This window comes from Lagenorhynchus albirostris, chromosome 11 (assembly GCF_949774975.1).
Source record: "Lagenorhynchus albirostris chromosome 11, mLagAlb1.1, whole genome shotgun sequence".
Classification (NCBI taxonomy): domain Eukaryota; kingdom Metazoa; phylum Chordata; class Mammalia; order Artiodactyla; family Delphinidae; genus Lagenorhynchus; species Lagenorhynchus albirostris.
In genome coordinates, this window is record NC_083105.1 from 66,002,645 (window position 1) to 66,146,823 (window position 144,179).

A 144,179-nucleotide genomic window follows, 5' to 3' on the forward strand; every position below is an offset into this window, starting at 1 on the left:
CTCTCTCTCTTCTCCTTCTGGGAGCCCTATAATGTGAATGTTGTTGCGTTTAATATTGTCCCAGAGGTCTCTTAGGCTGTCTTCATTTCATTTCATTCTTTTTTCTTTATCCTGTTCCACAGCAGGTAAGTCCACCATTCTGCCTTACAGGTCACTTACCTGTTCTGCCTCAGTTATTCTGCTATTGATTCCTTCTAGTGTATTTTTCTTTTCAGTTATTGTATTGTTCATCTCTGTTTCTTTGTTCTTTAATTCTTCTAGGTCTTTGTTAAACATTTCTTGCATCTTCTCGATCTTTGCCTCCATTCTTTTTCCGAGGTCCTGGATCATCTTCACTATCATTATTCTGAACTCTTTTTCTGGAAGGTTGCCCATCTCCACCTCATTTAGTTGTTTTTCTGGGGTTTTATCTTGTTCCTTCTTCTGGTACATAGCCCTCTGCCTTTTCATCTTGTCTATCTTTCTGTGATGTGGTTTTTGTTCTACAGGCTGCAGGATTGTAGTTCTTCTTGCTTCGGCTGTCTGCCCTCTTGTGGATGAAGCTATGTCAAAGACAGTTGTTTTAAAGACTTTGTCTAATAGGTCTGCCATAAGGTCTTTCTCAGGAACAGTTTCTCTTTGCTTATTTTTTCCTTTTGAATAGGCCTTACTTTCCTGTTTCTTTGTATGCTTTGTGATTTTTTGTTTTTGTTGTTGAAAACTGGACATTTGAATCTAATAATATAGTAACTCTGGAAATCAGATCCTTCCCTTTCCCTAGAGTTAGATGGATTTTGTTTTTGTTTTTCTTTATTGGTTGATTGTTGTGGGATGACTCTGTGCCAAGGATTGGCATGAGGAGTAAACTTAGATCTTCTCACGTCTCTTCTGAGTGTATGCCTTTCCCTGGGCATGTGCAATAACTTTCCAATGTCCCCCACTTTTGCAGTTACCTTTGAATATCTTAGTCTTTAATGTCTGGCTACCAGAAGGGAAGAAAAAAGAAAAAATGATTAGATAAAAAGACATTGGCACTTAAATCCCTTGTAAGTAACTTCAGCAATAGGGGGAGGGACTTACAACAATGGAGAGAGATGCAACAACAATGGCCACCCACCTCTTTGTACCTCTGTGCTCAGAAGCAGTAATCAGTCATCATAGTACAGATCTCCAGTATTTGTAAGACAGGACCTGTACTGCCCACTCTGGCTCCTACAAGCTGCATACAACCTTCTCCTGGAATGTGTGCATGGCTGCCTGCCAAGGGTCTGGGGGGTGGATACTGGGTACCTGCTACTGTGCTGTGAGGTAAATTAACCAAAATTAACTGCAATTTAACATCCACACCTTCCTCTGGAAGTTTCAAGCCTTCAACAAATTCCAAAGTTCCAAAATGGTTACATCAGACAGATTCTGCCAGTCCAATTTTTTCTAGGTGGGAAGACATTTCTGGTGCTTCCTATTCCACTACCTTCCCAGGATCCTCCTCCTAGAGACTTTTTATTGTTATTTTACCACTAAATCTGACAAGATTTGGTATCTAGTTTCCAAGACCATAGTAGATCAGAAGCAGAAATTCAGAAAGAGGACAGCAAGCAGCTACAGGTAGGCCCACTGCCTCACATGTCATCAAAGTGATGCCCAGAGCATTGCTGTCCCTGTCTCAGCCATCCCTGTCCCCCCAATGGCTAATGCTCTGTTGCCCACAGGCTACTGTCTGGCCCACCGACTCTAGGGCTTTTTTCACTCTGTACCTGGTTGGAAATACTCACTTTTCCTGACCAGTTGTTTCAGAGAAAGATTGCTACAGCAGACATGTGATATGTTTTTCCTTTTTTTATTATCATCTTCTCTTTCTAAGTGCTCAGAAAGCACCAACTCTTTTCAGCAGTGAGACCTTGTTCTTGAGCTACTCCGTCAGAATACACTTTTATTCAAAGAGAATTTTTTCCTCAAAGGCTCAACTGCCTCTTCCTGAAGTTTAGTTTTTCTTCCTTCTTTTCTTCCTCCCTCCCTCCCTCCTTCCCTTCCTTCTTTCCTTCCTTTCTTTTTTGGAGGTTCTCTCTTTTACCATTAAAACTTTTTACACCTTGATGACCCCCATTCATGAGCTGAACACTATTTCGTTCCCACTGAGTTCTTGGACAAATGCAAGTCAGGAGATAGAGTTGGGCATCTGTTCTGCATATACCATAGGAGTTAAATTTCTGGAACTTTCTACAATAGTTAGAAACTTAGTCTGTCCATATCATGAAGAGTACCTCTCTAGGGAGCATTGCTTCCTAATTCCACATGCCAGCTTATCAGAGGTTTTGCCCTGGCTTAGCAAAAATCCTCATACATCATCATTAGCTTCTTACCAAATTAGTGAGCATACACAAACACATGTATGTGTGCACACGCACACACACACACACAAATTAACTTTAATATTTAATCCTGGCAATGGTGCAGTAAAAATATTGCTTTCAAATATTGATAATGACATTATAAGTTGGAACATGTTTGGAAATCAATATAGCAAAATGTATCAAGAACCAAGAAAATGTTCATTGACATAGTAATTCCATTAAATTGTGTATGGTCTCAAGAGATAATCTAAAATGTAAGAAAAGCCATGTCCTGCATTATTTATAATACTGAAAAATTATAAGAAAATTAATGGTCAACAATAGAGATATTATAGTACATTTATCTATGGAATCTTATATTGGTATTAAAATAATTAGCATAAAGTCTATGTAACAACATATGTATGATACAATAACTACCATATACTGAATGCTTTCTATGTCCCAAGCCATAAATTAGCAATGTTGAGGATATTACTTCATATCTGTCTCACAATAATTCTGTGAAGTGGGTATTACCCCCCTTTGAAGTCTCTTTTGAAGATTCTTCTTTCATTTCCCCTGCCCTCTTTCAGTGATCTCTCTGAGTGACTTCCCCTTTCCAGTTAATAGGAGGAGAACTCCTTAAAGAAGCTCCTACCTGACTCCAGAGCATGAGATTTTTTAACCATTATCCTAAACTGACTCCTACTTAATATGGTGTCAAACAGAAGAGCAAAAGAAAATCAGATTACAAATTTATTATATCCACCACAATTTAAATTTTAAAGATGTTGCCTCTAGGAAAAAACTTGGAAGAGGCTACACATAATTGACGACAGTTGCCTTAGGGTCATGGAATTTTAGAGGGATGATATTTTTTCTTCAGAATTTCTGTAATGTAATGTAACTTTCTTATACTATAAGCATAAACACTTTAAAGCCCCCCAAATGGAAATAATTTGGTTCTTGAGAGTGATGGATCATAATTTTCTTGCTATAAAGCATTCTTTATGGTCACTGTAATGCTGTTTTCAGAATTTTTAAATATGCTAAGCAATAAAAAGATTTTGTCTGCTGCATTTATGAAAGTCACCATGATTAAGTTTTAAAGTTTTAGAGCTTAAGGACAGAAATCGTCTCAACAAGTGAATCAATATAGTGCTTTGTAAGTTTCAGTTTTTTACGTACATGGACCCACTTGATCTTTCTGACATCTGAAAGGTAGAACTTCAGCCTTCTGAAAGTTGTCCAGAAAGCCCCTTCCTAGAGTTTCAGTGCAGCCACAGCTCCACTGCGTGTACTGACTAGTCTGCATGCTCCCGAAAAGGGCCGCTAGGGCACTTGACATACACATCCTCCAGCCCTATCCAGGCACAGCTGGAAACACAGCTGCAGGCTGCAGCTGGCGGAGTCCCTGGTGTAATCATCACTGAAAAATGCTGAAGAGGAAGGCTCTTCCGAAGGTTCTTCCTTCCCACCACCCTCTCTTCCTGTCCCTCTGGGCTGACTTTTCCACTTAATAGGAAGAGCAATTCTACTTAGTGTCGCTCAAAAATTGACAGCTGGTGATGATGATGAGCTCCTCTCTTCTTCCCTGAACTTAAGGCTCTCCCAAACAGACCAGGCAAATTCAGCAGAAACTGCTGCTTTCATTCAGATTTAAACACCTAACAGGAAACACAGAGACTCTAAATGTTGCTTTTCTTTTTTAAAAGCACGGGATTTTTCTGATTATAAAATGACTACTCAGCCTTTTAAAAATATGTGGTAAATATAAACATACATTTATATACATTTTACTTTCACCATTTGAGAATTACACTGCGTATACTATTTAGTTTCCTCCTTTATTTTCAGTTAGCATTTCTTGCATCTTCCCATTTTATTAACGATGCAGCAAAATATCTTTTTAATGCTTTGTGCATAATATCATAACTTTAGGAACCATTCCTTGCAGGTTTGTTGTAATACTGGCGCCATCTGACTCCTCTTCCTGTATCCTTTAACGCCACTGAATCCTCATGGGCATTTAACACTCTTCGGCTTCAGTGAGAATTAAGCACAGGAAGAGGAAAAGCAGGCCATCTGTGCAGGAAGGTAAAACCAGTGTAAATTAAATGGGGTGTGAAAAAAAGCCACTTATGCTCTTTAAATATGTGCTACTTGAGAGAAATGCTCACCTATATACAGAACTAATCACTGAACACACAGGCTTCAGATGGCTGGTTCTGAGTATTCTTTGCTCAAAAAAGCAAAAGCAATCTTAGTTTTCAAAAATAATTATTTATGGCTTCAAAATGATCCCAGAGATTTTGATCAAACCTTAAACATTTCGAGTATGGTAAACCAAAACCAAAACAAACCTCCATCTCTGGCATGGGTACCATTTTTCTCCCAGCTCTGCTCAGCAGTTCAGAGTTATTTTGGACCCTTGTCTATTCAGTCAGGGCTGTTTGCTCACTCACTGCCACTCTTCCTCCCTGGTGGGTTTTTGCTCATCCCTTTCCTTTCTATTTCTCCCTCCATACCCCTCTTCCTTGTCTTCACTGGAACACGTGTAGTGGAATAGCGTGGTGGTGGAGAAATTATGCAAATCGCTGATCCCCTCTGTCCTTCAGTTTTCAATCTGACAAATGGGGATAACAGTACCTATCTCAGAGGACTGTGGTGAGGCACATATGTGCTACTTTCTGTAAAGCACTTTTAGAAAAGTGCCCAGCTCACAGTGAGAACGTAATCACTGTTGCTATTATTATTACTACTAGAAGAGCTTCCTAGATATGTTCTCTGCTTTCAGTCTCTCAAGAGTAGTGATAGAATAACTCTAGCTACCTCTGTGTCAGTTCACGGCTTCCTATGAGCCAACCCTGGTCTAAGCTCTTTGCGTGGTTTGTTTTTATTCCTTACAACAATCGGCACACTGGAAATGACCCTCCATTTGACAGATGGAAAAACTGAGGCTTGGAAAAGTACCAGTCCACCTTTTACAACTTCTTTAAGAAATTGCAACATCCTTTTTAGACATGTTATTTCTTTGCTAAATGTCCACAAGATAGTCTCTTAGCTGCCCCTACATTGCTTCTGCTTTCCAACCATGGGTATTAGATTAGTGCCTGGTAACTTATTCTCACTGCTACCCAATATGGCCATTCCAAGTCCACCCTTTCAGCTCCAGTCCTGAGGTTACTTTAGATTCTGCTCATGCCTCTTCCTTTCCTCATCACCATTTTTACCCTAAGACAAAGATTTAAATCTCCATCTTCTCCTAGAAGTACAGTAAGGTACTCTATCCCTCTACTTCTTGGAGGGGTAGAGTACTTACATCACCCCTGTCTTGAGTGTCCCTGACTATACACAACTTTAAGAGAAAAATCAATGCACGCGGTCAAGGATAAACGATCAGTATATGTTGGTGCAATTTTGGAACACAATTTTAAGATTTTTTCAGCCACTGACAAGGACGCATAGAGTGTTTGCAGGCAGCTGTGATGGGTTAATACAGTGCTTCTCAGACTTCAGTGGGCATGGGGATCATTTGAGGATCTGGTTAAAATGCAGGTTCTGATCCCATAGGTCTGAGATCCTGCATTTCTAACAAGCTCCCAGGTGATGCCTGTGGTGTTGGTTCTTGAGTAGCAAGGGTTCAGTAGATATTTTTAAGGAAGAAGTTGAACAATTAATTGAGGACCACAGAAAAATATTAGCTTATAAAGAGATAGGGAATGAAATATAATCTACAAAAGGCAAACATTTATCTAGGAAAATAAAGACCCCTCACCTAAACCCATGTCTCCTTCCTCTTTTTAATGTGTCCTCTGGCTCATTTCTTTTCCCCTGCTAAAGATGTGAAAGTGTCTTATAAGAGAAAAGCCAACGAGACGTACTAGATACCTGGTGCTAACTTTTTTCTAAACGAAAATAGCAGCCCTGCTTTGCCCCATCACCTGGGAAGGGAGCAGTACAGCTGATGTGGGTTGTGTCCTGGCAAACCTTGCACGTGTAACCCGGCACCTCCAGAGGAACAGCACCGAGAATAAAACTACACGTCCCACTGCTCCACTTGCTGCGAGTTCGTCCCACAACAGGACAGAAATTAAGGAGAAACGGGGAGGGCTGGAGAGGCAGAAGCAACGAAGCAGGCATTGACTTTTCCTCCTGTAAAAAATAAGAAGGCCCCCCTGGGAGGTTTCCTACCTGAAGTTATCAGCAAATACTTTACTTAGAGTTCATACTTAAGCGAAGGCTCATTGCTGAAATTCACTGAAACCAGGAACTGGGCACAGGGAGGCCCCAGGGAACAATGGCGGGTGGGAGTGATGGAAGGGAGGCAAGCAGGCCGATAAGGAAGGTGAAGAGGACACTAGGGTTACTCTCTGGCCTGTGCTGGCTGTACCACGAGCTGCACGTTCCTCCCGTCTTATCTTGACCTTAGATTCTGTTACAGAAGTCAGGTCCCTTTCCCAGGGAAATTCAGCACAGGAGTAAGTGTGTTGCTCGTTTCCCCAGAAAAGGGACTGTAGCGCTTGGACCATTTGTAGCTGGTGTGTGTGTGTGTGTGTGTGTGTGTGTGTGTGTGTGTGTGTGTACTTTCCAGTGTGTTCGTGTATGTCTGAAGACGTGTATCCTCAACCTCTCACCTGAGCAGCTATGCCACAGTGGTGCAGTTTCCCAAGATGGGGTCTATGGGAGGAGGGAAAGGGTTTGGGTTGGGGGAAAAAATGGGTGAGTTCAATTTTGGACGTGTTACATCTGAATCAAAAACTTCGAGTATTTTATTTTAGAAGTACACATATCTGTGTGTGTATGTAGATAACTGTGAACACATAGCTCTTCTATATGGTATTGTCCTAGGGGCTTTACATACATGAGGTCACAATCTACATGACAACGTTGGAGTAGGATCTGTCATACTCTCCACTTTGCAGACAAGAGAATTGAGGCCCCGTGTGGTTAAGTAACTCGCCCAAGGTCACTCACATAGCCAGCACAAGGCGGAGTCTGGGTTTGAACTCTGGCTGTCCAGTTCCAGACCCCATTTTTTAAACCACCAGGCTCTACTGTCTCCCATATTGAATATAAACTAGAGCTAAATAAGTGTTCAAGTAAAGCATACTAATTCTTAACAAGAGCTAATCAGCAGAAAGCAAAAAGTGTCAGGCCCTATTTAAGCCTGTATCTCGTGTAGCCCGCGTGGCAAGCCTATGAGATGGGTACTATAAATATCCCTGTTTATAAGTAAAGATACTCAAGATAATGGAAGATAAGTCACTTGCCCACACATGTATCTCACATGTGGACAAGACGGGAACTTGCGTATATTTCGCAGCAAAGCCCATGCTTGTAACCAGGACGCTATACCAAGAGAAAGAATGTACAGCCTCTAACTTACTCTCTTAGGTCCTTCACTGAAGTCAACAAACAACTCAGGAGTGTCCCCCTCACCTCGCATTTTTACTCCCCTTAGATCACATTCTTTTACTTTGCCTCCATTAGAAAAAGGAGTCCCCCGTCCATGTCAGCAGCTTCTCCTTTCATCTCCAAAGATCCACCTCCGGGCATACCTTATGTTTTTAATGTCTTTCAAATGTCAGCTTGTCATGCATTTAGGTAACTCGGGCAACCTATCCAGGAAATTAATTGGATGACCATTTCCATTCCTTTGCCACGGGTATAGGAACAAAAATGGCAAAATCGATAGGCTAGTAATTAACAGGGCTGATAAGCACAGTAGATCTTTATGACTAATACTGTACGTTACTCATCGCTTTTTAATCCCAACAAATAGTGAAGTGCCTGGTAATCACTCAATAAATGTTCATTAAACCACATGGATGATAAAGCTGAGTGATGCTAGAATGGCAGGATGATTTCTAATTGTTTGGTCCTGTTCTATCCCTCATATTTATAGCATATAACAGAAAGAAACACAGGCACTGAGAGCAGACAGATGGGAGTTTGAATTCTAGCTCAGCTACTGTCTATAAAATCTTGACTAAGTTATACTCCCTCTCTGCCCTTCACATCCTCCCTCTGAAAACTGGGGCTAATAGTGCCTACCTCAAAGTTTGTTGTGAAGGCGAAACAGACAACACGCAAGCATGTGACTTAGAGGTGGGCACAAGTAGGGGTTTGGTCATTTTTCCTTCTGTTCCTTCCCCTGCAATCTTCCTCGGTCGGCACCTCTGCAACCCTCCTATTCTCCCCTCCATCTCTACCTGTCCCCTCATCCCCCAACCCCACTTCGTAAAGGTCAGAAGAATGAGCTATCTTTCTTAATATGGATAGATCACTATCAACATTCCCTGTTCAAGAATATATGTGAACCTTGATCCCTTACTATTTCTCCCTGGCTTCTTTTTGCTTTGCTGCTTCACCAAAGAAGACAATGAAAAGCAAAGGGAATGGAAAGCAAAATCCAAATGCTTCCATTATAGTTTTTCATGCCCAAGAGTCAGACAAGAGGACCTTAGAACCTTTCTTTTTTTTCATTTTAAGATTTTTTTTTCTTTTTTGATGTGGACCATTTTTAAGTCTTTATTGACTTTGTTACAATATTGTTTCTGTTTTATGTTTTTGATGTATGTTTTGGCCACGAGGCATGTGGGATCTTAGCTCCCTGACCAGGGATTGAACCTGCACCCCCTGCATTGGAAGGTGAAGTCTTAACCACTGGACTACCAGAGAAGTCCCTCTTTTCTATTTCTTATCTGTTTATGACATGGAGTACACTAGGCTGTGTGTTTTAAAAAATAATTCTCTCAAGAATTGTTTTCTACTGTTACAAATCTTACTGAATAGACATTGATGATACACGATGTGGAAATTATGAGGACGAATTTAAGTTTATGCTACAGAGGACACCGCAGGACACTGTCCCTCTCCCCCTTTAGGACTGCTGCTGTCAGAAGTCCTCACTTATCTGCCCTCTTGCGGAAGTATCTCTGTGAAAGAAAGCTGAGTAGCCCGAGGTCACACTCTTTTCCCAAGGCAGCCTGCGTCCCATGACTGGTCAATATGGAGGTAAAAATATCCGGGTCCTCACCCTAACTCAAGACAGCTCTGAAGGGCCACTGCAGCCTTGAGCTCCTTGTGGGGTTGGCTGAGGCTTTTGCTGAGACTGTGTCATAGCCCAACTCCTCTCTCTTCCCTAATCTTGCTTCCTTTCCTCCCCTTCCTCAAGTGTGGATCCCAAGAGCATCCCTAATAAACCTTATGCTCGTTAACCTCAGTCTCACACTGTTTCCCAGGGAACCCAACCTATGACAGGTGTCTAATTGGTTGATTTTCAAACATTCTTGGTGACTTAGACCAAGATGCTATTTTACTCCATGTAACAAACACGAGTTGTGTCTACCATGTTTACCTATAGAATAAGAATGTCAACCAATATATTGTGGATGGCTAGAAACCAAGTACATGAAAAGTCCCTATTTATGCTTACCTGACAAAGAAATGTAATTTACTTAAAAATGGTGTCTTAGCTGTGCATGGTTAGGACAATTCATATTATTTTAAATAAATTTATTTATTAATTTACATATTTATTTGGCTGCGTTGGGTCTTCGTTGGGCAAGTGGGCTTTCTCTAGTTCTGGGGAGTGGGGGCTACTCTTCCTTGCGGTGTGAGGGTTCTCACTGCAGTGGCTTCTCTTGTTGCGGAGCACGGTCTCTAGATACATGGGCTTCAGTAGTTGTGGCTCGCTAGCTTAGTTGCTCCATGGCATCATCACGGGGCAGGGCTCGAACCCGTGTTCCCAGCATTGGCAGGTGGATTCTTTTTTGTTTTTTTTGAAGGCTGCTGAGTGTTCCACTGTGCAGACATAACTGCTTTCACTAGCCCCCTCTGAATGAACATTTGGGATGTTTATCTTTCTGTAACCAGCAGGCCTTTTTTTTGTTTTTTTGCTCATTGCATTGTGGTCAGAAAAGATGCTTGATATGATTTCAATTTTCTTAAATTTACTGAGGCTTGGTTTGTGACCCATGATGTGATCTATCCTGGAGAATGTTCCGTGTGCACTTGAGAAGAAAGTGTAATCTGCTGTTCTTGGATGGAATGTCCTATAAATATCAGTTAAATCTATCTGGTCTATTGTGTCATTTAAAGCTTGTGTTTCATTATTAATTTTCCGTTTGGATGATCTGTCCATTGGTGTAAGTGAGGTGTTAAAGTCCCCCACTATTATTGCATTACTGTCGATTTCCTCTTTTATGGCTGTTAGCAGTTTCCTTATGTATTGAGGTGCTCCTGTATTGGGTGCATAAATATTTATAATTGTTATATCTTCTCCTTGGATTGATCCCTTGATCATTATGTAGGGTCCTTCCTTGTCTCTTTTAACATTCTTTATTTTAAAGTTTATTTTATCTGATATGATTATTGCTACTCCAGCTTTCTTTTGATTTCCATTTGCATGGAATATCTTTTTCCATCCCCTCACTTTCAGTCTGTATGTGTCCCTAGGTCTGAAGTGGGTTTCTTGTAGACAGCATATAGATGGGTCTTGTTTTTGTATCCATTCAGTGAGCCTGTGTCTTTTGGTTGGGGCATTTAATCCATTCACGTTTAAGGTAATTATTGATATGTATGTTCCTATGACCATTTTCTTAATTGTTATGGGTTTGTTTTTGTAGGTCCTTTTCTTCTCTTGTGTTTCCCACTAAGAAAAGTTCCTTTAGCATTTGTTGTAGAGCTGGTTTGGTGATGCTGAATCCTCTTAGCTTTTGCTTGTCTGTAAAACTTTTGATTTCACCATCAAATCTGAATGAGATCCTTGCCGGGTAGAGTATTCTTGGTTGTAGGTTCTTCCCTTTCATCACTTTAAATATGTCATGCCACTCCCTTCTGGCTTGTAGAGTTTCTGGCTGAGAAATCAGCTGTTAACCTTATGGGAGTTCCCTTGTATGTTATTTGTCATTTTTCCCTTGCTGCTTTCAATAAAGTTTCTTTGTCTTTAATTTTTGTCAGTTTGATTACTATGTGTCTCGGCATGTTTCTCCTTGGGTTTATCCTGCCTGAGACTCTCTGCGCTTCCTGGACTTGAGCCACTATTTCCTTTCCCATGTTAGGGAATATTTCAACTATAATCTCTTCAAATTTTTTGGGGGGTCCTTTCTCTCTCTCTTCTTCTACTGGGAGTCCTATAATGCGAATGTTGTTGCGTTTAATGTTGTCCCAGTGGTCTCTTAGGCTGTCTTCATTTCTTTTCATTCTTTTTTCTTTGTTCTGTTCCATGGTAGTGAATTCCACCATTCTGTCTTCCAAGTCATTTATCCGTTCTTCTGCCTCAGTTATTCTGCTATTGATTCCTTCTAGTATATTTTTCATTTCAGTTATTGTACTGTTCATCTCTGTTTGTTTGTTCTTTAATTCTTCTAGGTGTTTGTTCTTTAATTCTTCTAGGTCTTTGTTAAACATTTCTTGCATCTTCTCAATCTTTGCCTCCATTCTTTTTCCGAGGTCCTGGATCATCTTCCCTACCATTATTCTGAATTCTTTTTCTGGAAGGTTGCCTATCTCCACTTCATTTAGTTGTTTTTCTGGGGTTTTATCCTGTTCCTTCTTCTGGTACATAGCCCTCTGCCTTTTCATCTTGTCTCTCTTTCTGTGATGTGGTTTTTGTTCCACAGGCTGCAGGATTGTAGTTCTTCTTGCTTCTGCTGTCTGCCCTCTGGCGGACAATTCATATTTTATTTTAAAAACTAAAATTTGGTTGGCAAATTTCCTTTTCTATAAATTAATTTAGGAAAAATTGCTATCTTCAGGCTGTTCAGGAGTGTGGTATATTTCTCATTGTATTCAGATCTTTATTTATATATTAGCAAAATTTTATACTTTGAAAAATATAGAAAGATAGCCTATACGTTTTGTGTTAAGAGAATCCTTGGGTATTTTAGGTTTTCATTGTAAATATTTTATGTGTGTGTTTAAATTGAATTATAGGTGTGACAAAAGTCCAATTGTTTTCTTTTATTGACTTATTAATAATCCTAAATTCATCTGGAATAATAAACAGTAATAAATAATAGCATCTGATAAAAGAGGCACCACAACAGAGGAGAGAAGAGAAGGCATTTTCACAACGGGTAGTGGAATAATTGGTTAGCGATTTGGAGCAAATCAGTTTAGATTCGTAACTCTCCCTAGATGGATTAAAGAATTAAATGGGTGGAAAAATATCTAAGTCATAAGAACTAAAGCCAAGTTCTGGTGTATATTATCTTTCCTCTGGATAAGAAATGAATTTGTAGGTCTAAGAAAAAAAATTTCAACAGTTCATTGACATAAAAATTTTGACGTCTGAACATAAAAAATAATAAAAGGCAGACAAAGGAAAAACTGTAGCTACAATTATGACTTTTAAAATATAAAAAGCTTACACAAATGGATTTAAAAACACTAAAATATTAGGAGAAAATGAGTAAAGCACATGATACACAATTCAGAGAAGAAATAAAAGGTCTAATAAGCACATTTTAAAAATTCAATAAAACTGGTAACAAAAGAAATGCAAATTAAACCCAGAAACCCTTGTTCACTTACTAAATTAATAAAAGTGAGTAAAATTATAATACCCAAGAATGCTGAAGATTCAATGCCACGAGCAGTTTCACATACTATTAATGTTTTAATGCATACTTTCTTTCTAGAAAGTGATTTTAAATTTGTAGCAAGTATTTTAAAACATAGATACATTTTAACCCTGGAATTCCACTTCTAGAAATTTATCTATGGAAATAATCAGAGATGAGGGAAAAGTTTAATACACGTATATAAAAAGTAAAAATCTGAAATCAATGAGAATGATTGCAAAACTGTATGATGGAATACTTTGTAGTCTTAAAATTTTATGTTTTTGAAGAATTTTTAATGACATAGTAAAATGATCAAAATTTAATGTCACCAAAATACAAAACTGGACATGATTCTGATTGTAATAATGGTATGCACATATACAAAATGAAGTAAATGTCAATAGTAGTTATCTAGAGTCTGTAAGCTTATGAATGATTTGGGTTTTCTTCTTTACATTTGACTGCATTTTCCAAATTTTCCACAGTGAGAATAAATTTTACAATTGTGTGTATGTGTGTGTGTGTGTGTGTGTGTGTGTGTGTGTGTATTTAAAAAGTGAATGGGAGGTAAAGAATTGGAAACATATTGTTAACTGTTCGAATCTTGGCCCTTAAATAGAAGAAAGATGAGAGCTATAGCCAGGGAGAAATGTAAAATCAAAGGAAATTTCCTCCCTCCCCCCCACCGCCACCCCACTTCTCCTCCATCCTCTCTTTCTTTATTTTTAATGATGGGAGAGGATTGAATACTTTACAGTCGGTAGAGCAGAGGATGAAAATACCGTAGTAGAAAAATAAATGCAGGAGTAAGTTTCCAAAGGAGAACAGAAAATCAGATAAAGAACACTGCCAAAGGACTTAACTTTGAACACATGTGTTGAACAAATGAATGAATGAACAAATGCCAAGCAATAAGACAATTTTCTTTCATTCTGTTCCTTTTCAAAATTGAAAAGGAAAGATCAGTGCATTTCTTTTTTGATCAAAGTTACAATATTGAATATAGAGAAAGAACTATTGAATTCATTATTAAATTGATATTGGTAAGTGCTTTGTATCTTAAGTATAGGATGATGTCTAAATACTAACTGTTATGAGAAGAACAAGGAGGAACAACAGGACAATTAACTTATAACTGTTTTTTTAAATCACAAAATTTAATTAGACTCCATTTACAAATGTGATTTTCATACAGCAAATGTGACTTAGAGAAAGCTGGCACTTATCCAGGTAAGTCTGGAAGTAAAAACCACACTTGCTATTAAGGAATGATCATTTTTAGGTGGTTGGGGCTCTGAATTTTCCAGATCATTCCCATAAACTAGAACCCTGTTAAATTAAATACATTATTTAAAAGTTTTTTGTAATTTTTAAAATTTTTATTTCTTCTTGAAGTATAGTTGATTTACAATGTTTCAGGTGTACAGCAAAGTGATTGCGGGATATATATATATATATATATATATATATATATATATATATATACACACACACACATATATTCCTTTTCAGATTCTTTTCCGTTATAGGTTAATACATTACTTTTTAAACACAGGTTGACGTTCCTTTTTTCCTTTTAAAAGTGTCATTCAATAGACATTTACCCTTGATGTTTTAAAATGATAATTTATTCATCACAAGATTCCAAAAATGGCTATTCATTTGATTTGTATATATAGGCTCTCAGACTTTAAAAACTTAGCTAAGTGTACATTTGATAAATATTTTATATAAATATTTTAATATTCCTTGTCATTTTAAGGACCTGACATTTAAATTCAATAGAAAAGAATTAGAGCTACTTAACTGTAAAGATATTCTATATATTCATTCATAATTCGTTAATTGGACAAATGTTTATTGAGCTTGTATTATGTCTGAGGTGCTTGGAAACAGTTAAAAACATGCCATTTTCCTTTATGAAGCTTGCAGACCTGTGGGGAAGATAGTCTCTGAATAAATCATTTCAATGGGTTTCAGAGACTGCCAACTCAGGCAAGTGACTTCTAAACTGTTGTGGAGAGATTATGTGGCCAAGAGTGGCTGGAGGGAGACCAGCTAGGAGGCTCTTGTGGAAGGCTAAGGCGGGGTAACAAAGTGGGCTGCAGGGAGAAAATATTGTTCCTCCTATGTAGATGAATAGACCAATGATGGCTCTCCCTCAGCCCACACATTAGACGGCCCCCGTCAATTGCAGCATCCCAGGTATCTTGAGGAAGGAGCACAGAAGGTGACAGTGGTGCCTTAGTTAATTCGTCCCCTTTCAGTATATTGCAATGTATTGCATTTCTGTATGCTTGGTTGAGTGAATTTACAAATTATATTTTCTGTTTTATCTACTTTAACGTGTCCTCCAAAAATGGACAAAGTAGATTTAAAAGATTCCTCTAAAGAAATTTCAGCTGAAAAATAATAATAATTCAAGCCTAAGGAAATAAGAAAAAGTAGAGCTGACACTTTCACCCCTGTAGAGAGCTCTTTGGTCAGCCACATTGCAAGGTAAAGCAATGACCATCTAATCAAATGTGATAAGAAGTCCATCAAAACAAATTCAGAATTATCAAGTAGGGCCCATGGCTCACTTCCATAACCATGAATGATGATCTCCATCTAAGTGTATCTTTGTAGAGTAACAGTGAAAAAATAAATCTTTGTCAATTAGTGGATAGGATTAAGAACTGAACAGCTTGATTTGATAAGTATAGCCAACAGTACACTGCCTCCATTGGGTCCCCGTGTCTCTGTGAGGTCCCTTTTCCAGTTATGACAGCCATTAAATTCAAGAGTCAAAATTAACCAAATTTGGAACCAGACTCGTGAATTGCTGTATGACAGAGTGTTAGACTAAGATTTTAAAAATAAAGTATATTGAATTAAACTTATCTCACTAAAATGTTAATATTTTAATAATAATTAGAACTATATTTTAGTAATAAAAAATATTAACAAATAAGTGTAAAATACTGCTATTTAAGTTTTGTGAATGTTTTTAATGCATATAATAAACAGGACAGTAATACAGGTGTATTACTGACAAGTATATACAAGTACATATTATGTTGCAGAAGTAAAATCAAGATGTTTTTAAGGATGAGGTACGTTATCAATGCCTTTTGAAGAGAACTTTTCCCAGAAGTGTGTTACTAGAGGCTCATACTAGTTATGGCTGTAAGGAGTTAGGAAAAGGAACAAATGCTATGAGTATTTAGAAGGTGGAGTGATAGGACTAGTGATTATTCCTTTGAAAATGCTCACTGGATCATGTCCATCACCCCCTCCCTATTAAAACCCTCAGCATAAAGAGGATAGAATCCAAGCAAGGCTCATGTCTTCTGGGAAGGCTCCTCTGATTCCCAGCCCAGTGCATGTGCCTCTGTTACCCTAGAGAGTCATACTGAGTCCTTTTCCTCACAGCACTTCTCTCCATCTGTAAATCGTACATTCACTGGTGAGATCATTGTGGAATGTTGGTCTTTCCAAGCTCCATGAAAGACTCGCAGAATGCCTGGCACTTAGGAAATGTTTGTTCAAAGAATGCATCAATTGGATGTGAAGGGTGAAGGAGACACTAAGATACTCCCCTACCCCTCGCCTGAGCTGCTGTGACCACGATGGTACGGTTTCCCAAGATGGGTTCTATGGGGGAGAGGAGAGTTTGGGTTGGGGGAAGAAAGGATGAGTTCAGTTTTGGACATGTTACATCTGAATCAAAAACTTTTGAGTATTTTATCTTAGAAGTACATATATGTGTGTGTGTGTAGTTAGCTATAAACATATCAATAAATCTCTTATTAAAATGACCCCATTTGTGATTACGAAATAGCATTGGATGTCTAAAATACAACTGAATAAATAGTCCTTCAAAATCAAGCACACTGAAAATTACCGGGTTTTTCCTATTTTAAGAACAATTACTTCGAAAAGAAACATGTTAGTAAAGCGTGTGACTCTACTCAAGTAATGAATAGAGTTCTTCCCCTTTTATTGCTTCCCAGACGGAATAGAAAAAACGAAGACAAAAACCAACGCTTCCTCCCCAAAGCTACCTTTTCAGCAGAGAAGACAAAAATTATATTTCTGCCCAGCAAGATTTTAGCATCAAATAGCCCCCCCCAACTTCCCGAGATGACCCTGCCCTCGTCCTGGCCTGAACTAGCTCGTGCTAGGCATCTGTGGCTTCAGATTCTTCTGCCTTCCGATCTTGTCATTCACGTTCTCATTTTCTCATCTATATCCCCACTTCCCTTGATGCCTTTCATCACTTGCTATCACTTTGATTTCTCTCACTCTGGGATGAAGATCCTTTCTCCAGCTGTATTGCCTTCGGACATCCAAACTAATAAGAAACCAAAAGTAACCACATCGGATCAGGACTAAGGAACAGTCAGCCCTGTATTCTGTTTCCCACAGTATCTCTAAGGCTTTACAGAGGGTTTGTAGGTCTTCCCTAGCCTAGACACCTGAGTATTTACTTTTGATCTGTCATTTATGAATTTATGTTATCCTTGCTTTGAATGAATACTTCCAAACATGCTTTTTACCTTTACTTGCCTGATTCCAAAGCCTGTGCCCTTACCTTCTGTGCTATTTGTGAACATCTCTGTGCATTATTTTTAGGATGCAGACTCCCAGAAGTGACACCAATGGGATCTAAGTTCTTCCTATGTATTGTCAAATTATTTTCCGGTAATTAGTATTATTATTTACTAAATACCTGAGATAAGTTGTGACTTACTTTAAGTGTTTACACATATTAACAAACATATTTCATGTAACTGTATAAGGTAGGTATTATTGTTTATTTCCATTTTAAAGATGAGGAAACTGAGGCACAGAGAAGTTACGCAACTCATCAAAGGCCACAGACGTAGTAGGCTGTGGAGCCAGAATTAGAACTCAAGAAAATTTGGCTTCAGAGCCCACATTCTTAATCACTAAATTGCTACCTCACAAAAAGTTGTGCTAACTTACACTGGCACCATTAAAAAGTATAGATGTGATATTCGATTTGGGAACACTTCTACTTTTTAATTAATACATTTCTTATGTAGAGCCTAAACTGCGCTTTCTCACTTTAACAGTAAGGTTTGGAGTTAACCTGAAGGACTAACTATTCTCTAATAAATACCTTGTCTCCTTAGTCCCGTAGTGGGAAGAATGGGAGTAGAGGTGTGGGCTTGACAGCTGTTTCGGTATGGAGTGAGCATTAGAGAACACTCTGTGCCTATAAACATGGGCTTTGAATGTTCATTGTCTTGCGCTTATTTCTGCAAAGTGTGCAGAACGGTACCAGATACCATTTATTGTGCAATTATTATGTGCCAAGCATTGTGGTGAATACTCCGGAGACACAGAGTCATTCGATCATCAGATGGGTCTCATTACCTCATTTGGTAACATGCTAGGGAGATCCACTCAAGTTGACCTGCATAACAATGCATACACGTCGGGTAAATTAGACATTAAACTTCTGGGACTGATCACTGGCCCTGGTTCTTTACTTGAGCTTAAACGAATGAAACCGTATTGCCATATAGTCACAATACCTAACAAACCCCAGTCCCTGCTTCCCTAACTGTGACCCTACAAAGCTGACCTGGGCTGAAATCAGAAACAATGGACATTTTTTTAAGAAGCCTGCTCTGGGATTTTAATTTAAATTCAGTTTAGAATCAGCGGGAGTTGTTGACCTCCTGCCAGAGCCAGTTACAAATCTGAGGAGGTAGAATGTCCATCGCAACGCTGGCAGAGGTGACAGCAGGCCCTGTCACAGTGCTACCAAGGGGGTAGGAAACATGGTACCACGTATCTGCAGAAGGATAGGCCAGACAACTGGGGACTCTTTTCGTTGCAAATTTACTTTTTGCTCTGGCTGCTTTAACTAACTCTTATTGTCAAAATATTGTCATCTACGGATGAGCTCCAAGGAACATCAAAGTTGGTAAAAAAGGGTTAATCGGGCAAAGAGATGTGATTGCATCAGTCAAAAGAAGCACTAATAATTTTAAAGACCATCTGTTGTTTTAGGGCAGACCCTATGAATAGGAGTAAAAGACTGATTTCAAAATAAATAACTTAGTTTCTAATGAGGCAAGATTTTTTTCAGATGGCTGTACTACTTTCTGTCACAAATAGGAAGTGCTCAGGACACTTAGACTGTAATAACCGCACCAATTGACATTTCTGTTTTCATCATTGTCAAAATTCAGACCGTCCTATAACCAGTTAAAAAGGAAAACAGCTATACATATTCAGAAGGTAGTTTTGATCCTATTTCAAAATTCATGCACAAGAAGTCTACTGGCATTAGACCAGATATATTTAGACAGCTTTGAAAACCCATGGAGGAAAGCACCTTTTCTCTGTAAGCACACAGCTGTCCTATTGGGCAACCCAGATGGAGAAGAGGTACAACCGGGTGAGTACAGGGTGAAGCTGGGATGAGAGCAGATGTGGGTCAAGTTCAGGCTGAATCTGCTTTGGGAAGCGATTGATCTTTCTTCACAAAGCTGCCCCTCCTTCCTGGAACCATCCAGAAAGGGCCTATGGAGCTACTAGAAAACTCCCAGGTGACCTGAGGTGATTCAGTTCTCCTTTCACACTAGAGCTTCCTGCTCCCACCTCCCTTTCAGATACAGAGTTTTTCTTTTCTCAGTTCCGTAGGGCAGGCCACGGTATAACCCATTAAATGTGTCCCGACTACCTGAATATCTTTTGGGGAAATCTAGCTACTCAATTGCAAAGGTCCACAGTAACATTAGATCCGAATGACAATGCTCTTGGGGCTCAGAAACCTATTACAGAGCAAACTGACTCCTGAGGTCTCTGGCAATAGGGAAGTGGTCCCCATGTGAAGGCAGAGGGGCCTGGGATTTGTCCTACCTCTTGGTCCTCCAAAGGCGGCTGTTCCAGCATCGGGGAACATTTTAGAGCCAGGCACAGAAAACTGGCTTTGGCGTCAGCTCTGGATGTACGACTAGATATGCCAATTAGAGCTGGGTGGACTTGGAATCAATTTCTTAACCTCTGAATCAGGGGGTAGGATGGTCTGCAACCTCTTAGGAATGATGTGAGGACTAAACGAGAGACCATCTGTAAGGTGCTTATCCTGTTGCTTGTCTCTCGGGAAGCACACAGTGAATAGCAGAGTCATCATCACGACACCCCTTTCCCCCATTTGAGACCACAGCAATTGGGTTTAAGTGCTGGGCTACTGAAAGGACCGCTGAAAGGAAGTTTCACCTACCAGCAGTTTTGGAGGAAAAGCCGCACTGCAGTGACCAGGCACTCGTCCTGAACACCACCCACACTCTCCTTCCTCCCAATCCTCCCCACGGCAGCTTCTTCACTTCAGCCTCCATGTTGATGTCTACACTTCAGTTCCAGGTTGTCAACTAAAAGCCAGATGAGGGGTGAAGATCTTTGCACACTCAAGGCCCAAGAGTGTCTACCTGCAAATGGTCATAGCATCATGGTTAAGCCTGAGCGTGGACTTTGAATTCAGGCCTGAATGGGAACCACTTCCCTCACGTCCCCTTTCACCACTTACTGTCTTAAGTGAACGTGGCCAACTTAGCCTCTTCAAACCTGCTTTCTTGTTTATACAAACAGGATAATACCGAATTGAGTAGTTGAAAGGATTACATGTAATAATATTTATATGTAAAGTGCTTAGCACAGTAATTGGCAAGGAGTGAAGCCCAACTCATCATTATTGAATCCAATTTTTAAAATGCTACTTAACTGCAGTCTTTGGTGCACAGAAACTAGCAAATAAGTTAAAACTGTAATCAAAAGATAAGCTTGCGATCAGATGCTCTCCAAACACTGGTGAATACACATGATGATAAAAAAGGTAACCCTTTCAACTGGCTTATGGAGCTATGCTCACAATCTACCTACTTTGCCTGTTCAGATTTCCTACCTTAGTCATAAGAATTATCTCTGCCAGGCAAGGTGCACACTACTTATAATTAGTAATTTCATCTTAAATTAGCTTCCTCTAGGAGGGAAGGGGGAGAAGAATCAACTTTCTGGTGACCTGTAGAATATCACTATGAGATGATACTAACTCTCTTTTTTACAAATCGGGAAACATGACTAAAGACAAAAGTTAAGCAGGCAAGGGACGCAGTGTTTGAGGCAGAATTTGATGGCAGGTCTGTCTGAACGAGGCTGCCCGGTATCTTCCCTTCTGTTTGCACTGCCTTTCCATTTCTCAGGTTTATTCAAGAGCTGGCCTTCAGAGTAGAGTTCTCTGATAGCCATTCTTGAACTAACGAAGACTGGACGGAACGAGGCTTTTAGTCAGTTACGAGGAGTTTGGTTGTATTCTCTCCTTTCCAGCGGTGACTAAAAAGCCATAGCCACTCGGTCACAGAGGCTACTCGGTCGGCCCCCTTGAAATGCTCCAGGTAGATTAATTTTTGACAGATGATTCACCTTCCCTTTCCTGTTTTGATGGAACACGGAGACGGAACCGTTCCCGTCAATAAAAGGCTCGAGTTTCCACCTCGCAAATTCGCGCTGTGCTGACAGTCTAATTGGCTGACGCGCAGGTGGGATTTCCTGTCGCCATTTTAAGGAAACACACTCCCCGGCAAGGAAGTGCCCAGTCAGTTCAAGGGGGCTGTGCCTGGAACAAAGAGTGAGCAAAAGAAAGGGAAATGGGCCCCGCTGTCCCAGGCCCCTCCATCCTGCGCCCTCGCTCCCCGCTGGCCCCCGACTTGGAGCGCCGGGCTCCCTGAACCCCGACGCGCCGAGCCCGGAGCGGAATCACGTGGGGTCTCCCCGCCGGGCCAGAGTGCACCCGCAGTTCAGCAAAACCACCCAATCCCCAAACAGAGCCCCCCAGAACAGATCTCGGGGAGGGCTGGCGAGGTCTGCGGGTGTTGGATCCGGAAGACAGGAGGTGCCTCCCACTGCGGGTTGCGGACAAAGGGTTTCCAGAGGTGCAGCGTTCCCCGCTGCCCCAGCCGCTTCGGCTCCCTCCCCGCCGACCCCGGCCATTTCGGCGCCTTCCCGGGGGAGCCGACACGCCGCTCCCTCTATACCCGCGGCTCCTGCGCCGCTAGCGGCTCGCGGGGCTGCGCGCCGACCAGCCACTCCCACGGCCATCCTCACGCGGCGCCCTTCCCACAATGCAGCTCCCCTCGCTCCCGCGCCCCGGCCCGGCCTTGGCGCTGACCCCAAAAGCGCCCCCCCAGTCCCGCAGGGCGCAGCCTTCCTCTCCTCCTTCCGCGCCCCCCAAGCCGCCCCCACCTCCTCCATCCCCGAGGGCTCTCCAGCCGCCGCCGCAGCTGGGCTCTGGGCTCGCTGCCAGGCCCCGGGCTCGCTGCCAGGCCCCAGGGGGGCGTGGGGCAGGTGTCCAGGCTGCGCGCAGCCTCTGCTCCCGGTGCCGCTGCCGGCGCGCCCCGCACACGCACGACCCGCAACCCCTCCCTCACTCCTCCCTTCTTCCCGAATGCTCAGTCTCCGCCGGCCGCGGTCGCTGCGTCCTCGGCAGGCGGTGACAAGGAGGTAGCAAGGGGCGGCCGCCGGCAGAGGCACCATGTGACGGGCACCGCTGAGTGACACGCAGCTTCGGTTAAAGAGCGGGCGTGCAGGAGGGGAGGCGACGGCACGCTGGACGCGGAGGAATAGCCTGACTTTCCCAGCTAAACCGTCACGAGCCATGGATGCACAGGGGCGACGCGCCCCCCAATAGGAGAATGACTGCGATTCGAGACCCTCGGCGGCCGAGCATGTGGATGTAAGTGCGAGGCTGGCGAGCACCGTGTGGGTGGGGGTTGGTGGTGGGGGGAGATTCTGATGCAATCGGCTCCGAAAGGAGGAGAGACAGGAGAGCGCGGGCTGGGGCAGCCACGCCGCTCCGCCTGAAGGTCGCCGCCCTTCACCTTCCTCGGAAATCCGCCACGCCACGCTGAGCCTCCCTGCCCAGACCTCACTGACGGAGGCCACCTTTCCTCCGCTGAGGCAGCCAGACCTTGACACAAAGGACATCGCACGGCCGGGGGAAAATCCCGGAAGGGCGGATACCTTGACGTCTCCTTTTGCCACTTTTCCTTTATTGCCCGAGGTAAGGTGATTTCGCGTTCCCGGGGAGAGCTGAGGGAGCGGCGGCGGGGAGGAAAGGGATGTTTTAGATGTGAGAGGAGGCGGTAATGCAGAAGTCATCCATGCGGCGAGAAAGGAAGGAGTGCACGGCTGTGCCGGATGCGTTCGGATTTTGATTTTAGGAAAAGTCCAGATCCCCGGTTCTCCTGACCGCCCACGACAGTGTAAGGAGGTGCCGGGGCCCCTTATTTCACCTTTGCATGGGTTCTGGCTTACTTTTGGAGTCTGTTTTCTTAGGGACAGATTGTGACACCAGATCTGGTTCAGTCACACGGGGGTTAGGGACCACGAGGGTCTGGAGAGCCCGGCCCAGGTGAGGGCGCGACTGCATACCCGAGGAGTGTTTGAATGCCGGGCAGTTGCGGGGAATTTCCTGTGTCCGCAGGGCCCCGAGGAGGGCATGTGATGTCCTCGGGACTGTGTGTGCGGCCGTCTGGGTCTCGGGGACTGGCCGCGGGTCGGGGAGCGGAGGCGCGGAGCCCGAGTAAACGGGAGCACGCTTGCCGGCCCTTCTCGAGCTCTGCCCCGCTCTCAGTATGAATAGGAGTGGGAGGATGCGGGTCGTGGGGTGGAGGTGAGGGGGTGATTGCTAAAGGATGCTGGCAGTGACTCACTGCCCTTTCCCGCCCCAAAGAAGTTCTTTCCCAAATGAAGAAGGAGAGAAGGAGAGAAGTGCCACTCTGAGAGCTGGGATCCGCTTCAGCTGGCGAACAAAAGGCCACCGCTTGCGCGGGGCGCGGGCGCGGACAGTCCTCGCCTGCACTCCCACCTCCTCCCTCCACCCCCGCATCTCGCTCGCTTCCCTAAACGTTGCCACAAAAGGCCTTTAACCTCGCCGCGGCCGTGCCCGGAGGAAGGTGTTCCTTCGCCCTGGTGCGCGTCCCCGCCCCGCACCGTAATCCGCCTTCCGGAGCATCGGGCTCCTCAGCGCCCACTGGGACCTCCAGGTTACAGGGCTGCCTGGGCGCCGCTTCCCTGCGGAATCGCCCGGCCCTGGGTTTGGGCTGAACTGTAGTCAGAGAAGGTACAAGTGCATATGGCGGCAAAAGGAATTTCGCGGTAAGCGCGTCACGGAGTTTCGGGTGCCTTTCACAGGCTGTCTTCGGCTTAGGAAGGTGGTGCTACAATTTTGAGAGTCCTTTGTGTCTCACTCTGCGGCGCGGACCCGGTTTTTATTGCACTGGTTCTACGGTGAAAACCTAACTGCCACCAGGATCACATACTTCCGCATACGAATCCCTGGTGATGTATTTCATGAGTGAAAAAAGACCCGAGAGCTAGGAAACAGGATTTATTTGCATTTGGAAAGGAATCTGACATCTCTGCCGTGGGTTTAAAAATTTTTAATATAAGGGGGAGGAGAGAATAAATCTATGGTTTGCAGACTGCTGGGCCCAACAAGGCTGTAATTTGTCACCTTGATAGAAGAAACTGTGCAGCAACTCGTGCTTCTTCTGACGTCAGAAGGACAACTGAAATAAAACCTGAGCCAGGCGGCTGGCTGGCCTCATTGTTAAATATCTCTCGCTGGGTGGGTATTCCTGAAATCTATGCGGAACAGCCGAGTCAGGGCTCTGATCCATGGTGGGCCCCCTGGATTTCGGTTTGGACCCCAATCTCAAAATGGCTTTACCCTTCAGAGTTAATTCAGTGTTCGGTATGTCGCCTTAGGCATCGAGAAACTCACCTAGTTTGGCTCGAGGTCTTAACCTTGACGTTTATTCACTTTTTTTCCCCCCCTCCAACATATTCAATGAGTTTTTCCTACTGAGGGTTTACGTGGCAGTTAGCAACTAGCAAGATAAAGTTCCTGCTTCTGTGAGACTTCCATTCTCCTGGGGGAAACAGACAATAAATGTACCTATAAATGAATTTTGGAGATTTGTTCCAGCAATGAAGAAATAAAACAGGATCATGTGATGGGGGAGGGTGCTTGAAACAGATGACCCTCTAGGAGGGCCTGTGTGAGAGGGGACATTTGTCCTGAGACTAAGAGGCCAGGAACCTGGTTATTGCTAGGCCGTCTTTTCCTCCCTCAGGGTGATACTTGAGGGCAAAGACCAGTCTAATTCATTACTGTTCCCCTAATGCCCAGCACAGAGTAGCTGCTTAATAAATGCCTGTTGCATTGAGACCTTGGCCAAAACATCTTGTTCAGCACTTTGTGCTACTGTTGACCATCCCTTTCTTTCTGTATCTCATTATTTGTTCCCCTGTTAAGTTGAAACGTCAGAGTCTTTTTCTACTCTGCTTCTCCTTCTCTCTTACCTTCTCTCCGCTTCTGAGCAGTTACCAGGTGCTGCAAATGCTCCACAAATCTGTTTTTTCATCTCCATTCCCACTGCCCGGGTTCAGGTCTCTGTTATCTGCCCTAGACAGGGCAATTGCAGTGGTCGGTTGGGATACAAGAACGGTGAAATGGACATTGAGGTGCCCCGAAGAAACCAGCGCTCTGGGGAGCAGATGCAAGCACAGCGCGTGGTAAAGAGTGAAGTAGCCAGCAAAGGAGGTGTGATGGGCTTCTAGCTGATCTCTGTACCAAGCTCTGCTCCCCTAATTCAATCTCGACACTTCCATGTGATCTATGTTTTCAAAACTCATTTTTAAAACTCATCTTGCTTCTGAAAACCTTCAGTGGGTTCCAGTTGCCTACAATTAAAGTCTAAATTCCTTAGCTGGGCCCTCGGGACCCTCCACAATCCTCACCTCTTTCTCCCAGTTCACCCTATACCCTTCCTTTCACTTTTCTGCCTCAATATGGATGTTGATTGCAAACTGGAATGCCTACTGAAATGCTATGTATTTGTGAAGGCTTAGCCTACATGCCACTTTTCTACCTCATCAAATGTGTCCACTGATCCCCTCACCTTTAAATAAAGATTTATCTTTCACTTTTTGCACCATCATCAGTCCAGGTGATGGAAGGTGGAGGATAAGGACATACACTTTGAATCGATCCCAGGTCTCCAGCCTGGGGACCTTGAGCAAGTTTTGTGTTTTTTTAGCATTTCTGAGCCTCGTTTCCCACCCCACCCCCCATTTGTTAAACGTGGTGGTAGTGGTATGATGAGTTATTCAGAAGGTTTAATGAGGATAATGGTTGTGCAGTGCTTGGCACAATGTTAGCAGTCCATATATATTGAATTAAAAGGGACTTCAGGTTTCTCATCTATCAGAAGAGATGGGGGAAGCTGATCAGGAAAGTTCCCCTTACCTCTAATATTCAATGAATATTTAATCATTTGAAAATACTCTGAAAATAATACCTTAATGGAAACTACCTGAATGTTCTCAGTCCCTGGGAGAATGTGCATCTATGAAAGGTGGTGTGCAGGTTCGTGGAAGGAAGCACATTCCAAATATCATAGATTTCACAGAAGGACAACTTAGAACACTTACCCTAAATTGAGTCTTTTAAAAACAGTGAGGCGGATGGACCTAGAGTCTGTCATACAGAGTGAAGTAAGTCAGAAAGAGAGAAACAAATACCGTATGCTAACACATATATATGGAATCTAAAAAAAAAAAAGGTTCTGATGAACCTAGGGACAGGACAGGAATAAAGACACAGACATAGAGAGTGGACTTGAGGACACGGGGAGGCGGAAGGGTAAGCTGGGACGCAGTGAGAGAGTGGCATGGACATATGTACACTACCAAATGTAAAATAGGTAGCTAGTGGGAAGCAGCTGCATAGCACAGGGAGATCAGCTCGGTGCTTTGTGACCACCTAGAGGGGTGGGATAGGGAGGGTGGGAGGGAGACACAAGAGGGAGGGGATATGGGGATATATGTATGTATAGCTGGAAAAACTAACACAACACTGTAAAACAATTATACTCCAATAAAGATGTTAAAAATAAATAATAAAAAATAAAATAAGGGAAGGGTTAAGTATGATAAGAAAAAAAAAACATTGTTACACTTATTTCTGGAAGTTGATCACATTTTATTCATCGGTTTTTCTACTCACCTCCTGTGTGTTAAGGTTACTACTAAGCATAAAGGAATTCAGTGATAGGGAAGCACCATGGTTTGGGGAAACTTTGCAGGCAGCCATGTTGCGATCAAGGAACTCTGTCTCAGGTGAAGCTACAGTGTGTCTTTGCCAATAACTAGCTGGGTCCACTGGGGCAACTCAGTTAACATTTTTTTTTTTTTTTTTTTTTTTTGCGGTACGCGGGCCTCTCTCACTGTTGTGGCCTCTCCCGTTGCGGAGCACAGGCTCCGGACGCGCAGGCTCAGCGGCCATGACTCACGGGCCCAGCCGCTCCGCGGCATGTGGGATCTTCCCGGACCGGGGCACGAACCCGCATCCCCTGCATCGGCAGGCGGACTCTCAACCACTGCGCCACGAGGGAAGCCCCAGTTAACATTTTTAATGCCTCGTTTTCTCATCTGTCCAATGCCGATGATAGTGTCCAAGCGGCCAAACTCACAGAGTTGTGAAGGTACAATGAGAACAGAGGTGAGAACATCCTTGAACAAGTTAAAAGAACTCAAGATGATAGTCGTCTGGAGTTAAACACACTGCTAATCGGCAGTTTTAGGAGACGGGTAGAGATGAACGATTCTCAACGTGAGCGTCACATTAGGCTCACCTCGAGTCTTTTAAAAGCTACCAGTGCCCAGACTCCATTTCCAGAGATTCAGATTTAGTCATCCTGGGGCAGAGCCCAGACATAGGAACTTAAAAAACAAAAAACAAAACAAAAACAATAACAACACCAGGGATAATTCTCATACGCAGTGGTTTAGATTTAAAAGCAAGCAAAACAAAAGCAGACATTAAATGAAGACTTCCATATATTGTTTGATAAAGTCTTGGTAATGTGAAATTATGAGCCTGACCGGCTTTTCCCCTGACTTGGCAAAGCTCACCAGTTGTTGACATCTTGGAGTCACAGCCTCAGGTTACAGTTTATAACCTGAATTTTCCCGGGCGTAGAAGCCCATCCAGTGATGCAGCCAGGGCCAAATAAAGATTTAATGTGTGGGTCTCAGTTTCCATGTCTTAGGAATGATGAAGATGATTGGAAAAGAGACAATGGAAAGGAAAAGGAAAGGGAGAGGTTATGGCCCAAGGTCTGGGAGGGGGAGGCTCTGAGTTGGGAGAGCAGCAGGACGGAGCACAGAGGAAAAGCTGGGCTTGGTTTATTGAACTGGTTTTGTTTATGTTGCAAACTGGTGGCTACAGGACCAAATGAAACCTGTGGGTAGATTTTGTGGGACCTCCACGTTCTCTTAAAATTGTTTGGAATTAGTTGTCAACATTTAAGTACAGTATCAGAATTTCACTTAAAGCCTGGGGATTTCTGGCATTTCTTGAAAAGAAACCAAAAGATCTGTCTTACTTTTACTGAAATAGATGAGACACATGTTCTCCAGTTTCTTGTGCCCAATCTGCTTTGCTCATTCAGCTTACCAACTTGGGCTCCTGCTGCATTTGTTTTTAAACCCTTAGTATTGGATCGGCCAAAAAGTTCGTTCGGGTTCTTCCATACCATCTCACGGAAAAACCTGAATGAACTTTTTGGCCAACCCAATGTAATCTGTAGATCTTAATGTTGGCAGCACATTAGAAACCCCTACAGAGCATTTAAAATATCCGTGCTTAGATTCCATCCTAGACCAAGTGAATCAGAAACTGGTGTGCATTAGGGGGGCAGATTATCACTGTTATTTTTCTAAAACTCCCAAGGTGATTTCTATGTGTAGTCAGAACTGAGTACTCCTAGTCTAAGTCACCTATTCAAAAGACTTGTCCACAAGCCCATCTTCTTATCTCTGAAATGAAAGTGATTCATTAAGAAACAGTCTACAGAATCATAAATTCAGAGGATTTTAGAAGTGGGAGAGATCTTTGAGAGTGCATCAGTTAATCTGAACTTCAGATTCTGTCTAAGACAAAGGTCCAAAGAGAAGAAAAAACTTGTTCAAGGACTATAACATCATTTGGTATTTAGTTATAGTGTGTTTTATTATATTTTCTCTTTTCAAATAATGGCACATTTTTTAATGTTTATATTTATAAATGAACCTCCTTACATGCAGTTTGAAAGCACTTCGTGGTGCTTTCAAATTGTCATTATTTCTGTTTTTCCTGGAGTATTTTGTTGGGAGTTAGCTGTCATAACAGCTAGGACTTAAAAAAAATAAACTCCTGTTTATTGTTTTTAGTTCAATAGTAATCCTTGATCACAGATATTACTATAGCAAAAACATACATGTGCAAAGAAAAAGAATTTCTCAAAGGCTGTAATATGCCAAGCTGTTTTTAAACTCTGTATGTGATTATTTAAATCCATGAATTTTCAGTTGATGAGAAAGACTTTTACTTGTGTGGTATTCACACTGCTCAAAGACACTCACTGTTTTAATTAAATCAAACTTTAGTTTTTGTAATGTAATATACAGTCCGTCCTCCTATATCCAGAGTTACAGATTAACTTCATTAACTTCTAGAGTTTATTAATATTTTCTGACTTTGAGAAATCAGAATAGTTTCAAAACATCTGAATATGGGTAGGTTAACTCCCCAACATCATAGGCTGGGCATGTTGATAACAGACATTTAAAAGATCATCTAGGTGAGTCAAAGATTTTAATGTAAAAAATAAAACTGTAAAAGTTATAGAAGAAAACATGGGAGGGAACTTCTTGGGGGATAAGGAGGGAAGGAGGCTTTTTTCCCTGTAGACTCTTTTGTACTTTATGAATGTTGTACTATGTACATGTATTACCTAGTCAAATATTTTCCAACAAAATGAAATAGTTAAATAAAAAAATAAAAATTAAGAAAATAAAAGATCATCTGGGAACCTGAACAGCCTTGTGGAGTGGTAGGAGCAGGTGCTGGGATACTGTGAATAAGACAGGACGCAGGGGGCAGTCTTTCCAGGGAAGTGAGCAGCTCATCTCTGCCCCGTGCAGAAATGGTCAGTCTTGATCCTCTGGTGAGCTTCGTTTAACATGGGGCTTCTCACCCTCGGCACTCTTGGCATCTGGGGCCAGATAAGGCTTTGTTGTGGGCAGCCACCCTGTGCATTGTATGGTGTTTAGCAGCATCTCTCTCCACTAGAAGCCTGCGACACCCTCTCACTTGTGACAACAAAAAATGTCTCCAGGCATGGTCAAATGGGCGCCAAAATGGTCCCCAGTTGAGAACCACTCCTTTAATACAACCCTTTCTCTGAACTTGTAGAAATCATGCCAAGAGTTCTCAAACATTCCAGGCATAGAGGCCGGGATGTTCATGATAAATACCTTCCATTCATATAGTACTTTACAGTTTTAAATGCACTTTCACGTAATTCTCACACGCCCGGATCAAATGTAAAAGAAATTAAGTGGCAGACTTAATGAAAACTGTGCTGTGGGGCTGTATGTGTTGCTTCCTTTAACTTCCCATTTTTGTTATGTTTTCCTGTGAAATTGTGTTTGTGAGGATGGCTGCTGTATTGTCTATAGACAGATTATCATAGCTTGCTTTTTCAATTTAGTCATCCCCATTATTGTTAACATATTTACTATCACCGTGTGCTGGAGAGCTAAGAGGGCTGTGGTCCCTGTCCTCGAGAAGTTGAAAATGTATAATAATTAGGGAACTGGATAACTCCATAAGGAGATCATGAAAATATATAAGAACTCTTGCTATAAGCCAGTGAGTAATCTATACAAAAGTGCTGTAAGAATTCATCACAAGTAAATAATCAGTCATGAGCTGGTCATTGGAGGAAGACCTCACAGAGAAGGTTGGCTTGAAATTAAAAAAAAAAAAAAAACATGCAAGCCAGCAAGATGGGCTTTGAAAGAAATGTTGTACTTAAATGAGCATGAGCTTGATGGGGAAGGGGTTTGCGGGAAGTATGTTAGGACCAAGATGGTGGAAGCAAAGCAGGAAACTGCTTATAAGTAGGTGCATCACAGGAATGGAAGGTTCAGAAGGAACATCGTGGGAGAGAAATTTAAAGAGAGAGGTAAGAGCAATCTGGGCCTTGAATTTGAGGTTCCAGGGATTCAGCTATTAGGAACAGTTATGATTGGCAAGGGAAGGGTGAAGAGGAATGTGCAAGACATGGATTTTCAGGAAGAACCTGCGTCTTCCTGAAGTGGGTAGGGCTCAGTAGGCAGCACGGGGGGAAGCGACTGGCCAGGCTAGGACTGGGGAGCTGGAAGGAACGAGAGGAAGGAAGGGACAGTATGAAAGAATGTTGATAGGACCTGGGGACTGATTAGATATCCGGGTTCCATGTCTGAGTGAGGAGGGGAACGAACATTATCGTGAACAGAAATAGAAAAGCTGATGTGTGAGGTCGGGTGATGTGTTCAGTGAGGCACGTGGAGTTGGAGGTCATGGCAAACATCCACGTGGGGAGGGCGGGCGGGCAGCTGGGGTCTGAAAACAATTTGTGGAAATTTTTCTGAGCAGGAGGGAACCTGAGAGATTGCCCCTCCCCTGCAGCCTTCTCAGTTTACAGATGAAGAAACACATGCCATGTTAAGTGACGTGATCATTAGCAAGTAGTATTTATGAGGAAGATCCTATTTCAAAACGCAGAGGATTTCTAGTTTTGTAAAATGAAAAGGCCTGGGGGGAAAAAGATAGGAAAGATGCCCTTGCGGGGTGAAGCCTGACACTTCAGGCTTGAAACTTACAAAGGAAAGAGTTTGGAGTGTGCGGAGGCAGAATGGAGGGAGAAGGGCTGCCCACACTGAGGCTGGGAGGAGGACAGAAGCTGGCAAAGGAGGCAGGAAGCAGCGTGTAGGAGGATGCGGCGAGGGGCAAGGTGGTGGAGGTCTGGAAACAGTGACCCTCCTGTGCAGGGAAGTGAAGGGATGAGGACCGAGAAAAGGCCACTTGCCTTGATTAGGAAGAGGTAGCAGTAGTAGCAGTGACAGTCACCCTCGCTTACCAGAATCAGGCCGAGCATGGACCCAATTATGGAGACTTTATAAGGACTCTGTAAGGTGGGTACTGCTTTATCTCCATTTTACAGATGAGGACACTGTGGTAAAGAGAAGTTAACCTACTTGCCCAGGGTCAGCACGGCTCCTGAAGGGTGAAGCCCGGATTTGCCAGTGGATCCTGGGTTCAGGGGAATGATGAGGTCGGGGGCAAGTTGTTCAGACTGTTTGCAGTAAAGACAGGAGGGAGGGGTGACAGTTCAAGGTTACTTTCCAGATATGAGGCTGAGCGTGACTGACAGAAGTCGGGGAAGCCAGTAGAGAGAAAGTGGGAGGCCAAGGCCTAGCAGAGCCGAGACATAAACACTGGATAAGTCATGAGTTGTTTTTTTTTTTTTTACATCTTTATTGGAGTATAATTGCTTTACAATGTTGCTTTAGTTTCTGCTGCATAACAAAGTGAATCAGCTATATGTATACATATATCCCCATATCCCTTCCCACTTGAGCCTCCCTTCCCTCCCTATCCCACCCCTCTAGGTGGTCACAAAGCACCGAGCTGATCTCCCTGTGCTATGCGGCTGCTTCCCACTAGCTATCTATTTTACGTTTGGTAGTGTATATATGTCCATGCCACTCTCTCGCTTTGTCACAGCTTACCCTTCCCCCTCCCCATATCCTCAAGTCCATTCTCTAGTAGGTCTGTGTCTTTATTCCTATCTTACCCCTAGGTTCTTCATGACATTTTTTTTTCTTAAATTCCATATATATGTGTTAGCATACGGTATTTGTCTTTGTCTTTCTGACTTACTTCACTCTGTATGACAGACTCTAGGTCCATCCACCTCATTACAAATAGCTCAATTTCGTTTCTTTTTATGGCTGAGTAATATTCCACTGTATATATGTGCCACATCTTCTTTATCCATTCATCCGATGATGGACACTTAGGTTGTTTCCATCTCCTGCCTATTGTAAATAGAGGTGCAATGAATATTTTGGTACATGACTCTTTTTGAATTATGGTTTTCTCAGGGTATATGCCCAGTAGTGGGATTGCTGGGTCATATGGTAGTTCTATTTGTAGTTTTTTAAGGAACCTCCGTACTGTTCTCCATAGTGGCTGTACCAATTCACATTCCCACCAGCAGTGCAAGAGTGTTCCTTTTTCTCCACACCCTCTCCAGCATTTATTGTTTCTAGATTTTTTGATGATGGCCATTCTGACTGGTGTGAGATGATATCTCATTGTAGTTTTGATTTGCATTTCTCTGATGATTAATGATGTTGAGCATTCTTTCATGTGTTTGTTGGCAGTCTGTATATCTTTTTTGGAGAAATGTCTATTTAGGTCTTCTGCCCATTTTTGGATTGGGTTGTTTGTTTTTTTGTTATTGAGATGCATGAGCTGCTTAAAACTTTTGGAGATTAATCCTTTGTCAGTTGCTTCATTTGCAAATATTTTCTCCCATTCTGAGGGTTGTCTTTTGGTCCTGTTCATGGTTTCCTTTGCTGTGCAAAAGCTTTGAAGTTTCATTAGGTCCCATTTGTTTATTTTTGTTTTTATTTCCATTTCTCTAGGAGCTGGGTCAAAAAGGATCTTGCTGTGATTTATGTCATAGAGTGTTCTGCCTATGTTTTCCTCTAAGAGTTTGATAGTTTCTGGCCTTACATTTAAGTCTTTAATCCATTTTGAGCTTATTTTTGTGTATGGTGTTAGGGAATGATCAAATCTCATACTTTTACATGTACCTGTCCAGTTTTCCCAGCACCACTTATTGAAGAGGCTGTCCTTTCTCCGCTGTACATTCCTGCCTCCTTTATCAAAGATAAGGTGACCATATGTGCGTGGGTTTATCTCTGGGCTTTCTATCCTGTTCCATTGATCTATCTTTCTGTTGTCGTGACAGTACCATACTGTCTTGATTACTGTAGCTTTGTAGTATAGTCTGAAGTCAGGGAACCTGATTCCTCCAGCTCCGTTTTTCGTTCTCAAGATTGCTTCGGTTATTCGGGGTCTTTTGTGTTTCCAAACAAATTGTGAATTTTTTTGTTCTAGTTCTGTGAAAAATGCCACTGGTAATTTGATAGGGATTGCATTGAATCTGTAGATTGCTTTGGGAGTAGAGTCATTTTCACAATGTTGATTCTTCCAATCCAAGAACATGGTATATATCTCCATCTATTTGTATCATCTTTAATTTCTTTTATCAGTGTCTTAAGATTTTCTGCATACAGGTCTTTTGTTTCCTTAGGTAGGTTTATTCCTAGATATTTTATTCTTTTTGTTGCAGTGGTAAATGGGAGTGTTTTCTTGATTTCACTTTCAGATTTTTCATCATTAGTGTGCAGGAATGTCAGAGATTTCTGTGCATTAATTTTGTATCCTGCTACTTTACCAAATTCATTGATTAGCTCTAGTAGTTTTCTGGTAGCATCTTTAGGATTCTTTATGTATAGTATCATGTCATCTGCAAACAGTGACAGCTTTACTTTTCTTTTCCAATTTGGATTCCTTTTATTTCCTTTTCTTCTCTGATTGCTATGGCTAAAACTTCCAAAACTATGTTGAATAAGAGTGGTGAGAGTGGGCAACCTTGTCTTCTTCCTGACCTTAGTGGAAATGCTTTCAGTTTTTCACCATTGAGGACGATGTTGGCTGTGGGTTTGTCATATATGGCCTTTATTATGTTGAGGAAAGTTCCCTCTATGCCTACTTTCTGCAGGGTTTTTATCATAAATGGGTGTTGAATTTTGTTGAAAGCTTTCTCTGCATCTATTGAGGTGATCATATGTTTTTTCTCCTTCAATTTGTTAATATGGTGTATCACGCTGACTGATTTGCATATACTGTAGAATCCTTGCATTCCTGGAATAAACCCCACTTGATCATGGTGTATGATCCTTTTAATGTGCCGTTGGAATCTGTTTGCTAGTATTTTGTTGAGGATTTTTGCATCTATGTTCATCAGTGATATTGGCCTGCAGTTTTCTTTCTTTGTGACATCCTTGTCTGGTTTTGGTATCAGGGTGATGGTGGCCTCGTAGAATGAATTTGGGAGTGTTCCTCCCTCTGCTATGTTTTGGAAGAGTTTGAGAAGGATAGGTGTTAGCTCTTCCCTAAATGTTTGATAGAATTCGCCTGTGAAGCCATCTGGTCCTGAGCTTTTGTTTGTTGGAAGATTTTTAATCACAGTTTCAATTTCAGTGCTTGTGATTGGTCTGTTCATATTTTCTATTTCTTCCTGATTCAGTCTTGGCAGGTTGTGCATTTCTAAGAATTTGTCCATTTCTTCCAGGTTATCCATTTTATTGGCATAGAGTTGCTTGCAGTAATCTCTCATGATGTTTTGTATTTCTGCAGTGTCAGTTGTTACTTTTCCTTTTTCATTTTTAATTCTATTGATTTGAGTCTTCTCCCTTTTTTTCTGGATGAGTCTGGCTCATGGTTTATCAATTTTGTTTATCTTCTCAAAGAACCAGCTTTTAGTTGTATTGATCTTTGCTATTGTTTCCTTCATTTCTTTTTCATTTATTTCTGATCTGATTTTTATGATTTCTTTCCTTCTGCTAACTTTGGGGTTTTGTTGTTCTTTCTTTAATTGCTTTAGGTTGTTTATTCGAGATGTTTCCTGTTTCTTAAGGTAGGAACGTATTGCTATAAACTTCCCTCTTAGAAGTGCTTTTGCTGCATCCCATAGGTTTTGGGTCGTCGTGTCTCCATTGTCATTTGTTTCTAGGTACTTTTTGATTTCCTCTTTGATTTCTTCAGTGATCACTTCATTATTAAGTAGTGTATTGTTTAGCCTCCATGTGTTTGTATTTTTTACAGATCTTTTCCTGTAATTGATATCTAGTCTCATAGCAGTGTGGTCGGAAAAGATACTTGGTACAATTTCAATTTTCTTAAATTTACCAAGGCTTGATTTGTGACCCAAGATATGATCTATCCTGGAGAATGTTCCATGAGCACTTGAGAAAAATGTGTCTTCTGTTGTTTTTGGATGGAATGTCCTATAAATATCAATTGCGATCATCTTGTTGAATGTATCATTTAAAGCTTGTGTTTCCTTATTTATTTTCATTTTGGATGATCTGTCCATTGGTGAAAGCTGGGTGTTAAAGTCCCCTACTATGAATGTGTTACTGTTGATTTCCCCTTTTATGGCTGTTAGTATTTGCCTTATGTATTGAGGTGCTCCTATGTTGGGTGCACAAATATTTACAATTGTTATATCTTCTTCTTGGATTGATCCCTTGATCATTATGTAGTGTCCTTCTTTGTCTCTTCCAGTAGTCTTTATTTTAAAGTGTATTTTGTCTGATATGAGAATTGCTACTCCAGCTTTCTTTTGGTTTCCATTTGCATGGAATATCTTTTTCCATCCCCTTGCTTTCAGTCTGTATGTGTCTCCAGGTCTGAAGTGGGTCTCTCGTCGAAAGCATATAGATGGGTCTTGGTTTTGTATCCATTCAGCCAATCTGTGTCTTTTGGTGGGAGCATTTAGTCCATTTACATTTAAGGTAATTATCGATATGTATGTTCCTATTCCCATTTTCTTAATTGTTTTGGGTTCGTTATTGTAGGTCTTTCCTTCTCTTGTGTTTCTTGCCTAGAGAAGTTCCTTTAGCATTTGTTGTAAAGCTGGTTTGGTGGTGCTGAACTCTCTCAGCTTTTGCTTGTCTGTAAAGGTTTTAATTTCTCCATCAAACCTGAATGAGATCCTTGCTGGGTAGAGTAATCTTGGTTGCAGGTTTTTCTCCTTCACCACTTTAAATATGTCCTACCACTCCCTTCTGGCTTGTAGAGTTTCTGCTGAAAGATCAGCTGTTAACCTTATGGGGATTCCTTGTGTGTTATTTGTTGTTTTTCCCTTGCTGCTTTTAATATGCTTTCTTTGTATTTAATTTTTGACGGTTTGATTAATATGTGTCTTGGCGTATTTCTCCTTGGATTTATCCTGTATGGGACTCTCTGTGCTTCCTGGACTTGATTAACTATTTCCTTTCCCATATTAGGGAAGTTTTCAACTGTAATCTCTTCAAATATTTTCTCAGTCCCTTTCTTTTTCTCTTCTTCTTCTGGAACCCCTGTAATGCGAATGTTGGTGTGTTTAATGTTGTCCCAGAGGTCTCTGAGACTGTCCTCAGTTCTTTTCATTCTTTTTTCTTTATTCTGCTCTGCAGTAGTTATTTCCACTCTTTTATCGTCCAGGTCACTTATCTGTTCTTCTGCCTCAGTTATTCTGCTATTGATCCCTTCTAGAGTATTTTTAATTTCATTTATTGTGTTGTTCATCATTGCTTGTTTCATCTTTAGTTCTTCTAGGTCCTTGTTAAATGTTTCTTGCATTTTGTCCATTCTATTTTCAAGATTTTGGATCATCTTTACTATCATTATTCTGAATTCTTTTTCAGGTAGACTGCCTATTTCCTCTTCATTTGTTAGGTCTGGTGGGTTTTAATCTTGCTCCTTCATCTGCGGTGTGTTTTTCTGTCTTCTCATTTTGCTTATCTTACTGTGTTTGGGGTCTCCTTTTTGCAGGCTGCAGGTTCGTAGTTCCCGTTGTTTTTGGTGTCTGTCCCCATTGGCTAAGGTTGGTTCAGTGGGTTGTGTGGGCTTCCTGGTGGAGGGGACTAGTGCCTGTGTTCTGGTGGATGAGGCTGGATCTTGTCTCTCTGGTGGGCAGGTCCACGTCTGGTGGTGTGTTTTGGGGTGTCTGTGGACTTACTATGATTTTAGGCAGCCTCTCTGCTCATGGGTGGGATTATGTTCCTGTCTCGCTAGTTGTTTGGCATAGGGTGTCCAGCACTGTAGCTTGCTGGTCGTTGAGTGAAGCTGGGTGCTGGTGTTGAGATGGAGATCTCTGGGAGATTTTCACCGTTTGATATTATGTGGAGCTGGGAGGTCTCTTGTGGACCAGTGTCCTGAAGAAGAAAGAAAAAAAGAAAGAGAGAGAGAGAGGGAGAGAGGGAGGGAGGGAGGGAGGAAAGAAAGAAAGAAAGAAAGAAAGAGAAAGAAGATAAAGTAAAATATAATAAAGTAAGATAAAATAAAATAAAGTTATTAAAATAAAAAATAATTATTAAGAAAAAAATGTTTTTTTTAAAAGAAGAAAAAAAAAACGGATAGAACCCTGGGACAAATGGTGGAAGCAAAGCTATACAGACAAAATCTCACACAGAAGCATACACATACACACTCACAAAAACGAAAAGGGGAAAAAATAATAAATCTTGCTCTCAAAGTCCACCTCCTCAATTTGGGGTGATTCGTTGTCTATTCATGTATTCCACAGATGCAGGGTACATCAAGTTGATTGTGGAGATTTAATCCGCTGCTTCTGAGGCTGCTGGGAGAGACTTCCCTTTCTCTTCTTGGTTCTCACAGCTCCTAGGGCTCAGCTTTGGATTTGGCCCCGCCTCTGCATGTAGGTCGCCAGAGGGCATCTGTTCTTCGGTCAGACAGGACGGGGTTAAAGGAGCAGCTGCTTCGGGGACTGTGGCTCACTCAGGCCCGGGGGGAGGGAGGGGCACGGAGTGCGGGGCAGCCTTGCGGCGGCAGAGGCCTGTGTGACGTTGCACCAGCTTGAGGCGCGCCGTGCGTTCTCCTGGGGAATTTGTCCCTGGATCACGGAACCCTGGCGGTGGCCGGCTGCACAGACTCCTCGCAAGGGGGTTGTGGATAGTGACGTGTGCTCGCACACAGGCTTCTTGGTGGCGGCAGCAGCAGCCTTAGCGTCTCATGCCCGTCTCTGGGGTCCGTGCTTTTAGCCGCGGCTCGCGCCCGTCTCTGGAGCTCCTTTAAGCAGCGCTCTTAATCCCCTCTCCTCGTGCACCAGGAAACAAGGAGGGAAAGAAAAGTCTCTTGCCTCTTCGGCAGGTCCAGACTTTTCCCCCAGACTCCCTCCTGGCTAGCCGTGGCGCACTAGCCCCTTGCAGGCTGTGTTCACGCCGCCAACCCTAGTCCTCTCCCTGCGCTCTGACCGAAGCCCGAGCATCAGCCCCCAGCCCCGTCCGCCCCAGCGGGTGAGCAGACAAGCCTCTTGAGCTGGTGAGTGCCGGTCGGCTCCGATCCTCTGTGCAAGAATCCCTCCGCTTTGCCCTCCACACCCTGTTGCTGTGCTCTGCTCCGCGGCTTCGAAGCTCCCCCCTCCGCCTCCCGCAGTCTCCGCCCGCTAAGGGGCTTCCTAGTGTGTGGAAGCCTTTCCTCCTTCACAGCTCCCTCCCACTGGTGCAGGTCCCGTCCCTATCCTTTTGTCTCTGTTTATTCTTTTTTCTTTTGCCCTACCCAGGTACATGGGGAGTTTCTTGCCTTTTGGGAGGTCTGAGGTCTTCTGCCAGCCTTCAGTAGGTGTTCTGTAGGAGTTGTTCCACGTGTAGATGTATTTCTGGTGTATCTGTGGGGAGGAAGGTGATCTCCGCGTCTTACTCTTCCGCCATCTTCCCCTCGTCCCCCAAGTCATGAATTTTGTGTAAGAAGAGAGAAAACACCTTTTCTTATGAGAGTGCTTACTGGGTCCCAGCCTTTCACTACTGAAGGCCATTCCCTGCCTCCCGAGGACCCCAGGTTTTCAAAGACTATCAATTTTAAGCTTTTATTTTAGTTGAAGTATAACTCTCTATCCTCTAGATACAGAGCTGGACTAGAAAGACGTGGGAACAAATATTGAGTGGGCCAGTCCATCACACAGTGTCTTAGCGATTGAAATTGTATTTTTGTTTATTTATCCCCCAAAGTAATTTTGGACAACGTTTGAGTTATAGTATATTCTTTGGTTTGGTTTTCCCTCTACAATTTTTTAATCAGCTTTTGCTAAACCAATATAACCTCTTATTACTCAAGAACGTGTACCTTGCTCCCTCTGCTGTAGCGAGATTCATCTGAGTGGGTGTTCTGTGCACATCTGGCCTCCATGTCTTTGCCTGTGCTGTTTCCAGTGCAAGGAATGCCTTCCCTACCCCAGTCTAAATCCTACCTATTTTTAGACATAGTTCAAGTCCTAACTCTTTATAAAACCTTACCTGATTTCTGCAGGTTCCAATTTCCTTCCTCCCTCCCCCCACCTCCCTCCCTCCCTCCCTCCCTCCCTTCTTTCCTTCCTTACTTCCTTCTTTCCTTCCCTCCTTCCTTCCTGTATATACATATGTATGTATGTATGTCTCTGAAATCTTTCTGGACTTATTCTTTGTTCTATTGTACAGTTTGGTCTCTATCACGCAAATGTTTTATGATATACTGTCACTTTATATAGGAAGGTCTTGCTTGTTTCAGTAGGTTGTAAGCAACGTAAGAAAGACCAAACCAGGTTTCTCTATGTATCCTCTCCTTTGATACATATCACCAGGAAGAGTAGAGAAGAAGTTTCTGTATTTTACATTGGTACTATTAGTAAAACGTACCAGTAAGCATGGCAAGATAATAATGCTTCTTCAGAATACCTCACAAGATTGCAGTGAAGGATCAGAAATATTCTATTTGTAACCTATTATAAATGTTGGGAGATAGTAATTGTGGTTGGATTAGCGTCAAGATCTTCACATGATGACCCCATTCGGTCTTTTAATTAACTGTATAGTCTGATAATTGCTTCAGTCTTTCAGTGAAACTATAATTCTTTTGTTTCTTAAACTCAACCTGCACTTCCTGTGTCTTTGTCGTTGGCCGTGTTTTCCTTCATTGAAAAGTCTCAGCTCAGGGCCCATCTCCACCTGTCAGTCTCCTGTCCACCAGGCAGTGTGACTGTCTAGCAGTAGTAGGTTGGATGTCAATATATGGCACAGTCAAGCGGTTAAGGAGCATTTGCCGTAATGGTGTAGACCCGTGTTTACGGACATAACTCAGGATAGGAGACCATATCTTGTTAAGTGAAAAAATATGTTTTAAAAACTCTGTGGTATGATTTCCATTTTTGTAAATGTATACATATTTTTAAAACATTTGTACTCATTCTTTTCATTTAACAGATATTTATCGAGTGCCTACTGTGTGCTAGGCACTATATCTATGTGTGTAGAAAAATCCTTGAAGGTTATACTCCAATATATATACAGTGATCATCTCTGCTTGCTGAGATAACAGGTGACTTATTTCTTTTTATTTGTTCTTTCTTTCATTTGCAAGCTTGTATTTTCGCATTTTTCTACAAAGCCCTGTATTATTTATTAACAAGGAACTAATATACTTTTAAAAAACATTTCTGTCCTTCAAAATACCTACTATGTAATATTACATGAAAGACAGACTAAAAACAGGCTAAAATTCCAATGTTAAATAAAAAAGAGAGAGGAGAGAGAGCTAGAGAGGAAGAAAGAAAGGAAAAGAAAAAAAGAAGAAAAGAAGGGAGGAAGCACGTGAAACTCTAACAGTGACCCATTTTGGGTGGTGGGGTTTCTTGTACAATGTTCACTCTGAAGATTCTACAGTGGGCATATATTAGCTTTAGAACCAGAAAATTTTTGTTTTCTTTTCCAAGAGCCAGTTCAAATGTGATTTTTCTGTGAAGCTGCCTCAGATCCTTTTCAGACTTTTAAAATCCTTTCATCACCTAGCACTCAATAAGTATATAATAAATGGAATGGATGGTACTTCCTAAGTGTGGCCTCAACCTTAGTGACAGATGTCACTAACTTTGTTAATTTTCCCCATTTTTCCAGTTTTTATTTTCAAGAATAAGTTAGATTTCAGATAGGTTATTTCACAACAATAAAAATTTATCCTAAATTTAAAAAAAAGAAAAGGAGGTTACAATACAGAGAACACACAGAGAGACGAAAGACCATATGAGGACAGATCGAGAAGACAGCTATCTGTAAGCCAAGGAGAGAGGCCTCAGAAGAAATAAAACTTGCCATTACCTTAATCTTGGACTTCTGGAACTGTGAAAAAATAAATCTCTTTAAGCCAAAGGCAAAAATGTATCCTATGTGATTAACTTAGAACTGGCATTTGCCTAATACTGACATAATTTTAGTGGCCAGAACTTACTCTGTTCTTTTTATTCTTTTCCTTTTTGGTCCATTGCACGTGTGTGTGTGTGTGTGTGTGTGTGTGTGTGTGTGTGTGTGTGTATGTGTAGTATATATTTGTATTCACACACATATATTGATATGAAAGTTTACATTCAAACAGTAGACTCCAGATCTGTTGTTAGTCAACTTTTCCTCTTCTCAGAAATTTCTTGTCTAGTACCCTGTCTCCTACAAGTTTTTAGAGAGAAAAGGACTCCTTAACCCAGATTGGAAACGCCATCCACTGAGTGAACTTTTTTTTTCCTTTTTTTAAGATTTATTTTATTATTTACTTATTTATTTATTTAATTTATTTCTTTGGCTGTGTCGGATCTTAGTTGCGGCACGCGGGATCTTTGTTGAGGCACGTGGGACTCCTCGTTGTGGTGCATGGGCTCGTCTCTAGTTGTGGCGTGCAGGCTGTCTCTTCTCTAGTTGTGGGGCGCGGGTTCTAGAGCACGTGGGCTCTGTCGTTTGCGGCACGCAGGCTCTAGTTGAGGCACGCGAGCTCAGTAGTTGTAGCGCGCAGGCTTAGTTGCCCCGTGGCATGTGGGATCTTAGCTCCCTGACCAGGGATCGAACCCCTGTCCCCGGCACTGTAAGGCGTATTCTTTACCACTGGACCACCAGCTAAGCCCCCACTGAGTGAACTTCCTAGCAACCCCACGGTATCACCTTAGTGGCCTCTGAGGGAGTCATACAGGCAAGAGGCCGTGTGCCGAGACTCCTAGGGGTTACCCAGCCCAGTCCACTGTGCAGCTTTCTTCAGAGGGGGCCAAGGGGTGACAAGGGGGCTTAACCTTTCTGATGCACTTCAACTTCTGCAAAGTAAAGACAGGCTGTAAATGCTGCTGCTGTGTGAAGACACTAAAAGCAATTAGTCATGGCCCAGGCTCCAGCACTACCACCCTAGCTAGAAGAATCAGCCCTGAGCTGCCAGGTTAGCCTTAGACCAGGAGTTCGGGGAGCTCCAATCTCCCATCTCCTGGCTTCCTGCTTTCCAGGAGAGGCCCTGCCCTGCAGGAAGGGTGAGGCTCCTGGAATCTGAGGTATTAGACAGTATTTATCTTGTGGAAGCTGTAAAGGATCTTGGAACCAGGGAAGATTCATTCTAGACAGGAGACGATGTGAATGGAAAGGAGTAAGGTGGGGCCTAGCTGTGGGGAAGAGAAGAAGGAAATTCTTTTTTTTTTTTTAACATCTTTATTGGAGTATAATTGCTTTACAATGGTGTGTTAGTTTCTGCTTTGTAACAAAGTGAATCAGCTATACATATACATATGTTCCCATATCTCTTCCCTCTTGCGTCTCCCTCCCACCCTCCCTATCCCACCCCTCTAGGTGGTCACAAAGCACTGAGCTGATCTCCCTGTGCTATACAGCTGCTTCCCACTAGCTATCTGTTTTACATTTGGTAGTATATATATGTCCATGCCACTCAATCACTTTGTCCCAGCTTACCCTTACCCCTCCCCGTGTCCTCAAGTCCATTCTCTAGTAGGTCTGAGTCTTTATTCCCGTCTTGGCCCTAGGTTGAGAGGAAGGAAATTCTTAAAGAAGTATCATTCTGGGGTACTTTCTAGGGGTCCTGAAAATATTATCAGTTAGCAAAATGCTTCTTCGGATATAGTAGGATGCTTAGATGGGCACATTGGAGCTTTGACTCTTAGCTAGGTTACAGTTATCTTATGGAATTCAGGATCAGACAAAATATCAAAACATCCTCCAAGATGGATCATCCATTGGAGGTTAAAAAAAGATCTCGCTGACATTCTGCTTCATTCCATGATCCCCATTGCCTCACTGAGATTATCTTAGTGAGGCTCTTGTACCTTTACAGGCCTTACTTTTGAAGTTGCATTTACCTCTTAAAAAGGTTCCTGGACCCATTTCCAGTGTGTGTGCGTGTGTGTGTGCGTGTGTGTGTGTGTAGGCTTCCCCACACCCACAATTGTCAACTCAATTCTGACACTGTCCACTGGTAGATAGAATGAGATTCTACGGGTCAAGGGCTCCATGCCACAAGGCTGCCCTTCACTTCAGACACCAGTCACAAGCCCAGGTTATTGCCTTTGCTCCTGACTGACTGGCCATAAATCAGAGGTTCCCGTGACCCCCTCCTTGGGTTCCATTAATTTGCCAGAACAGCTCACAGCACTCAGGAAAACCCATTTACTCACTAGGTCACCAATTGATTCCAAAAGATATCAGAGGATACAAATCAACAGGCAAATGTAGAGATACACAGGGCGAGGTCCTCAACACAGGAGCTTCAGTCCTTGTGGAGCTGGGTGCCCAGTACGGGGTGGTGTTCTGGGTCCCTGGTATGGATATTCTTTGAACCTCCTCCTTTTTTTGCTTTTTATGGAGGCTTCATTACATAGGCATGATTGATGAACTCATTGGCCACTAGTGATTGATTCAAGCTTTGGCCTGTCTCCTCTCCCCGGAAATCACGGGGTGGGACTAAAAATTCCAACCCTCTAATCACATGTTTGGCTCCACTGGCAACCAGCCCCCATCCGTAGGTGCTTTCCCAAAGTCACCTCATTAATATACCAAAAGACATTTATCACCCTCAACACTTAGGAAATTCTAAGGGTTTGGGGAGCTGTGAACCAGAAATAGGAACGAAGACCAAATATGTCTTCTTTATAATAAATCACAGCACCATACCTCTGTTGCCACCTGCTTTTTGATTTGTGATGCTGTGTGTCTGAAACTCTTTACCCCCTTCTATATTATTGGTGACCACTCAGAAATTTAAATCACAGTCATCCATGTGGGAGAAAATGTGAACTCGGCAAGTCTTTCATTTCTGTGAGGAAATACAGTTTCAGGTGGATTAACCTAAATCCCCTGAGTATGAGTTTTTAATTCCCTAACTCCCTGACATGGAGTGATTTCACTGAAGAGACTGATTTAATCTCTTGCAGTTGATGGATAAACGGTTTGCTAAATTTCAGAACACAGATATGTCCTTTGCTGCTTGACCTCCAGGTTGGGTGGTTGATCCTACATGATGCCATTTATTGAGGATTTGCATTTTTATTAAACTGGGATTGCTAAATCAGATGTGCTTTTGTGCCTGTTCAGTCTGTACCCAGCTATATGTGTGCCCTGTGGTCTGACGCATTAAAATAACCTATTCGCTTTCCTTTTAAACACACTGCTTCATAAAAGGGCATCTCTGTTGCCTACAGATCACATGGTATTCCTATGAACGTGAGCATAAAGATTATGGGACATGACTCATTTTATAGTTAAAAATGGAGGAAGATTTATGAAAGACAGAAAATTTACAGCCTCTATAACTTGATGTACCAAGATTGCTTTAATGCTTTGAATAGCAAAATGTAAAAGTTATGTTATCAGCAAAGCATTTGTGTGTAATAGCTTATGTGTAATCAGTGGTGATATTCGTATGTTTAATTATTTTTCCTTGTGTTGTATTTTAGGGGTGTGAACCTTATATTTTTGCTGCTATCCATTTGTAAATACACTCAGAAAAGGAGGATTTGGACGACAGGCACTTTCTAAACATGATGCATTTCAAAAGTGGACTCGAATTAACTGAATTGCAAAACATGACAGTGCCCGAAGATGATAACATTAGCAATGATTCCAATGAGTTCACCGAGGTAGAAAATGGTCAGATAAATAGGTGAGTATTTTTCCACGAACAGTTTCTCTCCAGTGAAAGAAATGTCTCTAAAATATCATTCTGGTTTTCAGTTATTCTCTTGAATATTCATTACTAAAGTTATGCTCCATTTGAAGATGTAATTTGAATTTCATATGTGACATCTGTTGGGCATCGTCTGCAATAGCAGATGAAGCAAATAGGAAAGTAATTTATTCATCCTTTCAAATCTTTCAATTGAGTCTAATAAAAATGTATAAATACATTGGACCACAACCAGCCCTAACTTTTCAAAAGCTCTGTGTTTATGAATCAGACCAACTGTTGGAGTTTCACTGCGTGCCATATCTGAATGTGTACTACAGTCATCTGGCCTTGCACACGTTAATCAAGGAATGGTCAAAGTCGCATTTGTCAATGTTCCCATGTTAAAATGACAAATACGCCACTACAAGCATCGTTTGTAATACGGATTTTAAGTAATAATAACACAGAGCCAAATGGCTTTATGAGAAATAGTAGATGAAACAGTACATGAAACGGAGAAATAGTACATGAAAGAGAAAGAAAAGAAGAGATACAGTGAGTGAGGGGAGGTAGGGGGCGGGTAGGAAGAATGCTGGCCTGGCAGCTCTCACCCTTAGCTGTGACCTCAGCAAGTCCTTCCAGCCCTTGGGTCCTGTGTTTCTTAAGTTACAAGAGTAGGACCAAATATCTTTTATTTTTTTTTTTAATGATTTGGGGCATTCTCTGACCTTCTGATTTTATTTTTTAATTATTTAAAAAAATGTATTTTATTGAAATATAGTTGACTTACATTGTCATGTTATTTTCTGGTGTACAGCAAAGCGATTCAGTTATACATATATATATATATATATATATATATTCTTTTTCATATTCTTTTCCATTATGGTTTATCACAGGATATTGAATATAGTTCCCTGTGCTATACAGTAGGACCTTGTTGTTTATCCATTCTATATATAATAGTTTGCATCTGCTAACCCCAAACTCTCAATCCACCCCTCCCACACCCGCTTCCCACTGGCAACCACAAGTCTGTTCTCTGTGTCTGTTTCTGTGTCGTAGATAAGTTCATTTGTGTCATATTTTAGATTCCACATATAAGTGATATCGTATGGAATTTATCTTCCTCTTTCCGACTTACTTCACTTAGCATGATAATCTCTCTAGGTCCATCCATGTTGCTGCAAATTCTGACCTTCTGGTTTTACAGCCAGCTTATATGGATCCCTTAGCAGGAAGCTTTCCAGCTTGGGAGTTAGTGGTGAGGTTTGTTTGAAGCCTAAGGTCTCCTAAAAGGCTGGGAGGAGAGAGTGGAATATACGGGGACTACTTACTAGAACACCAGCCATGCTACGCTTGCGGGAGCGGGGTCAAAAGGAAATTGGGAGGAAGATGAAAACCAGGCATCTTCACAGAAATCATTTCTGATAATCTGCTCTGCATTCTGATACAATGTGTCATTGACTGGGCTGCCATCATTTACAGACACTCAGAAGTTTCAGCCCTGCCCCTCCTCCTTGTACTGTTCCTTACATATTCTCAGAGGTTAAGTCTCCAACCCAAATACTTCCTCATTGCCATCCAAGTATCATTCACCATGTGATACTTCTTAGTGTTGAACTCAAGTTTGCTTTTTTCACCTTTTCCGTGTAATTTTTTTTTTCTTTTTTTGCGGTACGCGGGCCTCTCACTGTTGTGGCCTCTCCCGTTGCGGAGCACAGGCTCCGGACGCGCAGGCTCAGCGGCCATGGCTCACGGGCCCAGCCACTCCGCGGCATGTGGGATCCTCCCGGACCGGGGCACGAACCCGTGTCCCCTGCATCGGCAGGCGGACTCTCAACCACCTTTCTGTGTAATTATTAAGAATAACTACCATTTCTTGAGTGCCAGATGTGATTACATATATTACCGCTTATCCTTATAACATCCTTCAATGTATTCTTTTGCAAATAAGGAAAATTTAAAAATTCAGTGTACCGTAAGAAAATGGGGGCTCAGAGAAATAAAATAACTTGCTCAAGGGCACACACAGGTCTGTCTGAAATCCCTGTCTTTCCTCTCAGTCCTGCTGCCTCTGATTACACTGCTCGGGCGTGAATGAGAAAGATAGTCTCTACTATCAATTAAACTCTGCTAAACTCTACCAGTGCTATTTTCTGCTCTGGGCCCCTGGGGTGTTCTGTAATCACTGCTGACCTGCAGTTAACGGTGGTGGGTGGGATTCCAGCTATTTCACAATTAGCACATTATAGGTTTATAACAAAGCTTCATTCCCAAAGCAGTGTAAACCTTGAGGACCTTAAAATGAGAGTCTTTTATAATATTCAGCTTAAGATCTGAACTTGATATTTAAACGTTTTACTAAGAAAAAGTATTGTTTGGGAGGTGATAACCTCTTGCGGTAGGGAGAGGCACCCCTTCTCGCCCCTTGGGGTGCCTGCCAGGGGAGCTCACTTCCCCAGAGACCATGACTAAGACATGAGCTGTACAGCCTCCTGATTTTTGGAATTTGGTTCCACTGTCACAAGTGTGGTGTGATGCGTTTATTGCTTTATTTTATCTCCCCTCTTTCATTGACATGGTTTATGAATTTTGCTTCATTTCTGACTCTAGAACAATGAAAATTTAAAAACAACATATTACAGCATGAAGCCAAAAAGGTAAATAAAAATCAGAGAAGACACCCCCACACACACACACACACACCCGTGATTTCTGCAAAGCTACATCTAATACTTCTGACTCTTCTGTTAGCTTTTTCACATTGGTGGGAGGAAGGTAGGCCCAATTATATGAATCTAGGAAAACCATCTCCCAAAACAGTGAACTTCTAGGTAACAGTACCTTTTATTAGGAAGCTAGAGAAAATGTTGAAAACAAATGTTGACTTCTCATTAGCTGGCGTATAACTGATAGCTTTGCCTGGAAACTCCCTACTAGGATACCTTAAGAATCATTTTATTAAGTTTAGTTAAAAATAGAGTAGAGGGGCTTTCCTGGTGGCGCAGTGGTTGAGAGTCCGCCTGCCAATGCAGGGGACACGGGTTTGTGCCCCAGTCCAGGAGGATCCCACATGCCGCGGAGCGGCTGGGCCCGTGAGCCATGACCGCTGAGCCTGCGCGTCCAGAGCCTGTGCTCCGCAATGGGAGAGGCCACAACAGTGAGAGGCCCGCGTACCGCAAAAAAAAAAAAAAAATAGAGTAGAGCCATTTGGGCATTAGGACACCTGCTCTTATTCCAGTTCAGTTGTTTTATTTCATGCCCTAATTTGTGGGTTGTAGTCATAGAAACCTATACCTGGAACAGCAAAGCCTTTTTTTTTTTTTTTTAACATCTTTGTTGGAGTATAATTGCTTTACAAAGCAAAGCCTTTTGAAATGTCCACTGGACCAGTACTGCTGACATTTTAATGTGCATGTGAAACACCTGGAAACTTTGTTAACATGCAGAGTCTGATTCAGTAGCTCTGGTACTGGGCCTGAGATTCTAATTTCTCACAAGCTTCCAGGTGATGCCCTTACAGCTGGTCCATGGACCACATTTTGAGTAATGAGCTCTAGACATTCCTCTAGATGTGAGCTTCTTGAGAGAAGGACCCATCTTAATCATTTTTATATCTCTTGTACCTTGTAATGATACGGTAATAGTGCCTGGAGAAGGGCAGGCATTACAAAGTATTTGTTAAATGAAAGAAAGAGACAGAGACAGACAGAGAGAGCAGTTAAGTGCATGGTTTGGATTGCAACTTATATTGAATCCTGGCTCCATCCATAGGTCTTGTGTGATCTTGTACTTTAAGCCTTAGTTCCATCCCTGTAACACAGGGATAAAAATAATACCTGACCTCCTGGGATTGTTGGGGAATATTAAATGCAATGCTGTTTGTAGGTTAAGGACTCAGGCTGTACCATCAGCCCGCTTAGGTTCAAATCATGGCTCAGCAGTTTAGTTATAATGTAACTTTGGTCAAGTTACTTAATTTCTCCAAAATGGAGCTAAAAATAGTACTAACCACATGCAATTATTGTGAAAAGAGATGAGGAAGCTCATGTAAAGCACTTGACACGGTGTCTGGCAAGAGTAAGTCTTTTAGTACGAGGAAAGTCTCTAACAGTAAACGTGCAACCCTCTTTGTTTGGCAAGCACTTCTTTCTTCTCCACCCAAGGACTAATAATACTGTTTTAGGTTTGGGATGATTGTTGGTTATTGTTATCGTAAAGTCATTGAAATATTAATAGATTATCCTAGCTGTAGCCAGGCAAATATTCACATATTTTAATATTTATCTACTGTTGCTCTAATCTCCATGAATAGTTATTGTTGTTATGACCCAGGAAGCTTCTAACAAAATTTGAGAGTCTTTCATTAAGATATTTCTTAATGAGGAACTCTTGTCACTACACCTTACATCAGCCTTTTTTTTCCTTGGTCCCTGTATGTCTTCCGGAGTTCATGAACTACATTTGTATCATCGGGAGGACCCTTGAAAAGTTACCCCTTCTCTTCTTCTAATGTCTTTTCTATACCTTAGGGAAGAAGATACCATAACTTCTTCCCATATTCAGTTTTCATTTCAGAAAATTCTTCCCTGGCTTTAATTGCTCCTGCTACAACGAAAATCTGTTTTCTCCTATTTTGGGTAGAGTTTATCCACCAGATAAGGCTTTTCTCACCTCTCAGTCTTCTCTTTAAATGCCTTTAAATGCCTATTTCTTTAATTCTTTCATGTTTTCCAGTCTCTCAGTTACATGCTTCTTTCCTCCTTTTCTCTTTTCCTTTTTTATAGACTGTTAGTTTCAGGGAAAGAGCTAGGAAAGGTCATTTAAGTTCAACCACTCATCTCTTTTGTGTTATAAATCTTCCAATGGAACACTGTAACCTAGTAAGAACCTGACTGGTAGAGATTAAAATAGGAAGATTATCTTCCCATTGTACAACCCATCCTTAACTGGGTTGTTGTTGTTGTTGATTGATTTTTGGCTTCAAATAACTGCTCTATATTGCTTGTCTCCCTTCACACTACCTCAGTATAACGCCTACATCCTTTTTAAGGCTTTGTCTGTTGAAGGTCAGCATGACAGCCACTGTAGATTTTTGTTTTGTTTTGTTCACAGAACAATTGGCTGCCTAAGAGTTGATCAGATTCTGCTTTATGGGTACAGAACGACCCACTGAAAATGCTTTTTTAATAATACTTTTATCATTCCCAAGACCGCATGTCAAAGGCACCTTCTCCAATAGCTCATTTTTAAGTCAATAAAGAGGTCTTTGCCAGAGGTCAGTGCTTTTTAACATGAAATTGCATTTTTAAAATGGTGAGATAACAGAAACTTGTGATAAGCTGCTTGACCTAGTTATTATAAATGGACTTTTCCATTACAAAAAAAAAGGTTGGTTTTATTTTGTTTTAAAAACAAGTTTGCAGAAATACAAAGCAAAGATCGAAAGGCAGAAGAAAAAGTTGAAATACCGTAAAGAGAATACAGAGGCTTTATCTGAGTACTCCGTTCTTACTGAGTGAGATTTCCCTGCAGCCTAAGCTACTCCCTAGCTCCTCAATGGAAGAGGCGCATTTGGTTCATGGAGGGTTCCTCTGAGTTGCTAACACATGGGCAGGTACATAGAAGGAGGAGCTAAGGGAGTGAGAACATGACACCACCACTCTGGATGCAAGATGAGCTTAGGGCCACAGTCTGTGCTACAGAAAAATCGTAAGTAGGTCAGAGTCAGAAAACTGCGTTCAGACCAGAACATCCACAGACTCATGGACGATGAGGGTTGTGAACGGGCAGGAAGGCATTGGCAGGGAGGAGGATGGAGGGTCTCTTGAGGGGAGAGTGGATTCCTAGCGGTACTTGGTTTTCAGTCTCTATTCTCAGAATGCCCTGGTCTTATCTTGATCCTCACCGCCCCTTGGGAAGACCGTTTGGAAGAGCAGGGGGAGCTAAGATTGAACAGTGAGGCAAACTCAAATTCAGCAGTACCTGGAATTTGCAGGGCGAGCAGTTTGGACTCGAAACTTTTTCAGTGGGAGCACCAGTGAAGATATTTGGGAAAACCTATTAAGTCTTACTGTAGAAAATAGACAGAAAGAGGCAGAATCGGGAAGCACTCAAAGCACTATTTGTTTTAATGTGCTTTTTCATGGTTACTCATCACAACAGCTCTGCAGGTCACTTGCATTATTCTCATCCTGCAGAAGCGCTGCCGCAGAGAGCTGGCAAGCATGCAGGGGCCTCTTCTTCCTCCCCTTCCGTTGCAGTGTTTGACCCTGTTGAATGCCCCTGCATCCAGGTGCCTTGATCCGGTTCTTCTCTATCAGTCTTCTGCCGCAAGTCTGGGGAGCATTGGCAGGCCAGGAACTTAGATCTGCCATAATAGGAGGTTTACTGGTGTTTGGTTTAGTTTCTTTGAAAACGTTCGGGCTTTCCCCTTAATTTAAAAACAATGGAGATTCTCTTTGAAAAGCAAGTCTCTCTGCAAGAAAGGCAAACAGGGGACCTTCTGGAGAATGATTTGGTAGACTTGAGTTGATTGTTGAAATTAGCCTGATTGCATACAGTCTTTTATTTAACAGCCACACCAAATAGGAGTCAATTTCAGTTTGGAAAGTCCAGCACCCCCGTTTCCTTGGGCCGCCTGGGTGAAAAGGAAGGCTGCTCTCCCGGTCCCTCTCCAGCCAGATCTGTAAACCTCAGTTCTTGGGAAAGATTTAAAATGTTAAGGGCAAAAGAAGAGCCAGGGCTAGAGAACTGCCAGACGGGTCTCCAAAGACACAGCTTTCATTATGTCATTCTCTTGCTAAGACCCTGCAATGCTGTTTCTCAGGCCTCGGCCCTTTAGTTTCCTCGGGCTAATCCCACCCAATAATGGTTTTTCCTTCTCTGGCTTCCTTATCTCATCTCCATTTTGCATGGCCTGATGTTCCTCTTCTGGTGTTAGCTGGTCTGGTCTCTCCTCAGCTGGAATGTCAGCTCCTGGGTTTCAGGAGGCCAAGGTTTTCTTCACTTCCTTTTCATCTCTGACAGTCACTGGACAGGTCCTAGGCAAAGGCAGATGCTGAAGGAAATAAACCGCAGGCTGCGCCACTCATACCAGGTGGTGGCCTCAGGGGAAGTTCATAGTATCTATGTTGCCTGGCTTTGGTTTCTCCTGGCGAAATAATGCAGACCTGAAGAATATGGATTAAAGATGAAAATGGTAGACAGATAAAACCAACATTAATGATATATATCTTTCATTAAAACATGGTTTATGGTGAAATATAGCCTCATTAGAAAAAAGCATATGAGGGCTTCCCTGGTGGCGCAGTGGTTGAGAGTCCGCCTGCCAATGCAGGGGACACGGGTTCGTGCCCCGGTCCGGGAAGATCCCACATGCCGCGGAGCGGCTGGGCCGTGAGCCATGGCCGCTGAGCCTGCGCGTCCGGAGCCTGTGCTCTGCAACGGGAGAGGCCACAACAGTGAGAGGCCCGCGTACCGCAAAAAAAAAAAAAAAAAAAAAAAAGCATATGAAAATATAATGTATAGTTTAAAGATATATGCCTCTTTAAGATAGTCCAATTCAAGTGGCTTTGTATTTATTAGTGGAAAACGCACTGATTATTTCTTACTTAGACCAGATAATAAAACTTCCAGAAGGAGAGCCAAAAAGCACCCCTAACATGTCTTAACTAATACATGTGCAGTTTGCTTATGAATAGACTTTTCTTTGACAATAGCACTTAAAGTTCTGATATTAATCCCAAATGTATTTGCTGGTCCTTCGAGCATTCTGAATTCCTCCTTCTGTATATTTGTGTATACTTTACTCCACTCACCCTGTCTGAATCTTTCCCACGTGTTGCTCTTCCTCTGTGCCTGGAGCTGTACTTATGTTTTACATGTGCTCTCATTTAATTCTCCCAGTAACACTATGAGATAATATAATAGCGTCGTTCCTGTCTCACAGATCAGGAAACTGGGGTAGCATACTCAGGCCCTCAGAGCAAGTGAGAATTTGAACTCACGTTCTGAATCCCATGCTTGCTTTAAGCCCTACTAGCTCTGCCTCTAACCATGGACCATATGCCCTGCTTCCTCCACCATAATTTCCTGTGGGCTACTGCTGCATCACTTATTACACACCCCCATATCTCCCACATTGCCTGGTCTAGTGACTCGCATATAAGCAGGTGCTGAAAGAATGTGTGATGGGAAAAGAGTTGCTTTCCTTTTTGCTGGGGGGAGGGAATTCCTATGTAATACCTTTGTGCTCCAGGAATGTGAGCTCAGAAGGAATCCTGCCTCCAATATTCTTTTAAATGCCAGCTTTATAGTATTCTTGACATCATCTAATTTTCCGTTAGAGAACAATCTATGTAAAAGTTAACTTGCATTGCATATAATGTTTTAATTTATTAGTATTAAAATGATTCAAAATCTATAGCTCTTTTTGACTTACGGTTGTCTTTCATTTCCTCTCAAGATGAGCACCTGCTGTTTGCATTGTTTTGGGCTAAGTAGAGTGAGGGATATAAAAAGGAATGAGGCAAGGTGTCTGCCCTTGGAGCACGTTTAGTTTATTTGGTAAAACAAGAATGTGGACAACTAACACTGGCAAAAAAAACCCAAACCAAAACAAAAATGAGGTAGGGAGAGTGGTTGAATAGGACTATAAACTCTTAAGTAACTGGTTGATAACTTTTTATGTGTGATGTTTTGGTAAGTAATAAATCATTTAGTCATGATGTTAAATTTTCAAGTCATTATCACGAAATTAAATCATAATACGTCTCTTTACAGCAAGTTTATTTCTGATCGTGAAAGTAGAAGGAGTCTCACGAACAGCCATTTGGAAAAAAAGAAATGTGATGACTATGTAAGTGTCATTATAATAAAGTTTGCTTATTTTTCAAAATTACATAAATTGTGACAGATGTTTAATTCATCCAGCGTAGTACCAAAAACATAGCTATTTATTCACCGGGTTATTCCTCGGAGCCTCTGTATTTTCTCCTAAAACCCATTTAAAAAAAGTAACTAGACCACTAAGAAAGGATTCCTCGAACTTCATTTCCCTGTTGGTTCCTGATAGTTCTTTCTTTAAAGGCTTTGGCGTGACGATCTGTCTTGAGGACTCTTGCTTAATGTGTCTCTGTTCAGATTCCAGGAACAACCTCCTTGGGCATGTCTGTTTTTAACCTAAGCAACGCCATTATGGGCAGTGGGATTTTGGGACTCGCCTTCGCCCTGGCAAATACCGGAATCCTACTTTTTCTGTGAGTGTTGACACTGCCGTACCTTTCATTTAAAAAACTGTATTTTCTGTAGGTTTCTGTTCATACACAGAAGACATTGGAAGTATTTCGAAATAGTTCTTATTTCTTTCTATGTTTTACTAACTTGGCTAAGTTACAGTGCATCCTTCTATATTGTTTGTTTGAATGATTTTCCAGGAAGCACCTCATATTTATAAGAAAGTAAAAGGAGAAAATCTTTTCATTAATCAAAAATACCAAAATAAGCACTTGCAAAAAAGATAAAAGATTTGAAAATAGCACTTTTTGTATTTTCGGACTCTAGACTTGTCACTTTAAATCTCAGCTAGCAATAAATGGTGAAAATATTGAGGTGTTTAATCCATCCCGTCACCACTTTGGTATTGGATAGCTGTGGAACACATACTATATCCAAAAGTAACTGCAAATTCGTTTGTAAGAAATATTCAAGAAGCATAGAAGTTTTCAGTGTTTTAAAGATGAGAAATTATTCTGTACTTTCCCCCTGAGATTCAGTGAAAAGAAAATGGGCAATTTTCTTCTGAAATAAGTTCATCTCAAACTGTTGAATGAGATTTTCTGCAAATGTACAGAGGGCTGAATTTCAGTTGGAATGAGATGAAGACAGATCATACAATTTATACCAGGAAAATTCCCACCCAGCCTGATTTCTCAGACCTCAAAGGAGTAACAGTGGTGCTTTCACCCCTCACGACACTCATGCTCTTCACTGGGCTTGCCCAGTCGTCATCATTGCCAGATCCATCATTTCCTTGGAAGCAGTGACCAGAATGTCTACTAATCCTGCAAGTTGTGTTTATTCCTTTAGAAAGACTTAGAAGACTGTGATGGAAGTGCATTGCTGCCCATTCCACTACTCAGGCATCAGAAATGCCCATCCAGGCTGCACCATATTGGTCCACAGCACTAGGGATTAATATTCATACTTTTGTGTGTAAACCCGCTAGAGGTATCCCTCCTAGAATCAGAACAGCTCTGTGTAGGACATGAATCTAATACATTACCTTCCTCTTGTCAACCTAACCAGTAAACCCAGCTGTAGCCTCCTCGCTTTATTGCCCCGGCTGGATCTTTCTAGGTGGTCTTTCTGTTTACGTATGTCATGAGCCAAGTGGCAGGTTTTAGGGTAAAATGACAGGAGTTGGATAAAATATTTCTGTGGTGACACTTTTTTTGTATATGTGAAATTCTGACCCTGGGACGATACCATAGATGGAGTTTGAGTAGCTACGCTTGTGAGATTCAGTGCATTGACATGAAACACCTGACTGCTAATCTCAACTCCTCTTCTGAATTGGCTGTATAGTCCAGCAAGTTACTTAGCTATTCTGAGCTTCAATTCCCTACCCTTTGAAACAAGGAAATGGCACTAGAAAAATCTCAGAACCCTGTTAACCTCCAAAACCCTATGGTCTGTGACAATTTTCAGTCATTCCAAAGCTGGAAATATGTTTGGTTTGGACATGTGTTTTACACTGATTGCTTTCTTTTTAATTATTGTAATATATCAAGTAGTTATATGTTAACATAGGATAAAGGGTCATTTCTTTGGTGATGATAACAAGAACAGCTCTTGTGGCTCTTACTCTATGCCAGAAGTTGCTCAGAGTGTTTTTGTTTTGTTTTGTTTTGTTTTGTTTTTTTGCGGTACGCGGGCCTCTCACTGTTGTGGCCTCTCCCGTTGCGGAGCACAGGCTCCGGACGCGCAGGCTCAGCGGCCATGGCTCACGGCGCAGCCGCTCCGCGGCATGTGGGATCTTCCCGGACAGGGGCACGAACCCGCACCCCCTGCATCGGCAGGCGGACTCTCAACCACTGCGCCACCAGGGAAGCCCTCTTCATCTTTTTTATGTAGCCAGGGCTTTTGTTTTTAGTTTGTCTTTTCTGGACACTTGCCAAATCTCTTTGTTCCCAGTGTTTCACAATGCTGTGTCTTGCTGTGTGCCTTTTTTCCTCCATTGTGTCAGGCAGCTGGTACATCTTTTCTTTTAGAAATTCATGGTCTTCAGTTCTGGGACATTTTCTTACATTGTTGTGTTGATGAATTCCTTCCTTCTCTTTCTCTTTTCTCTCTTTCTGGAACTGTTACCAAGATTTTGGACCTTCTGGACTAGCCCTCTAACTCTTTATTCTTTTCTTTATTTTCATTTCTAAAGTTTTTCACTGTACTCTCTGGAATATGCCACCAGTTTTTTTCCAACTCTTTACTGAATGTTTTATTTCTCTTATTATTTTTTTATTTACAGGGGCTTTTAAACTTTCTTTGAATGTTCCCTTTTTATATTATTTTGTTTCTGTTTTACAATTTCATTGTTTTCTCTGAGGATTCTAGTAATGGTTTTTCTCTCTTATGGAAAATTTCAGACATCAAGTAGAGAGTCTAAAATATCCCTGTATTCCCTTCATCTCATGACCATGCTTGTTTAGTCAGCCCCTCACCCAGATTGTCTTGAGACAAATCCCAGCCATCACATCGTTTCATCCATAAATATTTCAGTGTACTTCTCTAATATATAAGGACTGTAAAAACATAACCATGATATGCCATACCCAGAAAATTAACCCCAGTTCCTTATATCATCAAATACCCAAACAATATTTAAATTGCTCTGCTTACCTTATTTTTAAAAAGCAATTGGATTGTTTAAATCAGTACTCAGATAAGGTCCATATACTACAGTTGGTTGTTATGTGGTTTAAGTCTCTTTCACTCTATAGGTTCCCCCATTTTCTTCTGTTCTTTTCTGCGCAGTTTATTTGTTGAAGAAACTGGACCATTTGTCGTATAGTGTTTCCCATAATCTGAGTTCTGCTGATTGTATCCCTGTGATGCAAGTTGATTTTTCTGTTTGTTTTGGACTCTTTCACTTCAGAATCTTTCCTTAGATGTCAGGTTGCCCTTCTCTGTCTGCTGTATTCAAGAATTGCAGGGGGTGGACTGGAACAAGGCTAATTGGAGCCTGGTACACATGAGTGGGGTTTGTTGGAAATAGCTTCACTAGAGGTGCTGTCAGTAGCCCTTTCCTTGGGGAACCAGCCGTGTCAGTTTCTTCTTGGCTGTTCAGATCACCCAGGGAAGATCTTCCAGTCACCTGCCTGTAGGGTCTGGGCACTGCTGCCATCTTTATGGGAACCAAGTTGGGGGAAAGGGCTTGGGTGAATATCTCTGTGCATGTGTCCACCCAATCCTAGTTTTCATTACAGAACCCCTCCCTCACAAGTTGTGCTGAGTCCCTCACTCAGAGACTTACACTTTATACTTTTCAGAGAATATATTTTCTGTATATTTATGTATCTTTTGCCAGGATGGGAGAGGAGCAGTCACTCTGCTTTACAGAGTAGGTGCCTGGTCTGGGGAATCTAGCTATTTCTTGAAAGAAGTTCAACAGATGCTCTTTATTTTAGTTCATGCTGTCCATTGTTCCCTACTTCCAGTAATGCCACCAGGGCCTTTTGGGAATTCTGTGGTGTAAATTGGATTGGTCTTGGCTTTCTCCACTGCCAGTTTAAGACTCAGCTCTGTCCACTTTCCAGCTTCTGAATTTTTGTTACTATCGTCTCTTCTCTGCTGTTCTTACTATCCTAGCAGTTTTATGCCTTAAGAAATCGCTTTACTGGATTACTGGGGCCAGGGGAGCAGGAGTACATTCTTGTTTTCAACCTGCCATTCCTGGAATTTGGTTGATTTTTAGTTATACTGGTTCAGGGATAAGTGATCTCTTATCTCATGACTTCAGTTTCTGATTGAGACCAAGAATTGGGTAAAGGTGATTTTTAGAGTTGCCGGAAGATTTCCTCTGGGTAAAACTCTCATAGGTTGTTTGGTTCTTTGCAAGACGCATGAATAGCAAGCACAACACACCAAACCTTCAGGTTAAAGCTCATGAAGGTAGTTGTATAGAGACCCAAACGTACGAGTTTTTCACAGAATGCAGAGCTCTCCTACCTCAGAACAAGGGCTCCCTCTGTGTTATAAAACCAGCTGTTCCCACAACTGCTCAAGCCAAGAAGCAGTTGGCAGGAAGAAGATAATTCATCTGGTACAGGGCCCCGTTCCAGACTCATATTGGCCAAGGCAGAGAAAGAGCCCAAGGCTGTCCCGGCTTCTTTAGAAAAGCAGCTGGGAAGGCTCCTCCGTGTCTCACTGAGGCTGGGGTGCTGGGCTCTTCACTGGAGTCATCTGGAAACTTGCTGGGGTGATTTCTTTTTGCTGGATGAGTTTGGGGCTCATTTTGGGGCCTGACTATAATGGTTGTCATTCCTGTTTAACACATGTCTGATTCAGTTCGATTCGGTGAATTCAGCCCTATTATGAGAATGCTGTGAGGTTTTGTGTTATCCTGAATCCTGAGGCCTTATAATTGCATCGGAGGAACCAGAAGTATGCTCGTGGTGAATCTCAGTGGACAGTTGTTCTGAAGGTATATGTTCTCTGTTGGCAGTAAAATGGGGCTGTTCCCTGAAGCAGCAGTTTGGGGATGTGCTGAGGCACGGGTAAGGGGAAAATGCACCTATTGAATTGAGTTTTCCTGAGTGGGATCCAAGGGAAAGGCAAAGGGTGCTGAAGAAATCTTTTTCCCCTGCATCCTCCTCTTCTATTGCTACTCTTTTCCCACAGCTTCCCCATAACTCCATCATAGCAAAAGTAGGAATTAAAAGTAAATATTGGGCTTCCCTGGTGGCGCAGTGGTTGAGAGTCTGCCTGCCGATGCAGGGGACACGGGTTCGTGCCCCGGTCCGGGAAGATCCCACATGCCGCGGAGCGGCTGGGCCGTAGCCATGGCCGCTGAGCCTGCGCGTCCGGAGCCTGTGCTCCGCAACGGGAGAGGCCCCAACAGTGAGAGGCCCGCGTACCGCAAAAAAAAAAAAAAGTAAATATTAGCACAGAAGAACGATGGCTTTTGTTTTGTTTATTTCACATTACCATCTCCCCAAATAGGAAAGTTACATTTTCTAAAGATTTCTATTAAACGCATACGTTTTATAGAGAATTAATCTCTGAAGAGCATGTGATCTCCTCACTGTGCTAGGTAAATGAGAGGTTTATTACACCGTATGGAATCTGATAAAGTAATAAATGCTTTATATTTTCCCATAACTTCTTAGCATGTATCATTATTATTTATTATTATTTTAATCATGTAACCTTTACGTTTAAAACCATGAAAAATGAGAATGTAATTCATGACATTGCTGGGAGCTCAAAGAGATGTCATAGTTTATCATAAACACTGAGTTTGTAAACAATCTGTTTGAAATGATAATTGTGAAACAACGTTACAATCTGAATGAAACACAAGTTTAAATTTTATTTTGGTTGATTATAATTCCTGCCTTTTTTTGGTGTCTTCCATTTTCTTTCTCACTGGGGTAGTGGTTGTGAGAATAAAAAAGCTAATGTATCTAAAAGCACACTTTGAAAAGTGGCACGCAAGAAGACATTTATTAGTTAGTACAACCCTATAGGGCTGCTATAAGAAACTGAGTGAGCGTGTGTGTGTGTGTGTGTGTGTGTGTGTGTGTGTGTGTGTGAGAGAGAGAGAGAGAGAGGGAGAGAGAGAGAGAGAGACGGAGATGGAGAGAGTACCAGCAGTGCCTGGTACATAGTAACACTATGTACTAAGTGTTTGTTAAGGTATTAATTAGGTAGTTACCAAATAATAGTTAACATTTATTGAATGGTAACTATATATACCATGTTATCTCATCGAATCCCCACCAACAACACTATGAAGTAAATGTCAGCCCCATTTTACAGATGAAGTAACTGAGGCTTAATAACAACTTAGAAAATAGGGGAGTCAGGGTTCCATGTTCCATCCAGGATTTCTTGAGTCTAGAACCTGAGTGACCTAAGACACTATACTGCCTTTTAGTGATGCCTTCAGAAGCCAAACTTACATTATTAATGTACTTCTTGAGACAAATTTTATTCTTATCAATGGATACTTGCAAGTTAATCCTTTAGCTCTTTAAAATCCCCTTGTAAAATCAGTCAGTGTTCCTGAACTATTTTACGACTGTTCCACCAAGAACCGTCACCTTTATTGTAATGAAAATAGTTCAGCAATACCAAGGGTACGAAATTGTGTATCAGGAGTGGTCATGTTCCTGGTCGCAGCAAGTACAATACATGCCTCTAGTATATTGTAAAACCAGTAAACTTTTTGAACTGCTTCATATTTGTCATATCTGTGCCTGACTTCGCCTCATGTGCTATTTAAGATTTCCCACTGCCCTTGAACTTAATTCCTTCCAGGGCTTTAACTAAACTTTTTGTAATTAAGAATTGAAAACCAAGAAATAGCAAAGTCAAATAACATCAAGTTTGTTATTAGGGAATTGGTTAAATAACCATAGTAGTTCCATAAAATGGAATATTAGACTACTATTTAAAGGAGTAAGATAGACTTACATGTACTGGTGTTGAAAAATTAAAAACAAACTGAATATTGGGTGGAAGTGAGGATGGGGGTAGATTGCGTAATATGTGCATATATTAGACTGTTCGGGAGGGTAAACAAGAAAACTGTTGACAGTGGCTACTTCTGGAGGGTGACACGTGGTCTGGGGGTGGAGTGGGAGTGGAAAGTTTACACTCTTTAAAGTATCTTTTTACCATGTGCTTTAGGGGAAGAACCTAGTTGAGAAAACTGTTTTTTAGAGAACGTCAAATCACTGCGATAAGATTTTTCCTCTTTCTCTTTCCTGCAAAAAACTTGAGAAAAAAATATTTTCGGTGTCACTATGTAGACCACAAGAGCTAGAATAAGCGATCAGTACAGTGCCACCTGCTCCAAACTGCATTTTCACCACACTTGCCTGCAGACGGCCTTTGCATCAGCTACACCAGCCTCCCTCTCTTCTGTAGGGGCCGCCGGCACCGTGCCCATCACCCCGGCCTTTCTGCCACCCCCCTCCCACGCCGTCCCTGTGCTTCTGAATCCTGATGGTCCCATGAGACCCAGGTCCGATGCCATCTCCAAAAGTGTTTCTCTGATCCTCCCAGGTGGAAGGAAAGATCTCCCTTCCTTCTCTTTTTGGTGTAGCCTTTATCTTTCTAATAGCAAGTATTACTTCCATTATTTAGGCGTATATATTTTGTTCCCTACTGAACACTGAGCCCTACAAGGGCAGGGTTAATGTCTTCCTTGTCTCTCTCCCCACGACAGGATCTAGAACAGTGGTTGCCTATAGCTGATTCTCAATAAAGTTTCCCTGAAATGAAAGAATATGTAAAAATTAGCATAGTCTTACAAGGCTTTAGGGCAAACAATGGCTCTCATAATTTTGCAAACTTAGCAGAGGGAAAACATCAACTCTGAGGTTTAGTTCACCTTCAGATTTAAAGTAGGCTCTGGAGATGTAATGAAAATTATAGAAGTTTAGGAAGGGACTCACCACCCATTGGTTACTTTCCTGGGAATGCCTCCTTCATTTGAAAATTCAAAATAGTTAGAGACTGTTAAGGAATACTGTAGGAGGTTAGCACTGCATTGCTAAAAGGGCGTTTGTTGCTAAATTGCTGTTTGCAAAAAGGACAGTAATTGTCATTATCAGTTTACAGCAATTACCTTCACTTTGTGGTGGATTGTTTGTTCCAGTTGTAGGTGAATTCTTCTCTCTCTCAGTATTTACCTTTGTGGACCATTATCACTTATCATTATCCTACCAAAAGATGCAACATTGTATTGTCTATAATCACAGTGTTTACAAACAAATCAGTAAATAGCCATGCCGGTAAAGATAAATCTATAAAATGAGGACTCTATAAACAAAGATCAGACTACCAGGTGCCTTCTCTCTTTAAATTCGGTGTTTTACAATTCAGCCTGCATAAGGGGTAGGCAGAAATGGAATTAGAACAACAGACCCATCAGCACGTTGCCCTAAGTCCTGTTCAGATATTATAGTTATTTGATCGTTACTATCGTGTCACAAAAATGGGCTTCTTGTTCTTTCAGGAGGTTTGCAGTCTCAGATAACTGCCTCAGCATAGCTCTCTGGAGTTTCTAAATCATTTTCAGCAAATTCTCCCAAATTGGAGTGAGACTGCAGTGTACCTTTGCAAATACTCTGCATGTTCTTGAACTGTCATTGCTCTGTTACTTTCCATATATTCCCAAAAGTTTGAATCACACCCACCAAGGTGATAATTTTGCTTTTAGCAGTAACAAAGATGGTTTGTGTGATATCTCTCAAGTCATTCCTGGTAAATGTTAAGTTGTCTTCTCTGTGGGCTCCTAAGCAGGCAATTCTTTGCCTCCTAAGGAAGGACCAAATTGGATTTTGTGATATCAAAACAGGGCGATGAAGAGGAAGTCAATAGGAAACGCTGCTCTTCTGATGATCCGAGGAGGTCCCTGGGTAGAGGCACACTCATCTTACGTCTTACGTCAGTCGCTTACTTGTTTTCAAAATTCTTTGAGTTATAGTCTCCGTTCCTTAGAAATGATTTGAAGAGAAAATTGTTGTCCTTCAGCTGGCAGCAAAAATCATTGGCATCAGAGTCTCTTGTTTGGGAACAATAATACTGGAAGGGGAGCAGTGGCACATTCAGACTTGCCAGCATTAGAAATACATGCAGAAAGGACAACGGCAGTGCCATTGAACTCTATTGAAATTCACTGGATGAAGAACTTTTCAGAAATGGGCAAATAGGAAAGGGGGAAGGGGTGTTGTGCTAAAAATGAGTGCCTGTTTTGTAAACAGAGTTGGCAAGTGTAGGCGATGGGTCCCACCCACTGTTTTTAAAAGTTGAGCAGTTGTGCTTAGTTGATGAGTCATCTGATATGTGTCTGATAAGGAGGGTTCCAAGAAATCGATTCTCTTGGCCCCAGAGACGTAGGAGTGTGGTGTGTGTGTGTGTGTGTTTGTGTGTGTGCGAATGTGTGAGAGCGTGTACACTGAGCTCACTCAGTCCTGCCTGTGCTGTGTTGCATCGGGTGCCCCGGTACTACCCAAGGACAGCAGCGTGGCCCCCATTTTGGGGCCCCGTGTTTTTCTCAGTCTGCAAGAGGCAACTTAACTAAACTGTCTAAGGTTTTAACAGTACTGTTCACGGCCGTGATGTGTAGAATGCCTTTAACATTTACTCTTAACGGGTTACAGTAGGACAGATGTGTATCTGCACAGTTGATCCAAATAGTCCAGAAATTTGGATTTTCCAGAGTAGCTTGAACTTTTCTTACTCATAGAGTGGTAGTTGGTTTAGTAGATTAGAAAACTGCCCTGATGTGGGCCAGTTAGTTTTGCTTTGTTCTGTGACCACACGCTTCACCTTTCATCAGGCACATGGTATTAATGATCTACATCTGTATCAGGGTCGGCAGACTATAGCCCAAAAACCAAAGCCACCTGCATCCTCTGTTTGTATGACTTTTACTTTTTTAAAGGGTTAAAAAAAGAAGGTAGTTATAAAGTATATATTGTTTCATGGAATCTTTATAACAACCCTATTTATCATCCCCATTTTAGAGATAAAGAAGCTAAGATTCACAGAGGCTGAGTAACTTGCCCAGGATGACACCAGTTGGGCGTGGGATGGGGGAAGGGAGGGCAACGAAGGTGTATTCCTCTTAACTCTCCCATCTCTCCTTAAATGTGCGTTGTTACCATGGAAACAGTTGCAAAGTGTGAATGGAGCCCGTAATCCATCATTCCTACTGGAATGGAAGTCCAAAATGCCCACCAAGTACAGCATGTTCCTTTACCTAATGGTTATATGGAATTCTTGTCACTCAGGAGTCACAACTTTAGAGTGTGATAAAGGGGGCATCGTTTTGAAAGGTAAGGATCTAGGTTTGAGGAGAAGAGAAACCAGTGATCCTTGTGGAATGGAAGAAGAGGAAGGAAATGGTGTCTAGAGTTATAAATGGAGTGCCCACAAAACCGATAGCCTTCTACCAAGGACTGTAGGTAAAAACAGGAAGTGGTGGTGGCATCTGGTTTTCTTTCTTGCTGGTACAACTTCCTCATTTAAACTCAGCCCTCCTCCTAACTTTCTTAACTTCTCAAAGCATCAACTAAACTGATAAATTCTATTTCTCTGGTACAACTTCCTCATTTAAACTCAGCCCTCCTCCTAACTTTCTTAACTTCTCAAAGCATCAACTAAACTGATAAATTCTATTTCTCTCCGCAAATCTCTTTTAAACACTTCTTTCTCTTTAGGATTGTATTAGATATTATTTGTTTTGGTCACCAGCGATGCATATTCCTTTCCTCAGACAAAGCAAAGTATCTAATCAATAATGAGGCTAGTTTAAGAGAAATTTTGCAACACAGAAGTTCGATTTGCCTACATGGAAAGAAATGGAATTATACAAATAATTGATCCTCACCTGTTCCCTGCCCAGCCTTTAAAAACCATCCCTTTCATTCTCTAGTTCAATTTGTACATATTACAAATAATCACATGCTACTAGATTCTAGTGTGCTGGTCCTCTGACCCTCAGAATGTTGAAATTTAATTAGGATGTAGTGACTAAGAAGTCTACTTTGGGTCTGAATAATTGGATGTTTCTGCTCCTTTCCATAAGCATTTCTTGAGCTCCTTAAATGAAATAGGGACTATATTAATGAGCTTGGGGCTTAAACAAATGCACACACCCCAAAAAGGGTTTGGAATAATAATACTTTTCATTTGAAAGTTTCCTTTATTTTTCATTTTAATAGTGTTATTGTAAAAGTAAGATAATCATTAAAGACCGTTTTGAAAATGCATAAAATAAAGTATCAAGAAATCACCCGAAGTCTTACTGTTAAGACAAGCTCTGTTAACATTTTGATATATTTTACTCTAAGTTTTTTGTCTTCTGCTTGGGTCTTGCTTTTTACACTGGCATCCTTCCGTGCACACTTGACTTTGGCAGACAATAGAGCATGGTGGGTAAGGACTCGAGTCAGACTACCAAGGTTTGAGGGCTCTGATGCTCACTTTGTGACCTTGGACAAAATACTCAACCTCTCTGAACTTCAGTTTCCTTATCTGTAAGGTAGATAGTAATAGTACTACTCATAAGTAAAATATTGTAAAAAGTGCTTAGTGTGGGCCCAACATAGTGAATACGCTTAAATTTATTATTAGTGGTGATCAATAAAGTGTTTTATTAATTATCCTGAATTCTCACTGAAGTAAATGAAAGCTCTAGGAGTACATTTGTATGTAAAATATAATTTTGAATTTGTCAAAATATTTATAACTTCCTCATGAATTAGAGTCTCAGAACAGCTTGTCCCCCTCTCCTAATTTTCAGACGTGTCTTCTTCCATCTAAGCTCTTGTTAAATAAACTTTCTCTGTGTGCCCTTTCCTCTCCACGTAAGCCTCTCCCATTGGCACCACACAGGAACAAGGCTGCACCACCTTCCAAACACCCTGCTTCGGACTGCAGCCTCCTCTACTTCCCTCCAAGGGCTCCCCCCTTGGATACTCCCACTGTGCCTGGCCTTAAATGTCATTGAGGACCTCTGTGCTTCCTTCCCTGTCCAGCTTAGATGCCACAGTCCTTCACTTAAACCCCTTCAGGTCTTCCCCACACCTGAAATTCCCTTCCTCCACTGGTGCTCTGTCACACTGGCCCGGAAAAGCCCTGAATCTGAGCTCTCTCATCGTACAGATGGGTGACACTTGAACTTCATCCTCAGTGAGCTCTCCAGCCCTTCCCTCATCCCCCACTGACACTCTCTTCAGCAGTGTTTTTAAATCTTTATTCACTTCATAGAGATATTTCTCATAGGAAGAATGGGGGTGGAATGGAAGAGCAGCAGAGTGAGTGGAGATCAGAGGTGAATGAGAAAGTGGGGAGGAAAGTGCAGGAGGGCAGAGACAGCCTGGAAATGTGGAAGAAAGGAAGGAGGTAGAAGAGAGCTTGGGAGAGACCCGCACCCCAGGGAAGGACTGGAGAAAGATGATTGGCCAGAAAACAGAATGTTTCCTACCATTTGTCCAGTTCCCTTGTCCTGGGGATTTACATTTTCTTGCAGGTGATGAGCATCTATGTCTGTGAGTTCAGGAGTGAGGGGCTGTGGTTTGCTGGGAGATGATGTTAGATAAAAGCAGGACGGGCAACAAAGACCACTTTTCGTCCAGCAAGGTAGTTTTTATGTGGGCTCTTCTAATCATGAGGATGGTAAACGTTTTATATTTTTTAATCAAATAATTCATTTATTCATCAGATATTTATTGGTACATTCTATGTGCCAGACGCTCTCCCAGGCACTGAGGATATCAAAGAATAGAGAAACAAAGGTACTTGCGTGATTAAAAGCATTAGAACGTTAGGATGCTTTTCAATTCAAGAAGGGTTTTGTGGGCACCAAGGGGCGGAGCATGGGCGCTCCGGCCCTACCTCGGATGCCAGCACGCGTCTGCAGAGCCCTATGGCTCAGAGACACCCGTGAGCACAGGCTGAGCTCGGTGAAGGCCACGTGAAGCCTCAGCGTAGAGATGCTGCTGAGACCAGCCTTTCCTAAATGACTTGGTCTGTCTTGGTCTCAGAGGAAAACACCAGCTTGTCAGTCGGTTCTTGGGCAGGGGATCTCCAGAACTCAAAGGAAAGTTGTGATTTTCTGGTGAGAAAAAGAAGAGGAACTACAGTAACAATTCATGTAGTAATTGCTTACTTGGATGGAGTGCCTCCCATGTGATAAGAACGAATTGCTCATCCCTCCTTTCTAGCTCTTTCTTCTTTGATTTTTTTTAAATTAATTAATTTAAAAAATTAATTTATTTAAAAAATTAATGTATTTATTTATGGCCGAGTTGGGTCTTTGTTGCTGCGTGCGGGCTTTCTCTAGTTGCGGTGAGCGCGGGCTACTCTTCATTGTGGTGCACAGGCTTCTCATTGCAGTGGCTTCTCTTGACTCGGAACACCGGCTCTAGGCGCGCGGGCTTCAGTAGTTGTGGCACGTGGGCTCAGTAGTTGTGGTTTGCAGGCTCTAGAGTGCAGGCTCAGTAGTTGTGGTGCACGGGCTTCGTTGCTCCGCGGCATGGGGGATCTTCCCGGACCAGGGCTCAAACCCATGCCCCCTGCATTGGCAGGCGGATTCTTAACCACTGCGCCACCAGGAAAGCCCTCTTCTTTGATCTTGACCCTCTCCCAGTTTCTGCCTTCTCAGATGAACAGCTCCTACTAGCCTGGAATGTTATTAATGAATTCTTCCCCTTGGACCTTCTCCCAGGAGGATGCAGTGGCCCTGTGTTCCTAGAGGAGCACCACTCACCAGCGTAGACCTGACTCATCCCTGCTGTGGGCTCCGGGGCCACTGGAGCTCTGCTGAGATGCCTGTGCCCACCCTTGGTTACCGATGTTCCATTTTCTTCTCAAAGCAGAACTAAAAAGAGACAAGAAATTAACAGAAGCCTGGCTTTTTCCTAAGAACCTGCAGAAAGAGCTGTGCCCTAAGGTTGGGAGCGCAGGTGGAGGACAGATCAGCTAAAAGTAGGCCCCAGATCCACTTTGCTAGGCCCAGCTCAGCTCCTTGTTTGGGCTGAACTGACCACAAAAAGGAAGATTATAGCTGTGCTCTTAGGATTTGGGATGGAGGGCTTGGCCTAGGGATTCACAGGGTTTCAGCCTATCTCAACCAGGTGTCAGGGTCTCCCAAACGATCTCAGGCCTTGCCCTTGTGGCTCCACCCATGGCACCCTGTCAACCAAGACCATTTGTTTGGAAAACCCAGCCCCTCCCAGTTAGACGTTGACCCCATTGCTCCTTGCTGAGTTGTATTGTTGATTTGTAGTTCAGAGGTACAAAATTAGTTGGTAATTAAACTGTTACTTGATGTCACCAGCCTGAAATGCAGTCAGCTGGTAAGAAATAAAACAAGCATCTCTGGACATTATTAAAAAGAAAAAACTTTTATACTTTCAGCCACGTTTAGAAGAGGAAGGATTATATAGTGTGGTGAGCCTCGGGTCCCTTTTGGAAGGAAAGACATGGCAGTGTGGGGAAGAGTGTGGAGTTGAAAATACTTTAAAAATATATATCCTGGTGAGGTAAGTAATGCTCTCCTACCCTTAGGAAGTCGACCAAAGGAAGCAGACAGGACTCGCTCTCACACTGAGCGCCGGTCAGGGACTCACAGGAATGGTAATGGTTCAGCTGTAAATGCTTCCCTTCAGTGCAGTCTCACCTGGACAGCGGTGGGATCCGTGTCGCAGGTATTCACGCTGAATACCTGCAGGCAGCGTGGCGGGCAGTGTGGTGGCGCTGGTTCAGAGGTTGTGAGAAACAGAAACACTGAGATGGATATGCCGGGGGACCAGAGCTGGCAGCTTCCCATCCCGCCTGCTCCAGGCCGGTCCATGGACCAGCAGCATCAGCACTGCCTGCGAGCTCGGGAGGAATACAGAACCTCAGGTCCCATCCCAGACCTACAGAATGACAGTCTTCATTTTAACAAGATCCTAAGGAGATACGTATATACACATTGAAATTTGAGAATAGCTGCTTTGAACTCTGGCAAAGGAGAGGACGGGAGGAGTCATGCTGGGAGGGTTGGTAAGGGTTCTCTCTTTTTTGAGAGGAGCGGGTCCTGGAAGAGCTGAAAGCCCTCACCTGCGTGGCAGCCTTGAACACCCCCATCTGAGCTATTTCTGGATCCGCAGCAGTGACGGCTGCTTCATCTTCACCTCTTTCAAGGACTCTGACGCTCGGTTGAAGGATGTCGTATGATTTCTCGTTATATAGCTGGGCTGTTAAAAGATAGTCTCATCTCCCTTAAAGTGCTGGGAGGTTGGGTTTTTTTCTTTTTTCTTTTTTTTTTTTTTTGAGATATAATTTATAAAATTTCCCCATTTAAAGGATAAGATTTGATGAGTTTACCCAAATAGAGTTGTGGAATCACCACCACAACCATGGCATAGAACATTTCAGTCGCCTTAAGTGTGTTGGTTCCATTTATTGTCACAGCTTTCCATTTCATTAGCATAAAATACTTTAAAAAATGAAAATTTTTATAACATTATCCATATAATCTTTGGGTAAATTATAGAAGAACAAGAATCATAGTCCTATCAATATGATTCAAAACAATGACAGATAAATGTTTTTAAGATAGATGTTTAGATGTTCATTGTTTTAATGTGTGAGTCAAAATTTTCTTGCAGCAAATAGAGGAAAAATATCTAGGAATATTTAAGAAATCATGGAGGGACTTCCCTGGTGGCACAGTGGTTAACAATCTGCCTGCCAATGCAGGGGACACGGGTTCGAGCCCTGGTCCGGGAAGATCCCACATGCCGCGGAGCAACTAAGCCCGTGGACCACAACTACTGAGCCTGCACTCTAGAGCCTGTGAGCCACAACTACTGAAGCCCGTGCACCTAGAGCACATGCTCTACAACAGGAGAAGCCACTGCAGTGAGAAGCCCTCACACCGCAACGAAGAGTAGCCTCCACTCACTGCAACTAGAGAAAGCCTGCACGCAGCAATGAAGACCCAAACTCAGCCAAAAACAAATAAATAATTTTTTTTTAAAAGCATATGAATTAAAAAAGAAAAATCATGGAGTATTGCCAGAGGACTGGAAATGGGCCAATTTCATCCCAGCTTTCAAAAGTAGTAAAAAGTGTATCCCAAACATTATTCTAGAGCAGATTATTAAATAGCTTATTTACATGCAATTACTGCAGAAAATACTGCTCCCTGGGGGCAAATAAGGTTTTCCTAAATAGTCGTGCTAACCTAACTTCATCTTTTGAGATAAGAGTGAACTGGTATAATAAGAACCTGCTGTATAAATAAATTAATTTAATTAAAGTTAAAAATTCAATAAAAAGAAATTCTTTTTCAGAAAAAAAAAGAAAGAGTGAACTGGTAGGTCACCAAACTGGCTTAAGCAGAGTGTACCTTGATTTTAGCAAGATATTTGGCATCTCACGTGGCTTACAGATGAGATTCTAATCTTTGTAAATTCACTTATACTTAGCCAAGAGTCCGCTATGTGCTGTGTTTGGTATTGGAAGCAAACAGGTAAGTAGGACAGGCCATGACTGTGAATTAAACCATCGTGGCCTGTCCTACAGTCTAGTGGTGAAGAAACACAATAAAGCAATAGAACAAAAAGATACCTCTGGCTGCTGGATGGAGGATGGATCAGAGGGGTCAAGAAAAGGGAAACAGGTTATCACAGTTGCCCAGAAATTAAAGATGACAGTGGCTTGGATTAGAGTAGTGGCTGTGGAGATGGAAAATAAAGAAGCGTATGGATTTGGGATATATTTTAGAGGCGGAAAGGATAGGACATTTGCCAGCGAATTAGAGATGAGCGATGAGTGAGTAGATGAGAAGTCAGGGATGACCTCCAGGTGTCTGGCTGGAGCAGTTGGCCGGACAGTGGGCCATTTTCCAGATGGGCTTGTTCCGTTCAGAAAGAACCAGTGACTTGGATGAAGGCAGACTCAAGATAGGAAGCTGGATGAGGTAGTTGATACATAAGGAAAAAGGATAACAATTTTAAAAATATCACAAGACTGGAAAGATAAAGGGTAATGAAAATAAGTGCAGAGCCTTATACTTGGCTTAAAAAAAAAAAGAAGTGCACAGGATGGAACCAGGAAGACTGGCCTAACAGCAGTTCCCCCAGAAGCTCAACAAGAATGAAAAGTGTGACTTGCTTCCATAAAAATGAAAACCAAAATAGTTTGCCTTAAAAGAAGCAGGATGACTCCTGGGCATATACCCAGAGAAAACCATAATTCAAAAAGACACATGCAGGACTTCTCTGGTGGCGCAGTGGTTGAGAGTCCGCCTGCCGATGCAGGGGACGCGGGTTCGTGCCCCGGTCCGGGAAGATCTCACATGCCGCGGAGCGGCTGGGCCCGTGAGCCATGGCCGCTGAGCCTGCGCGTCCGGAGCCTGTGTTCTTCAACAGGAGAAGCCACAACAGTGAGAGGCCCGCGTACTGCAAAAAAAAAAAAAAAAAAAGACACATGCACCCCAGTGTTCACTGCAGCACTATTTACAGTAGCCAGGTCATGGAAGCAACCTAAATGCCCATCAACAGACGAATGGATAAAGAAGATATGATACATATATACAATGGAATATTACTCAGCCATAAAAAGGAACGAAATTGGGTCAATTGTAGAGACGTGGATGGACATAGAGGCTGTCATACAGAGTGAAATAAGTCAGAAAGAGAAAAATAAATATCGTATGTTAACGCATATATGTGGAATCTAGAAAAACGGTACAGATGAACCAGTTCGCAAGGCAGAAATAGAGACACAGATGTAGAGAACAAACATATGGACACCGAGTGGGGAAAGCAGGGGTAGGGGAGTGGGGTGGAATGAATTGGGAGATTGGGATTGACATATATACACTAATATGTATAAAATAGAAAAGTAATAACTAATAGATAACTAACCTGCTGTATAAAAAAATTAAAGCAAAAAAAAAAAAGACATACAGATGGCCAAGAGGCACATGAAAAGATGCTCAACATTACTAATAAAAAGAATAAAAAAAAAAAGGCAGGATGTCCAACTCAAATTAATAATCTTACTGTGCTTTGCACGGTCTGGATCAAAACTAATGTGAGAGCATCCTGCTTTTCTAGGCTCAAAGCCGTTAAAAAGGATGGATGAGAAACTGGACCACGACTGAGCTGTAAACAGCTGAACACTCCATCACAGGATGAAGAGCTGAAAGTACTGGAGAAGTTAAAGTCAAAGAGCACCATCTTAAAATGAGCACCGTCAGATGGACCTTTAGGTGGAGGAGGGGTTAGATTTCAAGTAGATTCAAGTAGGTCCAGAGGGTAAAATAAGGACCCAAGATAAACATAGCAGCAGAAGTTTCAGCTCAGCCTCAGTTCCAGTGCACAGCGCTTTCCAGAAGCAGGGTGGGTTGCATATGTGTCTCCTGACAGAAGACTTTGCAGACCTGGATGCCTATGTGTGGGCACAGAGCATAGAGGTTTCCCATCCTGCCTGAAAAGCTGGGCAGGGTAGTCTCTGAAGGCCTCTCCCCAGTCCAGGAGTCTAGAATTCTGTTTCCTAACCAGCCTCTTTCTTCTCAGGGGACACAAAATCTACTGGAATGTCCCTGCACCACGTTTTTCAAAGTATCACTGACACATGAGGGTTCTCACAATCCCTGAACACGTTCTTCGCGAGACTGACTCTCCCGCCACTGCTTCCCCAGGGCCCGTGTTCAGTCATATGTTCTAGGTCCCCTTCTCTTCAAGGCTGAACATCAGTCTGAACTATTAATACCTTGACAACTCAGTTGCCTGTTGTTGAGGTTTGGTTCCCATTGAAACATGCCTTTTTCAGCGAGCAGCTTTTGCCCCAACCATATGGAAACTTTTGGTCAATGGTTAGCTGTGTGAAAGCTTACATGATACCCAGATGAAATGAAAAAAAATGAATCACTTCTGTTCCTCTTAGCACAGGAATACCAGCTGATGTTTCTCCTCCAGGAAACCAAACTATATGTACAAATATTTACTTGTGTAAATAGGGGCACAGTCATGCTCAAGATAGAAGAAATGTTCAAATAAGTCCTTAGTCTCACGAGTCATTCTCCCTGCTCTTTCTTTCAGGTGTCAGCTCCGACTGGATCCTCTTAAACTAGTCTAGGATCTGTGATAACCAATTCGATATTTTATTGCTTCTTTCCAAGAATCTAAATAGGGAGATATACTTTTCTAAATTTTAATTCCATTAATGCTAGATTCTGTTATAGGCTAAAGCAGTGGTAGAGTTTTACATACAGAAGTTGCCTTTTAGTGACCTGATAGAAAAAGGTTTTTGCTTTATATTAGTTTTCAGTCTTGGAGGGGAAGGTCTATATGTTGGGAGGGATGGAGAAAAGGGTCTCCAGGGATTGGCTGTCAGACTTACTATGGGTCGTTTGGCCGGGGGTGCGGTGTGATGTCTCTCAGACATGAGAGCAAGGGGCTTGTCGTCGCTGTGGAAGGATCTCATTCTGCTGCTGTTAAGTTTGGGGAAGAAGATAGGTGAGCTCCCTGCTAAAATCTTCCCTGATCAACACTTTTCTCCCACTTGGAAAAGAAAAAGAGGTGAAACGAGTTTATGAAGAAATCCTTTCTCTTTTGCCGAAGGCCACAGGCCAGCTGAGCATATCTACAGAGAAGTCCACCCAAAAGAATGGCTCAGAGCCGCTATGTGCAAGAACATGTGGTCCCAGGGCTACCAGCTGGGGGAACAGATGTTTCCGTAGAATGTTTCTTTTGCTACTGAGGACCCAGTTCTCCCTGGCTGAGGGCCTTTGGTTACCCATTAGGTAGATGTTAGTAATTATCCCTCCTACAACGTACATATTTCGAAAGGTCATACTCTTTACTCATTAGCCTGGGGCCCAGTGGTAATATGTCCTCTCCTCCCCAGGTCAGTCCCAGGAGAGTCAATTCAACAGAGGACAGGGTCACTTCAGAAGAGCCCATGGCTAATCCTCAAATTGCATCCATTCTATCCCCAGTTGGTAGCCCAGGATCTTCTGTGCCACAGAAATCCCCTGTGGCCCGTCACAGGCTCTTGTGGAAGTTGCCACTTAGGGTTCAGTATCAACATGAGTGAACTCTGAGTGAAACTCAAGGCTTGCTTCCTTAATATAAATATTATCTTATAAGATGAAGGAGAAATCATACCACAGATGTGTCCTGTCTCTTACTCTCCGGCAGAGCATAGCAAATCATGTTCTATTACAGATCTCAAAACTGCTGGATTGCTTAATAAATGCTTGCTCTCAGTTTTTCGTGTCCCTTAACCAGAATAGGTAATAAGGGACTTACCCTCTTATTCACCCTCTTACTCAGGGATCTGAGTCAATATATGTCCGAATGTACTTCTTTACAATCATATCTTAACCTAAATTCCCCTTTATTAGCCGGTCAGTTGGACTTTCACCTGAAGTGTTAGATTTTCCATTCTTCCTCCCATAGATTTTCCATTCTTTCTCCCAGTGTTTGTTTTACTTCTGCCGAGCCCTGTCACTCTTTTACGGTTTCTGGCCAGTGTCTGGCAGTCCGTCTGCTCTGCCCTTGGCTGTCTGTACTCCCCCGTTTATTTCCGCATGGTTGAAACAGAGGAGAAACAAAATGCCACGAGACAAGAGAAAGCTAAGAAGCAGTGTTTCTGCCTGGGGCAAGGGAAGGTACCTGAGGAGGTGACATCTGAGCAGTGGTTCAGCAGGTGTGCGGAGTGGGGGAAGGGCTGGGAAGAGGCCCACGCAGAGAGAATTGCGCAAGACGCCAAGCACCGCTCAGCAGTACTTGCTAGAAAAAGAATTGCCTTAATTACTCAAACATGGAATCAGTTGCAGTAATGCATTGTTCCTGGGACATATTTCCCTACATCAGGAAGTGAGCGGTCTTATCTAGGGGGCTGGAATTTAGTTCTTTAAATAAATAAGCTTTATTTGCAATTCTTAGGTCTGTTTTAACCAAACGATTCAGAAATAATCTATGCCATCTCCCACATCATTCTAACTGTGCTTTTTCTCGAGGAAGGTTTGATAATGAGCCAGATGTACTAAAACAAAAACATGAGTTTGTCGTTCAACGAAGTCTTTTCATTCCGCTTGGTTGTCAAACTTTTCCCATCCGTTAAGAGAGGGAAACTTATTATTAAGAGGAACCGGGTGCAAAAAAAAGTGAATTATCTCAGTGGTCTAATGTATAGATTTAAAGATAGCCATAAAGTAATTAGGTGAAAAGAACCTAGACACCGTTTGGCCTTCTGTTATAGGCGAGGGATGGGAGACATCAAGCAAGGTGTCCACAGTCACGTGGTCCTGGACCTAAGGGTCACTGAAAGCCTTTCCCTCAACATCCCCACTCACCCCACTCCCACCCTCACGCCCCTGTCTCACACTTCCTCACGGGGGTGTCACAGCAAGTGCACCGTAGACCACAAAAGCTTTCTTTCACAATGTTTTAAAGTGGCCTCAACTGAAATGATCCCAGAAAGCTATTTCTGTTTACGCTTAGGATTACAAAGCATTTGAATTCTTGGAGTTACATTCTAATGAGCAGTTCTTTACTTGGTAGAACGGTTTTATTGAGGATGTTAAGGAGGGTGTGACTAATAGGTTCCAGTATCTGGATCCTGTCAATGAATAGCGTTAACCGTATAACATCTAAATCAGCCTTGGCCTTTCTGTTGGTTTGGCCAAAAAGTTTATTCGGGTTTTTCCGTAACGCGTTACGCAAAACCCGAACGAACTTTTTGGCCAACCCAATGCAATGTGAGGTCAGGGTCTGTGTTCTTTACAGTTATCACAAGACTTATTTTCTTTGCTTTAGGGTACTTCTGACTTCAGTAACACTGCTGTCTATATATTCAATCAACCTTCTGTTGATCTGTTCAAAGGAAACAGGTAAGCTGATAGCACGTCTAGTTTTGTAAAGCCAGGGTAATTGATTCTCATGGTGATACTGGGAACAAATGATACTCTCCCTGTTCAGCAACTTGATTATTAAAGAAAAACAGTACTTTGACCTGTCGTCACTGGAAGACCTGTAGAGGAATTTACCTAGAGGAGTAGATAGAGCAACATATAAGTTAACTTGTTATGAGCAATGAGCAAATAACATTGCCATTTAAAGAGAACCCTCAATTATACCTGCTTTTCTAGTTTAAGATGACTTCATTTTAAAGGCCTCGGCTTTTTCCTTAGGTCTTTATAAAATCAGACCAAGGATCCCATGTTTTTATATTATAGCCTCCAAGGTTTCAAAAGTAAACAGAGCTTTCATTCCCTTTCGTGCATATTCCAAGGAGAAAACGTGCTTCCCAATGCAATGTGGGAGTGAGTGTGCTGTGAAAAGACTTCAGGTTCTCTGGGCAGTGTAATACCTGAAGTGTTTATTTTCTGTTCCTGGGACACTGGATTATGTTTGTAATACTTTGACTTTTACTCTAGCTAAAACCACATTGGCCGACTATTACTGTAGGTAGATGACTCCATTTAACTGGAACATTTCCTAATAAACTGCACATCTAACCATTGTCTAGTTTAAACACCAGTCTTATGAGAGAATAAACAAAAGTTTAATTGTAGTCTGACTCATATTGCTTCCTGTGAACCTTTTGAAAAACGTGAGCTGAACTGTTACAAAGAAATATAAACCCATTTTCTTAAATGAATGGTTTAACATTTTAGTATTTATTGAGATGAGCCGGTTGAACACTTTAGAATTTTGCTATGGCCAAATTATTCTCTTGACAGAGTTATCTGCTTCCCTCTTTTGTGAGTTGCAAATCCCTGAACTAAATTTTATCAAAGGTCAGAATTCTGATGTCGTGGTTATTACATGTTTCTAAGCTCGTTACTGTATTTAGGACCCATGAGGCATTGTTGGAATAGTACTAAGATAATTCCTTGTTAGCCTAATCAGTTCAGGTAGTTCATTCAAAAGGAACTTTTCTTCCCAAGCATCAGGATTTTTATTTTTAAATCAAATTTTTATTTTAATGATACACACCAGACCTGAGAATAAGATCAGAGTGGGAACTTCCCCCCCAGTAAAGCAGGGAGACTTGAGACAGGAAAACAAATAAGTCTTATGGCCTCATCATTTATTTGCAGTGCTTTTGTAGCCAACCTGAAAAAGAAAAAATCGTGGTCATGTCTGACATTCAAAAATGTCAAGGGGTTGTTTTGTAATGAGAATGCCTTAACCCTTGCATAGCCAAGAAGGCTATTTGTGTGATTTTTGATAAAGACACAATAACTTGGGGAATCGTCAATAGAATGATGAAATCTTGGCTATTTCTAACATAGGGAACTCTGTCATTCCTTCTGTTCTCAACTGTGGTTTTTAAACAGGCTGCATGGTTTATGAAAAGCTGGGAGAACAGGTCTTTGGCACCACAGGGAAACTTGTCATCTTTGGGGCCACCTCCCTACAGAACACTGGAGGTAAAAAGATCGTGTTTTTCTATACATTAATGTTGTGAACACTATTATTTCTTTCTAATCCTGGTGGTTGGGTGGCCACATGAATTTTAACATAATCCAAGCAGTACCCTTCTCATTGCTAAAATGGCGCTCGGGAAGTCCAGCAGGTACAGTAGTCGCTTAACAACCAAGGGAACCGGGACAGTGTCTGCAGCTGTCTTTGTGTCTTATTGAAGGTTAGTCTAGGAACAGGCTGGTGACCTTTTATATAGCTTGCAACGTGAGCCTCAGTATCCTCTTTCTAAAAATGTTCTCATTTTCCTCTAGCGATGCTGAGCTACCTCTTCATAGTAAAAAATGAACTACCCTCTGCCATAAAGTTTCTAATGGGAAAGGAAGAGACATTTTCGTAAGTTATAGACCGTTGTTTGTGAGATAACTAAAATGCTTTTAATTGAAATGTGGGCTAACCAACGTTTTTGTTTTATGAGGACTGCAGAAACAAAGTTTTCCCTAGGCTGTTTTTCTTGGTTTGTTGTTTCTGGGGGTATATAAATGAAGGAAGCAGACGGAGCCATTTGAATCTGAGCATTTAAAAGGTAGATTCATCGGTCATGCTGTAAACGCTAGGTGCTGCAATTTCCCAGGAGCTTGAAATCTACATCCAGTTTCTATGAAATAGAACAGATGTGGAGTATTTTTGACACAGAAGTGGAACAAGCAAGATTAAGACCCGAGTCTCTTCCTTTAAGAAGGGACAGAGCATTTGGGGAGCAGAACTGACGTGAGCCAGCCTCATTAAAGATGCAGCTAACCTTGGAAAATGTTGCAGCTGCGTTTAGTGCATCCTGTGTTTTGACTACCTCTTGTTTAACAGTTCTTGTCAGTCTTAGTTTCTCTGTTTTCTTTCAAGGGAGAATCATAGAAACCAGAGTTCCTAGTGTTCTTTCATCAGGATTCAAGGTCAAATACAAGGGATTAGGGAGAAAGCAATGGCTACCTGTGGTGACTTGTTTTGCGATGATATTAGCCAAGCAAAACAGAAAGGAACTTTCTCTTTAAATAATTGAGAAGAGAAGTTGTAATCTGACAGAACGTAATGTGTGCATTCAGCTTTGAAACGACGTAAATAATTCAGAGGAAAGGCATGCTTAGCCAGTGGGAGTGAGGGGGGAAGCAGTATCTCCTCTGCTGCTGCCTGGGGAGAGAGATGATAGTCAGTGACTAGTGGTTGGGTCAAAGTGGTTGGATAAAACCTGAATAATGATAAAAGTTAATGGTAAACATTAGTAATAGTTAACAAAGTTTAAATACTGTGAAATTTTATGAGTGAGGAAAGAAAAGTCACTTTCTAAGAAAACGTGACCTAACTGCTTACATGCCTTTCAGAGCCTGGTACGTGGACGGCCGCCTTCTGGTGGTGGTAGTTACCTTTGGCATAATTCTCCCTCTGTGTCTCTTGAAGAACTTAGGTAAGAGCTTGCTTTTCTCATAGTCTCTGCAATACCCAGGTGAATCAGAAACCTAATAAAAACGAACAACTTTGCCCTCTGCTTTCACTTGTAGGGTAAAGATTAAATGAGTGATAAATTACAAGTATTAATCAGGCTTGACTTTAACATGGGATAAAAACACTGGTTGGTATGTGACTTCCTAAGTAATCCCTCTACTAAGCTGTGGAGGGAAGAAGGGAGGTCCTGGGACCAGCAACAGACAGTGCTCTGTCCAAAAGCACAAAGTCCAGGAAATGGAATTCTCCTCATACAAGGTCTTACATACTCTGATTATTTAGATGAGCAGAATTTCACATCTGATATCAAGACAGAAAGTTGCTTATATTTTTACCCCAAAGTATTATGAATCACTCTTAAAATTATCAGAGTCTAACCGGTCTCAGTTATTTGCTTCATTGAAGGGAGAGAGAGAAGCAAAAAGTCAAAAGTGGTAGATAATCACTAAGTCATATCCATTTGGTTTTGACATTTTTGTGTGTGTGTATTTGGAGACCAGGGTCCCTGATGTTATGGACATTTCGTGTGTGGAATAATGCAGCCAGACTGCCGTCCAGTCCAAAGCCTCTGAAATGCAGTTCCTTTAATTCTGGGCTCATTCAAGGCAGACATTTAACGTTCTTCCCAAAGTGATTGCTAACCATAATTTTTTTGTTTTGTATGAAAAATACCAAGCCTCTGTAGCTGTTCTGTGAGACCTATAAGTAGATTTTTTTTTAAGCTACTTAATTATCTGGTTTCCGAGTCTGTGTTTAAGCTTTTCTGTGTATATACATGTAGCTCTTTTCAGTGCTAGTGGAGAAGGGCTCTTCTCCCCCAGGGGTGAGAATAGTGCAGCCCCCAGAGACCACTGAACTCTGCCTTTCTGGAGAGTATGGTGCTTGGAGATCTCCCAGGCATTCCAAGGGGAGCAAGGTGGAGATCCTCAGGTGTTCAGTTTCTCCCTAGAAAGCACTTCCTCTCCTCTGCGTATATTCAGTGTTTATACAGTATGTGCATAATCAAGAATTATTGAATGGATCAAGGAGTAAATGGGATTTGGCCATAGGAATCCATCCGAGTACAGCAACAGAGACCTATGGCCAAATTTGGGAAGGTCTTTTCCCCTGGATCCTGGGAATCTGTGTTCTCTATCTAGTGTGTCAGGAAGAACTGGAATCAAAACACAATGCTATAATGTTTTAATTTCAAGTCACCATTTTTGCCAAGTAAGGTAGCACTATCAAATAATCTTGTATTAATACTAGCATGTATGAATACTATTGGAACCCCAGACTATGCTTGAAAGAATGCATTGAAAGAGGTGATGGATGAAATCATAATAATTCTTTAAACTTTTTTTTTTAGGCTATCTTGGCTATACTAGTGGATTTTCCTTGAGCTGTATGGTTTTTTTCCTAATTGTGGTAAGTGCTGATTGAAATGGTTGGCTTGGTTTTGCTGTAGTATGATGCTATGTAATAATTATGCATTATTTGGCTTTATGTGATAACGTCTGATTGTTTCTCCTTTATTTTTTAATACTAGGTTATATACAAGAAATTTCAAATTCCCTGCATTGTTTCAGAGCTAAATTCAACAATAAGTGCTAATTCAACAAATGCTGGCATGTGTACGCCAAAATATGTTACCTTCAATTCAAAGGTAAGTTTCTTATCCTTTAAATATAAAAACGAGTGTTTCTGCTAAGGGCATTTGTATTTCTCAGACTTCTTTTGATTAAACTGTCTTTGATGTGTTTGTTCTCAAAAGAACACTGTATCACTGCTTCCAACTGCCACAATCCATTTAGGGACCTTGGAGAAATATACAAATTGTATATTTCATCCTCCCTTTTACCCAGTTTATGTGTAGGACAGCCTTAAGTATTCCCTGTGAAAACCTCTTTCTGGATAATTGTCTCAGCTCTGTTATTCCTTGTGGATCTTTAAAAACAGATTAATAACTAACATCCTTAGCCCACTGCTTCTTATCTTGTGGTGACAGAAAGGAACACCTCAGACTTCCCCAGCAAGTACAGTTGAAATACAGACGCCACCACAAATTGGCACTTAAGGAACGTTCATACGACATATTGGGAAATGATGGACTATGGAACCAGTCAGGCTTGGATTTGAATCCTCAGGCAAATTATCAACCCCATTTGTAAAATAACTATTCTATTCTGTATCTTACAGGGTTTTGTTAGAATGTGCCTGGTACAGTGCTTAGGCAAAATTAGAGCATGAGAAATGTTACTTTTCCCTCCTTCTCTGCCAACTTCTTTTTGCATAAGAAGTTACTATATTGAATTTGGGAGTTTTAAAAAACCTTATCTAAGAAAACGAATTTAGCTCGTTCTCTCTCTCTCGCCGTCTTTTAACTCTCAAGGATACAGCCAAAGCAGTGAAGTGATTTTCTTTTTAGAAAGTAACTTTCTTTTTAGATGCCATATTTAAGTCTGATTGATGCGCCCTGTATAGTGCAAAGAACAGTAAAACGGAGGTGGAAGTTCTGGGCGTGTTGCCTAGCCTGTCTTGGAGGGAGTCAGGAGAACAGCACTGGTCTGCCTCAGGGTTGCTGTGGGGATTCAGTGAAATAATGTAGGAAAGTGCTATGTAACCGGCTAGCGCCACATAAGTACAGGGTGACGCAGTGCCTGGAGGTTGTAAAATACACTGAGCCCAGCTCTAGAACCTCTGTCTGCCAAGTGCCTGATGTCTCAAGCTAGATAAGCTCTCTTAGGGAAGCTGCTCCTATTTCGATACCAAAGCTCTCCTAATAACCAAATAATCCAGGGATTCTGAAGGGCTGTCAGATGAAAAGACGGCTCAGAAATACTGGAGCTGTACAGTTTTTATGGTAAAAATGCCTTTCCGTAACATTTATATTTTTTCTTTCAAATAGACCGTGTACGCTTTACCAACAATTGCGTTCGCATTTGTCTGCCACCCGTCTGTCCTGCCAATTTACAGCGAGCTTAAAGAGTAAGAGATGTGTTTAATTTTTTTGCAAACTGAATCATTTTAGGGCCCCTCATTAATAGGCAAGTACTGTATTCAAAGTAAATGGACTCATATGATGAAGCCCCGCTGACTCATCACCCAGCTTCAACATTTACTTTCTGCCATTCTCAAGCAAGAAAAATCACAAACCTACAGTATATTTTGGCCATAAATGTATAAAGCGGCTTACTCTGTGGGCTTTTTCTTGTTGATTTGGTTTTTCAAATTCTATATTACTCAAGAGAGTTCAAGTATTTGTGTTGCTTTATGTTACTTATGATTATTTTGCAAGTGGATAATAATAATCTTCATACCCATCTGTGAGCCACTAAATACACTGCGTCTGATTTGCCTTTTGGTTTACTTGGAAAAGGCTGGTAAATCGGGCAGGAAGAAATTAATGTTAAGACCACAAACTGGACAAAAGAATATTGTTGTTCATTGCAAACGATTACAATGATTATATGGATTTGTTTTTGATTGCTGTTAGAGAAAACGAAAGCCCTGCTTAGAAATTCCCTCATGGGTTCTCTTTTTAGCCTATTGTTATCAGACTTTCCACATAAAAATAGTCATCATGGCATAGTGTCTTTTTTTGAGGTAACTGGTTTACAACTTATATAGGTTTCATGTGTACAACCTAATATTTCTCCTTCTGTATACATTACATCCGGCTCACCACCAAAAATTTAGTTTCCATCCATCACCATAGAGTTGATCCCCTTTACGCATTTTGTCCTCCCCCAGCCCCTTCCCCTCTGGTAACCACTACTCTATTCTCTGTAGCTACCTCCTTGGTTAGTTTTATTCCTAGGTATTTTATTCTTTTTGTTGCAACTGTAAATGGATTGTTTTCTTAATTTCTCTTTCTGCTAGCTCATCTTTAGCATACAGAAACATGGCAGATTTTTGTATGTTGACTTTGTACCCTGCAACTTTACTGTACTTGTTTATTATTTCTAATAGTTTTTTGGTGGAGTCTCCAGGGTTTTCAATATATAAAATCGTGTCACCTGCAAATAGGGACAGCTTTCCAATTTGGATGCCTTTTATTTCGTTTTCTTCCCTAATTGCTCTGGCTAGGACTTTCGATACTAGGTTGAATAAGAGTGGTGAGAGTGGGCACACTTGTCCTCTTCCTCATTTTAGAGAGATAACTTCCAGTTTTTCATCATTGAGAATGATGTTAGCTGTGGGTTTGTCATATATGGCCTTTATTATGTTGAGGTAGGTTCCTTCTGTACCCACTTCATTGAGTTTTTATCGTAAGTGGGTATTTTGTTAATGTGGTATATATATCACATTGATTGATTTGAGAATGTTGAACTATCCTTGCATCCCTGGAACAAATTCCACTTGATCACAGTGTATGATCCTTTTGATGTATTGTTGTATTCAGTTTGCTAGTATTTTGTTGAGGATTTTTTGCATCTATGTTCATCAGAGATATTGGCCAGCAATTTTTTTGTGTGTTTTGGTATAAGAAATCAACGAAACTATTTCTCAGACATTGTGTGTTTTGGTATCATGGTGATGCTGACCTCATAAAATGTTAGGAGGCATTCCCTCCTCTTCAAAATTTTGGAAGAGTTTGAGAAGGATAGGTATTAAATCTTCTTTAAATGTTTGGTAGAATTCACCAGGGAAGCCCTCTGGCCCTGGAGACTTGTTTTTTGGGAGGTTTTTGATTACTGTTTCAATCTCTGTACTAGTGATCAGTCTATTCAGATTTTCTATTTCTTTATGATTCAGTCTTGGAAGGTTATATGATTCTAAGCATTTGTCCATTTCTTCTAGGTTGCCCAATTTGTTGGCATATAGCTTTCATAATATTCTCTTGTAATCCTTTGTATTTCTGTGGTATCCATTGTTATTTATCCTCTTTTGTTTCTGATTTTATTTATCAGGGCCTTCTGTCTTTTTTTCTTAGTGAGTCTAGCTAAAGGCTTGTCATTTTTCTTTATCTTTTCAAAGAATCGGCTCTTAGTTTCATCGATCTTTTCTATTGTCTTTTTAGTTTCTATTTCATTTATTTCCACTCTGATCTTTGTTTCCTTCCTTTGGACTTTGTTTGTTCTTCTTTTTCTAGTTCCTCTAGGTGTCAGGTTGTTTATTTGAGATTTTTCTTGTTTCTTGAAGTAGGCATCATGGTATAGACTTAAACTCAGAAAGATATACACTATAGCTATCTGTTTCCATTTTGAAACAAAAATAAAGATGATGTTATTTAGCATTGAATTCACTCATTAGTCTTCCTCTTTCATATTTAATTGATATATGAGTAAACTTTGAAGTATCGGTATTTACATCTACCTGTCTACGTGTTCATCAGGCTTACTTTAAAATGACCTTATATTTAGGGTGTTTAAATACGTCTTTGGCATCTTTTAAATTTAATAGTTCAGCTTTTAGTTTGTAATTTCCTCACATGGGTACTTCTCAATTTTTCTCGTTTTCCATACTCCCTTTTATGACACACTCAAATGTTGTGACTGTTGGTGGTCGACTGTTGGGTACAAGTCTTGTGGATTAATTGTTTGGGCAGTTAAAGAAACAGAGGTTCATGCAGACTCCCAGAGTAAACTTGACCTAAGAGAGAAAGAGAGAGCCCTTCATTATCCCAGCTGTGAGCTCTTAGGCACTCATTGCTCTGGAGACAAACAGGCTTCCCTGGGGCTATTCAGTGGGAAAACCGGAACTTAAATAGCAGCTTTAGCAACTGAACACCAAGGTCAAGTTGTAGCTCTGCCCCCAGGTGAGAGAACAGCTTTGGAATTTATTCTGCCTTTTTCCTGTGCATGCTGTGTGTAGAGATAGTATCAAACAAATGTTAAAAAATACTCTTTGCTCTACAGATGAGAACTCGATATTCTTTCAAAAGAATGGGGAAGAACATTCAAGGGATTGTTCATTACCTGGCTGTCTCTCTCCCAATACCCATTTGGTGTAAAAGAAGTTATTATAAACTGGCATATTTGCTGGGGGTAATTTCAGGTGGTCAGGTCAGCCCCAGCCTGATAGAAAGTTAAGTTCTATTCTTCAGTGTTAACACTGGTGCTTACATTCAGTAATGTGGTTTTTAATTTTTCAAATTCCTTTATCTTTGTTTTTAGTCGATCACAGAAAAAGATGCAGATGGTTTCAAATATCTCCTTTTTCGCCATGTTTGTTATGTATTTCTTGACTGCCATTTTTGGCTACTTGACATTCTATGGTAAGTACCTTCTGTCAGTACATAAATATAGGTATTAGTAAGTAAATTAGTAAAAATCGATATCAAAATAACTTTTGATAGCCCAAAAAGCAACAAATCTGTCCATTGACTTGGTGACCTTTTCTTCTACTTAAAGCAAATGGCAGTGGTTCCTTTCCATATTCATGCAGACTGCACAATAGAATAATTACTGAAACAATATACTGTAATTTTTTTCTCCTAATACTGTCCTTAAAAGAAATTGCATTTTATAAGCACGCCACCTTTACTGAGGAAAGTTTAAAACTATAATCAGAGAAGGCTTTCCTAATTGCTGTTGAGAACTGGGTCAGATTCCATTAATAGAAAAGAGAGACAGATTTTGAAAGTGAGAAAGAGTAGAGTGCTACACTCATGACACTCTGCATTAATTAAAAATAAAGCACCTGGGGCTTCCCTGGTGGCGCAGTGGTTGAGAGTCCGCCTGCCGATGCAGGGGACGTGGGTTCGTGCCCCGTTCTGGGAAGAGCTCACGTGCCTTGGAGCGGCTGGGCCCGTGAGCCATGGCCGCTGAGCCTGCGCGTCCGGAGCCTGTGCTCCGCGACGGGAGAGGCCACAACGGTGAGAGGCCCGCGTACCGCAAAAATAAATAAATAAATAAAAATAAAGCACCTGATCCTTCAGCTGCAGGTGGAGCCTTGCAACGATTTGAAGCAGTGACATAGAAAGTTAAAAGAAATGAAACCTGAAAAAGAACAAGGTTTCATTTGTAACTTTTATTGACACTGTATGAATAGTTTACCTTCTTTTACTACTTCTTCATCCTCTTCTATTCCAATCATCCTGCAGCTTTATTTAACATCTTTCATTATCATTATAATTTGGGACCTAATATAAATTTAAATACATAAATTTCACATTCTCTACTAAATAATATTTCTTGGGGGCATTTTTTCATAAACACAAATGTCTCAAAACTTAAACACGTTTAGAGATGATCAATTCATCCTAGAGAGGAAGGGAAGCACCAAGTCCTAACCACTGGACCGCCAGGGAATTCCCTTATTAACATTCTCACAAGCAATAGAGAATAGCATTGTCTAGTGAGTCCATAAATACCACATTTAATTTCTGCATAAAGATGGTGTTCTTAAGTTTCCTGCAGAGTTGTAGGGATTAGGGTGGGTAAAGGGAGGGAGAGAGAGAGAGAGTGCCTAATGTTAGTTGAATGGTCTCACTGCAACCTTGTTTAAGCTATGATTTTTCGTGGCAAATCCATTTTTTTCCCACATAGAATAGAATACCAAACCCTTTCATACTCTTAGGTCAAAGAAAAAACTCAGCTATTTTTAGACGGTTATGAATTTTGAATCAAGGAAGTTAGAACTAAGGAGATTTTTATTATATCCTAGGGCCCTTTTTCTAAAATTGAGACCCATCTCTGGCCCTGACTAGAATTGGAATTCCACACCCTGAACCTTGAGAAGGGAGGGAAACTATCTTTCGTCAAAGGAGTGAGCATTTTCCAGTTGGAGATAAGATGGCAGAGTAGAAGGACCTTGAGCTCACCTCTTCTCACGAGCATCCCCAAATCACAACTAACTGCTCAAAAGTCATTGATAAAAAAGACACGAGTGAGCATTCTTGCTCTCAGTAGCTGCCATTCTAGCTTTGGTTCTCTTTGAAATGACACTTCCTGAAGTTCAGAGTTGAGAAAAAGTTCAAAGTGGTGTGTAAGCTAAGTACTTTTCTTATGAGAAAAACATACCTGGAAGAGAAGAATGATGAACTTCACCATGGTGAAGTTCCATGGGTACCTCTGCCGCTTGGACATTGAGTTATAAGAGGAGAGTTTGAAAGTGGCCCCGTGGGGCCTGCAGTCCACTTAGCGAGAGTGAGGCTATTCTGTGTTGTTTGATGAGTGACACCAAGTCGGGGAGAATCTAGATGAAGAAGGGCTTTGTGCTTCAACCGTATGGTATTTCTACCCCCAGCTTACTCTTAGGTTTAGTGTAGTGTAAGTTGAGCTCCCCACTTGGTGTAACTTCTTCTAGTGATTACTGTACATTCCTTTTTGCTACAGGTACGTGTGGACAGGTGGTGCCCATCTCACACAGGGGATTTTTCTTTTCAACTTTATAAATTGTGAATAGACACTTCGATACCCAGAACATTGCTTTCCTTGCCCTTTAGTTTACAAATTCTTTGTGGCTCAGAAAACCCGTCATTCCGTGATGTGCCTTTGTCTTGTTTTAACACCCTCTTACGTTTCCCTCGTTTTAGAAAACGTGCATTCGGACCTCCTCCACAAGTATCAGAGTAAAGATGACATCCTCATCCTGACCGTGCGGCTGGCTGTCATTGTCGCTGTCATCCTCACGGTGCCGGTGTTATTTTTCACAGTGAGTAAAAGGCCTCAGTGCAACTTGAGAAAAGCTGAGGTCTCCTTGCAGAGCAAGCCTGCTGCAGGGAACTCTCCTGCATCATTGAAACTGCATCAAGAAAGGATCCCATAGCTCTTTGCAAAAAAAGTGGGATCAGTGAGTTAGGGTAACCTTCTGATGGAATGAATCTTCGTTCTAATTTATCTGTCCCTCTTCTTTACAGAGAAATGTAGATAGACTGTTTGAATCCCAGTCATCCATGACAGGGGAATATAGAAGAACCGTGAAAGAACACTCAGTCATAGATAAAACAGAAACGATCCCCCTGTTTTATTCGTAAAGAAAAAGACTTCCCATCTTAAGTCAAGCCCCCCTGCTTCCCAAACTGTTAAAGCTATCTATAAACTCACTAGGTGTGACAAAACATGTCCCAAATGCCTGTGCACCAATCTTTCAGTCACTGCCGAGAAATGTGAAAGGCAGCGTGCTGTGGGCATTACGGAATTTTTTGTTTTCTTTTCCTGCAGGTTCGTTCTTCTTTATTTGAACTGGCTAAGAAAACAAAGTTTAATTTATGTCGTCATGTCTTCGTGACCTTCATACTGCTGGTTATTATCAACTTGTTGGTGATCTTCATACCCTCCATGAAGGATATTTTTGGAGTCGTAGGTACGACTTTCTGACTTTCTGCTTATTCTATTTACAATAGCTGTTTAGAAACCTGAAGGTTCACGATAACAACCTCAAACTTTGTTTTTCCTTATTTTTCAGGAGTTACGTCTGCTAATATGCTTATTTTCATCCTTCCTTCGTCTCTTTATTTAAAAATCACAAGTCAAGATGGAGATAAAGGAGCTCAACGAATTTGGGTATGTCTCATGCCAGCCACTCTCATTTTTCTGATTAGTTTTTCACTGAACTATATCAAATACATAGTCCATCTCCACCAACTAATACTACTTTTAGGGATCTCAAAAGTAGGCAGCAGTCCTAGTGTTTGCCCATTTGGGAAATTTAAAATATCCGAATTTTCTCCATTCCCTCAAAATATTTTCAGGTTTTGCTCTTTTGTGCCTTATTTTGCTCTGCGAGGGCAGGGCCAACTGAAAGATTAGACGTTTATCATCCTGTGTCTCTGTAGGGTAATGCCTTGTCTTTAGCAAGACCTGAAGTGGAAAGGGGCTCAAAGATTTTATGCAGTCTGCTGTTTCGGTACAATTCCTAGTCCTGTAACTCCATGCTACAGCCCAGGGAACCTGCAATGCCTTACTTTAAATGGCTGAGTTAGTGTAAAGAGTCTTTTATATGATTTGACAGAAATGCTTTGGAGCAGCAGACCTGGATTCAGAAACTACCTTTCTATATTGGGATTCTTGTTTCCAGGTCTGGTGAAGTTCAAGGGCATCTTGAAGGTGGTGCACTTGGAGACAGTGAGGGAAGCAGGGGTGAAGTGGCTGCTACATGAGTACCTTCTGGAGCACCATTATGTTTGGCTTCGGAGAAGGCTTCTCAGCCGCCCTCCCAGATAGTGTAAGCACTCCAATCCACATGTTACCTGAGTCAACAGACCCGGATGAGAGACATAGGCATGGGGGATCATCGCTGTGCATGGAGGAGAAGCAGCGTTGATGCTGGTAGAGCATCTGCTTCCCCAACAGGATCATCCCTAAAGCCATAAATCCTCAGTCCTTCTAGAGCTGACAAGTGGGGACTTCAGGAGGACAGAGAGGAAGAGCAGTCACTCTGACACAGCAGTAACGTAAACTAAGATTAAGTTTGACAATGATGGAGACCTACTGCCCGTGAATTCTCTGGGCCTCTCCAGCCCTGCTCCCGTTTCAAAACTGCTAGGAGGATCTACCAACTAGCATTAGACAAGGGATCCAGTCCATGTGGGGACCCAGTGGGAGTTACACCAGACCGGTGATGGTGAGCCTGTGTGCAACCCTCCCAATGCCACCCTTCACCTTCTCCCCTTCCCTTACCTCTGTCTCCCCATCCAGACTCTAGTCCAGCCCTCCTGGCTCTCATGTTGCTTCATCCTTCTCCCTGAATTTCAGCTCTCATTGGAAACTCTCAAGGCCAAGCAGTTTATAATCTCGAGTTCTCCAGATTCTAGAGTTAGGAACCTGCCCCCTGTGGCCTTCATCAACCCTTGAAATAACTTTGTTTTGGACACCCATTTCCTATGTTCACTCTAGCAAATCTACTTTACTTTTTGATATCCTTTTAACACTTTTTCAAACAGAAATGTTTGCCTGCCAGCGATAACCTAGGTTGGTTGGTAAAGAGTAATGAAATGACCTGTATGTTTTCTAAGCCCATTCTTTTTTTCGGTTGTCGTCTTAGTCTGAAAGAAGCTGTGAGGATACCGTCAGCTGTAGAACAGATTCACTCTGAGGTGACTGTGAAGTCAAAGGACAGAATGCAGAGGATGGTTCTGATAGCTGGTTTTTCTTAGTTTCCCATCCCTGGAGAATCAGATGCACACAGTTTTAGAAAGATTCTCACAGTTCGGCAATAGTTGTAACAAACTTTGTAACAAACTCCAAATACAGAGGGACTCAAAAAGAGCGGGAAAAGCATATCTGTTTTTTCCCTGGTATGTGTGGGGAATGTTTGCTTCCCTGAAAATAACCGTTGCCTTTCTGTCACTCCAGGCTGCCCTTTTCTTGGGTCTGGGGGTGGTGTTTTCCCTGGTCAGCATTCCCTTGGTTATCTACGACTGGACCTGCTCATCAGGTGGTGATGAGGGCCACTGAGACCAGATGGAGAAGGCAACGGTCAAGTTACCACTCATCAGCAAGCCCTCATCGCATCCTTTGCAAGTTTACAGAAGCAAACAGAAATTTACAAGATACACAATGGAATAACACTTTGGTAACAAAACAGAGACCTGTTTCTATCATGGTTCATGTCCCTCCAAGATTGGGGATCAATTTTAAGGATTATGGATTTCTTTTGTTCCAAATTGCACGCAATCACATTTTCCAGTACTTTTCCCAATCAGTTATTTTTCACTCTCCTAACTCTGTTTTCTGTGATGTCATCGTCTCTTAGAACTTGGAAGACATGATCATCCGTCATGTTTATTTATTACACATCCAGATTCTGACATAATTTTCCTACTGATGTTCAGCTTATAATATCTGTACCTTTTTAGAAAAGAAAAGAATCTTGAATTGTATATATTTATTTTGCTTTACAGAAAAAAAAATGGTTTCGTAAATAATTTGCCTATTTTGGTTAACATAGCACATAGGGATAATCATATGAGAGTCACAGGGCGCGCACCCTTGCTGGACCAGAGGATGCCCAATATTTGAGGCAGCTCTGATCACCTGGCAGCCGAGCTTCTGCAGCCCACTCTGTGCAGAGATATTCTCTGGCGACTGTTCTCAGCTGGGAAGGGGATGGGAGTGATTCTTACCTTGGTAAACATACTAATCTACACATCTGGGTAATCTAGCAAATGAAGTTTTGTTTCCCCCTTGACAGTTTCTGTCAGAGTTACTCTAAGCTGCGTCAACTTCTATTGGGGAAGACCCGTGATACCTTTGTAACAAATTGAGAAGCGAGAGTCCTACAAAAAGATTGTCCAAAATGCCTAAGGAAATATTCCTCGGGTGCAGGTAGCCTTCAGCCCTGCATCGGTATTGTTGAAGGGGGAAAAGCATTTTCTTAAATTACAAACCCAGCAGCTTTTACTCATGTCCACCAGCTTTTTGCACAGAGAATCATGTGTATCTAACCAAGGATGATCTAGGATAAGTAATTCCTGTTTTATATTGGGTACCTTAGGGGGGTCTTTAAAAGACTTGTTTTATATCTATAAATTTAGGTTATTACAAATATAAGATTTTTGTACCTTAAATAAGCCTCATTCCTATTTCTTCTCCATTAACCATCCATCCAGTCTTGAAAAAAGAAAACGAGCCCTCAGAGATGGTCTTTGAGAAGAACACGTGATGAAATCACTGTGTACCTTTCTTCCCCCAGATGGGGCCTTTGGCGTCTGTGCTCTCTCTCTTCTCGCCCCTAGTCAAGGGTGGGCCGTTACTGCCCGACTGACGTGAACCACACAGGAGGACAGAGTTGCCTCACACTCTTACCCCAGCCCCTCTCATAAAGCAAGTGAAGGGAACTACAGAGAGGCTGAAAAAAGAAGAGAGTTTGGGACAAGGTAGCTTGGAAAGGCGTGGGAGACAGTATAGAAACCCAGCACCGCATTCCGCCTGAGCTGGGCCATCACCTATGATTGGCTTGTCCGTATCACACAGTGAGAAGTGTGTGTACCCTGTGAGCTGGTCACTTGAAACAGGACTTGTGTTTTATCTGCATCCTAGTTGAATTCCACAGACACGTAAGTTCACCAAGCACAGATTTCTTATCCAGAGATAAGTGGCCTGTAACCGCAGACTCCTGGCAGAGTTTCCAGGCACTTAGCTCTGGGCTCTCTTCCTCCCCCACGGAGACCCCCAGAGGCCTCCACACTTACCGGGAGTAACACGGAAATGTCCCCTTCCCTTTACAGACTAGTGTCCCATAGAGAGCGCAGGCATCAGAGCGCTTTCTCGTGATCCTCTTGGGGGAAAAGGGGAAGTTATTTCCTGCATTTCTTAGTGGGATCATCATAGCTTTTACCATAATGCTCCAGAATTACATGCACATTAGGTCAGAGTTCAGGTGTTTAGATACGAGTACCTACCTATGTATGACTTCCTAACCTAGTAAAATCCACAGCCCTCTGTCCTTCTCAGCAGTGTCTTCCATGTTAGATGAGCAGGGGAGAAACTCAACAAAACAAGTTGGCTGGCCCTTTGAGCTGTCCAGGGCACCAAATAATGAAATAGCCAGAGAGTGGATGACCCTCCATTAAATAAACTACAAATGTAGCCTGCAAGCTATATTATGCTGCTTTCTGTTTTCTTCATTAATTTATAACAATTCATTTTATGCCCACAGAGTCCACTTAGAAGGCGATCATTAGCTCTTGGGATGTGTAGTGATATTTTTGGATGTCTGGATTTTACGTGTCAGGACAAGGGATTTTTATTATTACTTAAAATATACTTATTTAGAGGAGGCACATTGCTGTGAATGTCTGTGATACTACAGGTTTTTTAAACCTTCTTTGTAATGTTTAAGTTTATTGTTGACTGAATATAATAGACCCTACTGTAATTTGTCAAATATCACGGACTAATTACATCATTTGTGTGGGATTAGCTGTAAAGTGTACCGCCCTTCTTCTTATTCAGAACAGTGAACCGGTAGCCAAAAATACATGTACCACAGATGTTAGGTAGAATTTAAATAACACAGTCAAGTGCTGTAGAAGTTTTTCTGCTAAATGAGTAGACTAACGAATATTATACCTTAGCCTTTGGGAGCAGCACGTTTTCCTTTGGTAGATAGGATCTCAGCACTAGTGAACGGCGCCAGCTTCGTACTTTGGATTATGAACTGTTCTCTAGTTATAATAACACAGCACACTGGAAATCCCTAGTTTCCTTCATGTTACTTACTGGAAGTGGGGTTGCAGAGTATAGACGGGAAAGAAGTCCAGTCTTGTTAAGCACGGGCAGCCCCCAGTTTGTAAGCAGACCAGTTGTAAAACTGTCAGTTGTCTGCAAGCTGGAATGCATTTTCCTTTAGAAACCAGGTTATACATGATGGCTAGGCCCCCAGACCAGCTAGAGAAAACGATCTAAGCCCATAGTTTAGCTGAAATAGGATAATATAACAAGATTGCTAAAGAACCTACACACTAAATATAATATTGTTTCTAGGGGGTATTTGTTCAGAGTTGCCAAGAATCCCTCACTCGTTGTTATTGGAATCTGGATTGCCCACTCCAGTCACACACCACCAATTAGAGGTGCCCAGAGTGGCCTGAAGCTAGGTCTCCAGCAAAGGAGGGGGACCAAGTTCAGGGCCACCAGAGACCTCGTGGTAGGAGGAGGGTTACGGAGGATGAAGGGTCCTCCTGTGGGCCGTAAACCGCCAGGGACGTTCTCCGCTGCTACCCTTTCTTTTCTCTGGGGTCTCAGGCCTGGCCTGCCTGTTTCTATTTGTAGGACCTCTTACTCCTGGAGTTCGTCTCCTTCCCTCCCGCTACCAAAAAGGATGCCACGGCATAGCTTCTCCCACATGCCAGTCATAGAAGCCAGCACACAGCACTTTTAATGGGTTTAGTGCTAGTAAACCATGGTTTAACTGCCCAGTAATCAAATGGGGGTAAAAAAGCTCTCTACCCACTTTTCCTTTTTTACATTTGCAGACCCTGTTGAGACGGGCATCCATGGGTCATGGCCGTGGGGCTTGGGGTGGACAAAGGGCTGTGGTAAGGTGTCATGGTATTTCAGAGGACACCTCAGACAGTTACCCCAGAATTGGCTTCTTTCTGGAGTTGGCGTCAAGCCTCCAAGCCAGTGGTTCTCAAAGTGGGGATCCCCAGACCAGAAGCATCAGCATCACCTGGGAACTCATTGGAATGCACATTCTCAGGCCCCACCCCAGACCCAGTAAAATCAGAAACTCTCAGGGTGGAGGCCCAGTAAAAAGCCCTGCCAGGGAGCCAGTTTGTCTCTCCTTTTCCTCTTCATTAGTCCTGCCCATAATTCTCTGAGGGAGGTTCCTAGGACTCACGGACAAGAAGTGGGAAGCAGGACTTAGGGAGGGGAGGAAGGGGCCTCGTCTCAGCCCCCTTCCCACTGGAAATGCTGGTACAGGTGCATCATTGTAGGCGGGGCTCGCGCAGGCTGACACACCATAAGATTACAGTTATGGCAGCTGTGAAGGAATAAAAGTGAGGTGTTTGGGGTTTGGGTGGTTTTTTTTTTTTTTCTTTTTTGAAAGGAATTAAATGATAATACCGTTTGTAAACGCAACCTCAGAGGAAATACTGAATTCATGTCAGGAGTAAATTCTCCAGAATGTTTGGGTTCAGTGTATGGCGATCAATCCTGTCCTCCCTTTAAAGTGAATTCTCTGCTGAAAGTCCTGCACTGCAAGAGGGGCTACAAACCGCTCCGAAAAGATGAGTGCTCAGCTCGGTTTCAGCGGATCAGAGTGCTGGACAGCACGTTTTGTTGGGGTGGGTGTGGGGCGGAGGTCAGTGAAATGATCAGATACATGATTTTATGCCTTAGTGCAAAAGCCATCAATCAGTTCCTCTCTGTTTATCAGTGTAAGTGGCATGAGGCTTAGAAAGGGTGTAAACTTTAAGAATGTTTAATTCCTCCATTCCAGTTCACAGTAAACTTCTAGCCCCTTTCAGAATAAAGACGATGGAGACTGCATCATTTAACGATGTTAATGAATGTTTCCTTAGAGATGGCAGGTCTGAGAATCTTTTAGCAGAATACACTTCCTCTAAAATACACACGGTGAATTATTCATAGTTATCTAAGGCTTTCAGGTACAAATTGGGGATGGGGTGGCTGACAACTGAAAAATACCACTAAATCTTAAAGGGAAAGTTCTTGAAAAACATACAATTCACAAGGCTCAGATCTTCTTTAGGATTTTCTTGGAGGAAGGACTGTGAAACTGGGCCCATGTGCATACAGGCTTGAATTTGTGCTTTTAAAAGGAAGAATCTATGCAGTTGAGGCTTATTGTAAGAAATACTTCATTTGTATGTAAATATATTGTAAATAAATAGGCTGTATATTTTTGCAGTTGTTGATCCTCATTGAAATAGAAGTCGCTAGTATCTGCATATCAAGAATGTTTTCATAGATATTAGCGGTTTTGTTTGGGAATTAGAAAAATTTACATTCTCTCCCAGGTAACATAGTTCTCTCAATGTAAACTTGGAACCTACAAGTCTTAATTGTTTAGAGAGAGAAATGTCTGAGAAATAGTTTCGTTGATTTCTTATACTGGTGTTATGATGAATTATTTCAAAGCTAGTCCTCTGAGATACAAATAAGGAACATTTTAGACCCAAATTATTGCCATATAGAAATAGATGTACCCAAAGTAACGAGTTGTTTCTTCATAATGCTGTTTCACCGTTAACACTACACAGCATTTATGAAAACAGAAGTTGGGGAGGAGAACGGTTTTTGGGTTTTTTTTTTTTCAAAATTGAATTGCTGCATTTCCCAAACTTTGGGATCTCTGAAAGGGGGGAAAGACCTGAATATTAACTATGAGCACAAATATGAAAGAAAGAAAAAAAAACCCATTATTTTATCAAGCTTTTGCAAGTCTTGCATGATTGCCTTTTCTTTTCAGTGTCAACGCCAACATAGACTGTGTTAAGTCACTTTTTCCCAAAACACTTGAATCTTGATCGTTGGTATGTAATCCGCTCACTAGAGTTCAGTGTATTTTAGACTTCATCTAAGATCAGTGCGTGTAGCACACCACTGTTTTATTAATGTAAAAACCTTGTAAATGAATTTCAGATGGATGATTTAAGTGAGTCACAAGTCACAAACTTTGCCATTCATGGTTGATCAAACACATATTTCCCCCCCCCCAGGATGTGGTGTAAATAAAGACATGTAAGAAGTTCTATAACTGCTCTGTTAACATAGTTTTTAAACATTAAAAATGTGGAATAAAAGTATTTATGAATTTTTGTCTTCATTCTTCTGGGGTGCAGTACTAAAAAGGGAAGTATTTAGGTACTTACACACTATTTGGGATTGTTGGAGACAGATTTGACACGTTTGTCAGTGCTCTGGGACACCGAGAGTTCATGGAAGATTATATTCAGGTGCCCAAACTTTAAAAATTACTTCCGATAGAAATCTATCTGATCTGAAGCACATGACATCTTTTCCATCCTTCGCAATTAGAGTAGGCTGAGCGTAATATTTTCTTCTTAAACTCAGGTTCATCTTCATGAATATCAGTTTCTGTGCCATCTTGTGGGAGGGACTCTAGTCTTCCTCTACCCACACTGCAACCACCCATAAAATAGGAAATCCTGTCGACACTTCCGTTTCTCCAGGAACTACTGAAGGGAAATCTCCTGCAGCCTCATTTCCATGTCCATCACTGGCTCCTCCCCATGATCTTAGGAAAGTTTTATCTGACCAAGATGGCAAGATGACCATGGTCTGGTATCCAGATTCCTCTGTGGGCAGGGTTAGTGCATGAACGACCTGGGCCTTCATGGTGTGACTGGCTGTGAGGCTGCTCTCGACTCTCCCTGGGCTGCCCAGGAGACAGCCCGTTCTGCAGGGCCACTTTGGTGCCCGTGTGGATCTCATGGTGGAAATTTGGGGCCCAGGAGTCCAAGCTGTGGACACCGATCTGACTTCATTAGCAAGAGGGCTGATACTTTTATCCTTATGTGCCTCCTGTTTCTATTTCTTAATTAATCAGAACCCCAGGGACGGGCTTCCCTGGTGACGCAGTGGTTGAGAGTCCGCCTGCCAATGCAGGGGACACGGGTTCGTGCCCCGGTCCGGGAAGATCCCACATGCCGCGGAGCGGCTGGGCCCGTGAGCTATGGCCGCTGAGCCTGCGTGTCCGGAGCCTGTGCTCTGCAACGGGAGGGGCCACAGCAGTGAGGGGCCTGCGTAACAAAAAAAACAAAAACAAAAAAAAAAACCCAGGGACAAAGGGTGTGAGTCATCATCACTTTCCAACCCAAGCAGTTGTAAAAGTGCATACGTGCAAAAGGCTTGAGGATATGAGCAGGTTTTGTTATAAATCAGAAGGTCTGGTCCTGCTGTGGTTTTGATGGTTCTGACTTCCACTGCAGTTCCATGCGTGTCTGCTAATACTGTTCTCTTCTGCCCTATTTTACACATAATTGTCTGGGTCTGCGTTATTCTACCCCTCCAAAATGGAATAAACTATGGACTTACTGATTACTTTGCAACTCAGAAAACCTGCTCGCTTACCTTCTAGATTTATAATTCGGTTCTGTCTGGTTAGCCCAGTCTGGAAGGGGTTGATGAGGCCCAAATAACGGAGCCCATTTTTGATATGCCAATGTTTTATCTTTCATTAGTTTAAATTTTAGACTAATCCAAATTGGCAGGACACTCTGTTCTTTGGTAGGGTTACTGCAACATCATAATAACCCGCCAGATTATCAAAATGTATTATAAAGCAGTAACACTTAAACCAGATTTACACTGAAATAAATAGATCATAATAGAGAACACAAATAACATGAGAAAAGTGGCCTTTCAAATTAATGGGGGAAATATGGGCTATTCAATAAATGGTGGAAAGATGACTAGCTTTTTGAAGATAATAAAGCTATATCCTTGTATTGCCCCTTATATCTAAAAAGAGCTCATATATATTAAAGACTTTAAAACACACAGGTAAATATGTCTGTTTTTTTACAAATGTAGAAATATGACTCATACAAAGTGTGTCAAAATATTTATCTAGTTCATTATTTTTTGTTTTGTTTTAAATTTATTTTTTGTCTGCATCGGGTCTTAGTTGCTGCGCGCGGGCTTTCTCTAGTTGCGGTGAGACGGGGCTACTCTTCATTGCGGTGCATGGGCTTCTCGTTGCGGTGGCTTCTCTTGTTGCGCAGCACAGGCTCTAGGCACACGGGCTTCAGTAGTTGTGGCTCACGGGCTGTAGAACACAGGCTCAGTAGTTGTGGTGCACGGGCTTCGTTGCTTCGCGGCATGTGGGATCTTCCCGGACCAGGGCTCAAACCCGTGTCCCCTGCATTGGCAGGTGGGTTCTTAACCACTGCGCCACCAGGGAAGCCCTAGTTCATTATTAATAATAAAGGAACAATTAAGATGTTTTAAAATGATTCAAAGGAGAATTCAAAGGACAGACACATATATGAGCAATCAGGGATGCTGAAATGAATTTGCTAATAGATGAAAAGCTGGCCTTCTCCACAGAGGGAAATCAATTACATCTCCATCAGACAGAATTCATTTGCTTCTCTGGGCAATAATCATTTCTGTCTCTATCAGTTTTCTACAATTTACCGGGTTATAAAATAGCTCAAAGGCAAAAAAAAAAAAAAAAAAAAGAAAGCAATATTCATTTAGAATCAGATAACTCAGAAGGGACAACTAGTATTACATAGGTAGTAAACCCAATAATTTTTTTGCTCCTTTCAAATTTTCAAATGCTTTCCAATTTTCCTAATAACTTTCTGCTTTTCAACCATGAAAATCTCAAAGATTATTCTTGGTTATTAAAAAAAAAAGCCTGGCCTCATTAGGTTGGGCCTGATGATTTGCATAGGTGCAGCAGGTGTTAATTAACCACATAGGCTTTCTTGGGTTTGCTTTGCAAATCCGGAGGCATGCAGTATTGAACAGCTATTGGAGCACAGAATTGCACTTTTAAAAGTCTCTGGTATTTGCCAGCTCAAGGCTAGGAAAGCAAGCCCAAGAAACCCCACCGTATTTCACCTGTGCTGTCTAGAAATTTGGATGAATTCCTCTCCATTTGAGTTCCCCCCAAATTTGCTAAGGATCCTGCCCTTCCAGGAAGTGCCCTTTCTCACCATCTATAAGGATGGTACTAGGCCAGCTTTCCTGGGATGGTTTTGTAGGCATTGGCTTCATAAGTAAAATCAACCTTTGTTCCTTAGAGGTGTTTGATTAAATGGGCATCATTCACAAACATGATATTACAAGGAATTGATACACAATTTTTCCAACTCTATACCGGTAGAAAGGAAACTATGCAAATAACTCTATTGCTGTGAAAAAGTAAAGGAACTCAGAGCTTTTTAATTTGGAGGCAGAGGGAAGTTGAATGAGTTTACCTTCACTTTACAAAAGCAGAGTCCACTGAGTTGTAGATTAAAGACAGCTTAAGAAGAAAGAGAAATGGTCTCCTTATATATCCAGAAAATAAGAGTATTAAGACAGCCTCAGCACAACCACAGTAAGATTTCCCTCATCATCTCCTTCCATTCCTTGTAATTTTGCTCTGCTGGATCTTGGGTTAATGCTCTGCTTTCATAAAGTTGTCTGCTTCTGGACTAAAAGCGGTCGTGTAAATCCACGCTCACTCCACAGGTACAGCTTGAAAGTTGTCTAAGTAACGTCAGCTCAGAAGCTCCTACCCAGGAGTCTATTCTTTGAAGTGTTTAATAGTTTAATGCACTTGGCACACTCCTTTTCTACGAGTCGCTGGGCCTGTGTGTCTTTGTTAAAGAACCAGATTTGGGCCTGTAGCTTATAACAGGGCCTCAGGCAAGTTTCAAGGAGAAATAGAAGAGGCTCTTTGATAATGAGATGGAAAGGCTGTGGTCCATTTACTAGGTAACTAATGGTTTCCACTCTATCATAGGTATCCTTCCAGGTAACCTTGAAGAGCTGTGTAGTATTCCACTGAAAGGGCACCCAGTAATCATTTTTACCTATTTCAAAGCCTTTCACAGTTTTCCTATCACTGTCTGTAAATCTGTATCTCATATATATAATATCTTAGAGAGCGGAAGGCCTTTGTACAAAAATACAGAAGTCACAAAGGAAGTAACTGATCTATAAAATTGTGCAACTCCCTATGACTTACAAAAGTGCCAAAGGGCAAAAAACCCAGAAGTCCAAATGAGAGACAAAACTAACATTTGCTACACATGGGTTGCAACTGGTATGACCTGACTCTCAAATTTGAGGTCGAAATTATTCAAAGTATTCCCTTGGTCATATTACCAGGATGCCCCATGTCTCTTTCTTGATACTCCCTCCCCTCCAAATTGTCCAAGAACCCTCGAGGCATTTGGCTCCAGAAGTGCTTGCTTCCAAACTCCAGGCGAAAGAGAAACTTGCTGGTGAATTTAATCAGTTCATAGCAGGCTTCCTTCCCACTGCAGTGCAGCTTCTGTTGCTACCACACGGTGTCACTGTTGAACACTGGCTCTGAACAGTTTGTTCATCTGTGTCTACTGTTAACAGTGGTGCCCTCACAGGTCCACAGCTCCACCAGGGCTGAAGCCACCATGGAGGAAGGGCAACTAATCCACCCAGTGCTGTGGAGACTGCCACCTTGGGAACCCAAGCAAGGTAGAGCTGTTTACCACAAGCTTGTTCCCAACTCACGCCCTCCAGGCTGTCTGGCTTAGGCAGGGCTCCAATTATAGCTGCACACTGTATCAGAGCCAACGCTCACCCCTTCCCCCACCCATGGGCACTGAAACCTGATATTGATGCCAGGTCTTCACTCCGGATGTCCCTCATGGTGAGTTTCCCTTTGGGGAATCAATGGGAGAGGTTCTAAAAGTAGTAAAATTCAAAACAGAAGGTATTGGGTAGGAGAATTAATACTATCTTTGTGGTGCCTCTGCAAATTTGCCTGACTCTTTCCAACAGTCATTGTTTCAATACCCCAAGCGATGTTTGGCTTTGGACAGTCACATTAAACCGCAAAAATGTTTCTGGTACAGTCTTCCCTTGAGGTAATGCCTGTCTGTTTGACTCCTATTTAGAACTTTATAGAGGCTATTCCACTGACTTTCTTGTTCGAAAGTTACTAAACTGTATTCACAAAGAAGCATCTAGAAGCATCTTAAAGCTCTGCCTACCCAGTCCTTGGCTACATAGCATAGAGCTCATCTCCTTAACTAGTCAAAAGCTTTTAAAAATCACTAAGAAAAATATTTAAATCCCAACAGAAAAATGGGCCACAAAAATGTAAAAAGGAGCTGCAAGAAAGAGAAATAAAAAACACTTGAAATGATGTTCAATCTAATAATCTAACTCATAAGTAAATAAATCTAATGTAGAACATTTATATACCTTTTAAAATTTTACTTTCATATCAGAAATGATTAAAACTGTTGCTATTATAGTTCTGGTAAGGATGTAGGAAACAGCCAGTTTCATATGCAGCTGGTGAGAGTATAAACTGTTGCAATTTTTTTGGCAATATCTATTAATATTGTAAATGCTCTTCACTTTTGCCCATCAATTCCATGCCTGTGAATTTTTCTAACCCACGAGAAGTAACAGAAATAAATGAACAACATACTGCCAGATTCTCATCATGTCTCTTCATCTCAATTCATATCCTTGTCTCTCTTTTTTTACTGTTTCTTCTGTCCTTTGGGCTGTTTCTTCATCTCTTCTCTTTTCTTAATAAACTCTTGAACAGTCCTTATGTTAACACCAACCCCCCAAGTAAACCCGGCCCCAATCCCTATTTTCCATATTCAGGCTCCCAGTTAGCCCAGCTCCAATCACAGATAGAAATTAGAGACATTTCTCCATCTTATGCATCAGAACATTTTAATCGGTAGATTCTTGTTCAACGACAGCTTGGTTCTTCACAGCTAGTTCCAAAATGGTGATGGGTCGGTTTTATATATTTTATGAATTTAAGACAGCTTTAAAAAAAAATATGCCAGAGTATTTCTTCAGGCCAATTCCATCATAATCTCTAGTGGCAAAGCCAGAGATATTTTAAAAATTATCCAAAACTTAGAAATAAGACAGGGAGAAGACACAATATTGAACTGGGACATTATTTAGCAGTGCCACGCATGGATTATTTAATCATCTAGAGGAAGTACTTCTGTTTGATATGCTGTGTACTACTGACTAAAGTCCCAGATTTTGTGATAAATCTGTAAGTTGTAATATTACAACATACATAATTACATATTGTAATAGTTAAATGTAATGTGTAATTATATATTTATATATGTAATTTGTAATATGTATTGATAATTGCATAATTACATATGAAATATGTAATATTTATATACAATATGTAAATATTACAAATTATAAATTTTAAATATCACACATTTAATGTAATTTATAGATTTTTGTCTGTTAGAGATGCAAATGATTTCTTCCCAGTAGAAATATAACCTCAAAAGCTGTGTGTTTAATTTAGCAAACTTATTCTATCATTCCTTTTTAAATGCGGATAAACAACCAATTCCTCAAAATGCCCTTTAAACTGGTTTTACTAACTTAGTTCAGATTGGCTGTGTATTACCTTCAGCTTATTATTTTTATCAAGAAAATGCTAGGATGTGAAATTCCTATCACTTTTTTGATATTTTATGTTGCCATATTCACTGTTCCCCTAAGCATAGATTATTTTTTATCTTTGATTCTCAGCCTTTTATTCATAATATAAACACTCTGGACACAAATTAATTTTTTGATACTTTTTTGTGGGCAAAATTTTTGATGCTTTTTTTTTTTGACAAATATTGCAAGTCCAATTTTTAAACATATTATGCAGACCAAACAAAACACATCTGAGAGCAGGATGGGTCCCTGACCACTAGCTGGTGCCTTTTTCCTTAGGCAGTTGGAAACACACTAGGTCTGTATGACAAAAATAAACTCGGAAATGGATTAAAGACCTAAATGTAAAGCCAGACACCATAAAACTCTTAGAGGAAAACATAGGCAGAACGCTCTTTGATATAAATCCCAGCAATATCATTTTCGACCCACCTCCCAGAGTAATGAGAATAAAAACAAAAATAAACAAATGGGACCTAATTAAACTTAAAAGCTTTTGTGCAGCAAAGGAAACCATAAACAAGATGAAAAGACAACCCTCAGAATGGGAGAAAATATTTGCCAATGAAGCAACTGACAAAGGATTAATCTCCAAAACATACAAACAGCTCATGCAGCTCAATATCAAAAAAACAAACAACCCAATCAAAAAATGGGCAGAAGACCTAAACAGACATTCCTCCAAAGACATACAGATGGCCCACAAACACATGGAAAGATGCTCAACATCACTAATTATTAGAGAAATGCAAATCAAAACTACAATGAGGTATCACCTCACTCTGTTCAGAATGGCCATCATCAAAATATCTACAAACAATAAATGCTGGAGAGGGTGTGGAGAAAAGGGAAACCTCGTGCATTGTTGGTGAGAATGTAAATTGATACAGCCACTATGGAGAACAGTGTGGAGATTCCTTAAAAAACTAAAAATAGAACTACCATATGACCCAGCAATCCCACTACCGGCCATATACCCTGAGAAAATCATAATTTAAAAAGATACATGCACCCCAAAGTTCATTTACAATAGCCAGGTCATGGAAGCAACCTAAATGTCCATCAACAGAGGAATGGATAAAGAAGATATAGTACATATATACAATGGAATATTACTCAGCCATAGAAAGGAACAAAATTAGGTCATTTGTAGAGACATGGATGGACCTAGAGACTGTCATATAGAGTGAAGTAAGTCAAAAAGAAAAACAAATATCGTATATTAACGCATATATGTGGAATCTGAAAAAACTGGTATAGGCGATCTTATTTACAAAGAAGAAATAGAGACACAGACATAGAGAACAAATGAGTGGATACCAAGGGGGAAGGGGGGGGATGGGATGAATTGGGAGATTGGGATCGACATATATACATTATTGATACTACATATAAAATAGATAACTAATGAGAACCTACTGTATAGCACAGGGAACTCTACTCAGTGCTCTGTGGTGACCTAAATGAGAAGGAAATCCAAAAAGAGGGGATATATGTATACATATAGCTGATTCACTTTGCTGTACAGTATAAATTAGCACAATACTGTAAAGCAACTATACTCCAATTAAAAAAAAAAAAACCTAGGTCTGTACGACTGGCTCAAGGCTTGGAAATTGGGCATCAGAGGAAGTAGTATGTACTGTCCCTACCTGTTGAAAAGATGGCTCTTCTAAGTTGTTTAGAAGCAGTCTTTTCCACCTGGGGAAGCAGCTTACCTGCTTACCTGGGGAAGCATTTTTCAAACATGGAAGTTTATATTTGTCGTAAAGGTGTACTTTCCTGTTGAAAAGCGTGATGGTTTGGAAGAGCACGAAGGAAAGTGTGAAATCTACTTTTCATTCGTAGTTTTCGAAGACCCCTTTGGCAAACAGTGTCCTTACTCCTGGATCTTGTCTCTTAGAGATTTTCGGTGGAGCCCACTCTGTGATCTACATGCCTAAGAATTTAGCATTGCTCCACTTCACACAGCACGTGACCAGTGACTGACAGGGGTGACGTATAACAGCTTGGTAACCTTGCGGGATGAGATGCGTGGCGTGGAGGTGTGCAGTTTTCCTTCAGACATTCGTGATCTTGATCCTGCACAATTCCTTGCCTGGCTCCTTCCCTTCCCAGGACCACTCCCTGACCCCCTGAGGGTTCTTCATAGGAACACTTCTTAATAAAGCACTTTTACACAAATTCTGTCTCAGAATTTGCTTCTGGGGAGCCCGACCTTCAACACTAAGTTTGCCTCAGGCCACACCGTGTAAAATAAATGATCTGAGCTTCTAGAGCTTCCTGACAAATCACAGTCCTGGGGATTTTGTTTTGTTTTTTGTTCTTTGTGTGGGAGGGGCGTCAGGCCCCAGCTAAATCCTGGGGACATTTTCCCCTCACTCAAAATCAAAACACAATACTCCTGGAATAAACTGTCCTTATCGATTTTCCAAGGTTTCTTGTCTTTGAATAGGGTAACCACAAAAAAACCACACGGAAAAGCACATTTTGTCAGCAGGGTCCAAGCAAATGAGGACAGGATTTCCAAGCACTCTCAACAATTCCACTCAGTCGCCCGCTCAGACTTCTCTGGAAACTCTCCAGGCCACGTCCTCTTTTCAAATAATGCTCTCAGGGGACACACTGCAGTGTTTGCGTGTGTTACGCGGAGTGAATAGCAAATACTGTACTACCTTCAAACTGAAATGGCCAACTAAATATTCTTCAAGTCATAGGTTCATAAATCCTATCATTGTCACTGTTCAGAATCCTCCAATGGCTTCCCATATTACTCTCAGAAAAAGCTAAAGTCCTTCTCTACATGATCTTCTCATGATCTTTTTGTCCCTCCACCTTCATCCCAATCTGGCCTTCTTGTTCCTTAAACATATCAAGCGTGCTCTGACCTCAGGGCCTTTGCACTTGCTATTCCTTCTGTTATTGCACTCTTCCCATAGTTATCCACATGGCAGTTATCCTCTTTGCCTTCAGGTCTCTTCTGAAGTGTCACCTTATCCCTCAGACATTCTCTGACCATTCTATTAAAAAAAATAGCAACTCACCTAACACTCATAGGCTCACTCCCTATATCCCTTATCTTACTTTGATTTTGTTGGTAGAACTCTTGTCTCCAACTGAAATGCTTTACTTTGCTTGTTTATTTGTTTATGATCTGTCTATCCCTATCTGGAATGTAATTCCATGAGGTGAGGGTCTATGTCTATTTTGTTCACTGCTGTATCCCCAGCAATTGGAACAGGGTAGGTGTTCAATAAATATTTGTTGAATGAGTGAATGAATAAATTAATGTGTTTACATTAAGTCATTTTCTTCCTTAAAGTGTAATAATCAGATGCAGCATTCGATATCATGTTCCCAGATTTGTTTTCCTCCTCCTTTACAAATTTTTTTAACTTAATTTAAAATATTTTTCTGTATAGGTATTTTAAAAATTATAAGCCCCTCCTCACAAGTCAAACATGATAGAGATGTATGAAGAAGTGATTAATAATCTTCTCTTATAATCCCACTCCCTGAGGCGGCCACAATTAAAACCTTTTTTCCTTATGCTCATACAGCTCTGTATAGGTGTAGGGCTGACTTGTCTTTAGACTACTGGGCTAATACTAAACATCAGAAATATAACTTTCAGTATGGTGATTATACCATGGTGGCAGGAATTTTAAAATCAGACTGTCTGGATTCAAATGTATTGGCTTTGCAAACTCAGACATGTTACTTAATATCTTGATGCCTGGCTTTGCCCTTATAAAATAGAAGTAATAAGAGAACCACTCCATAGACTTGCTGGGGGATTAAATGATTTAATTAAAACACAACCAAAACTTAGAATAGTATACGTTGTACTGTAAGCACAACGTATATTACCTATTTTTTTTCCCACTTAACAGTAGGTCTTGGATATCCCTCCAACAAATTACCTATAGATTTAACTCATTCTATGAATAATTGTGTAGCATTTCCTGGTATGGATAAACCAGGGAAATAATTTTGTTCAGTTTTTCCCCTATTTCTAGACATACAGATGTTTACAGTTTTTACCAGTACATACAGTGCTACAATAAATATGTAAGACTGCAGGTCTTTGAAAATTGGTGTATTATTTCTCTAGGATAAAAATCTCAAAAGTGAGATTGCTGGGCCAAAAGGTCTATGGTTATTTAATTTTAATAGAAATTACCAAATTACTTTCTAAATTATTGGTAATAATCCATGCACCCACAAATAATATATATCTGCCCCTTTTCTGCATCTTTACCAGAACTGGATACTGGGACTCTTTAAAGTTTTGCCAAATGGTAATCAAGGAATGGGATCTTGTTTTTATTTTCAATTTCTAAACTATTAATAAAATTGATCATTTTTTCATATATTTATTAGCAGTTTCATTTTCTTTCCTATAAAATACCTGTTCATATTTTTTATTCCTTGTTAAATAGGATTTTTTAAAAATCAGTTTGTGTAAAAAGGACAAAAGAACATTTTATTACATGTGTTATAAAATATTTACTTTTTCCCAGTCTCTCATGTTTGTTTTGGGACTTTGGGATATACTGAAGCCTTTTAGTTTCTGCTTTCAGACAGTCAAATATAGTTCTTTTTCCTGTATGGTTTTAGGTTTTTCTGTATTTCTAGTCTTTATAAAGAAATTCTATCTTAGTACCAAGTAATAAAAATATCTTCTTAAATCATTGAATGTGTTTATTATTTTATTTATAATATTTAAGGTCTTCAATCCATGTGAAGTATATTTGTGTGTATATGGGAGGTAGGGGTACAACTTTTCTTAAAGATGAATGGATAATTAAGGCAGCACCATTTATTATACAAACCATTCTTTGTCCATTTATTTATTAAGTTCTCAAGTATATCTTGATCTGTTTCTGGGCTTTCTATTCTTCCTGTCAGTTTTTCTAGTCCTGTGCTAAAACCATCTGAATTACAGTTGTCTTATTTTTTTATTGTTATTTTTTGTCTTCAAAATGTTTTCAATTTACTTACTGCATTTTCTTTTTTCAACTTTATTGAGGTATAATTGACAAATAAAATCATAAGATAGTTAAAGTGTAATATCGTGATGAGTTGACATATATATACATTGTGAGAGGATTCCTCCCATCTAGTTAATGAACACCCCATCACCTCACATATTTATCCCTTTGTGCATGTGAGGGAGAACAGTTAAATTCTACTTTCAGCAAATTTGTTACACAACATAGTGCTAACGACTATAGTCACAGTCATTTCATGCTTTCATAATTGGTAAGGCAAGCCCCTCTCAACCCTTCTTTTAAAAATTTTAGTTACTTTCAGATATTTAATCTTGTATCTTGATTCTAAAAGAAATTTTCCCAGGTTTTTCCTGCTGGAGGTCAGGTTGGAATGGCAGTACCTTCATCTTATTTATTTGGGAATAATAGACTTTAAAATACTGAGTCTTTCTCCCATCCAAAACAAAACTATCTCTCAATTTATGTAGATATCATTTTACATCTTTCAGAAAGATTTTACAGTCCCTTCATATAGGTTTTATACCTTCCTTTTAAAATTTATTCCTAAGAATTTTATAGTTTTTGTCACTATTATAAATTGAGTATTTTTCTTAGTCTCCACTCTTAACTGATTCTTAGCAGACTACAGATTCCTTGTTTCATTATGTCAGGTAGAAGAAGCACCTCATTCCTGGCATTGTCAAAGAATCAAAGTATCACTGACATTCTTTTTTCTTTTCAAATTCAGCTCTAAAAGAGCTAATAATTCTAGCTCTAAAAGAATTACAGTATGTTTTGAAAGCCATTTCTGCTTTATATCATGTGCTTTATGTTTAACTCATGATTCTCCTTTGCCAGAAAAGTTAACAAAGTGCTTAGTCTTTAGCTATGAATCAAAAAGAAAATATGAAGGCAACTCTAGATATGCAAATTTGGAGTTGGACATAGGATTACTTTTGAAAAGGCTGCTTATGTGACTAGTACCTGTCAGTTTTACCGTATCCATCTATAGATCCTCCCTTCAGTAGTGTTGATACTTTCATAACTCGGTCCTCTGACTCAGGCATAATGACAGGGAGGGGGGTAGAGAGAATTCTACTTGAGGATAGGCTCTTGGGGGAATCCACCCAGCTGCCAAGGCTGACTCTGAAGATGTGGAGAGGGAGGGAGTGTCACACCAGCTTCAGTCATGATCAGCCATCTGTCAAAGCTACAGGGTCCAAGGGGAAAGTGGCCAGGGACCTTCTAGTGATGAAACTCTGCAACAGGTAATTAGAAGTGATTCCCAGGTCAGGACAGCCATAGGCATCAGCCAGGAAACTTCTCCAAAGACAGTAGTGCCTCAGTCAACTGTACTGGACTCTAGGGCAAGTCTCTAGTTCTAGAGGGGACCAGAGTAGTCACCAGGGTACCGACTGGAACTTAGGAACCAGGATGAGGCATAAGCCAGTGCCATGAATTGAGGCTCAAGTGGGCGGAGCAACAGGAGGCCCAGCTTAGTGATAACACTAAGTGGTGGTCTGGGAAGAGCACCTGAGCCCAGGGGATCTGGCCTCTTAGTCACTTGACCTCCCCACCTTCAATGATTTTGTTTTTCACCCTACCCCAGCCACTCACTCACATCATAATAGCTAGACCTTGTCATTATCAATAACTGCAACTCCTCCATAATCTCAATTCCATGCATCCCACCATTTGACCACCGCCTCCTACCTTTACCTCCTATCATCACTCCTTCTGTTACCTGAGTGGCAGGTATCTTTCATCCTCACCAGATGGCGACTGCTTTGTATTCTCACTGTCCCTCATGCCCTTCATGTCCTCTCTCCCTTCTTTACCCATTTGAGTCCCACAGGCAACAATTATAATGACTCTCTTGTGTATCGGTTTGACTTACTTGCTCTTTCTTATTTCAGTGTACTCATCTAGCAAAAGCACAACTCTGGTCTGGCCGCATATCCTTCTCTGATCTACTCTCCATCCTTCTTCCCTCTGCTCTGTGCACTAAGAGCTGCCCTTTATAGATGCTTCAGCATGGCTTCCTTACCCTTTAGCTACCAGTTAGCAGTGAGAGGCAATGAGAGGCACTGGCAAGAGAGTGGAGGGCAGGAGAAAGAGAGGTAGGGGTATTAATTCCCTGCTCCCTTCCTGTCAGTCTGCAGCTCAGCATTGGCTGAGTTTCTCTAAGGCCACAGTTCCAGATGGACAAGCTCTTTTCCTGCAGCTGTACCACTCACGGGGTTCTGATGACCACACCTCCTCTTGCCCTTTCGGCCTTGGGGAAGAAATGGCTCCCTGCTGCTGCCGTAACCCTAGGATGCCTCATCATCCTTGTTGGTTCTTTTAACGTTGCCCACACCTTGGAAGACTGTCCCTCCGTTAAACTGTCTTCAATCAACTCCTCTTGAGAGTCACTTCACTTTTCTCCCTAGGTTAAATCCAACTGAAAACCTACTCAGTGCCTGCACCTGTGTATGCAGCTCAATACGACTGGGGAAAAACCACACACTCTTGACAAGTTGCACGTTAAATTTATGACCAGGAACCACAACGGGGCCCCTACTGGCTACAGATGAGCATACCATTTATAACAAGTTCACTCATTCTCCCACTCTCAAACAACTTTTTCACACATTTTCTCTTCTGAAACCCCAAAACCTCATCCTCCTCTCTAATCTCAAGAGATGACTTTATTTCCTGCTTCAGTGAGAAAATTGAAGCATCAGAAGAGAATTTCCCTAAACTTCATCACACCATCTCCTGTACCCACCAATCAGCCTCATCTCCCATATGCTCAGCGTTCCCGCCTGTTACCACAGGTGAACTATCTGCACTCTCTACAAAGCCAGTCTCTGTACTTGTGGACGGGACCTACACTCTCTCATGTAATCAAGGACATTGCTCTAGCAGTTTTCCTTTGTCTCTCCCATAGTATTGATCCTCTTTCTCTTTGTTGGGTCATTCTCATGAGTCATACAGGCATGTTTATATCTCTACCATTTCAAAATCAGCCATAAAAACACCTCTCTTATGGAGGTTCCTTAAAAAAACTAAAAATAGAACTCCCATATGACCCAGCAATCCCACTCCTGGGCATATACCCAGAGAAAAACATCCTTTGAAAAGATACATGCGGGGCTTCCCTGGTGGCGCAATGGCTAAGAATCTGCCTGCCAGGGCTTCCCTGGTGGCTCAGTGGTTGAGAGTCCGCCTGCCGATGCAGGGAACGCGGGTTCGTGCACCGGTCCAGGAGGATCCCACGTGCCACGGAGCGGCTGGGCCCGTGAGCCATGGCCGCTGAGCTTGCGCGTCCGGAGCCTGTGCTCCGCAACGGGAGAGGCCACGACAGTGAGAGGCCCGCATACCACAAAAAAAAAAAAAAAAGAATCTGCCTGCCAATGCAGGGGACACAGGTTCGAGCCCTGGCCCAGGAAGATCCCACGTGCTGCCAAGCAACTAAGCCCCTGTGCCACAACTACTGAGCCTGCATGCCTAGAGCTCGTGCTCCACAACAAGAGAAGCCACTGCAATGAGAAGTCCGCACACCACAATGAAGAGTAGCCCCTGCTCACCGCAACCAGAGAAAGCCCCGTGCACAACAACAAAGACCCAAGGCAGCCAAAAATAAAAAAATAAAATTTTTTTTAAAGAAGAAAAGATACATGCACCCCATTGGTCATTGCAGCAATATTTACAGTAGCCAGGACATGGAAGCAACCTAAATGTCCATCAACAGAGGAATGGATAAAGAAGATGTGGTACATATATACAATGGAGTACTACTTAGCCATAAAAAGGAATGGAATAATGCCATTTGCAGCAATATGGATGGACATAAAGATTGTCATGCTGAGTGAAGTAAGTCAGACACAGAAAGACAAATATCATATGATGTTGCTTTTATATGGAATCTTAAAAAAAAGGTACAAATTACAAAACAGAAGTAGAGTCATGAATGTAGAAAACAAACTTATGGTCACCAGGGGGTAAGGGGTGGGAGGGATAAATTGGGAGATTGGAACTGACTTATACACACTACTATATATAAAATAGATAATAAGAACCTGCTGTATGGCACAGGGAACTCTACTCGATACTCTGTAATGGCCTATATGGGAAAAGAATCTTAAAAAAATAGGAGTGGATAGAAGCTAACACAACATTGTAAATCAACTATATTCCAATAAAAATTTAAACAAAACAAAACACCTCTCTTAACTCCTCATTAGCAACTGCCTCTTTTCCTTTCCATTTGTATCAAGATTCTTAGAAATAATTGTCTATATTTACTGTCCCCAATTACTTTCCTTTTATTCCACTTGAACCTGCTTCAGTCAGGCTTTACCTCCATTACTCCACCAAAATTGCTTTTGTCAGGGTCACCAATATTAATCCCAATGGTCAAACCTCAGACCTTAACCTGTCAGCAGCCTGACTTGTCTCCTTCTCCCTAATACTCTCCAGCATAACACGTTCTCATAGTTTTCATACTACCTCTCTCATTGTTTCTTCTCAGTTTCTTTTGCTGTTTGCTTCTCTTAACTTATCCTCTTAATTTTGGAGTACCCCAGGGATCAGAGTTTGAACATCTTCTTCATTTACATCTTGATAACCTCAAGCAGTCCCATGTCTTTAAATAAAATCTATATGTTGATGATTCCCATATTTTATATCTTTCTTGAATTCCAAGCTCATATACTCAAGTGTCTACCCAACATCTCTACTTGGATGTCTGGCATTTACAAAACAAACTGCTTGATTTCCCCTTATTCCCTAAACTTGTTCCATCCACAGCCCGCCCTCCCTCCCTCAGTTGATATCAACTCCCATCTCCTAGTAGATCAGACAAAAATGTTGAAGTTATTGCTGACTTTCCCCATTATTACCTCTTATTTTATCTCCTTCTATTATACGGTTTGTTCAGTCTGTTCCAGCTACACTTCCTGACTGCTCTTTGAGCCTGCAAGTCACATCTCTGTCATAGGGTCTTTGCTCTTTGTAGCTCTTCCCACAAATATCCTCTGGCTAACTTACTCTCATCCTTTCAATCCTTGCACAGTTCTCACTTTCTTAATAAGGCTTACCCTGACCACTCTGTGTAATACCGCAACTTACACACACACACACACACACACACACACACACACACACACACACATCCCTTGCTCTACTTTTTCATTTTCTCATAGCAATTACTGCCTTAATAAGGTTTATTGTTTGTTGACTGTCTCCCCTGCTGGAATATAAGCTTTGCAAGGTCAGAGATCTTTCAAGCGTGTTCACTGATGTATCCCAAGTGCTTAGAACAACGCCTGGTACCTAGTAGGTGCTCACATATCGAGTAGCACTCAAATGTTAGTGAATGAATGGAAGGTGATTTAAATATTAAATTCTGCTGGTTTGAGGTAGGAATCTAAATCTGTTTGCACCCTGCTAATCTCAAAAAACTGGGGTCATGAACTGGGCCAGGTCAGAGATTATAGGTGGAGTCTACCTCGAAGCACCTGGATAGGGGAGTCTTGTCAAAGCAGAGAGGTAGGTGAAGAGAAAGGGAAAAAAAGCCAGCAGCTTCACTCAATCTTGGAGCAGTGTAAGGCTCAACTGAAGGTCCTTTGCCAGGGCTGGTTGGAGTTTGGAGTGTTCTACGCAATCTGGATGGGAAGAAAGTAAGAAAGGTCAAAGGTTTATTCATGGACATGACTAAAGAAAGGCTTTACTAATGATGAAATAAGCATCTCAGAATATATTTGTAGAAGGTATTAATAAGTCTAGAAACCATAGATGTGTGTGTGTATGTAGTGTTGTTGTTGCCCCCTACCTTTTCCTGAATGTAGTTTTTATAACCCAAAAGGAATGAAACAATATGCAAGCCCCAGCCCAAAAATGGGTTCCAAAGTTTCTCTGTTCAGGCTTGTCTGCCCAACCACTATGAAGTCTCACTACCTGAAGAAATGTTGTATTAGTATCTGCCAACATTAATCTCTCCTTGTATGGCTTAATTGTCTTTCAAAGTATGATCTCTGGACTACCTGAATGAGAATAGTTGGGTGTCTTTTAAAAATGTAAATTTCTGAGTCTTCCCAAGATCTATTAAGCCATGTGTATGGTCAGGAATCTGCATACTCACTAAGCTCCCTAGAGAATTCTGATGCATACTAAAGTTTGAAAACCACTACCATAGGTGAAGGGACTTACTTTGCCCTAGTTTAATTTGTCTATACTATTTCATCTTTTATTCTGTGTCTCATCCTTTAAATTGCACTCTTTAGAAACATAAAAAGAAGATTTTTTTCGGAAAATAATACATATTCAGGACTGATTAAGCAGTCATGGATGGAATTTACTTGGTTCAACAATTTCTGTGACCCATTTTATTCTACTTACTTTTAGGTATGGGATAAGAATCACCAATCCATGTCCTAACCAGGCATACAAATTGTCCTTTTCTCCTGGTTAAGCCTTTGCTGACTTTTAACCTGCCTGCTTCCAACTCCAGACCAATAATTCCTTCAAATTTAAGGATTGCCTCTGGAGATAATGGACAGTTTCACACCAATATAGGGACACAGCAGAACTTAAAGCTAAAATATGACTCAATATCAATTAACTCAAGACCCAATCATAGTAGGCAGACTATTATCTATAACATCATCCATTATTTAATGGAACAATGCATTAATGAACTGCAGTCCTTCGCTATGCTTCCCTCTGTCGACCAACAAACACAGAAGGCTACAAATAAAACAGTTCATTGGGGATCTTAAGAATTGCAATTCGGGAGACACAGATTTGGATAAAACTTAAAGCATATTCTAGGGAAGAGTAAGAGTGAGGGGCTTATAAAGGTAAAAGCCAAGAGGCTGTACTCTGACACAGAAAGGAAATATTTCTCTTTAAGGGATAGGCTATTATGAGTTATTTAGGGTAAGGGTCTGATAAGTATCTTGAGTTTTTGGAACATTGTTTTGGATGCCTATGTTAAGACAATAAGTGTTCAAAATCAGGTTCCACCCAGGCTAAGATATGCATAAGTCACATGTCCTCAGTGGCCTCCCAGCCACATATTAGAGAGCTCTCTTAGCAATACTGAATCCATTTTTATTTTCCTTTCACATTTCCTCCTTTTGATTAAGATCCTTCTTTAAAAGCATTGATGACCAACCGTTTGGTTATTTGGCATCAGCATCTACTTCCCAGCACTGAGAAGTCTCATTCCCAGAGAGTCATATCCCATGGAGGAGAGAAAAAGGGGGTTGTGTGAGAGGTATGCTGTTAGAGACTTTATGGCCACATTTGAACAACAAGGAGCCATCTAGGAAGTGAGCCTTAGACGGCATTCAAAATAGGAGAAGTTCATGATTCTTCATTGGGAGGAATCTTATAGGAGTGGTTAATCATCTCCAGACATTGAGCTATCATTATTCCTGTGGAAGGCATCATAGTACAACAACAAAAAATACAAAGTATCAACATTTTAAAAACAACAAAGAGTGAACAGGTTAGAATTATGATTAGTATAATTAGTTGCAATCCAGATCTCCATAAGTCACCAAGTCCAGAGGGGAGCCAACTGAAAAAGATTTCTAAATGTCAGGTTCAAAGCATCTTTTGCAGTTTGAAATGTCTCTGATGATGTCATTGGGTATTTAGGTAAAGTCTCTGAATTTCTCATACAGCAACAGTCATGAGGATTGTCTATACATGAGCAGTTACAGTGATTTCTCTGAGGTTTTTATCAAGTTGTCCAATTTTAACTTGCATGGCTTCAGGAAAAGGGCAATTTTAGTTCTCAATGATTCTAAGGAGAAAAACTGGAAACATTAGTATGGAGAGTCATAGCCACATATTGGAGGAAACTAGAAGGATTTAGGACCTGGTTCAGTTTACAGGTAAATACCAAAATCTCAAAGACAATTAACAGCATTAAAATCTAACACCCACAAATGTATATTACTGAAACATAAGTTTTCTCTCAAAACTAACCCTAATTTCTACCAAAAGTAGTCAAATTAAGACTTATTTGCCTCCAAAATAAGTTTGTTTTCAATAAACTTGGCCTGATTATTTACATAAGTGTAATAAGAACAGCGATTGATCATATAGGCTCTTTTAAATCTACTTTGTTGGAACTTTTCTTAAAGAATCTTAGCTTGAATTTTTAATAGTTTCTTGAGGCCAGGAAAGCCAGTCCAAGTACTTTCCATCAGACTTTGTCTGCAATACCTATAGACTTGGGTGAATTACTCTCTTCTTGAGGTACTCCAAATATCTTGAGGTTCCTGTACCTGCCAGGAAGTGACCATCCTTATTCACCTGGTTAGGATGCTGGGAATCTTGCAAGCAAGGTACCAGGCTGCTTTTCCAAGGGGCTTTATTGGCTCCATAAAGTCAATCTTAGTTCCTTCAAGCCGCGTGATCATATCTGAGTTTATGTATACTCAAAGTCAAAGCCTTGGTAATATAGCCAACGTTTCTAATCAAGTCCTGTTATAAGGAGAATGGATTCCTATTGAACTTATGCAAATAACTATATTGCCATGAAAATAAGAATACTTACTAAGAGTTTCTGAATTCTGGAGGGATCAGGTAGGGAGAAAGAGATAAATGTTTCATCTTCATTTACAAAGGTATACTTTATCAAATCGCTGCAAATCATAGATAGCTTGAGAGAAAAAGTTTCCTTAAATCTGGAAAAGCAAAACATAAAAGAGCCAGCAATGTTTAAAACAAAGTCATTATAATTACAATTAGTTCTTGACCTTGACCTTTTGTTAGCAGTTTTATGAAGCCATTAGTTTTTCCATTAGGCATCTATAATTTTTTACCCATTTCAGTGGTATGCTAAAAGATGGTCAAAGATCTGGTTACAATGCAATTAACAAGAGAACTTGATTATTTCTATGGCATACAACGTTTAAAAATAATAGCTAGAATTATGACTGATATTATACCAGGACATATCAGACTTTTAGGAATTTCACATAGTTTCTGAAACACTTAGAACATATACCTTTACAGACACAACATAAAGAAGGCTTAGTATTATTTCTTATTTGACAATGCTTCCCATGTAATTTAACATATCAAATAAGCCTCATTAGCTTAAAATCTCCCTTTCCATAAAGAGAGAGCAATCTTTTTTTTTTTAACATCTTTATTGGGGTATAATTGCTTCACAATGGTGTGTTAGTTTCTGCTTTATAACAAAGTGAATCAGTTATACATATACATATGTTCCCATATCTCTTCCCTCTTGCATCTCCCTCCCTCCCACCCTCCCCATCCCACCCCTCCAGGCAGTCACAAAGCACCGAGCTGATATCCCTGTGCTAAGTGGCTGCTTCCCACTAGCTATCTACCTTACGTTTGGTAGGGTATATATGTCGGTGCCTCTGAGAGAGCAATCTTTGAGATATTTCAAGAGCCCTCTGAAACATCTCATATCTCAAAGTTAGTTCTAAGTCAAAAAGACTTCATTTAGAATTTGATTTGGGGACGTTTGTCAAAAATATCAAAAGTTTTTTAAACACTTGGGCAAATAGGATCATAGATCACTGTGAAACAATGCTTAGTAATCCTTTTAACCAAAATAACAATTAAAGACCTCATAGGCAAATACAGAAAGTGCAAAATACAGTTCTGAGGAAATCTTAGCTCTTTTAATATCCAGAGGACAAGGTTTACTTAAGTATTCAAAGACCTGATAAGGAACATAGAACATAAGAGATTAACTTGACAAGACATAAAACCTCTGTTGTTTCTTTTTTTTTTTTTAAGGTGGATTACTTGAAGGCAAACAAAACAAAACAAAAGACAAAACAAACAAACAAAACCTTTCATAATCTTTTATTATCAAAAACAGGCCAATAGAAAAAAAGAGAGAAAAACCAAATTTAAATTTTGTACCAGCTTACTTTTGATTTTAAAACTCATTTGCTTAATTAAATTTATTCCAATTTTAGCAAGTTCTGACGACACCTAAAATTCCTTTCTAAAGATTCCTTTTTTTTTTTTAACAAACCTTTTACAACTTCTATGGCCATTTTATTTGTCCCTTGTTTTCTTTCCCATTTAGAAATTACCAGCTTTGGGACAAATTCACTTTCTTTTCCCTTAACAAAATGCATTTCCATTCCTTATACCTTTAAAAAAATTTCCTTGCATGGAAGGAAATTTAATTCTAGTAGTTTTAATTACATATATTAATTTGGATTCTTTGAAATCTTAATTTTTTAGTGAAAGTAAAGGAGTAAACAATTGTGAACTGTATAACATTTTGGGGCTTGGTGAATTTACAAATGCATTTTATAATTTTTAGAACCATATGCTACTTCATAATACAATCTTTCAATAACACACAAGGTATACATATTAACTAATAGACCCAGGCACATTTAATCTTTCTGTAATAAGAGGTCAAAAGTAGGTAACCTTAGACTTGTTTAGCAATTAATATTTCAGTATTTTACCTTATTTGGAAATAACCTAGACATTCAAAGAATTCCCATCATTTAACTTAACTTAACAAAACTCTGAAGTTTCAAGTTACCAAAAAGATTTGGGGAAACTATTATTAAGTAGACATACGATAAAACATAATTATTGTTAAAGAGTTCACCTATAACTCTTATCCCATTTACATTTAATTTGCCTATGATAATTCATCATACCAAGTTATTTTTCTTGCAGACAAATTTTATTACAGATAATGTAAACTTACTTGACTTTTAGTTAACCTAGGTACAATAAAAGTATTATACTTAATGTTGATAATTCTGAAGACATATTTGTATTAATTAAACCAACAAACTTAAACTGGCTTTAACACCAAATATTTTCCCAGATGACATGAATCTGAAATTCATTTGGGTTAGTTTCTATTACATTTCTGAGAGTTTTATATAGGCACTGGCTTTTTTAAACCAATTAAATAAAGCTCTTTCACAAATTAATTTTGGCAATGCCATCCAGAGGTTAAAAATACCATATCTATAGTGTACATACATAGATATACATGCATACAGGTAGGCGTAAAGATCTCATAGTTTTCATTTTAAAACTTTCGTCATGAATCAGGTATAATATAAAACTCATCAGCTTATAATAACAATTGGAATAAATTAAGTCTACTCACTCAGGTAGCTAAAGTCTTTTACTATTTTTGGAGAAGACTTTTAAGAGCTGTATTGGCCCTTGACAAGAAATTTAAGGAAGCTGTTTGGGCAAGAGAGTCCTTTTAGCATTTTGTGTTAAAAAAGGCTTCTTTTCCTCCTTTTTTTTTTTTTCAGTCTTAGGAATTGAAGATGGTCTAGATAAGAGTTCCCAGAGAGGTTACAATAGTTTTGAAATAAATAAGGGAGGTCTGGGGATCGATGAAAAGGAATGGGTGGAATTTGAACTGCCTGTAGGGCTGTATTTCCAGTTTTGCAAAGATTTGTGAGCTATAACTTCAATGCCATCATAGGCTAATCCACGCATCCAACTACATCACACGTGGTTTTAGAAGATGCTGTCATTACGGGGCGTGAGAGGTGGAGGCAGCATGGCTAGCCTTCTGCAGGAACTCAGTCTCCATTTTTTTTTTTTTTTTTTTTTTGCAGTACGTGGGCCTCTCACCAATGTGGCCCCTCCCGTTGTGGAGCACAGGCTCCGGACGCGCAGGCTCAGCGGCCATGGCTCACGGGCCCAGCCGCTCCGCGGCATGTGGGATCTTCGGGGACCGGTGCACGAACCCGCGTTCCCTGCATCGGCAGGCGGACTCTCAACCACTGCGCCACCAGGAAGCCCTCAATCTCCATTTTATAAAAAGGAGGTTCAGAGAAAGATGGAGGAGAAGGAGAGGGGGCTGGAGAGAGAGAGAGAGCTCTCAGAAGCCTCAGAGGATTTTTCCAGTTTGGAAATTCTTTGAGATAATTGTAAGTTAGTTTCTCTAAGGAAGCAATAGTGGATTAATTATTATGTTTAAAGGCCTCAAAATACCAATTGACATATACTTCCCATTCTTGTTTTCTTGCAACCTTTTGCTAATTGACTGCACAAATAGACTCATTTTGGAATTTCAAAGGAGCCCCAAGTCGCCAATTTAACTGTAAATCATTCCAGGTAATCATAGCCCAGCAAGACAAATATTTGCGGGAGGAGGACCCATAGTTCTTGTACATAAAACCATCAGAAGTTCCAGGAGGATGCTGCTCTGTAACCTTACCCTTAAAGAGTAAACCTCCCATTATTCTAAGAGTCATTACTCACCAGAACAGAAGCTTGCAATAGAGGCACTCCAATGAACTAGAACCTCTACCAAGACGGGAGTTTTTGGTACAGCCGGACTCACCGCCATGACCTGGGACCACCCGGGGGACAATAGAGTACGATGGACTCTTGTAGGTACCTTACTTGGATCTGTGATGGTGCTGGCGGGGATGGTGTAGGTCACTCTGTATCCCATTTGTCTGACACTATTTAATGTTGACCGAGAAACATAAAGGCTGCAAATAAGAAAAGAGTTTATTTGGGTCTTAATAACTGTAGTTTGGGAGACACTGATTCAGGTAAAACTGAAAGAGTATTCTGAAGAGAAAGAGTCAGGGGCTTCTATAGAAAAAAGCCATGGAGGCGGGTTTTTTGTCACAAGAAAGGGAATATTTGTCCTTAACGGATAGACTGTCATGAGTTATTTTAGGGTAAGGGTCTGATAAGTATCTTGAGTTTCTGGAACACTAGGTAGATGTTCTGGATGTCTGCATTAAGACAATAAGTGGTCAAAATGTCAGATTCCATTTGTACTGAGATGCGCATAAGTCAGACTTCCTCAATGGCCTGCAGGCTCCACTTTAGAGGGGTCTCTTAGCAACACTGACTCCATTCTGATTTTCTGTTCACACCTTGCAACCCACTGACTAAGCAGTAAACAGGTATAAGGTCATATAAGGAAGTTCCTCCAAAAGCTATAACTAAATTTGATTTTAACAAATAATGAGATAATCTTAATATTTTCCAGAATATGTCTTAAAGAGAGGTTCAATGGAGGGAATTTAGGTAGTAGAATTCTTATCATTCCAGCTCCTCTCTAAAATAAAGTGATTCAGCTTTCAAGAAAGGGGTCTTCGAAGGAAGCTCTTTTTGCCCAGTTCATCTCTCTTATCATTGAAGCTAACGACAATTCAGCAGACACTGAGTTAATTCTAAACAGACCCTTTTTTGGTACTGGATTATCTCACTTTCTAAACAATATCCCAGCTACCTCTGACAATCAAGAAGAATTCCAAAACCCTTCCGGAGAACAGGAAAATTTCAACGCACCCTGTGTCTTCAGAACTCATTTGCTTTTAGAAGGAAGAGCTCTCTTTAACATCATTTTAGAAAGGCATGCTGAAATGTTTGTCATTTTGGAATTTCTATTTATTCTGTATTTGATTTTTAGTTTTGAGTTCTCAAAATAGTATTGTAAAAATGGCTACTTGTCCAGTTTTCCTGACTTTGGGTGGGGGAGTGACTACTTTGGAAATGTATTAAATCTAGACTAGAACCTCACAACACCATTTACTACAGAGAGGAATTTGGTAAGGAGGGTCCATCTTATATGTCAAGTGGGTGAAGGGAAGCATTTACTGACAAAGGAGGCTGTCCTCTTAAGGAAGTTTCACCTACACACCAGTGCTACGGCATCGCCTGTAAGCAAAACCTTAGATCAAACCTCCACATAAAAGAAGAATAAGATGGGAAATATGTCTTCTATCCTGTCCAAAGAGGCATCCAGCATGCCCTGCCTTTTAGGGAACTGCCTTGGCCTCCCTTTTGGAGAGTGGTCCTTAGGTGTTTGGGATAGAGGCAAAGCTCCTTTCCTGTGGTGGAGAATTGGCCTGAGCAAAAGACGCCCTTACAAGCACTGATGCCGTGTCTGATTGGGAGCAAAGCTAGACTACGGTGTGTGTGTGTGTGTGTGTGTGTGTGTGTGTGTGTGTGTGTGTGTGCGCGCGCGCGCACATAATGCCTGGTCCTCTCTTCCAGGATTCTCCCACATGACCCAAGGACAAATGGCTTGTCTGGGAGAAGGTATAATCTTTCTCAGTCTCAGTTTTCTTGACCATAAAATGAGGATAATAATAGCCACCCCACAGAGTGGTTGTGGAGGAATAAATGGGACACCACATTATAAATCGCTTAGCACAGTAAGCCTGGAATACAGGTTATCCATTATCATGATGATGATCTTACTTGTGGGCCCATATCCCATGTTTCCTCTGAGCTGACAACAGAAACGGACAAGAAAACTCTACTCAGCAAGTACAGAATCACTGTTTATACCAGGTTTGAGTGTAAAAGCCAAAAGAATGTTGTAGTTAAAGAGAGTCCAAATGTAACCATAGCTCTTCTGAATTCCCAAAGGGGATACTCAAGGTGGAGCTGTCACAGAGAGTTTGTGACTAGACCATTGTGTAAAAGCCAAACAAACTGCGTGCTTTAGAGAGGAGTTCTTTTCACAAGAGCAATTGGCAGAGACTGATACAGTCAAGAGGTGAAGCAGGGTAGATTCTCACCAGGAAAGTGTGCTGGCAGCAGAGACTCCTGGCAGAGGGCATGGAGGGTTATGCTAGGACGTCAGATTTGTGGGCTGCTGGGCCACATAAGTAGGGCCAGCAGGGCAAAAGCTCACCAGGAAAAACTAATGGCAGTGGAAGTATAAGAACGCCAGTTCCCAAGAAGCATGAAAGATCACGTGTGCTGTGGGACAGCTGGTTCCTTCAGTGTCTGAGATCATCGTCAGATTCAATCTTTTTCTGTAATAATATGTCACCTCTATTAATTTGCAGATTCCAGGGTGAGATAATATGGAAAGTACTAGATGCTGCGCAAATGGCCCCTTATATATAACTAGAAGTTAGGCGTATGGTAATTAGTTTGCTGTAACTAAAACTGTGAGCCGCATCAGCATCACGTCAATCTGGTACCTCATGGCATTAGACGCCTGAGCTATTTTATTTTATTAACTGTCTTTGGCAAGGGCATGGGCGCAAGGGTTCGTGTCCCGGTCCGGGAAGATCCCACATGCCGCCGAGCGGCTGGGCCCGTGAGCCATGGTCGCTGAGCCTGCGCATCCGGAGCCTGTGCTCCGCAACGGGAGAGGCCACAACAGTGAGAGGCCGGCGTACCGCAAAACAAAAACAAAAAACTGTCACTTTGATGAAGTCCTAGGAAAAAGTTAATGTAATTTTATAATCTTATCTGAGTATCAACAGCCATCCCTTATGCCCTCTCTTCCATAACCAGTTATCAGCTCTAGTTACATGGTAATCTTCTCAGTGATTCTTTTGGCTAGGTTTTATACCATAAGGGAAGCAGTGCTTCTGAATTTGACACACAGAAAATCTTGGTGCTAGGAATTCTAAGGAGTTGAAAGCAGTGATTATAAAACAGAAGTCCAGGGCAAGAGCTCGTGTCAGTCTCCTCTTCCTCTACCTTATGTTCTCCTATTTCCTACTACCCTCCTCCGTACACACCTAAGGTCTGAGGAGGCATCACTTAATGTGATGAATAATGGATTTTGAGTAGCTCTTTGATGCTCACAAAGTATGTTCACTTTCCTGGTATATTTTATCATCACAGAACATATGCTGCAGATATTCTTACTATCCTTAACTTATTGATGAAGAAACTGAGGTTCAAAAATGGATCGCAACACCAAGAAATGTGGCAGAACTGGAAGTCAGATATCAGTTTTCTTAACTTCATATCCTGTGTCTTAAGTAGCACTTGAGGCTAAAGAAGTAACTGTACAGAGTCAGAGGAAAGAATCTCAACAGTTTGGTTAAACATTCTTTCTTTTTATTCCTCGAGATTTGTAATTCCCCAAGTTCCTAAAACATGGTTAAAAAGAAAAAAACTGAAAACAAAGAATACAACCTGAGAATAGCAGAGACCTCCCATCCAATTCTCCCCTTCTCTAGGGAGGTTACAACGAAGAGCAGGAAGGAGACAGTGGACAAGCCAGTAAGACTCTGAAAGATACAGGGAGATATAGAAAAACAGTGGTATTAACCCACAAGCTAAATCAGTGAAACTATGCCTTGGGCCTGGAGAAGCAGGCCAAGAAACCAAGAAGAGCGCCCTCTAAGGGTTAGAGAAGCTACACGAGGAAAAAACCCAATGACCAGTACCAACCTGCATCCCTGAACATCTTGCCACTCCCACATAGACAGTGTTTGAACAGAACAGACAAACTTACTGATTCTCAAAAGATGAAACAACTAAGACTCTGCAAACATTTGGGGAAAACTAACACCTTGAAACAAAGACCAAATTCAACAAATAAAATATCTTGAACAGAGTTAAAAGACCTTACAAGTTTTTAGAATATGCATAAAAATATCTCTGGAAAGATGCAAGCTATTATAACTAAAGCATTAACTGAAAATAGTAGAAATTAAAAATTTGATCATCAAAATTAAAAGGTCAATTTGGGAGCTAAATAGTAGAATAGACACATATGAACAGCATTTTGAAATACTGACGAATTCTCTCAAATTCGACGAATTTGAGCTGACGAATTCTCTCAAAACATAGTGGGAGGGACTTCCCTGGTGGCACAGTGGTTAAGAATCCGCCTGCCAGTGCAGGGGACACAGGTTTAATCCCTGGTCTGGGAAGATCCCACATGCCACAGAGCAACCAAGCCCATGCGCCACAACTACTGAGCCTGTGCCCTAGGGCCCATGTGTGCAACTACTGAGTTCATGTGCCACAACTACTGAAGCCCATGCATCTAGAGCCTGTGCTCCACAACAAGAGAAGCCACCACAATGAGAAGCCCACGCACCACAACGAAGAGTAACCCCTGCTCACCACAACTAGAGAAAGCCCACACAGAGCAATGAAGACCCAACACAGCCAAAACAAACAAAGAACACCCAAAAAACAGAAAACAAAACAAACAAAAGAACAAAGAAAAACATAGTGTGAAAAGACAAAGAGAATATGAAAGCAAAATTAAGAAACAAGAAGGACTGACTCAGCGATTCCCAGAGCCATTTGATAGAGGTTCTGGAAGGAGAGAACAGAGAGAATGTAAAAGAAGAGATAAATGAGGAACTAGCAAAACAAAGTTTCTCAGAGAAAGAAGATATTCATGTTGGTATCCACCAGGTTCCAAGTAGGACAAATGAAAAACAGAATTTACATCTAGATCCATCCTTGTGAAATTTCAGAATGAAAAGAATAAAGAGGGAAATCTAAAGGCTTCTAGAGCCTAAAACACAGATGATCTACTGAACAGTGATCATATTAACATCACACCTCATCAATCATACTGAAATCAAGAAGAAATTGGAACAACATCTTCAAAGTTCCGAGGAAAAAATTTGACCCTGAAATTTTAACCTAGCCAAACTATAACTCAGGTGTGAAAGCAAAGACATTTTTGTAAATGTAAGGATTCAAAAAATTTATCAAGCATGAATCATCTTGGGAAAAAATTAGTGTAGAATGTACTTTCAAATAAGGAAAAATAAACCCCAAAAGAAGACACAGGTCAGAATAGCCATCATTAAAACGTCTACAAATAACGAATGCTGGAGAGGGTGTGGAGAAAAAGGAACTTTCCAACACTCTCGGTGAGAATGTAAATTGGTGCAGCTGCCGTGGAAATCAGTATGGAGGTTCCTTAAAAAACTAAAAATAGAGTTGCCATGTGATCCTGCAATCCCACTCCTGAGCATATAGTTGGAGAAAACTCTAATTCGAAAAGATACGTGCACTCCAATGTTCACAGCAGCACTGTTTACAATAGCCAAGACATGGAAGCAATCTAAATGTCCATCGACAGATGAATGGATAAAGGAGTGGTGTGTCTATACAGTGGACTATCACTCAGCATAAAAAGAATGAAATAATGCCATTTGTAGCAACATGGATGGACCTAGAGATTATCATACTAAGTGAAGTAAGTCAAAGACAAATATCATATGATATCACTTATATGTGGAATCTAAAAAATGATGCAAATGAACTTATTTACGAAACAGAAATGGACTCACAGATACAGAAAACAAACTTATGGTTACCAAAGTGGGTAGCAGGGGCAGGGGGTGAAGAGATGAATTAGGAGTTTGGGATTAACACATACACACTACTACATATAAAATAGACAAACAACTATTTTCTCTTTTATCACTTGTACTTTTGATATTGTATCTAAGAAATCATCACTTAACCCAAAGTCATGAAGATTTACTCCTGTTTCCTTCTAAAAGTTTTATAATTTTGGCTTTTACATTTAGACCTATGATCCACTAGGGTTTATATTCTAAGTGTTGTCACACAAACAGCTTGGGAGTTGAGAAGGGTGACAGTTAGGTCTTGGTAGGGTAGGGTCATGTGATGCCATTCAGCCGTGGCACATTTGCTTTCTTCCAGCTCTGGTTGGAAAAGATTTGGAAGCTGTGAAAGAAAGTTATGTAGTGACCCATGGACTAAACCTTACTGTAGTGATTCTTTAATGCACTGTCTCACTACAAAAGTCATAATACCTTGGGATTTGGGGGACAAACTCAGTTATAATTCCATAACCCAAGTCTTACTGATTCTTTGCTACAGACCAGTCAGTTTTCTAACTGATTAAAATTTCTTCTGTAATGTATTGATCTTCAAAGAAAATTAGTTTTCCTTCTGTGTACACATGGAATGAACAAATCATTCTGTACTCCAAAGCAAAACTTTCCTTGGACTCTGAGAGGTAAGTGTGGTGTTTTTTCTCCTCTTTCCCTCTAGAACTCTGTTGCTAACCAGGAGCCTGTCCCTTTATAGGTTTTTTACTGCCAGATTCTTGGCCTTGATGTTCCCATATATGACCAGTTGGACACCCTTCTATAAAACTCAAGATTGGACACTCCTGAGGAGCATTTCACACTGTCAGAATTCTGCCTTATTTCTGACGTATCTCAGATGATGAATTTTTTTCTCTGAACTCTTGAAATCTGTTTTTCTCAAGCCTCCTGTGTATTTTATCTATGCCCCACAATCACTTTTTTGGTAATTGGAACTTTGAGATGATGTAACTCCTTTTTCACAAGGTTCCTGCTATACCACCTTAACAAATAGGTTCCTTTTTTGCTGGTCAAAATTCAAGCCAGGATAGCCTTCGGAGCCTCTCAAGAGACAAAACTCGTGAGCAAAGGAAGTAAAAAGTACATCCTGGTGGCGCAGTTGTTAGGAATCTGCCTGCCAATGCAGGGGCCATGGGTTCAATCCCTGGTCCGGGAAGATCCCACATGCTGTGGAGCAACTAAGCCTGTGCACCACGACTACTGAGTCTGTGCTCTAGACCCCGCGAGCCACAACTACTGAGCCTGTGTGCCACAACTACTGAAGCCCGCGCGCCTAGAGCCAGTGCTCCACAAAAAAAGCCACTGCAATGAGAAGCCCACGCACCACAACAAAGAGTAACTCCCGCTCGCCACAACCAGAGAAGGCCGGCGCACAGCAATGAAGACCCAATGAAGCCAAAAATTAGTTAGTTAATTAATTGATTAATTAATTAATTTAGAAATGAAAGTACATCCTATTCTCTTCAATTCTGTAATATCATGCCTTCATTTTGGTTTTGTAATCCACAGTAAGAAAGCACTATCTATTCCTTCCATCTAGATGGTCATTCCTTGGTCTTCTGCCACAATAATTCTACTCCTGTTTCTTTTGATTTGGTGCTCACCAAATGTTTTTCATTGTGCTCTACCCTAAAATTCAATGTTATTCAACAAATATTTACTGAGAATCCACTGTATGCAAAGTACTTCCTGGAAAAAAAAAAACTCCATATAGATACATTACTTATATATTTTTTGCCAGGTAATAATTTTCCTTTATTGGTTAATGATTGTTTTATCATCCTATAATAGCTCAAATAGCTCAAAAGTAAAACAGATATATCTTGGTTTGTATCATTTTATCAGCTTAATTATTTCATGAATATAACAGTACATATCAATTGCAAATAAATACTTAGTCTATATTCATTTTTTCATAAAAGCATATTGCTACAGTCTACAAAAGGGACTTAGTTGTAGTTGCTTGATCTGCGATCTAATTTGTACAAGTATATGAAAAAGAAAATCAGATAATCCAAAATTTAACTTCTTTTCAGAAAGTCATAAGATATTGGTTATGAACTTGCGTTGTAGTCATTGATTTAGAAGAATTATGACAGTGCTGTGTAAGCAGAGGATGCATTACTCCTTCACAATATTGTTGATGGTAAAATCATCTTGAATGGTAAATCTATCCACGGGCCTGCTATCCTATTGACTGTATTTCAAATTCTAGAACTTAGATATATTACTTCTCAACATACCTTCAATTTTTACCATTTTAACTAGGTCCTTCCCTTTTGAACAAGGTATGTCACCATCTGCTCAAAGAAGAGAATCAAATATACTTTATTCTTTTCTTACTAATCAGTTTTGTCTCTTATGAAGCTCATAAATTCTGACCAAAAAGGGATAGAATATATATCATGAATATGGACACAATTCAAGAGCAACCGTTTTATTTAATTAAAAAACAAAAAACTTTAGGTACAAAATTATATTAAAACTTTATGGATTGATTGTCTACAATCAAGGCTTCCTCTAAGTGTATAAACATATAATACATGTAATATATTATATGTATGTTTATAATATAAATATATATTTAATATATAATATAAATAATACGTATTTTTACAGCATCATTTCTGTGACACTTCTGCTAAAAATGCATTACCTGAACGTAATCATGAGGAAACATCAGACAAAGCCAAACTGAGAAATACTCAACAAAATAATTGGCCCATAACCTTCAAAAGTGTCACGGTCATGAGAGTCAAGGAAAGACTGAGGAATACTGTTCTGGATTGAAGTCCACAACTAAATGTAACACACACAGTCTTGAACTGGATCCTATAACTATAAAGAATATTATGGTAACAATAGGTAAACTTAGTTCTAATTCTTAGAAACAAAAGTTTCTGCAAATTAGGTGAAAGTAATGTACCAGTGTTAATTTCTTGATTTTGATGAATATATTGTAGTTCTGTAGGAGAATATCCATGTTTGTAAGAATTATGCTCTAAAGTATTTGTGAGTAATGGTGCATCGTGTTGGCAATTTAAGCCAAATTGGGGGGGTGGGTGGGAGGTGGACTTATTTGTATTATTATTATGCAATATATTTCTGATCCTAGCGTATGGGCATGGTGACAGCAGAAAATCACTATTTAACAGCGTGGCTGGCCCTGTTGGTAGCCTACCCATCTGTCATTTCTTTCTCCCATTCGTTCCTGCTAGTAGACCCCCAATTTCATTGAGATATGAGTCTTTTCTACCTCCAGGAGGTGAATTTTCATTGATCTAAGCCAGTCATGGTTTAAACACGAGCATGTGATATGTAATTCTGGCTAATAATACATGATACATGAAAGCAGGTCCGTTGGGGTGGGGATAGTAGTGCTTCAAGGAAAGATTTTCCTTACAAGTAACAAAAGACCCACTGAGTAGAAATGGCTCTTCTTCTTCTATCTGATGAGGTCATGTCTATATGTAACACCTAGAATTACAGCAGTTGTCCTGCAACCATGAGGAGATAAGCCTAAGGAGAACGCCAAGACAGTAAAGATGACAGAGCAAAAAGAGAAAACAATCTACGTCCTTGAAAATGCCATTGACTGCTAAATTAAGCACCCTGTAATCACCCTATCCCCTTGCTTGTTATGTGAGATAATAGATTTTTGCTTATTTTATATATATATTTGATATATATATATAAATATTTATATTCATGTTAACATATAATGTATATAATATATATTTATATCTTTATTAATGTCTTTGATTTAAAATCATAGTTATAGATTTAGAAGTGGCCTTAGAGGTCATCTATATTCTAGTCCAACCCTTTCATCTATTTATAAGGGACAGCTTAGACAAGTGAGTCATCTTGCCCAAGGTCAAAGTTAGTAGCTGATGAGATTCTAGATTCCAAGTCTTTGGATTCCTTTCTGAGTACATCATTGTGTCCACTCCTTTAAAAAAAATGAAGATAGTTCAAAAACTTTCAGGTCATTTTGACTGAGGGGAGGAACATTGGGTATCAAATTTTCTGACAGGGAATGACTGATTTTCATACAGTGAAAGATTAATTCTATCATTTTAATATGGGCTTCTGCCAGGGACAGACAATTTCCACACCAGAAACAATTTTCTGCCCAGATTCACAGAACTGCTGTAGACTTTTGCAAGAAACACTGACTTTTATCTAATTTAAGTAAGTATGTGGTGATTGTTTTCCCCTAAGTAACCACAGGTATTCAGAGAGCCACATACAGATATTTAGACATTATTTCATATAGAAAACTTTAGAGAAAGAAAGAAATTTTCATCTCTTGGGAAGTGACTTTTGACAACAAAAATATGTAAGCATTTACTTTTCTCTCTTTATGATTTTCATACCGAGGAGGCTAAACTTGAGAAAGACAGCAAACAACGACAAAGCATTATCTAAAGCAAAAGCAGTGCTGCTGGGAGTTATATATTTTGTGGTTTGAACAGTCTGCTTCCTTGTTTGAATTTGAGTAGTGTTGCCATTTTAACCACCTTAAATTTTGCACCTTTTCTACAGGTTTTTATATCTTCATAAATACAGCACTGTGGTTTGCAAAGATAAGGACATTCTTTGGACATTTTGCTTTTCAGATACAAAGAATGACGATGCACATTTTTATGTTACTACCCACCATAAATAAATATACCGTTATTTTTTTGCTAAGCACATTGCTGATTAATCACTATAGGTTAAAACAATCCCAAATTGAAAACAGTAGTTTTTTAAAGGTTAACAGAAATCGTATCCATATGGTATCGTTGCTTTAACATCTCAATTTGCAAATAAAAGAGCAATAATAATAATTTACCTCTAAAAAAATAAAACAGATTTATAGAATGTTTTCTTTCATGAAAACAGCATCACCATCTGGAATCCTACAGCTTGTGCAATGAAAGAATTAAATTACAAGGTTTCGTTTTGTTTTGTTTTAGCTGGTAGAAAAGTAATTTGTCTCTTCCTGAGAGGTTTTACAGGTAAAAATAATGCAGAAATAGCATTTTGTTATCAAGTTACAAATAGCTGTATTCCTCCCCACCACCACAAGGCATCCATGTCATTTGTGTCCTACAGAAATCAACTGATTTTAATGGTATCAGACTCTCACATGATTTCTTTTATAGCTAATGTTATTATAAAATTAACATTTCAACAAGGATTAATTGTATATGCTTTCCTGACTATGCATTCTCTCCACAATAGAAAAATACTTTTTTTCTTTAACCTAATATTAAAGAAGCTGAATGTCCCAATTTCTTTGTTTTATTTATTTATTTTTTTTTTTTTTTTTTTGGCTGTGCTGGGTCTTTGCTGCTGCGCGCAGGCCTTCTCCAGTTGCAGCGAGCGGGGACCACTCTTCGCTGCAGTGCGCGGGCCTCTCGCTGCAGTGGCTTCTCTTTCTTGCGGAGCACGGGCTCCAGGCTCACGGGTTTCAGTAGTTGTGGCTCGCGGACTCAGTAGCTGTGGCTTGTGTGCTCCAGAGAGCAGGCTCAGTAGCTGTGGCACAAGGGCTTAGCTGCTCCGCGGCCCGTGGGATCTTCCCGGCCCAGGGCTCAAACCCGTGTCCCCTGCATTGGCAGGCTGATTCTTAACCACTGCTGCACCAGGGAAGCCCTGATGTCCCAATTTCTTACTTTTTTTTTCAAGAGTAGAGGTTAATCAGGTCACATGATGAAAAAAAAAAAAAAATGAGACCAGTCCTCAAAAATTGAAAACTTTGTAAATTATTTTTAAACACTATACAAGTGTACAGAATTTATTGTTATCATTATTATATAAATTCAAGGGACCAATAATAGCATGGCATTTAAAAGTATACACATGTGAATCAAATATATCTGTTTAATAGTTTTACTCAACAGTATATAAAATTATGCGAACTTTAAGTTCTTTAAAAATGAAAAACACTATGTAATGTTTGTTAAAATCCCTGCTATTCTCATGAATGGAACAGAGCAGTTGATTCAAGAGTCAAAAATCACGTCCAACTCTATAAACAATCATTTTCTTGTATTGTTGTATGAGGATGTTTTAATCAATGGCTTAATTGACATTGTTTTTTTATAAATCAGCCTTAAAACTGAACACTCCAGTGTTCCATTCAGTTGCCAAAGTCAGTCTCATCCTGCACTGAGCCATGTGCATCCTCTAAAGTGGAGCCAAGAACAATTGTGTTTCCTGGAAAACAAAGGCAAAGATTCTCCAGCTATGTCAAATGAACACCACAGATAAACACGCTTTTATTTATTTATTTTTTAACATCTTTATTCAAGTATAATTGCTTTACAATGTTGTCTTAGTTTCTGCTGTATAACAAAGTGAATCATCTGTATGTATACATATAACCCCATATCCGCTCCCTCTTGCATCTCCCTCCCACCCTCCCTATCCCACCCCTCTGGGTGGTCACAAAGCACTGAGCTGATCTCCCTGTGCTATGCGGCTGCTTCCCACTACCTATCCAATATGGTAGTTAAACATGATTTTATATCTATTCCCAGTCTCACTCTTGCATTTCAGTTCTCTAGTTTGTGAATATGATACCAATCAGCTCATTTGACACTCTTTTCTCCTTTACCACTATTTTTTTTTTTTTTTTTTTTTTTTTGCGGTACGCGGGCCTCTCCCTGTTGTGGCCTCTCCCATTGCGGAGCACAGGCTCCGGACGCGCAGGCTCAGCGGCCATGGCTCATGGTCCTAGCCGCTCTGCGGCATGTGGGATCTTCCCGGACCGGGGCACGAACCCGTGTCCCCTGCATCAGCAGGCAGACTCTCAACCACTGCGCCACTAGGGAAGCCCTACCACTATTATTTTAATGACACTTAACCTAGTGCCTAACAGTTACTGAGCACTTACAGTGTACCAGCCTTGCTCTAAGTGTGTTTCATATGTATTCTTCCATTCTCATTACAATCCTATGAAGTAGGCGCTATAACTTCCCCCATTTTTGAAGATGAGGAAGCTGAGGCCCAGAGTAGTTAAGTAAATTTGCCCAAAGTCACACAACTAGGAAGCGGCGTACCATGGATTCCAACACAGGAAGTCTGGTTTCCAATGCCCTGATTTGAACCCTCAAATGCTGTTTTTCAACCAGTGTATGATCGTATCAGTGCTCTTTGACTTTGGCTACCACTTTACATTTTATTAATTTTAATCCATGCTTATCTTATTCAGAGTAAATATCAAATCAATTTGAAAGCCTTTTTCCATACTTATTAGTATTATTTTTGTCTTCACAAGTTTAGATTGCTCTCTCTTCAAAAGTCATTCAGTATTCAATAACTCTTTAAAGTCAGTTATGTAATTTCTAAAATATTATCTAACTTTTAGAAATCTATGGTTCAATTAGCATTATATATCAAAATTTATGATGCATATACACCTTGAACAATTCCTGTGCTATAATTTTATCTTACATATATTCTCCCATATGTCCTTAAAGACAAATGTACAAGTATGTTCATTTCATCATTGTAAAAGCAAAAGGTTGGAAACAATTTAAATGCCCACCCATAGGGGACTGGTTAAGTAAATTATGGCCCATACTTGCAATGGAATACTATAAAGTCATTAACAAGAATGAGCTAGATCTACATGTATTCATATGGACCTAGGTTCAAGATACATGAATATTAAAAAAGGTGTAGAAGAGATACTTAGGATATTTCTATTTATGTAAAACAAAATATACATATATACCTATATATAAATAGAAAATTTCCAGTAAATGAATCTGGAAAGAGATTGTAGGAACAGACATATCTCAGTGTTCACTCTTGTGCTATATAAATGCTTACTATATTCATATATTATTTTTAAATTAAAACGGAAACTAATGATAGAGAAAGGAAGACTCCATGCGTCTATGAGCAAAGCAATGCATCTGGAGCAAACATTCTTAATTCCTGTCCCTGCCCCCAAAGAAATTGGCATTTGTTACAGAAGAGGGCCATGTACACACACAGTCTTCCTGCCAACCAGGAATTTAAGCACTGTGAGTACACAGGTTTCAAGTAAAAGGAAGGAAAGCACGTCTTACTGGGGTGAATAGAGAAGGTGTAGGGGGTAAGCAGGTTAGAACAGGACCTTGAGGAGTTTCGCTGAGGCAGTATAGGGCTTAGGAGAGTGGATTCTGGACCCGAACTCCCTGGATTCCAGTTTGGCTCCAGCAGTGATTTGCCACGTGACCTTGGGCAAGTTACTTAGCTTCTCTGTCTTCAATTTTCTTATTAATAAATTGGGGATAATAATAGTACCTGTTTCATAGCGTGGTGATAAAATTTAAATGAGTTCATATACATAAAGCAAGTGGAACAGTACGTGTTGTACACATCACTATTCAAGTATTTGCTTTTACTATTTAGTTAAACAGAAGAAAGGTAAATTATTTTCAAAAGGAAGTAAGATAATCAATTAAAAATAGGGGGAAATTAAGCTAGAACTCTATTTCATACTTTATGCAAAAATAATTGGCAGGCAGATGAAAGATTTAAATATTAAAAAACAAAATGATAAAGGTATAATAGAAAACATAGGTGCATTAATTTATTATCTTAGTCATGAAAGACACCTTTCTAAATGTGATCCCAAAAGCGAATACTTCAAAAAAATCATAGATTGAACACATTAAAAATTAAAAACTTCTTTAACACACACACATACACACAAACTGCTGTAATCAAAGTTCCAAGAAAAACAATGAGGAAATATTTGACCTCCCTAATGATCAAAGAAATGCAAATTAACAACAATGATCAATGCTCATCGATGCTGCAGATAACTGTGGCGAAACAGGCATTTGTCTACAGTGTCAACCAGAGTAGAAATTGGAAAGTGTTTTCTGGAAAAAAAAATTTGGCACTATGTTTCCAAAACTTTAAAATGCATATATCCTTTGGCCTAACAATTCCACAACTAGGAATTTATCCTAGGAAAACAATCAGACGCGCAGAATGCAAGATAGCAATCCCGAGACACGTTTTTATACCAGTGAAAAATTAGAAGCAACTTAAAATGTCCATCAATAGGAAATTGGGTCAATCAATAACTTATGATACATCCAGAAAAGAAATACCATAAAATTAAATATTTATTAATATGGAAAATGACCAGATTTATTTTAGGTGAAAAAGTCAGGGCATAAAGTAGTATGATTAATATGATCTTTTTTTGTAAAAAATATTTTTGGGGGGCTTCCCTGGTGGCGCAGTGGTTGAGAGTCCGTCTGCCGATGCAGGGGACACGGGTTCGTGCCCTGGTCTGGGAAGATCCCACATGCCGCGGAGCAGCTGGGCCCGTGAGCCATGGCCGCTGAGCCTGCGCGTCCGGAGCCTGTGCTCCACAACGGGAGAGGCCACAACAGTGAGAGGCCCGCGTACCGCAAAAAATATATATATATATTTTTTGGGGGGGGCATGGGCACAGAAAAAAGCCTGAAAAAATATACATTGTTAAAATGCTAACTGTAAAATTACTAGATAATAAGTTTCCAGGTGATTTTCACTTTATTCTTTATAAATCTCTTCATTGGATGTATTTTTTTACAATGACAAGATATCACCTTTATAGCAATTTTTTTTTAAAACAATACTTTCCCTTGGGGAAATCAAAACAGAAGTAGACATTGAAAGGTGCGTATGACATACCTCTTCCCTACTGCTGCCTTTGGGTCTATCAGCAATGTTCGTGTGTATTTGGTGGGCAGAAGAGTGAATGCAGAGTAGGGGGAAAAATCTATTTTTATTACAAGGGGAAATACTTGATATGAGGACTTAACCTCTCAAGGCTAATTTAAATATAATCAGCCTAAGGATTTTTTTTTCCCCACTGAGATTCAGCAGGAGAGGGTTCATAATTTCCTTAATCATCAAGTTTTTTTAAAGGTTGCTGACTGGAACAATGATATTTTTGAACAGCACCATAAATAGGCTCATGAACTAAACCAGCCAAGGTAAGTTTTTCCTTCAAAGACTTAGCCTCTCCACTCAACAAGCAGCTATTTAGCCCTGACTCTGGGCAGAGCACAGAAGATACTAAGTAAGTACATGAAACATAGTCTCTCTCCTTATGACCTTTGCTTTCTAGCAAAGGGCAGACAGACAAGTAAACATAGAACACAGTTAACTCTTATAGATGCTACAGGAAGAGTAACAAACATAGGGGTACAAAGAAAGCCTACCTGGGGAGTGAGTGAAAAAACTTCATAATGGGGTAACTCTTGAGCTGGGTCTGGGAGAGGTAAAAATATCTGTCTTCAGTGGGGAAGGGGCTCTTGAAATTAAAGGTCTGGATTTAGATCAAACTCCACCAACTTTGTGATCTTGGGCAAGGTACTTCAGTATTTTCATCTATAAAAGAGGACAATAATAGTACCTAACTCATGGGGCTGTTATGAGGATTAAATGGCTAACGCATGTAAAGAGTTCAGAGCGGTACCTAGCGCAAAGTAAGTGGTCGGTAAGTATTAGCTGTGGTTATTATAACTGGTAAGGCAGTCATTGATGGAGTTCAGGACACACTATCACAAAATATGACACCTTGGCATATTGAATATTTCAAGCTGAAGAAGTCTGAGAAAACAGCAGAAACAAGAATGTCACTCTAAACACCCCCCACCCTGTCCTTCTCCCCTGAAACAATCATAAAACCCTCATGTGAGAGGTGCCCTCCCTAAACCTGGAAGCAAGGAGCATCCTTTATCTCTGAAACAAGACAAAAGGACCTTGAGAAGGCTCCAAACACACAGGCCTTGCTAAGTTTCCCCGGTTTGCTATATGTACCTCATACCCCTTGCCCTATTATATTTCTCTACGACTGTCCACACTTCAACAAACCCAGTGTTAAAATACTCAGATTGAATTGTTTTTTTTCTGGTCTTCATTTCCTTATGAAGACTCCTGTGTCACAAGAAACTTGTATTAAATAAGTTGCATGCTTTTCTCTTGTTCATCTGTCTTTGTCAATTTAATTTTCAGACCCAGCCAAGGGCCCTAAGAGGGTTGAGGAAAACTTTTTCCTCCCCTATATCATCTTTTACTATCCTTATACATAGTTTTCTTTCTACATATTTTTTCAAATGAACCTAAAATAATTCTGTCCACAGAATTCTTGATTCCTACTCGTACATGCATAGCGTATGTATCTGGAAGAGATTACAACACGCTTGTAACCATAGTTTCCTCTATAGAAGGAAGTAATTTGGAACTTTATACAACTGAATTTTTAACATGTGCATATATTATTTAAAAAAATAAAAATCTCTTCTGGGTTTTTTTTTAGTAACACCTTAGTATTCTAATTTGAATTGCATTCATGTATATTGTAGACTGATTTTGCATATTTATTATAAGAATCTGGGGGCTACTGAGCCATTGAAATGTGGCTAGTGTGGCTGAGGAGTGGAAAACTTCACGAGGGAAGAACATCTGGTCTAGACCTTGAAAGAGGAATGGGTGTTTTTCTGATGAAGGGGAGTGGTGAGGATATTCCAGAGTTTCTTTGGGAAAAGCAAAGACATTTGAACAAGCACCGCATGTGAGTGACAGAGCCCCAGGTGTTGGGAATGGGTGGGGTAGAGGAGAGAAGTCCTGGGATCTAAGACAGAATGTGATGGGATGAAACACTATGCTTCTTTTTTTCCCACCCAGGGAATTTCAGGATGGACAGAGGGAAAGGCATAACCAGGACAGCCAAAACAAAGCTAAAGTGTAGTCTCTGTGAAGACAAGGACCGAAGCCATCCCATTCAGTGCTCTATCCCAAGTTCCTAGGACAGTGCATGAAGGGGCCCCAACAAGTATTTACTGAATAAATGAATGAATGAATGGAAAGCACACCCAAAACAACAGTAAATATTTCCAGTAAGAAATAAAAGCAGGGGGCTTCCCTGGTGGCTCAGTGGTTGAGAGTCCGCCTGCCGATGCAGGGGACACGGGTTCGTGCCCCGGTCCGGGAAGATCCCACATGCCGCGGAGCGGCTAGGACCATGAGCCATGGCCGCTGAGCCTGCGCGTCCAGAGCCTGTGCTCCGCAACGGGAGAGGCCACAACAGTGAGAGGCCCGCGTACCGCAAAAAATAAATAAATAAATAAATAAAAAGAAACAAAAGCAGGGACTTCACTGGTGGTCCAGTGGTTAAGACTCCACACTCCCAATGCTAGGGGCCTAGGTTTGATCCCTGGTTATGGAACTAGATCCCACATGCATGCTGCAACTAAAAGATCCCTTATGCCCCAACTAAGACCGGCACAGCCAAATAAATAAATAAATATTTTTTAAAAAGAAAAGAAATAAAACCAAATGATGATTTTGAGTATCTTAAAAAGAAATTAATAATAGCATGATAAATAAGAAAAAGACCGCACAGCAGTCTGTTGCAGTACTAATGATAAATATGTGAATACCTACTGAATCAAAGAATGCATTTAATGTGGGTCTGAGAGCATTAGGAAAACGTTTTTGAGGGAGACACACCCCCTATCAAGTTTGTACTTGAAAACTAATATTTGAAAACGAGTTATTAAAATGGTGTAACCACAATAATTGAGATGAGGTGGGAAAGCAAAACTGAGGGACTTTAACAATGGTCAAAGATGCAAAACTGGCTAGAGAGAGATCTGTGGAGCAGCTGCTTAAGGTATCATCACCATTGCCAGGATGGAGATAACGGGTACATGAATGACACGAGGCTGTTTAGTTGGGTGGAAGCAGTTAGGGCGTGGAGTCAGGACACCTGGGCTCCAGTCCCAGCTCTCACACTCACTAGGCAGCCCCTGTTCCCACTCCTCCATCTATAAATGATCCCTAAGTTCCCAGCCAGCTCTGATAGTCTGTGATTCTAAATTCATGAAGAGAAAGGAAAAAGTTCCACAGGCTGGCAATTTAAGGCCAGGACGTCCTCCATTGGCTGTTGCAGTCATTTTAAGGAAGAACTCTCCATTAAGTCACAAATATTTATCTGTCTTGCAAGTCAGCATGCACTGTCCAATGATAGAAAATTAATGCAGCATAACCCCTGCTCTCGAGAAGCTTACGATTTAGTAAAATAGAGGAAAATAAATATGTAGAAATAAAAATTCAAGGCAGAATGTGCCAAGCACCATGGAAGAAACACAAACAAAATGTTACTGAGCACCTGAGAGCGGTTGGGTGAGGCTGCAGCGCAGAGCACAGTATGGAGGTGAGAGCGCTGCAGGAAAAAGGGCTGTGGAAGCTGGCCCTGCCACCCTTCCTGGAGCCAAGCCCACTCAGTTTGCAGACAGCGCTGGCCTGCGGAGCTGAGTTCATTCCCAGAGCGAGTGTTGCTTTCAATATAGACAGTTCCCAACCAACTAACAGCTGGACTCCAGAAATTCACTCACTGCTTAGGCGTTGGGTACTCAGAACGCAGACATCATTCCTTATTGGCGATGAGGCCCTCAGACGGGCCCATAAAGGCCAACCTGAGCCATAAGGTAACTGAGATATGGTCTGGAGACTATTTTGACATCATTTAACCCCTTATATTCAAACTTGTACAAAATGCAATTCTGAATTTTAAAAACAAGAACACACAATTTCAGAACACAACAGATTCCCCAAAAAGCAGCTCCTAGGGAAATTGTTCCGCTTATCTATTGCTGGGTGACGAAGTACCCCCCCCCCAAAATGGTGGCTCAAACCAACAACCGTTGTTATATCGTGATTTTGTGGGTTTGAACAGATCTAAAAGAGAGGTTTTCTCCACTTCCAAAGTTCCTAATTGAAAACTTTTAATTAAAAATGAGATTTTTAAATTAAATTTATTTTTTAAAAAAATTTAAATTTTTAAATTTAAATTCTTATCTCATAATAATTGAGATAAGAGGGAAAAGCAATATTTTGGAGGGCTCTTGGGTGACTCATCTGTTTCTCGCGGTGTTAATGGAGGTCACTCAGTGGTTGGCTGGCAGATGGTGGATTTGGAGGATACAAGACGGCTCATTCACATGTCTGGCACTTTGGCAGGGATGTCTGGAAGGCTGGATTCAACTGGGACTGTCCACCAGAGCACCAGTGTGCTGCCTTTCCGGATGGTGGTCCCAGGCAGTGGGATTTCTTATACGGCACTCAGGCCTCCAAGAGGCACAGAGGCCTTAGCCTAAAAAGTCACACAACACCATTTAGACACGTTCACACCCTATCCTATCGGCTGAGGACTCACACATCTCCCTAGATTCAGGAGGGAATGTAGATGCTGCCTCTTAACGGAAAGTGGGCCAAATAATTTGACACCTTGTTTTAAAACTGCCAAAGGGATGGAATTCATCGGAGGATAGAGGCACATATACCACAGAACAAGAATGGGACTGGAAAAGAAAGGTAACAGAAACAAGGATTTGATTCAGGCTTGAAGAGTTTCTTCCCAGTTTTGGAATAGAAGTTTTATTAATATTCATGTCACATCTTGATTGTGCTAAGCCCCCACCCAGTTCATAAAGAAACTTCACTGTGAGGTCATTTGGGAGCACATAGGAGTTCCCAAGGAGGGTCTTGCATGCACTTAAGAATCAGTCTGTGTCACCAGTTGCAGTGGTCTCTGACACCATTTCATGCAATATTTTTGAGAGACCTTCGAAAATGTTCAAAGGTGCAAAACTACTTAGAGAGATACCACAGAAAATGTATATTTTCGCTATTGCTACGTCTGTTGGCTACTGGCAATCCAAGCGAAGGAGCACCGCTGGTCTCAGCCACTCCAAGCTCTGCACGGTGCCTACTGAGACGCAGATTACTGCCCATTGCATTGACTACTTCAATAGCCATCTTCTGAAGACAGCCATCTTCACCATGCTCTGACATCTCTGCAATCTCTTGTAAAGTGAAGAAGATGCACTTTATTCTCTGTTGTAGATCATTTAGAGACTCCCACCATAGAAGGTTGCTTGAACTTCAAAACAGGAGGAATTTTTATTCACACACAGAGATCCAGGGTGCTGGAAAAGATAGGATGAGTTCAGAGGCCAAGGCCACAGCACATACGAAGGAATAACTTCCCTCCATCCCTCGGTCAGTGCTTTTGCTACGTTTGTCTCAGCATACCAGAGTCCACCTTCTCACAGTATGGCTTCTTTCCTGTCCCTTGACACATTTCAAATGTGGCACACAATCTCACACCAAAATGCTCGAATATGTCTACATTAAATTTTAAATGCACTTCCAAGCTCTTCTCCACTCTTTTTTTTTTTGCATTTTTGAGTGTTTTATTTATATCAAATTGGATAAAATGTGTGTATTTCTCAGACAGAAAAGACATGTCAAGGTAGAAATGTACCTTTCAACTATTCATGGGTACACAAGTACACTGGGGAGATTGTAAGAGTGCAGATTGTGATTCAGTAGGTCTGGTAGGCCTGAGTTCTATTTTTTTGGGGGGGGATTTTGAGTAATTTTTATTTAAAAATTTTATTTCCTTGTATCTTTTTTTTTTTTACTTCTTTATTAGAGTATAATTGCTTTACAATGGTGTGTTAATTTCTGCTTTATAACAAAGTGAATCAGTTATACATATACATATGTTCCCATATCTCTTCCCTCTTGCGTCTCCCTCCCTCCCTCCCACCCTCCCTATCCCACCCCTCTAGGTGGTCACAAAGCACCGAGCTGATCTCCCTGTGCTATGTGGCTGCTTCCCACTAGCTATCTACCTTACATTTGGTAGTGTACACTCTTTTGGGTGGTGAGAGTAGATTCTTAAGGAAAGAACTGTTACTTTCTTTCACATTTTAATGTAGCCAAGCCTCAGTTTCAGTCTATTGAGGACGGCTACTCTACCCCTAATTATTACCCTTACAGTTCAGTATTATAGCTCCTCCTTCACTTATCTGTCTCAACTGTGAACTGCAATAAGGGAGGGGGGTAAGCCAAGTCTCTTGGTCACCAGTACCACCTTATATTCCAGTACCCAGCATGGTCCTGGGCACACGGCAGGTGTCCATAAAATATTTGTTGAAAAACTGACAAAGGAGAATTCAAAACAATGCCAAAAGAGTCTCAGTTATTTAAATAACTGTCAACAATCTGTCTTCAATAATAATCATCATTTAAGAATTCCTTAATAAAAAGACAATGTATCTTACTTAATAAGCATGCAATAAAAGATGACACTATCAACTGGAACTCCAAACACAACCTCACCAAAATGTAGGGTTTCAATAATCTGTTCATCTGTGTAACATCTGTGAAATGTCACTGTTTTATACATATAATCAGGGCCCTTCTTGCAAATTTTTTTTTAAATTTGAAATGAAGAAGATAGAGAAACTAATGAAGATCAAGTTTGGTTTTTTTTTTTAATATTAATATATTTATTTGGTCGTACCAGGTCTTCGTTGTGGCTCGCGAGGACCTTAGTTGTGGCATGTGAACTCTTAGTTGCGTCATGCATGTGGGATCTAGTTCCCTGACCAGGGATCGAACCTGGGCCTTCTGCATTGGGAGCAAGGAGTCTTATCCACTGCACCACCAGGGAAGTCTCAGGAAGATTAAGTTTTTAAAAAGAGGTGTTCAGAAGCAGCCTCATAGCACAGGGAGATCAGCTCGGTGCTTTGTGACCATCTAGAGGGGTGGGATAGGGAGGGTGGGAGGGAGACACAAGAGGGAGGGGATATGGGGATATATGTATACGTATAGCTGATTCACTTTGTTATACAACAGAAACTAACACAACAATGTAAAGCAATTATACTCCAATAAAGATTTAAAAAAATATTAACTGAGGCAAACAAAGGATTAAAGAAAGATAAGAGAAAAAAAAAAAGAGGTGTTCAAGGTCTCCGGAGGGGAAGGAACATTTAGGGTGTGAAGAGGCATCTATGATTTTTTACTGTAAATGAACAACATGCAAATTTAATGCAAGTTGTATGCAAACCGGAGTCTACTAGTCCCAGTAAACAGCCTATATTCCCAGTAAGCAGTAATTCTTTTCTATAACAGGACAGTTGTAGCAAAATAACAACAATAGTAATATTAATCTATGCCAAAATTATAATCAAATGATACTTTTCCAGTGGGACTAGGGGAATGAGACAGTCCCTAAAATGAAGTCCATCACACAAACGAAAGACAAAATGCATTTATTTTTCTAACTGATGTGCGGGCTTGAGTCTGTGAACAGGACAGGCAGTTCACACCAGAGCCGAGGTGCCCTGGTTCTGTTCATTTGGGGCCACATGCGCAGGACAACAACTTCCTCACAATGGAGTGCCGGTGTTTCCTTACCCGGGCACAGAGATAGAGCGTGGCGATGTCTACCCTGTCCCTGGCCTTCTGCTGGGCTTGTCAACAATGGTGCCACTGGGTACCAGCTCTGAGGCCCCATGGCGCTGAGAAAGGATCGCCTCATTTCCTGTGCATGAGAAAATAGTCTGCAGATGTCCACAGACAAGTCACCACCAACCTAGACTGGATTTGACATGAGCTAGAGATCCCCAAAGTCAGCCTTTCAAAGAGTACATGCTGCTTAGATAAGAGCCATTCTTTGAAGGACATATTTGTTAGATGAGTCCAATATAAATGTCTTCCATTTGGTATTTGACCTGATCGGACCTGAAGGGAAAGCCAGGAGACACACAAAAGCCTAAAATTATCTTAGGCCCCCAAAAGAAAATACAACGCCCCATACAAGGGATATTGTATCATACATACAATTATTTAAAAATATTTGGATTGTGCATTCTTTTAAACATTTCCACATGAAACTGGAAATCTAGACAAAATTTTATTATGCTGTGAGTTGACAAAGAAAGAGAGGCTGTCTATTCTGCAAGGCAGCTGGATCAACAACCCAGACAGAACTGATGTCAATTCTTTTAAGCCAGCTAGTCAATTCAGCTAAACAATATGTCATTTAAATAAATGTTTGGTCTGTTTCTCTCTTTTTCAATGAATGAACTGGTTGCTTGATGAAATGTTCAAAGGGGTTTGATATTTTAACATTAGTAGGTGTGAGTCAGACTCTTGTTAACAGGTTTTTAAAAAGGAGAGAAAGAAATCAAAACTGCCTAGCATATATTTTAGGTGCCTCTGTAGGTGAAATACACCACCACCATTTCCCATAAAAAGGTTTGAAAACGTCCCCACACTTTCACCTCAACTGTTCAATTCAGCAGCATTACAGAACAAAATATCTGGTGCTTATGAACAATGTCTCATTTTAGTAAGTGGTAAGAAAGGGGATTCAAATAAAACATATTGCAGGGCAAACCTTTCTTTTCCACAACCAAGTTCCTACCTTGGCCCATAGAGTAGGAGCTTCCTCCCT

General features: G+C 40.9%; 1 protein-coding gene and 1 long non-coding RNA gene across 2 annotated transcripts in view; one reads left to right on the forward strand and one right to left on the reverse strand.

Annotated features, from left to right (window-relative positions):
* Positions 1 to 22,576: 22,576 nt before the first annotated feature.
* SLC38A1 (solute carrier family 38 member 1) lies at positions 22,577 to 90,719 on the forward strand. The gene is made up of 17 exons (XM_060166457.1): positions 22,577 to 22,964; positions 40,877 to 40,991; positions 45,379 to 45,584; positions 54,378 to 54,453; positions 54,738 to 54,853; positions 76,157 to 76,230; positions 77,683 to 77,775; positions 78,082 to 78,163; positions 79,144 to 79,226; positions 80,613 to 80,671; positions 80,793 to 80,909; positions 82,152 to 82,231; positions 85,363 to 85,463; positions 87,726 to 87,844; positions 88,354 to 88,495; positions 88,598 to 88,695; positions 90,487 to 90,719. The coding sequence occupies exons 3-17, from the start codon at positions 45,463 to 45,465 to the stop codon at positions 90,586 to 90,588; spliced, it is 1,464 nt and encodes a 487-aa protein (XP_060022440.1). The 5' UTR covers positions 22,577 to 22,964; positions 40,877 to 40,991; positions 45,379 to 45,462; the 3' UTR covers positions 90,589 to 90,719.
* Positions 90,720 to 140,329: 49,610 nt separating this feature from the next.
* Positions 140,330 to 144,179, reverse strand: part of LOC132529483 (uncharacterized) — a 14,115-nt gene continuing 10,265 nt past the window's right edge. Inside the window, exon 3 of the long non-coding RNA XR_009543478.1 lies at positions 140,330 to 140,853. This is a non-coding gene — a long non-coding RNA (uncharacterized LOC132529483). The remainder of the gene's footprint in view (positions 140,854 to 144,179) is intronic.

Excerpts from the sequence above, each read along its gene's own strand:
- SLC38A1 (XM_060166457.1), top strand. The coding sequence starts at position 45,463 with ATGATGCATTTCAAAAGTGGACTCGAATTAACTGAATTGCAAAACATG. Across the intron at positions 54,454-54,737 it reads AAAAGAAATGTGATGACTAT|ATTCCAGGAACAACCTCCTT; the intron begins GTAAGTGTCATT and ends GTCTCTGTTCAG. Across the intron at positions 88,696-90,486 it reads AAGGAGCTCAACGAATTTGG|GCTGCCCTTTTCTTGGGTCT; the intron begins GTATGTCTCATG and ends CTGTCACTCCAG.